Source organism: Hakea prostrata, chromosome 4 (genome assembly GCF_041222555.1).
Source record: "Hakea prostrata isolate BN-2017 chromosome 4, UWA_Hpros_2, whole genome shotgun sequence".
Taxonomy (NCBI): Eukaryota; Viridiplantae; Streptophyta; class Magnoliopsida; order Proteales; family Proteaceae; genus Hakea; species Hakea prostrata.
The window spans coordinates 13,274,080-13,417,095 of NC_142603.1; the positions used below are offsets into that span (position 1 = coordinate 13,274,080).

The 143,016-nt window shown below is 37.2% G+C and overlaps 10 protein-coding genes and 1 pseudogene across 19 annotated transcripts; 5 read left to right on the forward strand and 6 right to left on the reverse strand.

The window, feature by feature from the left end:
- Positions 1–6,583: 6,583 nt before the first annotated feature.
- Positions 6,584–31,230, reverse strand: LOC149018015 (glycoprotein 3-alpha-L-fucosyltransferase FUT11-like). The gene is made up of 7 exons (XM_089152341.1): positions 30,517–31,230; positions 27,046–27,209; positions 22,788–23,029; positions 8,815–8,919; positions 8,351–8,507; positions 7,958–8,176; positions 6,584–7,063 (listed from the first exon to the last, which is right to left on the reverse strand). Exons 1-7 carry the CDS (start codon positions 30,901–30,903, stop codon positions 6,808–6,810), a joined length of 1,530 nt encoding a protein of 509 aa, XP_089008467.1. The 5' UTR covers positions 30,904–31,230; the 3' UTR covers positions 6,584–6,807.
- Positions 31,231–34,100: 2,870 nt separating this feature from the next.
- Positions 34,101–36,624, reverse strand: HSF4 (heat shock factor 4). Its single transcript, XM_089152342.1, has 2 exons — positions 35,790–36,624; positions 34,101–35,548 (listed from the first exon to the last, which is right to left on the reverse strand). Exons 1-2 carry the CDS (start codon positions 35,991–35,993, stop codon positions 34,829–34,831), a joined length of 924 nt encoding a protein of 307 aa, XP_089008468.1. The 5' UTR covers positions 35,994–36,624; the 3' UTR covers positions 34,101–34,828.
- A 3,961-nt stretch (positions 36,625–40,585) lies between these two features.
- Positions 40,586–48,216, reverse strand: LOC149018017 (cold-regulated protein 27-like). Of its 5 annotated transcripts, none has more exons than XR_016172884.1 (6): positions 47,752–48,214; positions 46,874–47,032; positions 46,465–46,774; positions 42,739–42,854; positions 41,598–41,942; positions 40,586–41,506 (listed from the first exon to the last, which is right to left on the reverse strand). XR_016172884.1 is itself a non-coding variant. In XM_089152346.1 (6 exons), exons 1-5 carry the CDS (start codon positions 47,914–47,916, stop codon positions 41,934–41,936), a joined length of 759 nt encoding a protein of 252 aa, XP_089008472.1. In that variant the 5' UTR covers positions 47,917–48,215; the 3' UTR covers positions 40,586–41,506; positions 41,896–41,933. The 5 variants fall into 5 exon arrangements, 4 of the variants coding, with proteins under 4 accessions (XP_089008472.1, XP_089008471.1, XP_089008469.1 ...); XM_089152346.1 differs by having other exon boundaries at positions 41,896–41,942; positions 47,752–48,215; XM_089152345.1 differs by having other exon boundaries at positions 40,586–41,942.
- Positions 48,217–48,504: 288 nt separating this feature from the next.
- Positions 48,505–58,889, forward strand: LOC149018018 (uncharacterized). The gene is made up of 6 exons (XM_089152348.1): positions 48,505–48,573; positions 52,841–52,908; positions 53,107–53,208; positions 57,787–57,857; positions 57,943–58,005; positions 58,089–58,889. Exons 2-6 carry the CDS (start codon positions 52,851–52,853, stop codon positions 58,341–58,343), a joined length of 549 nt encoding a protein of 182 aa, XP_089008474.1. The 5' UTR covers positions 48,505–48,573; positions 52,841–52,850; the 3' UTR covers positions 58,344–58,889.
- Positions 58,890–59,684: 795 nt separating this feature from the next.
- Positions 59,685–73,181, reverse strand: LOC149018019 (uncharacterized; annotated as a pseudogene). The gene is made up of 13 exons (XR_016172885.1): positions 72,693–73,181; positions 71,983–72,157; positions 70,237–70,320; positions 69,828–70,069; positions 68,797–69,025; positions 68,619–68,698; positions 68,429–68,512; positions 68,194–68,325; positions 67,666–67,779; positions 66,868–66,915; positions 62,638–62,716; positions 61,512–61,568; positions 59,685–60,826 (listed from the first exon to the last, which is right to left on the reverse strand). The product of XR_016172885.1 is annotated as an uncharacterized LOC149018019 (transcript).
- A 5,779-nt stretch (positions 73,182–78,960) lies between these two features.
- LOC149018020 (uncharacterized) lies at positions 78,961–81,978 on the reverse strand. The gene is made up of 2 exons (XM_089152349.1): positions 81,506–81,978; positions 78,961–81,379 (listed from the first exon to the last, which is right to left on the reverse strand). Exons 1-2 carry the CDS (start codon positions 81,882–81,884, stop codon positions 81,297–81,299), a joined length of 462 nt encoding a protein of 153 aa, XP_089008475.1. The 5' UTR covers positions 81,885–81,978; the 3' UTR covers positions 78,961–81,296.
- Positions 81,979–86,162: 4,184 nt separating this feature from the next.
- Positions 86,163–94,976, forward strand: LOC149018021 (DCL-like protein). The gene is made up of 3 exons (XM_089152350.1): positions 86,163–86,732; positions 90,267–90,381; positions 94,252–94,976. The coding sequence occupies exons 1-3, from the start codon at positions 86,332–86,334 to the stop codon at positions 94,426–94,428; spliced, it is 693 nt and encodes a 230-aa protein (XP_089008476.1). The 5' UTR covers positions 86,163–86,331; the 3' UTR covers positions 94,429–94,976.
- A 5,093-nt stretch (positions 94,977–100,069) lies between these two features.
- LOC149018022 (uncharacterized) lies at positions 100,070–101,497 on the forward strand. The gene has a single exon (XM_089154272.1). The coding sequence runs from the start codon at positions 100,195–100,197 to the stop codon at positions 101,395–101,397; it is 1,203 nt and encodes a 400-aa protein (XP_089010398.1). The 5' UTR covers positions 100,070–100,194; the 3' UTR covers positions 101,398–101,497.
- Positions 101,498–105,797: 4,300 nt separating this feature from the next.
- Positions 105,798–107,676, forward strand: LOC149018023 (envelope glycoprotein). 2 transcript variants are annotated; one of them, XM_089152353.1, is made up of 3 exons: positions 105,798–105,997; positions 106,097–106,212; positions 106,542–107,676. In XM_089152353.1, the coding sequence occupies exons 1-3, from the start codon at positions 105,837–105,839 to the stop codon at positions 106,559–106,561; spliced, it is 297 nt and encodes a 98-aa protein (XP_089008479.1). In that variant the 5' UTR covers positions 105,798–105,836; the 3' UTR covers positions 106,562–107,676. The 2 variants fall into 2 exon arrangements, with proteins under 2 accessions (XP_089008479.1, XP_089008480.1); XM_089152354.1 differs by having other exon boundaries at positions 105,812–105,997; positions 106,094–106,212; positions 106,542–107,673.
- Positions 107,677–109,765: 2,089 nt separating this feature from the next.
- On the reverse strand, positions 109,766–118,019 carry LOC149018024 (zeaxanthin epoxidase, chloroplastic-like). 2 transcript variants are annotated; one of them, XM_089152352.1, is made up of 16 exons: positions 117,328–118,019; positions 116,839–117,001; positions 116,547–116,621; positions 116,077–116,177; positions 115,823–115,938; positions 114,372–114,583; positions 114,027–114,118; positions 113,314–113,428; positions 113,124–113,227; positions 112,048–112,093; positions 111,872–111,936; positions 111,690–111,779; positions 111,207–111,261; positions 111,017–111,105; positions 110,853–110,937; positions 109,766–110,620 (listed from the first exon to the last, which is right to left on the reverse strand). In XM_089152352.1, exons 1-16 carry the CDS (start codon positions 117,822–117,824, stop codon positions 110,525–110,527), a joined length of 2,001 nt encoding a protein of 666 aa, XP_089008478.1. In that variant the 5' UTR covers positions 117,825–118,019; the 3' UTR covers positions 109,766–110,524. The 2 variants fall into 2 exon arrangements, with proteins under 2 accessions (XP_089008478.1, XP_089008477.1); XM_089152351.1 differs by having other exon boundaries at positions 109,767–110,620; positions 110,850–110,937.
- An 11,419-nt stretch (positions 118,020–129,438) lies between these two features.
- On the forward strand, positions 129,439–133,103 carry LOC149018025 (ABSCISIC ACID-INSENSITIVE 5-like protein 5). Of its 3 annotated transcripts, none has more exons than XM_089152355.1 (5): positions 129,439–129,574; positions 130,007–131,266; positions 131,933–132,004; positions 132,100–132,129; positions 132,847–133,103. In XM_089152355.1, exons 2-5 carry the CDS (start codon positions 130,115–130,117, stop codon positions 132,919–132,921), a joined length of 1,329 nt encoding a protein of 442 aa, XP_089008481.1. In that variant the 5' UTR covers positions 129,439–129,574; positions 130,007–130,114; the 3' UTR covers positions 132,922–133,103. The 3 variants fall into 3 exon arrangements, with proteins under 3 accessions (XP_089008481.1, XP_089008483.1, XP_089008482.1); XM_089152356.1 differs by lacking the exon at positions 129,439–129,574 and adding an exon at positions 129,593–129,769; XM_089152357.1 differs by lacking the exons at positions 129,439–129,574; positions 132,100–132,129 and having other exon boundaries at positions 129,592–131,266.
- Positions 133,104–143,016: the final 9,913 nt, after the last annotated feature.

Sequence of the window (143,016 nt, forward strand, 5' to 3'; positions counted from 1 at the left end):
TGGGATAAATGCTATCAAGTGAAAGAAGTGGGTGGACTTCGATTCAAAATAATGGAGGATGTAAACAATGTACTATTGTTGAAACAAGGTTGGAGACTTCTATTTGAACCACATTCTTTGAGGGCTATAACTCTCAGAGCTAGATATTTCTCCAACACAAGTATCTTTCACCCAAAGGTTAGAAAAAAGGGGGGGGGGGGATCATGGCCTTGGAAGAGCATTTGTAGTATTCTCTCATCTCTGCAACAAATGGTAAGATGCCAAATTGGAAATGGTAAAAATACATCTTTCTGGTATGATCCATCGCTACCACATGCTACAACTATTGCAAACCAATTAAAGCCCTGACAAGGACATATGGGACATCAATGATTTTCATACATGCTCCAAAATGTCCAAACAAAGAGGGAGTATCTCCCTTCTCTCCAAAAACTACAATTCAATTTTTAGTAACCTCACTCTTTCCTCCATAGATGATAAGTGGATACCAACAGGAAAATTCTCTGCCAAACTGGCAAGCAAAGCATTGATGAAACAAAAACAACCCATGATACTATCAAATTTCTCAACATGGTGGAAATTCTTTTGGAAATTGCCCATTCATCCTAAATTTAAATCCTTGTTTTGGCATCTACCGAATGTAAGTGTGCGAGTTAAGGTTGTTTTATCACAATGGATGGTGATGGACCCTACCTGTGAGCTCTGTGGGAAATCAAAAGGAACCACATGGCATGTATTTTTTTTTCTTGTGAGTGGACCAAAAGGATTTGGGTGGCTGGACAACCTAGGACTCAAAACAGAATTCTTAGCACAAAGTTTACTCACCCACTGGTGCAATATGATTCTAAATCATGCACAACTAGATTACAAAACAAAATGGTGGTGCTTGTCCAATTTCATCATAACATGCTATTTTATTTGGGTAGAAACGAACAATTCAATTTTCAAAAAACAGCAACCAAATCCCTACATGATTCTCAACAATATTAGTACATGGATAGCTAGTTTGAATTTGAAAAAAGGATTGTTAGAGATGGTAGAAGAAACAAATTCTAAACACCTCTATTACTCAAGATAGTAATGATTTATATGTAAATTACAATCTGAACTTACCAACCTTATTGTGTGTGGGATATTTTGCCAATCTCTAAAAAAGGCCGGTTGGAGTGTGGGGATTGCTACGGAAGTTGACATCATAAGTTTAGGTGATGGAAGAACAACTGAAGGTGATGAATTAAAGGCAACACTCATAGCAATTTGGTATGGATTACAGCAAGCAAAAAACTTACAGATCACCATTAAGGAAATATGGTGCAATCAACCAACAGTAGTAAACTTACTATCCAAACCAGATCAGGTCGCTTGGCCTTTTATTTATACACCACTTTTGGTGAAAATTCTATTTGAGGCAAATTGTGCCTTGTTTTGTAATTTTAAATCACCCATCCTCCTACAAACCCTCACTACTATATATATAGTAATAACCTAATACCTAACTCTACAAACCTCGGCTACAGTTCTCACCGGATGCCAAGTTGTAACCTTTCAAACTATCCTTAATGCATTTTGTTTCTATGATCCCACAAAAAAAAAACTAGTGTTTGTGGGTCAATTTTTAATGATAAATAAGCTGGAAGAATTTTGTTTAAGGTTTTAAAAGGGTAGTTTATGAAATATAAATTTCTTTTTCTTTCTTTTGATGTAACATGAAAAATGATACTAGAATCTTATGTGGTTCATCCAAAAACTATGTCCACAATCAAGTAACTACATTGGTTTTTAGTACAAAAAAGAAGTTGGTTTTATCCTTGTAGAATGAGGATAAACCCTAAACCTAGAATAGGCTAGAATGCCCATTAACTAAACTACCTCATAATGGTTGAGAATTTGAAGATCTCGATAATTTGAATACGACCATAGCCCTAGTGGTGGTGTGTTCTCCCTTTTTTTTGCCACCTAGACATTATTAAATGTTGAAATGAGCTCTGGAATGTTCTGGATTAGCGAAATGATCTACCCAATAAAACCTCATTCTTTCATTGTAGTAGAAACTAATTGTTTTCATTCCTTTCTCAAGCGCCTAGAATTATATACATCTTTTGGGGGTTTGCTACTGCTATTCGTTCTCTGCATCAATTTTTCTAGAATTTTGTTTCAGATAATTGGAAAGTGTTGCTCCAAAATCCTGCTTGGCGATGCAAGTGAATTGACTTGCAAATACATGCTTGACCTTTTCATCCCTTGTTAGAATCTTTGTTTGGCAGCGCAAGTGATCTAGCTAGGGTTTGTTGTTTTTTTTGATCAAGAACACTTTTGTGGTCGATTCTTAAGGTTTGCAACGATTTTAAATTTCATCAAGTTGCCATGCTCAACCATGTTCTTTGTTTGAGAATGTTCTGTACTCGAGAAATCTTACCATTTGCTTCCCCTTAAGCATCGTGACTTGAATTGAATTTTCTCATTAAGCAAAAATATACCTTACTTAACTAGTGAAAGTTTCATTTGCTCAAGAAGCAAGAAAACTTGAATTAATGCTTCTATTGCTAGTAAGTGAAGTAATATTAGGGATAAAACCCTTACAAGAAATGAATCAAAATTGCTTAAAGAAAGGCAAAAAATTGAAAAAACTATGGATAGTATTTTTTGAGATTACTAGAATTCCATGATCGAGGAATCTCTTGTCCAGTTTCTAGATCACGCAAATGGTAAGCTCCAAGGGCGATCTGTTGGATGATCTCGTTCATCTCCAGCAGTTTTCTTTTAATTTGTTAAACTAATCGATGGTTGCAAGCTGGGTTTTTTCCCCTTCCTTGTGGTGCATCTCCTTTTTTGACCTCATGTCCGTCATTTTCGTTCGAGTCATCCCCGACTAGCAATTCTGATCTAGTGTGCATAATGGCTTTTTGATTGGCTTTCCCACAGACGGCGTCAATTTGTTGCTCTAGAATCATGTTCGTTAGCGCAAGTGAATTAATTTGCAAAAACATGCTTGACTAGTTTGGTCGAGTAACACCTCCGACGATCAAATTAGTGAAGCACACAACTTTAGATGAAAGCAAGTTCAAGATCTCAACGCTAGTGGGAGTAACTCAAGAATGCGTACCTTGTCATCATGAGGGTATGGGTTTACATAGTTTTCAAGAGGTTACCCTTCTAGGATGTAGTAGTGGTTGAGTCCGACTTGGATTCCTTAAACAACTAAAACTCCATAACTTGATTAGAACCCTAGCTAGATGTTTTATATATGCTTTAACAAATATGGATTCGTCAGTGATCCGAGCAGCACTTGGTCGAACCGTGCTTAACATGGTCAGGTTTCATCTATCCGACTCAATCAAATTTATCAGCATCAGAATTGAAAGGATACATATAGTGGTGCTGGAATTGAAATTCTGAGTTTGAAAAATGAGTTTTAGTGGAGTACCCAACTCAAAGATTGTGACATAAAAGATGAATATGTGGAGATTGATGAATCAGTCGCTTTGTTCTCTCCTAATGGCAGACTTGAAATGAACATGTCAGCTTAGTTGTAGCTTATTACTTAATCTCACCACTCACTGATATGTCCTTTTGTCTCTTTTCTTTATCCATTTTTTTCCACATATGGAGTGAAGCAAATCCATTCCATACCCTACCTTTGAGGCTAGCTTTTGTCTAATCAAGTGCAACATATAGTTTGAACAGAATCCATGGATTACTAATCTTTCTCATTGTTAGATCTCTTGTTCCTTTCTCATCCACTTAACTGTTGAAGTGAAAAAGATGTGACAAATATCTAGGTGTATCTTCACAACTAAAGCAATCTGGGTGGAGAGATCCATTGAATCAACCTTTTACCGAAAGCCTGATGATATCTTTGCACCCAAAGCTTAACATTACTCCTCTCTTAAAAGGGAAAAAGTCACTTATCCTATTCTATCCAGTTTTTGCTATCCTCATGAAACAGAATAAAGGTTGGACAGATAATCTCAGTAGATCACCTGAATTCAGCAAACCCATCTCCCCAGCCATTGAAACTCATCACTAGTTTGACTCTCTCTCTCTCTCTCTCTCTACTGAGTTGGGTTCAAGGAGAAAAGTGAATATGGTGATAGATATGTAGGCCGAACAAGGCAGAAGATTGAAAGATAACAAGAAGAAAGTAAGCCATTGGAAGATCTAACAAGCTAGATCTTCACATCATATAGGCATATACGACTCTCTATGAACCATTACTATTGTGAAGCACACGAGCAGGACATAAAGAGATAATGGGTATCTCTTTCAATTGGCTAAAATCACCGCATATGTAGAAAAAGCTGACTCTCCTGTTCTATCCTTGGAACATACGGCGGCTTATGACCCCATTTCACTTTCCTGCATAGATTTGAGATAGAAACACCCCATAGGCCCACCTGCTTAAACCTGCATGAAGAGAATGATAAGGTTGTCATCTTTGACAACTTATCAATTATTCTAGTTAAATGGAAGGCTAATTCACTTTGGATACTTTGATCCTCCACAGCCAAAGCTATTCAGGGTTAGTGGATCCCACATCTACAGGAGTTCTGATTTGGGTAAATATACTCTGGAAAACCGTGGAGAGATCACAACGCAGTCAATTTTCTTTCCAGCTCTTGTTGTTTATTTTGTGGGCCAATATGATCTTCTGGGTCGTTCCCTTCTGTCTTCAGATAAGATACGTGATCATGTATTGCAGATCTCTAGCCCTCTTGAATAGGTTTTAGAATTTTTGACTTATTCTAACAGTGACTACTGAAGATCAAATGCATGCGTGGATAGCTCTTGCTCATCACTAAAAAATATCCAATCCAACACCTTCAGGTAATCGAGTTAGAATCAGAACAAGAAGGTCAAAAACCCTTATTCATATTTCAAGATCTCATCTCCAATTCAGTCATCCAAGTTTGATTTTTTTGTTTGATTATGTCCGACTTTATCAGGAGAGAATATTCGATATTTTCGTGTATATATCAGTGGTATCAAAGAGAGAAGAAATTGGTGATCATAAGAATTGTGGTGCTCAAAATTTGTTCCACACTTGAGAAGCCAATTTGTTGATTACATGTCCATCCATCTTTTCTGGTTGGTGCAGGTCATCTCTATCGCACATTCTCACCTGTCATCCATTACCTCCAACACTATATCTGGAAATGAGCAGCCATGGCTAGGGTTCCCATCTGTGGGGGAGCCTACCATTATGTACGGTTCATTCATTCGATCCTTCCATGGATTCTCTCTCCTTTTCATGCTATACATCATTCTCATTCAACATCACCAATAATTGTTACTTCAAATCTCTCTCTCTCTCTCTCTCACAATGTCATTCAGATGCTCAGCATCACTTGGGCAAGTGCTGACTCAACCCTAATCTTATGTTGCATCTCCAACATGAATCTTAGCTTAATATGTAATATAAGATTACAAACCCAGAAAGCTATAGTTAGGTAAAGTTTAGTTGTTAGTAAAAAACAGAATTGCTTTTTCGAACATAGCTGATGTGAGCTATTGATCAATAATGGATTCAATAATACAGTAACATGGTCGCCCAAGTGATCGATGAGAAAACATGAACTTGGTCTTCCAAATGGGGTCGGTCGATTAAAGATGGTGTGGCGAAGGTCACTGAGGTGTAGAGCACCTGCCAGCTATAACCAGCAATAGGGTTTTCCAAGAACACTCGCGTCCCCTAGGCAGCCACACAACCCGTGCTCTCTGCTACTTTTATCCAAGTGTTTCCTCAACTCATCAATTTTATACCACTATTGGTAAAGCCTGATCTCAGTTTAATCTAAGTAATATTGATTTTTCACCATTGTTGGTGAAATTCTGATAGTTATTTATCAAGTAATGTTATGTTCTAACTCGTCTTCGAAAATGGACTTGCACTGACATATTTTGGTGGGCAACCCAAATGACCTAATTCTGGAGATTTGCGATGAAAACAGAGGGCTTGAGCTGATAGTGTTGTATGGTATTAACCCAACCCTTTTACCCAATTGAAGTCTATGCATATGTATCTCATGTTTGCCAACGAGGTCATTGTGAGAATTTGGATTTTTGCCTTTAAGGTTTTTGAATTCAAATTTTGCCAACGAGGTCATTGTAACCCTCCATGGTGTATTCAGCAAACCTTCATTTATCTTCTATACATGTGAGAATGGTTTGCTTTGGTTTCTCTTTCGCCAATCGTTATTCTACCGCACTGATAATTCCTAACAAGTTTACACATTCTGTATAGAGGAATTTGAATTCCAATTTTGAATATCCTCTAAATTCTAATCACCTGATGGTTTTGTGTTTGAATCAAGAAATCTGTGATTAAGATTAGAGCTCAAGCCTGAGAAATTGTAAGAGAAGTGCAGAGCAACATTCGGGCCAGACAATCAAGCCCAAGGCAGTCTAATATGGATCTCTCCTAAGACCTAGGTTTTCTGTAAATGCTGAGTATGTAACTTGACTGCAACCCTGGGATGTGTTTGATATGCATTCTCGAAATGAATTCTGGCTCTAAATTCTAGAGCATATTCTGAAGCTATAATTTAGAGAAACGAGTTCTCAATACCAAGAATTTTTCCCAGAATGTATATGGCTTAGATAACCAGGGTTCAGAGCACAATTTGTCGCAATGGTTGATGTTGAATGTGGCTTTTGACAAATGAGAAATCCGGTTGTTTTCTATATAACCAACTGTTGGGAATTCCCAAGATCTCTTCTGTTTCCAAGGTGGAGATGAAAAAAGAACAGCACAAAACAACCACCAAAACTGTCAAAATGAAATGGTAACATTCTCCCCTTCCATTTCTCCTAGACAAAAATTACTTCAAATTTAGCACATAAATTTCTTTCAACATAATTCCTAAGATCAGCATCCTTGTTGAATCTGAAAGTGTATAATGCTTGCTTCTGTGTCATGCCAACTGGATATATTCTGTAGATTTTAAGTTGAGCCCCTCCTCTGATGCTCTCAGGTCTTTCCTCTTTCCATATTGGTATGTGATTCAGAGAGTTGAACTTATTGAGAACAGCAGACTCCAAGGCCATCAAGGTCAAATTGCTGGACCTGCCCATAAATGAATAGGAATGAGAGAATTTCTTTCTTTAAAATTATAAAAAGATCATATATGTTGGGCCAACCAAACTAAACCATAAGTAGAACCAAGTTCAAGCTCCTGGCTTTGAATCAGCAGAAAACTATATCTACTACATCAAAAAGTTAAGCCTAAAATACACAGAACAATGTTGACCAGAGAAGAAGCATATATATTACCAGCATGATTGGGGCATAAAAGGGAGTTGAGGATACATTAGTCAACCATGGGATCGAGCACTAATCAACCTCACCGAATGAGGATAGAACATCTCACTGGAAAACGCCATAATGAATTAATTTCTTTCTTCCTCTTTTTTTTTTTTTTTTTTGGGGGGGGGGGGGGGGTGTTAGAAAAATAATACCTTGATTTGGTATGCAACAGAAGCTACTTTTAATTTGTTCTGAGCCCACAAAATGGATTCAATAAGTTCCTACCAAACATAGGACAGGGTGAGGGATATTTAATTTTCATTGTTTTAAAAATGATTTTCTCTTGAAATAGTTTTCTAACAGACCCTCTGAAGCATTAGTAGGCCCCATGAATGGGACTTGGAACAATGTTTCTATTTTCAACCTTTGTACCAATGCTTGGTAATCAAGATCCTTTTCCTATCTCCCTTAAAAAAAATATTGAGCGTCAGGAGGATCAGTAGACCCAACATCCCCACAGTTATGAGAAAGCATTTCTACTGCCTAACACGTAAGGTCATAAATTTAGTCAACAGCCAAGAAAATGAAAGGAAAACATTTTATGAAGCCATGGAGGATGAAATTACTGGCAGATGCAAATAAAATCCAACTGGTAAACCAGAGCCAATAGTATGCATAAATAAGTAGTAATAGAAGGCTGGAAACGAGGATTACCTCATGAAAATGGAATCCATATAAAACCTCCCTCTTTCTCGCACATATAGATGATAGACAGTTTCTGTCCCTTGGATGCACTTGCAGGGACGTTTCTGGTTCTTTTCTTCACTCTCCCAGATCCTTGTTGCAAGGTGAATGCAAAGGCGGCAAGAGGAGTGGACTGCAGCCATATCCACAAGAGCCTTGAAAGAATCAGATGGGCCCTCATACTTCCACCTATTGGATGGTTACACGTTAGCCTCAAATTCCATTCGGCAAACCAGATCAGAAGAATGAGAAGTTACACGTGTAACTGAATTATTATCCACACCTGAATAATCTCTCTGTAATCAATGAGGGAAACAAGCCAATGTGATAGAGTCAATCTCCTATAAAAGCCTAAATTGTTACCTTATGGATTGATTATACGCATCAGTATTTTCCGCAAGGTACTTCATCGTCTTGGCAACTGAAGGAAGATCACTAATCTCCTTAATATGCAAAACCGAACCAATCGATGGGGCAAATTCTTGGATATTTGGAGCACCAACAACCACAGGGACAGATCCTACGATTTTATTTTAATGAAAAAAAAAAAGAAAAAAAGAACGAGGAAGAAGAAGAAGAAGATTAGCAATACTGGCTTAAAATATTAAATTCAAGCAAACTTAAAAAGAATTCTTGTGCCTAATCAGAGTTCTGAATCCCTGATTCGCTAAGCTGGTCAAAGTTGACCTGGCCTTCAGAAAATATGCCAGAGGGCAGGCTTGGTTTTAAGACATTGGAGTCAATACATATAAAATACCCAAACATTCAAAAAAAATCCAGAAATGAAACGGAAATTCATGCATGGAAAAGAACTAAAAATGACATACCGGCAACCAGAGACTGGAAGAATTTCTCTGTGACATAATCCTCCTCCACAGAATTTTCAAAAGCTAAGCTAAACTTGTAACGCTTCAGTGTCTCCAATTTGTCCACTGTAAATCATTGAAAATTTTATAACCAAGTTGACTGGAACTGAATATGGTATTGGCACGTGGAATAGAAAAAGAAAATAAATTAGGAAGTTTGGTACTAGGAGTCGTAAACTCAAACTACAAAGACACTAGTCCTTGGTATTAGTAGTAGAAAACTCAAACTACAGAGACACTAGTCCTTGGTATTAGTAGTAGAAAACTCAAACTACAGAGACACTATTCCTATTAACTCCAAACAACTTTCTCGTACTTGATCATGCAAGGTAGCTACTCCCAGGTCAGCTAACATAATTGATCCATTCTCTATCCTTCCTTGTTATTACCAAATATAACTTCCAAACAACCAGTTAAAAATCAGAACAAAGGAAGAGAAAGAATTGAAGAACCTGACCCAGCGCAGAATCATGTGTGATTACTGCTGCTGCACACACACACGCACGCACGCACACACACAAAAAAAAAACCCAAAAAAGGAAAGAGACACCTAAGCAAATTAAGTCAAAAATAGGAAACTAACACTTGGTAATACAAAGCAACATATACGATGGGGATTCTCCCCCTATCATGAATACACCAAAGACTAATCTTAAGTAGCGAATTTTGTCCAAATGTTATTCTAGAGCAACAAATCCAAGTGTTCCAAGCCCTTTTTTCTTTTGCTGGGAGAGGGGGGGGTAATATGTGTGGAAAATAAGTGATTTGCAGGTGTTTTTTCACAAATGTGTGAAATCAATCTAGTTTACTGAGAATATGTTGAAATTTCGACCAAGAAGAACCAACTTATGGCATTTTTGTAACCAACTTTATGTCATTTCGATCAGATACCAATATCTCGGCTAGGATTTTTCATGTTTGTTGATTCATGGCAATCTCATCTTCGTACATGAATGATTGATGAGCATATTTATGTGTGGAATCTTAGGGCATAAAGCATGCATTTTACACACTAAATAGAGCTACCTTTTCTATTATATTTGCAGGTCTTAAGATTTCTTTGGAGTTTATGAGATACTTTGGATTATCAGGTGGGACACATGCAATTTTACATGTATGGAGTAAAGGAGGTCCACTTTAATTTCTTAATTGTGAAGAGGACCCAATTTAAGCATAATGGGGCGGAAGTGGATCGAAATGCAAACCTAGGCCAGATCAATCATTCCAAAGAAACTATTTACGATCAAGGGCTTAGGTTTATTTTTATTTTTTATTTTTTTCTAAAAAAATAAACCTAAGCCCTTGTACATATAGCATATAGGGCCCACGAAGTAGTCAAATATTAGGACCTCCTTCCACCTTTTCCAAATTATTCTAAGATTTTATGAAATCTTTTATTTTAGGGATAAATATTGTTGCCCCCCCCCCCCAGTTCTACACGTGTATTTTTATCGTTGATATATATATATAAAAGCACCCTATTGGTAGTAGGAACTTCCTAAAATTGTTAACATCAAATTAGACAATAAATAAATAAAAATATATTGGAAGTAGAAACTTTTTTAAATTGAACACGTTAAATTGGAAAGTAAATAACAAAATTAAAAATAACACAAAAACTTAAGAACCACTATTTTTTTATTACCAAATTGAAGAGTACATATATAAATTTGAAAATGAGTTTCCTTTTCTTTTCTCTCTTTCTTTTGACTAGAAAAGAAGATTATTTAATTAAGTCTAAGTTTTCCCTAATTACTGAGGATAGTAATGTAATTTAATATAAAGTGTAAATAAGTAATATAAAACCATAGGGTTAATTTGAGATTTTTAAATAAATAAAATATGACATGTCATCATTTAACTAACGGAGTTTAACAGTAAGGGGGCAATAGTAATTATAGGCAAAGTTGAAGGTTGCATTAGTAATTTCAAAAAGTATAGGGGATAAAGTAGTAATTAAGCTGTAGTATGGGGGACAATAGTAATTATCCCTTCATTTTATTAGATTCTTATTTACTTCCTTAATTATCTTTCTCTCTCTTATCACCTTCCATTATTTATTTATTTATTCTTACTTTTTTCTATCACTTCCTTTTTTTTTTTTTTTTAAGTTTCTATTTCTCACTTCCATTTTCCCTCCCCATTATCTTCTCCTCTCTTCTCCACACGACACATTCTCACACTTTATTTTATTCTATTTTCTTTCCTTTTTCTTCTCTCTCTTTCCAATTTCACTCTTTTTCCCATTCTTTCTCTCCCACTGTCTCTTCTCTCATGGATTCCTTTTTCATTGTTTTATTGATTTATTTTCTTTATTTCCCTACTTTCCTCTCTTCCATTAACTTGCTTTGATTTTATTATTATTAGTTTATTACTACTATATTTATAATTTTTTTGGATGGATATATGAATATGATATAAACGTCCCAAAGGGAAGAAAAGTATAGGGGGGAAAGAAAAAATTTTCCCCCTGTTCCTTAAGGTGTCTACAAGAGGTTATTATTATCATTTATCACTAGTACTATTGTTATTATTATTATTTATTTATTTCCCTATTTGCACCCCCTTCACCAATCCTCTATAAATACCCTCCCAAACTTAGACTTAGCTTACAATTTTCCTTCTCCTTAGTTTTGTTTAGCTATTCTCTTTCTTTGCATGCTTTGTGGGTTTCAATTTTTAGTTTCAATGTTTAGGCTTTCAATTTACATGTAATGCAATTAGTTCTTTTTAGTTGTTTCTTCCTTATGCAAGTGTAATTTAAATTTGATCAATGCAATTTGAGTTTCGTTCCCGTTCAAGGTTCTTCATGAGATTGTTTTTCACTGGGTCAAACAATTTCAGATTTGGTTTAGTCCAAATTTGGCTGTTATGGTCTGTTGAATTTCAAATCGATCATTTGTTCTAGTTATTACAAGATTTCAATGCAAGTAGCCTTTGTCAATAGTCTTCTTGTCCCCCTCTATTCCCACTTCTGTCTATCATTCATGTTCCTAATTTAGGAATTTACTTTTCAGCAACTTATTACTATTTCCCCCCCCCAAGTCTTTGATCAGAGATGCCTACGGTCGTGCCTCTCTTTGGTTAAGGTTCCCTACTCATTCATTGTTCTGTTTATTTATTGTTATGTTATTTTTTTCCGCATTTTTTATTATACCCCTTCCCTCGAACAGTAGACTGTAAGCTACGACAAGGGGTCCACGGTCAAATGCTTCTTAGCTGCACTCCCCTTCCCTTGATCTTGAGCTGACACTCAGATCACTTTCCTTTTTATTATTATTTTTTTATTTCATTTAATATATCTATTATTCATGCACCTTTTTATTTTAGATGTGTTTATTTTTATTTCCAATTTAGTTTTCATTAGATGCATGTTTAGGACCGCTAGTTTGAATTGATTAATTGAAAAATTCCATCTCTCTCACGTTACTTTAAGAGAGTAAAAACTAAGTGGTATACATCCTTGAGATCGACCCATTAGCTACATGATACCGTATGCTTGCAGTTATTTTTAATTTCACAAACAAGTTTTTTGCCGTTGCTAGGGAGGTATTATCTATTTGGATTTTCTCAATTTAGGTAAATCAAAGTGATTTTAAAAAATTTTGAAAAACAGAAAGATCCATTGTGCTTTGTGGTTTATTACTAGTATTATTTTACTTTTCTTTTTATTAGGTGGTTAGTGTATGTGTCTGGACTTGTGAATCTACCAATTGACTTATGCGAGTATCTACCTTGACCATGGGTGATGTACCTCCACCTAAGACTTAAAGGATAGGTTCTACCCTATTAGGATAACACAACCTCATACATAAGCTCACTTGTAGTTGCAGCCTAAGGGGAATAATTCTGAACTTAAGTTCAATTCATTACTACATTACCCCACTTTCATGGGTTGTCCTATAAAGACGCATATTTGTTCTTGAGAGAATTTAAAAAGGTATTCGTACTCATCAAGATACAACAACTCAATGAATATGCTGTTAAACTTATATGCATTCCCTTCTCACTATAGAATGGAGCAAAAAAGTGGCTTTCTGGGCTACCAACAAATTCTTTCACCACTTGGAATCAGTTAACAGTAGCATTCTTTAAGAAGTTCTCCCATTGCATAAAACAAATAAACTCAGGAGTGATGTTTTGCAATTTAGACAGAAGCCACAAGAATCGTATTCCAAACTCATGGAGAGGTTCTAAGCCTTCTCCAAGAATGTCCCCATGATGAAATTGAAAAATGGCACCTTTGGCAAATCATTTATGAGGCGATTGATTATCATACCAAGCAAATGTAAAGTTTATGTGTCCTTCAGGTTTTACTGCTCATGAGGACAATGAAAGAAAGGGAGTGAGAGTCCGCCCAAGAGAATGAAAGAGCAATAAGAGGTAGATGTTATTATTTGATGGAATAACTGCTAAAGAAGCTCATCTTGATAGCCTCATTAAGAGGATGGAAGATATTATTCTCAAAGCACCAAACCCAATCCATCAAGTCAATCACCAAGTTTCTATGTGCAATTGGTGCCACTCACTTAGACACATCATGAAGGAATGACCCAACACCTCTGGAGGCAATATTATTAGTAAAAATAAAAGTGGACTTTTTCAGAATAATCCATACACCGATACTTACAATCGACAGTGGTGTAATCATCCTAATTTTTCTTAGAACCATGGGAGCTCCAACTTCCAAAATAAAGAGCATTTTGGCACCCAAAGGACCAACTTTGCACCACAAAAATTTGCATCTACTTTTCCTAGGCCTAATTTAGGTCCTTAAGCCAATTTTTCTTGACTATCTCTCCAAGCACCTTACTAACAACCCCCTAGTTTTACAAATACTAGAGAAGCAATTAGAATTAGTGAACTAGAAAAGAATATGGCCCTTCTCATGACAAGTTATAACAATGTGGAAAGACAACTCGCCCAACTTGTCACAATTTCTAAATGAAAAGGACAATAGGAAAGTTACCTAGTCAACCAGAGCCTAATCCTAGACATCAAATGTTAGCTTAGTAAGGACTTCCTACCCCTTAGCTCAATGTTGTGTAGAGTCAACAACCACAAGGGCCTTTAAATGAGTGCAAAGCAATGTATGCTTAAAGTAATGGTCGAGAATATCTACAGGTCAGTACTCTTAGACCTCCACCATTTGACTTGCCCACTATTGAGGCTAGTACCATGCCTCCCATTTAAGGTTGGTCTATGGACCTGATGTGATTTTAGACGATTTAGTTGAAGAGACCCAAAATGGTTCTTTAGAGAGAGAGAGAGAATCCCTGACAGAGTCCATATTCCACCCTGCCCCTTATTCAAACTGTCTGGTTAATAAGAAGAAGACTGTTTTTATAGAGAAAATTTTAGATGTCTTCAAAAAGGTAGAAGTGAACATCCCTCTTTTGGATGTCATATACCAGATCTCTGCCTATACGAATATTTTGAAAGATTTATGCACTCATAAAAGAATTGCTAGTGTTCCCAAAAAGGCTTTCTTGGTAGGTAACATTAGTTCCATAATTATTCAACCTATAGCTGCCAAGTATAAGCGTCCACGGAGTCCTACCATAGTTTGTGTCATAGGCAACCTACATTGAACATGCCTTACTTGATCTTGGTGCAAGTGTGAATCTTTTGCCTTACCATGTATATAAGTAACTAGGATTAGGAGAATTGAAAGCAACTAGAACTACTCTTCAATTGGCAGATAGGTCTATTAATGGTTGAAGATGTTTTACTTAAGGTGGGAGAATTTATTTTTCCAATTGATTTCATTGTGTTATATACTAAACCTCTCAATCAAGGATTAAATCCCAATAATTTTAGGAAGACCATTCTTGGCTACCAGTAATGCATTAATCAATTGTCGGAATGGCCTCCTACAATTGTCTTTTGGAAGTCAAACTGTGGAGTTTAACATATTTATGATAGGGAAGCAACCACATACGAAAGAAGAGGTCAATATGCTTGAGGATTTTTTTGGATCTCCCTGATGATTTGGTTACTAACTTCGATATTGATTTTGATTCAAAATTCTAAGAATGTATGATTATGTTGGATGATATTAATGAAACTTTCTTTTCTGAAGTCTTAAGTCTTTACACTCCTTTAGAGCCTATTAGACCCACCCCTATCCATCTCCATCCTATACCCTCAACCACTGAACCCTTTAAGCTAGAATTAAAAGAGTTGCCTTCTAATTTGAGGTATGCTTTCTTAGGAAAAGAAAATACTCTTCTTGACATTATTGCCTCTTATTTAAATTCTGATCAATAGGAAGAGTTTATCTTGTTGTTGAAGGAGAATAAAGAAGCATGGCTGACATCAAAGGTATTAGCCCTTCCATCGTACAACATCATGTCCACCTCATGGAGGATGCCTAACCTTCTAGGGATCCTCAACGTACGGCTAATCCTGTGATGTAAGAAGCAAGTAAGAAAAAGATCATAAAGTGTTCAAATCATGATATCATCTATCCTATCTCTAATAGCCAATGGGTAAGTCAATTCAAGATTTCAAGTAGTTCCAAAGAAATCTCGAATTACTATACTACAAGTTTTTGACAATCAGTTGGTCCTACCCACATTCAAACTAGATGGCGAGTATGTATTGATTATAGGAAATTGAATGCCACAACTTGGAAGGACCATTTTCCTTTACCTTTTATTGACCAAATGCTTGAGAGATTAACTGGCCATGAATATTATTGTTTTCTTTATGGTTATTCTGGTTATAAACAAACCCCATTGCCTTAGAGGACCAGCATAAAACAACCTTCACATCCTTCTATGAGACTTTTGCTTATCAATGTATGCCCTTTGGCCTATGCAATGCACCTGTGACATTCCAAAGGTATATAATGAGTATCTTCTCAAACATGCTAGAAGTTTTTCTTAAGGTCTTTATGGATGATTTTTCTATTCATGGTTCTTATTCTAAATGCCTTCCCCATCTTAAATTGGTATTTGAGAGATATATAGAAAAGAATTTAGTTCTTAATAGGAAAAAATGTCATTTCCTGGTGAAAGAAGTAACTGTTCTTGGGCATGTCATTTCCAAAGATGGGATTAAAGTAGATAAAGCCAATGTGGACCTTAATTTAACCCCCCCCCCCCCCACCCGACCCAAAAAAAATCTGTGAAGGATTTTAGAGCTTTTCTAGATATGCTAGATTTTACCATCATTTCATTAAAGGCTTTAGTCAAATTGCAAGACCCCTCACCCAATTATTGGCTAATGACCAATCTTGTCTTCTCAATAGAGTCTTTAGAGAATTTTGAACATCTGAAAAGAGCACTAACCAATGCCCTCATCATTCAAGCCCCTGTTTGGACTGAACCTTTTGAATTGATCTATGAGGCATCCGATTTTGCTATTGGGGCTATTTTAAGGCAAATGATCAACAAGTTACCCCATGTCATCTATTATGCAAGTAGGACTCTAAATGATGCACAACTTAATTGCACTACCACTGAAAAAGAATTCTTAGCTGTTGCTTTTGCTTTAGAGAAAGTTTCGGTTGTACTTGGTTGGATCTCATGTGATTGTCCATACAAATTATTCCTCCATTCGATATCTTGGTCGGAAAAAGTATGTCAATGCTCGTTTTATTAAGATGGGTTTCACTTCTATAAGAATTTGGTCTCGATATTAGGGATAAGAAAGGAAGTGAAAATCTTGTTGCAAACCACTTGTCTAGGCTTCGTAATTCTATAGTTGATTCATCCCCAGTGACTGAGAACTTTCCTGATGAGTAGTTATTAGCGGTGTAGAGCGATTGTAAACTACTTGGTTACAAATGTGTCTCCTGACTATTGGTCCACCCAAGACAAGTACAGATTCCATTCATAAGTGAAATATTTCTTTTGGGATGATCCTTATCTATTTAAAATCTATCTTAACCAAATCATACGACAAAGTGTACTAGATTATGAACAACACCCTATTCTTTCCTTTTGTCACCATCAAACTTGAGGAGGCCATTTTGGGCCCACTAAGACAGCAGCTGAAGTTTTACAATGTGAATTTTATTGGCCTTGCTTTTTCAAAGATGCACTTGCTTATTGCAAGGCATGCTTTTTATGTCAATCTCTTGGGAAATTGAATATAAGAAACATAATGCCTCATAATCCTGTTCTAGTGGTTGAAGTTTTTTATGTTTGGGGAATAGATTTCATGGGCCCCTCCCCGAAAGTCCTTTGGAAATGAGAATATTTTGTCAGGCAATGGATTATGTGTCTAAATGAATATAAGCTTGTGCTAGTAAGATCAATGACCAAAAGGTGGTCATCAATTCTTAAGAAAGAATATTTTCTACTAATTTGGTATGCCTAGGGCTGTCATTAGCGATAGGGGAAAACACTTCCACAGCCGACCATTCAAGGCCTCAGTTAAAAAGTATGGGATTTCCCATAAGTTGGCTACCCCTTACCATCCCCAAATTAGTGGACCAGTGGAGGTTTCTAATAGGAGAATCAAACAAATTCTAGAGAAAACTGTGAATCCTAATCACAAGGATTGGTCCTATAGTTTGTTAGATGCATTGTGGGTTTATCAGATTGCATACAAGACTGAACTTGGTCAATCTGCTTATGGTTTGGTGTATAGTAAAGCCTATCATCTTCTAGTTGAGATGGGACACCGTGCTTTTTGGGCCATTAAAAAGCTCAACTTTGATTTGTTTGAGGCTCAAACTCATACAGAAGGATTAAGGAAGATGCTTATAACAATGCTAAGATTTCTAAAGAAAAGACTAAGGCTTTCCATGATAAACGCATCCTTAGGAAATCTTTCAAACCTAATGAAGAAGCTTTGCTTTACAATTCTAGATTGCACTTGTTTGCAAGAAAGCTTCACTTTCACTGAGAGGGCCATTATATTGTGCAGGTAGTGTATCCCTATGGTGCTGTAGATATTATGGATCCTACCAGTAGGGTAACTCTTAAGGTAAATGATCATCAACTGTAGCCATTCCTTGAGATGCCAAATGTTGATAATGTCGAGGACATGGATATCTATGAGCCTGTTTACACTGATCATTGAAAGGTATAACCCTCTTTCGCCTTGTCCCTGGTTTTCTTTTCATGCATGCATTGAGGACATTTCAATAATTAAGTAAGGGGGGAGGAATTCAACCTTCTTTGTAGATTTTGATTTAGGCTTTTGGTTAGAGTAAATACCCATTCTATTACTATGATGTGTGATAAAATTATAGTTATAAAAAATAAAAAAAAAAAAAAAAAAAAAAAAAGAGGAGTGTTTTGGGTACCATCAAGAATACATAAAAACCTTGTTGAGAGCAAGGTAACTTATATGTATCCTGAGATTAGGCTTCCCTTAGAAAAATAAAAAGCCATTAACTTAAGGCGTTAGACCATCTGTGGATCTTGTAGATCCTTATTCCTTTAGTTATGAGTTGAGACCAAATTTTCTTTTTGGCATGACACAAAGGAAAATTTTAAGGGAGGGAAAAAATGTAAGTGGGGGAAAAAGAAGAAGAAAAAAAAGAATAGAAAGTAAAATTTGAATTCCTTGGAATTGGATTGGGCACTCCAACTCAGGAATTAATGTGACTTAATTGAAACTCCTAAGAAGAAGATTGTTGAAAAAAACTCTAACATCACTATGTCTTTGGGCATATGCACAAAAGCAAAGCTACAAAGTAACTTGGGTTTCTGGTGTTTGCTTCATATTATTTAAGCCAACCATAGTGGAGTAGAGTGGAATTCACTACTCAAAAAGAAGGGGGGCGGGAATTAAAAAAGAAAGAGAAGAATGGTATGAAAAATAAATAAATAAATGAGTGTCATTAATGTCTTGGTGAAAATGTTTGGTAAAAAACACCCCAAATTAGTCCTTGGTCCCCTTTACTCTATGAGTCTTTTTGTCTGAAGCTTGAAGGAGAGGTTGTACTTGAAAGATATAAGGTGTGTTTCTTATTGAGATATATGTTTGGTCTCAAGAATCAATATAGTGTCATAAAGTTCTAGTGTGGGGGTTCTTGAATCAATTGTGAGGCGAATTGCCATAGTTATGGATTGTGTATTTGTACTTATTATTAGAATTAGAATTTGCATTGTTTAATTTTGAGCTAATTGGACTTTTGGGTGTATATTCACTGCAAACACTCAGAAGAAAAAACTCGTCCTTTAAGGGTAACCTAGTGGTTTAGAAGCTTGTTGCACATGCTAAGTGTAATTGTGATTCCTACAAAAGTTTAGGATTTTATTTATTTATTTTCATTTATTTGTTTTTGCCTTGCTCGAGGACTAACAACGCCTAAGTGTGGAGCAATTCTGATGAACACGTTTATTTGTGAAATCTTAAGGCATAAATCATGCATTTTACACACTTATAATAAAGCCACCTGCAGAGTTAACGAGATATATTCTGGATTATCGAGTGCCTCACAGACAATTTTACATATCAAGAGGTCCAGTTTAATTTCTCAGTTGCGAAGAGGGCCTAATAGTAAGCATGATGGCCCGAAGTGGATTGAAATGCAAGCCTGGGCCAAATCAATTATTCTAAAGAAAATATTTACAATCAAAGATATAAGGTGTGTTTTTTTTTTTTTTTTTTTGCAAAAAAGAAAAAGAAATTTCAAGTGTACATATGGGCCCACAAAGTAGTTAAAGATTAGGACCTCCTTCCAACTTTTCCAAATTATCGTAAGATTTTTTTATGAAACCTTTTACTTTATTAGCTTCTTTTTTACTTATTTAATTATCTTTATCACTTTCCGTTTTATCTTTATCTTTACTTCTCTTCTCAACTTGAATCATTCTCACACTTTATTCTATAAGTCAATCAAATCCCTTTTTCATCTATCTGAAAGTGTGTTAAGGTGAAGCTGAAGCTTATCCTCTCCTTGCTGAAGTCTTCACTCTAGTCTTGGAAATAAAGCCGAAGCATCGTCCTCCCCGCTATGTTGTAACAGAGCAAACAAAGCAAGCAGCTTCGCCCCTTGCCTTTCCTTCTATACAGAAAAAGTGGAAGATTTATTTTATTTTTCTTTCCTTTTTCTACTCTCTCTTTCCATTTTCATTCTCTTTTTCCCCATTCTTTCTCTCCCACTCTCTTATTTCTCACAAATTTCATTTTTTATTTTCTTGATTTTCCCTACTCTCTCTCTCTCTCTCTCTCTCTCTCTCTCTCTCTCTCTCTCTCTCTCTCTCTCTCTCTCTCTCTCTCTCTCTCACTTGTATTGCTTTCTAATTTCTTTCTTTCGATATTTACACCCCCTCCGCCAATTCTCTATAATACCATCCCAAACTTAGACTTAGGTCACAGTTTTCCTTCTCCTTAGTTTTGTTTAGGTCTTCTTTTTTTTGCATGCTTTGTGGGTTTCAATATTGAGGCTTTTAGTTTACATGTAATACAATTAATTCTTTTTAGTTGTTTCTTCCTTCTTTTTATGCAAGTGTTAAATTTGATCAATGCAATTCGAGTTTTGTTCCCATTCAAGGTTCTTTGTGGGATTTGTTTTAGGTCTAGCAAATTTAAATTTGGGTTTAGTCCAAATTTGGTTGTTAGGGTTGGTAGAATTTCAAATCAGTCAATTGTCACTATTACAAGATTTCAACGCACATAAATAGCCTTCGTCAATAGCCTTCTCTCCTCCCTCCATTCCCACTTCTTTACACCATTCCTATTCTTAGAAATTTACTTTTTGGCAATTTATTATTGTTTCCCTTCCCCCTGGGTCCTTGATTAGAGATGCAAATACTTGTGCCTCTCTTGGGTCAAGGTTCCTTTTCTATTTATTGCTTTATCTATTTATTGTTATGTTACTTCTTTTTTGCATTTTTATTCATACCCCTTTCCCCGATCAATGGACTGTGATGGACTGTAAGCTATGGCAAAGGGTCCACGGTCAAACACATCTTAGTTGCACTCCCCTTCCCTCGATCCTGAGGTAATACTCGGATCACTGCCCTTTTTATTATTTCTTTTTCCATATCCATTATTCTTGCTTTTATTTACTTATGCACCTTTGTATTTTACATGACGAATGGTTAGGCATGTTTAGTTTTATTTCCAATTCAATTTCGTTAGATGCATGTTTAAGACCATTAGTTTGGATTAATTAATCAAAAATTCCATCTCACTCTCACGTTACTTTAAGAGAGTAAACACTAGGTGGTATACGGTATAACTCCTTGAGATCGACCCGTTAGCTACACGATACCGTGCGCTTGCGATTATTTTTAATTTCACAAACAACGATCATGGGATGACCCAAGTCATATCCATATGTTTGCTTTCATATGTTAAATACAAAATGTTACTATTGATTTTGCTTGTCCCAATATCATTGATCTCCCATTGATCATTCAAGATTGATTCTACATTTTTCCTATTCTTTCCCCCATTAAAATAAACAAACAAACTTGAGTCCCAACTTAATGTGTCGACCTCATGGAACACCCCAAAAAAAAAAAAGGTAAGGGCAAAACTGAGGTCAAAACATAAGAGGACATAAAAATGGAAAGAGGAAGTGTGGGACAAAAAAATAAAGATAAGAATAAGAAAAGATGAAAGGAAAAAGAGGCACAGTGCAGCAAGTCAGGGGAATTTCAGATAAATAGGCTCTCCTACATAGATCATTGCCCTCCAATAGGCTCTATCTGAGATCATCAGGCCACCACTAGCAATTTTAGCTCCTTCACTAGGGATTATATCACTCCTAACTGGAGCATCCCTAGGCCTCTGTTGAACATGCCTATACCAACTCAAACTACTCTTTCCCAATTGGCTACTCTAAATTTTACTCTAATTAAAGCTCCCTTGGCCCTTCAGACTGTTCCAAACTTGAGACTCTCATGAGAATGGCTCTACTCGTATCTACCCATCTACATTTCTCTCCTATTATTTGTCCTCATAAGGCTTGTGTATTAATAAACTCTCATTTTTTCCCTGATAGGTGGGGGGTGGAGAAGGTGGCAGCCAGGAGGCCTGACCTCCAGACCTCCTGGTGAGTCTGGGCTTAACAATCAGCATCACCAACTGCTCTGGGGAGTTGTTATAAATGTCCTTGGTGGAGCTTGAACCTGAGATCTCTCATATGCATCGTCATAGTACAGGTACTTCAGAATAATTTGTACACTCTATGTTGGTATTGTTAGCAATCCTTGTTACCTTTTGCCTCAAGGTAAGATACAGGCACAACTAACAGTTCATTAACATACATAGACAACTCTCAAATAATAAATCATCTTTTTTCCTTCTCCCAAGTCCAAACCCCATAGGTTCATAAGCTATTTCAATCAAAGCAAGAGGAAACTCTCCTAATCCATTGCCCACACCCTGACATAAAACAAGTGCAAACTATGACGTAATCTTAGTTAAGGAAAAAAAAACAAAACTAATTTCTCAAGCAGCTTTGAACATTTCCAACTCCTTCATGAATAAAGTATTCATGTTCTTTTCAGAATTTCAGTTTTTTTCATGGTATCTTTTGCATACATCAAGTGGAAAGCTGAATTAGTCACAGAGAACATCAGAAGACAAGTTCATATTTGGTTTTGAAACTACAAGCTTAAGTGACAGGACCAGTACGTCCAGGTAATTGACATAAGTAACTCAATTGATCTTTTGCTTGATGTCATTCCTCCCAAAAGGATGGTGGGAAATAATGGTGCAGGAGTCAACCATGTAGAAACTAGAAATATCTTATCCGAAACCACAACCATATGGCAAGTTCATTAGATTAATTTCCCACAGCAAGGTGGCAGCATTTCATAATATTCATAATTCCCTGTTCTGATTTTCAAGAATACCATGGGTTCTTTGAAGAATGATTCTTCCACTATTCTCAAAATCTCAGAATCCTTGAAGTATCCTCTAAAAAACGACAGATGAATTTTTTTTACTAGAATGTACACAACCACAAAAAAGAATAATAACAAAACAGTAAAAATCATAGTCAGAGTGTGCACCTTTTCCATCACGGTTCCTACGACAGGCACCATAAGAGTCTATCTTGATATTTAATTTTTGTAAACCGTCAAGGGCCTCCAGACGGAAGTTCCGAGCTGCACAATTGGAAACGAAGGCAGCTGCAAGGGCTTTCTCGGTTTTCAGTTGCACAGGTGCCATAATATCATACTCAGCCCATGAAAAATAACCAACAGGAACATCTGAAGAGAGACTAGTTGTCATCACAACATTGTGCCCTCTCCTAAGAAAAGAAATTCATCAAATCAGTTTATTGACTTGTAATTCATTTGCAAATTTCCAGCTTTATCATGCAATGTAAATACAAAAATCATAACGAAGGAAGCCTGCATGGGGATTGCTACCAGCATCATATTCTGTGACTTCTGTCTCAGGTTAAATAGCCCTCAAGTATCTGAAAACCGGAAATATTGAGCCCACACTTCATCAACACAATATGATGACTAGAAAAGGAGTCCTCTTGATAACATTGAACCAGTAGCAATTTTTCATCCATTTGCCAAAATTCTATGATTAGTCATTTACATAGGAAATTAATTCCACGTTCTTTTTATAACCTATCTATTCCCGCTCGGGCTATCACTGTAATTCCATAAAAAAGAATGACTTCACACAGTGAACAGCTTCAGAAAAGCGAGGCTCAAAGCTGTGTCATAGGCATGACATGATAGATTTAGTCCACTTATACTCACAACACAGGTTCTGTGGTAATTAATTCCTGTGGTAATATGTAATTAGTTACTAATTTTCATGTTCTTGGTTTGTTAAACAGTACTTCATCCCATAGAAGTATCACAAACATATTCTTGCAGCTGGATCTTGTATGAGAGATTGAATATACAATAAAACAGTGGTTGTCCTTGTTGATATCTGGTGCAATCGGCAACTGGGGGTAATGATCAGAAAAGTAACTACAGTAGCACTTGGCGGTAAAAAGAAGGGAGAAGGCAAACATATCTCAGGTCTTACGGAATCTCTCCTGTTCTGTTTGTCACAGGTTTTGGCAGCCAAAAGCAACTCAACTTTATTAAACAAAAACATATAGGGATAATTACTATTGCCCCCTTGTACTTTGGTTTTATTACTAAAACCTAGTTCTTATGAAATTCTTGTTGCCCCCCTCACTTTTGATGGTGTAAAGTGGCTGTTAACATTAAATATGTAATGCCTAATTTGCTAAGTGGCTGTTAACATTAAATATGTAATGTCTAATTTGCTAAGTGGTTGTTAACATTAAATATGTAATGTCTAATTTGCCCTTCATTAAAATTAAGAAGTCAAAAAGATGACACTACCCTCATTTATAGAAATCATATTGAATGCCAATTATATCCTTACAATTCATATTTTTAAGAATCAATTTTGGATTTGAAAGAGTACTAGTCGTCTCCATTTAAAATGTGATGAAGACCCAGAAAAGTTTGTGAATGAATTACCTCTTGAGATCTTGCTTCTTCGTCCCTAACTCCATCAGAATGTGTATCGTGATGAAGACGAACTATTTCATAGTGTAAATTTAAGTTGAAACAGCAAGAGCAGTGAACTGGGAGAAAAGAAATGAATCTGTTTGATTGTACTAATTTTTGGAATTTACACAAAAGAACAAAACAACAATGATCTCTGCTGCAGCGTGATACTTGTTAATGAGAGTCTTATTGTTGCACTAAAAAATATAATCACATAGATTTTTAGGTAAGGTTCATCTTTCATGGAATCATTATCTTGAAATTATTTTTCATTTTGTTTTCTTCTGAGAATTTAATTTGGGAATCGGTGGGACCAGACACTTATGGTTATTGAAACTCTTAAGCTCGACTTAAATTTTCCGACTTAAATTTTCCATCACAATGATGGAAGTTTTACAACAAAAATAGCATTTAAGATGTTAATTGATAGGAAATTTGGTAACATGCACAATGGTTAGCATATATTAGTTGATTTTCAGTTTCCAACTTTGAATTGAATTCGATCTTTCCTCATCTTCAGTTTCTATTTTGAGTTTTATTCAATCACTTATTTTCTTTATTCGACGCTTTCTTTTTAGAGAAGAAAACGGATTTCAGGTTAATTTGTTCCCATAGATAATTAAGGGTAGTATTGTAACTTGACAAAATGGTAAATAAGTAAAGAGATAATTCCAGGGTTATTTTAGGGATTTTGAGAAAATATAAAGACACCACATCATAAATAAACTAACGGAGCTTAAGGGTAGGGGGCATTAGTTATTATAGACAGAGTCAAAGGTTGGATTAGTAATTTTAAAAAGTACAGGGGATAAAGTAATAATAAAATCCAAGAACAGGGGGCAACAATAATTATTAATTGGGGACAAGGCTTGTCTATATATACTGAAAATTACTGTCCCATCCAGTGAAACTGAAACCTTTGAACCCTAGTTAATTTATTGTCTTACCCTTATTCCTAATGCCACTAGGAATCAAGGTCAAGCATTAATGTTGATCCTACCATCGGATTGATCTTAGATTTTAAGCTACTTGACGAAGTCAACCTCAGTTTCAACCCTATTTACCATCTGATTCTGTGTCATCGATAAACTTCCCAAATATGAGTTTATTCTGTGTGATTAAGTTCTTGTTTGGTTACTCTTTTGATCATTCAAATTCAGTACTACATTGACAAACCTCTCAGCTGCAAGTCTCGTATCAAAACTACGACTAGTTTCTAATTTTTAGCCTAGATTCCAATTTTGTACCTGCACTCTCGCACCCAAACTGCCCATCACATCAACCACATCTCTCAAACAAGTTTTATACCCACCAAGAGAGAGCCTCAATACAACTTGCAGTCTGCTCTGACCTGATGATCAACTGTTATCAGTAAGTCTCCCATAGAGGTTCAATTCCAAACCCAGTTTTCAGTCCCAATATGTGAAATCAGCAGAAAGACATGTACCTGAAGATTCATCAAAACTCTATTATCATCCTTCAGCCTTATTTCATACCCAAACCCCTGTGTAACCCAGTCCCACTCCCAATTTTAAACTGCTGTTTAAGAACACGACTTCTTTGTTCCACTTCAGTCTTACAACATCTGAACATATCTTAAGTTTGTATGATCCCTGCTTTAAGATCCTATTACGGTACTGATTTAAGCCTTCAATTTGTTCCTATATTAACTTCTGTTTTTTTTCTTACTAGGTCCAGCCTTTTCAAAGTCTATACTTTAGCACACTATAGATAGCATTAAGAAAAAAAAGGGGTAATTACTGTTGCCCCCTTGTACTCTAATTTTATCACTATTTTATCTCCTGTACTTTTTAAAATTTCTAATCCAACCTTTAACTTTGTCTAAAATTACTAATGCCCCCTTACTGTTAAGCTCTGTTAGTTTACTGATGATGTGGCATCTATATATTTTTCAAAATCCCCAAAATAACCCTGCAGTTATCTCTTTACTTATTTACTCTTTTGTCAAGTTATAATATTACCCTTAATTAACTATGGGAAAAAGTTAACTTTAAATTAACTTTTCTTTTCTAAAAAGAGACCACCGAATAAAGGAAAGATTTGTTTTTTCCTCTCTAAAAAGAAATTGCCGAATAAAGGAAATATGTGAATAAAAAAAACTTAAAATTTCTATTTTAAAAAAAAAACAAAAAAACAAAAAAACCTTAAAATAGAAACTAAAATATTAGGAAATATCAAATGTAATTCAAAGTTGGAAATTGAAATCACCTAATATATGTTGACCATTATACATGTTACCAAATTTCCTATCAATTAGCATCTTATATACTAATTTGTTTCTAAAACTTTCATCATTGTGATTGTGAAAAATTTAAGTAGAACATGAGAGTTCCAACAACCATAAGTGTGTGGTCCCACCAAAGCCAAAATTGATTCTAAAATATAAGATTTTAAGGATATAATTGACATTCAATATAGTTTCTATAAATGAGGGTAATGTCATATTTTTAACTTCTTAATTTTAATGAAGGACAAAATAAACATTACATATTTGATGTTAACAACCATTAACACCGTTAGAAGTGAGGGGGGCAACAGTAATTTCATAAAGAAAGAGGTTTGATTAGTAATAAAACCAGAGTACAAGGGGGGCAATAGTAATTATCCCAAAAAAAAATTCCATAAACAAAGCAAAGTCAATTATGAAGGTCTTTTGATTCCATGAAGCATCTAGAAAGTTGCTAGAAAAAACTTGGACAATTATAACAAGTCCAGTATGCAAAGAAAGCCAATTCAGACTGTGCTTACCCACCGTCGTGCCTGTTCAATGTTGATGTCTGGATAATACCGAGAAGATTCCATCGACCGCATGACGCTAGCTATCTGTGCCTCTTTAGACAAACCAAACATAGCATCAGGCTTTTTTCCTGACTGATCAACTCCAAACCTACATCCCACAGTGCAATTCTTGCACTCCTGAGGAAGTTTATTACATTAGCAGCTGGGCCTTAAGATATATTTAAGACACACCTAAATGAATACTTATCAAGTTTTGAAGTTACAACACAACTAGAGATCAAGCCATGCTTCCAAGGGATGGCAAAAGCAATCAGTGGGCTAAAGATTCGGCACAATTAAGAAACATACATTTGTAGCTGTAAGCTTTCCATTATTTTCATCAGGAAAGTTGTTAGGTGTACAGAAAACTGTTCATACTATGAGATGTGCATAGTATGACAGCAATCAAGTTGGTAACCCCTACCGTCTAGCAGTTTAGCACATATCTCTTTCAAGGAGGCAGTAGGAATTTGACTTCCCCTGGCAATTACGAGAGGAGCAAATAGATGAACCCAGTGCCAAAAGCTTCTGCAGAAGCAGAGCCCAGGGGGAGAGGGGTGCACTTCAGCATGCAGCCTTACCTCAGCTATATTTTCTGAGGTTGTTCTGATGCCTTGACCTCAGGCTACAATTGTGTCCACTAACCATTGCACCAAGGCCCGCCCCTTGCAAGAGGAAAATATTTTCTTAAAATTTAAATGCATATCAAAATCCATTAGGAATTTCAGTGGCATAAATTGATGATCCAAAAAATGATTTTATTCAATGAAATGAAATATGTTCTTTGGTGAAATAGATCAGGTCCCCCCCCTTGACTCAAACCACCAACAAGGGAGGGGGGGGGGGGATTGTACCAACATGATATTTGCAAAACAGCACTAGTCTAAGGTATTAAACTTTGAACTGAAACACAGATAACTTCTGTTTTTTGCATTGAATATCTTTCAGTCTTCCTGTTTATTATTGCCAATAAGTAACAATTCTAGACAACCTATCATTGGTTATAGAAATTATGCAAGTTGTTCTAGGATAGTCTCTCTAGAATTATTGTTTTCATGATATGTGGAGGAAAATCTTATAGTATAGAGATAAAATGGATCCATTTGTTTAGAATATTATTGAGAATGGCCTGTCCAAAATATTATGGCTGGATAGATGGCATTCGATAGAAGTATTTTGTACTTGTTGCTGAGACAAGTCAGCAATGCAGGCTCTAGCCACCTGTCCTTAGTTAATGGCATCCTAAACCCTCTAGATCCATTGACTTGCATGATACAATAAAGGGAGTCGACTCAGCTTTAGAGAACAAAAAAGAAGAGAGAGAAGAGGGGGGGACAATTCGTCATTGCAAATCTTATATAGTAGTTCACAAAGGTAATTCTAGTGAACTGGCTTTTTTGTACTATTCTGATCTTTAAGTGCAGGAAAAAAGAAAATTTAGATTATTCATCTCCATTTCTCTTTTTGTTTGGTAAAAGGATCTTTAATTAGAAGAAGGGCAAGAAAATGCCAAGACATCCTGAGTACAAGCTTCAAGAAGCCAAGGAGCGGAATTAGACCAAACAGTCCTACTTGCCAAGGACAGGGCCTTCCTAGCTAGATTATCGGCTACAGAATTAGCCCATCTAGAAACATAATGAACTGACCAAGAGGGTTCCAAAGCGAGCAACTGACGGATGTCCTCCACCACTCGAACAGCATCTATCTCCACAGGTAGAAAGGGAATTACAAAACACTTACTAAGTTTCTGCGAATCGCATTCAAAAGAGACTTTTTTAAAGCCTTCTCTCTCACACCACAGAATCGCCTCCCTTAAGGCCAATGCCTCGCCGGTGAAGATGCTCACGCCCTCGCACGAAATGGAAACAGCAGCAAGACAGATTCCACCTGAATCCCTGAATACGAACCCCAACCCTGCAAGATTTTCATTTTCAGCCATCGAGAAATCAGAGTTCATTTTAAAAGTCCCTTCAGCTGGCGGACTCCAGACCCTGCTCCAACGAGTTTCTGTCTCACCGACCTGCGCAGAGACACTCCAGATCCATGACCTCTCCACGATTTGATTTGGACTCCACACCAAGCCTTTGAAGCAGAGGTCATTCCTTGCTAACCAAATAAACCAGCAGGTGAACACAAAAATGCTGAGAACCTCCATATTCGCTTTGTTGTCTGGAAATTTCAGCTTTCCCCAGTTGTTTAGGATCTGGACCAGAGACTTCTGGTTTTGTGCTTCAAGAATGCTCAAGATTCCCATCCCGAACCAAACCACCCTTGATGAATCACAGTTGAACAGCAGATGGTCGATTAACTCTATTCCTTTGCAACATCTTCTGCAGGTAGGAACCACTTTTATCTGTCTGATTTGCAAATTCTCCCCAGTGGCTAAAGCTTGATTCATTGCCTTCCAGATTCTCTTACTAGAAGACAGACCCTACAAACCAGTTTCTTGTTGATAGGTGGGGAATTAATGAGCGTTGATTTGTGATGCTACGGAATCCTCTATTATTGCTTTTGCAGGTGTGCTTAGATGGATCAGCTCTTTCCATGGAGTTGTATCCTATCCTCTGAGAAGTGACTCTTATGCATTGAAAAAGGTTTCTATGTAGTGTCCCCATTCAGTCCAATTCCAAATTGACTGTTGACATGTTAAATGGAAAAACTAAAGGTCCCTTGCAATAAAGTGGTTGAAGAGCAAGATCCACCATTTGGCTGCCTCTCTTTCTTGAGTGGAATATAAGCATGTGCAAAGGAAGGTGAAATCAACCAGCAGATTACATAGCCTCCTTACCTACCGGTCATGTGGAGACACTTCTCCAACTGACTTTCCAAAAGGGACTCTGTAAATTGTTTAGGAGAGATGCTGATTTTTATCCACTATTGGTTGCAACTCCCTCATTTTTGGAACTTCTGTTGATGCAGGGTCTGTCTGGTCTTCTGTTAGGGGACTCCCATTTCTCTCTTTAAGCCTTGTTCTAAATGAGGGTTCTAGGTGGTTGCATTTTTCTTTATTTCTTTTTCATGTCTCCCATCTTTTCAATTACTTATTAAGAAAATTTTACTTGAGAACCTAGCTGAAGTTTTCTCTTCTCATTTGGCTAAGAGTATAAAAGTTTTTCTGGTGGTCAACAGCTCTAGTTGTTGGTTCCTCCCATTTCATCAAGAAAGAAGCTCCAACCTAACCTCTTTGACAGACAAACCTCACACCTCCATGCTCAAAAAATTTAAAATAAAAAATATATATATTAAGGGGATGCGATTTACCAAGGCAGAATGTTACCCATTGTCTTCAGGATCCCAGAATTTTGTGCATTAAATTTATATGACCAATCATAAGAAAGACAAAAGTTGCACTCGAATTGCAAAGGAAATACACACAAATAATCACAGTTGTAAAACCAGAAACGAAAAAAGGGAAAAGAGATGGGAGAGAAGAGGAGGAACCGACCTTCTCCGAAACAGAAACCCAAATGGGATCAATTCGAAAATCTCTAGAGTAGGTCACAGCATCCTCTCTCTCCAACCACTCCTCGCACTTCTCAATCCCATCTTCTCTTGAAGAAGTGGAATCTTCTTCCTCCGTTGGTAACTCAAAGGCAATTCCACGGGGCGACGAATAATTAACGGTAGACAGAGTTGAAGCAGATGAAGAAAATGAGTCGGTCCAACTGTAGACGATGGCAGCTTTTTCAGCCATGTCTAGGCGACCCAAGAAGGCGATCTCTGCAATAACAACGAAAGCGACGAAAATGGGCATCAGATTCGACCATCTTTTCTTGTTAGGGACTCCAACTCCCTCACGGGTTGTCGCTGTTCTTGTCCCTCGCTGCTCCATTCCAAAGCCCAACAACAAGTTCTGCGTCAATCTTTGTTCTCCTCTTTATTCCACATACAGCTATACAAGTGATAGAAGTTGGGAGCCGTAGACCATTTGATTCTAATACTAAGAAATTTCAGGGAAAGACGATATTTTTTTTCAGGGTTTGGATTGGATAATCAATTCTTGGATTGAACATGAGTTTTGACTTTGTTTTATCCTCTTCTGAGCTTTCTTTGAGAAAAGCTGTCTGGATGTTTTGTCGTCACAGGATCCGTAACGTTCTAAACCTTAAACAAGTCCCAACGGAAAACTGAACTGAAAACGGCCCAACCCTAAGCAGTGGATGATTCGAATTTCTAAGATAAACGGTGGATTTATGATTTAGATTTTCAAATTTATATATCTCGAAATTGCAGAGCCCAATTGTAGCCCATTTAGTACGAATCCGTTTATAAGGACCATCTCTAACCTATGGGGACCAATTTCTTATAGAGGCCCATCTAGTATGGAATCTCAAAATATGATGGATAATTAAGCCTGATCAAAACTGGCCCAAACCAATAGCACTTATAAATGTTTGGAAGTGCCATGATTTTCGGTTCAACTTCAGTGTTGGGCACTAAATGCGCAGCACTGTATTGTCAAAGGTCGAGATCAAAATGTCGGTTGTTGGCAGCAAGTGCTGCTGTGCATTAAATGCGCAACATTCAAGTCTCGACCTCGATGTTTGGCCTTTCCGCTGTCGATGCTTGATAGCCATGCCGAAGATGGATCCTTGAGTTAATGTTTGGGGCAACCTTTAATTAGGAGGCTGAAGAGAAGAGAAAAAGGTCCTGGATAACAACAATGAACTTATTACTTGGGAGTATTGGCACTGGGGTGAGAGAGCAAGTACAATATAGGGTGATGGTTACCCACTATTGGTCACATAATGAGATACCATCTCATTATGATCATTAGGGTCCCCGAAACACTTATTAGTGGTTCGATATTGATCTGACTCTTGTGACAGATCCAACGATTTATGACTCGCAACCGAGATTGCTTTTGATTTACACTCAATCCCCTTTCGCTTTTTGTCAAGGCGGGAATGTGGCGCGGTGGTAAAAGGTCCCTCCTTTCTCCTTTCCCTGTGGAACATGAAAAGTTGAGGCTCCGAAGGAGTAGAGAATGACTCAAACTATTTTTCATAAAGGTTAGACCTAGCTCCATCGGTGGTCAACCAAACTACTGACCCTCAAGCACGAGTTGCCTAAGGTTGATGCTAACTGTTTCGAACCAAATACCAAGCTTCATCAGGTTTCAAGGTTTTGAATAATTACCAAGAAGGCCTCCACTTTCCAGACCAGACATCAAAATAGATGGTATTCCAAATCGCATCAATAGAGTTTCATCACTCGTTGTAAGTTAATTTTGCTGATGACTAGGTCAAGATGGAAATACATTTAAAGTATGGTGAAATAATTTCCCTTCTATTTATGTCTAGATGTTAGTGTCTCTACAAGCTGTCAACCTTCGATAAATAGTGCTATTCATCAATCATTTGATTGGTAATAAAGAAAAAAGAAAAAAAAAAAAGCGAGAATAGAGGATGACACATGCCAAGCACCTCACAAGACCATTTAAAAACTAAAAAGAAGATGACAAATAGAGAGAGGCTGTTCATTGAATACAATTTTTTATTTTCAATTTTCTTTGATAGATAAGTGAGAAATAAAGCACCAAAGATCAAATAAGATTGGAACTTACAATCCCAAGGGGTGGCTATAGGATGTCAGAGTTCAAATCCCTTTGAAGCCAAGGACGAAGCCTCACCTATATTAATTATAAAAGCTCCTCTACGGATGTAGTAAAAGTGTTCGTAAGTTGGCCTGAATGAACCTCGAATCCCAAAAACAAAAAAGAAAAGTAAAAAAAGAAGATTGGAACATACAAATTTTTTTTTGTTAAAAAGTAGTAAGAATATTTTTTTTTGTTAAAGGAAAGAAGCAACGAGAAGAAGATAAAAGAGACAAGATTCCAGAAAGTATCTTAATGGTTCTAAAATTTTCCTTGGTGATGTGTTAAGTCGATCTCACAAGTGGAGTGGACTATGTTTACACTTTAATCAAGTTCATAAAGGAACACAGGAGAAGAATAGCCAGATGAGTATTCTCATTTTTCAACTCAACCACCCAAATAAAGATTGATACAATAAGATTATTTATTTAATAGTTGCTGTTGCGTTGGTCATACGTAATCGGCTAATCTGGAAAACTGGATGCTTCATGGTCCCCCAAAACTTGAATTCTGCATGCACTGCTAATGTGGAATCCATTTTTAAACCTTCGAAAGAGGTTGATTAGACTCCATGTTTCATGCTTAATCAAACTCTTGAAGACCCAGAGGCCGACACCCTACGCGTGTTAGCTAGAAGAACTGTAGAACCCACTTTAAACTTTAACAGTGAAGATGTCATTCATGACTTACCAACAAGAAAGAGAAAAAGAGAGAGATCAACTAGTCCAGATTGGATAGTCTTCAAAAGGGAAAAAAAATGTTGGGTTAACTTGTTTGTTTGTGAATGAAAGTCAATAAATCAAAACCAAACCAAAAATTTTCAAATGTTTGCTTTACTTTTCAAACATATTATTTGTCATGGGTTAGTTGGAGATCACTCCCACAATCATCCAATTCACCAATAACTCAACTCATGGCTGCTCTTTGAGGAGGAGGTGTAATTAAATTTTTTTTTATGCAACTTGTTGGACTTTTCAAAACCTTGATGCAAACTTATATATCTTATCAAACACATACTCAATTCAATCATACCAGCGATAGAATAATTTATCGTTAACCTGCCTGAAAGCCACGTCAAGTCAACAGCTAATCATCTCTAATGACAACGAGCATGCAAAGATTCAAGACCTAGGCTAGGCTGGGCTGGAAATAGAAGGAAGAAGAACACCTATAAATTGAGAGAGAAGGAGGAGGGGGAGAGAGGGACAGAGGGAGAAGTGATATTCAACCCCAACCTATGCACCCGAATCGGGATCACCTCCTTGTCCGAATTGCAGTATGTGCTCCTAATGCTTTTTCACCACAAATCAGGTGAGGCTTAGGTCAAAATAATAATAAATTTTTTTTAAAACAAAACCCTAACTAAGTTTCATATGGATCCCACCAATATTTGTGGTGTAAGAAGCGTTAAGACAGCACATACTACTCTCCCCATAAAAAAAGATGACCCAGACTCATAAAAACCCTATCACAAGCCTCAAGGATAGAAATTCCGAACCTTAGTTCCCCGGGGGTGACAAGTAGTATTGGATTTGCATTTGGATTATGAAAAGCAATAAAATTTAAAACACAGATGAATCATTAACTCCATAATGCAAGACATTACATGATGCAGAGGAATGTATAATAATGGAAGAGGAGAAACAAAAAATGTACATTAAAGAAAGGATAGAAATCATAGTGTGAGAGTTTCTCTTTCACTTTCCACGTTTTCTATCCAAGAGCCTTTACAATCATCATCATAACAAATATACTATCTGACTGTAAAAGAAGAAAACACTCATGCGAAGATCTTCCATTCCTTTCTCATACAGACGATGCACGGCTCAAGAGTCTGAAAGCACTCCTTTTTTGCTTTTGGGAGGACTTTTCACAATCCACCATTACCATCGTCATCAAATACTACATGACATAACCAATAAAGATCGAACAGATAAACTAAAGCAACTGGTCCTCACTACTTACTAGTTACTACTACTACTACACTAGACTTCATATCATCATGGTTCATGACGATTTTTGAAACTATAAGTCTTTCCAAAAGATCCATTTGAAAAGAAAAATGTACAGTGATTATGGTTTGGCACGCCTTAGTCCTTACGGTACTGATCACGCACCCATTTGGAATTTTGAAGGAATCTGTAAAAAATAGTTTCAGTTTTCAGTTGCAGACCTTGCTGGTCTCGCCCAGAGAAGGAGATATTCTCGTCCATGGCACTTCGAAATCCCTTGCCATCTTCATCTCTTTCATCGGTGACCCACCTCCAATCATGTCTTCCGAACCACGCCCTCTCTTATTGTTCGTCTTCAAACAAACCCCGAAAAGCTTCACTTCCTCTCCCTGTTCATCTTTTTCTTCTTCACCACTTTGTTTTTCGTCATCATCATCATCATCATCATCACCATCAACGTCGTTGACAACGGCACCGTCACGACTGATCTCCGGCGACGGATCACGGCTGAGCCCATTAGTCCCTTGCGACATGATCCGATCGATCTGTTCAGGATCCAACTTGAGATAATTCGACAAGAAAGTCATTAATTCCTCACACTGCTTCTTCGTCTGCGCTAGTTCCGCGCTGAGCATCTGATTATCCTTACGCAGCTTTTCATTCTCGTCTGATAAATCCGACGCCGCCGTCTCGTCCGACGCGTGGTTCCTCGAACCCGGTGACGAGTTCGATGTGGACCCCACATCCTCCCCCGAAATCGCCGGCGTTGACATTCCTCCTCCTCCTCCTCCATCGCCGTTGCATTTTCCGACGTGCGAAGACGCCGGAACAGCTTTACGCCGGTGAATATCACAGAGGAGTTCTTTCTCCCCTTTCTTGAATGACTCGTTCGCGAATTCCCACCGGTCCGGCACTATTTTCCGGAAACCCTGCTCACACCATCACGTGCTTGTTGTTAGTTGTTACTACGATATTCCCAAATTATTAAATAAACAGGAAAAGAAGAAAAAAAACTAATAATTCCGGCAACACATGGCCGACCGTCAGATTGGAATTAGAATCTCGGTAAAAATACGAATTAATCGGGATAAAAATGATAAAAAGAAAATTCGGAATTTTGCAGAAAAGCAGTTCTTCTAGAATAATCTAGAGAAACAGAGAGAAACGTACATAGGTGTTGAGTTGGCGAACGAAACTGGAGAAGTTGTTGTGCTTGAAGTACATGGGAAGCAAATCCTTGGCGAAATCCACGGGTTTCCAGACGACGAAAGTAGTTCCGGTTTCGTTCCAGGAGATCACGTCGTCGGTGATCGGATCTTCCACCAACTGATATGTTTTCGTCAAGAACGGCGCCGGAACCGTTCGCTGCGACATCTTCTCCAATTCCGGATCGAAGAAAAAAATTAAGAAAACTAGTATAAAAACCCTAACTCGCAGATTATTTCTTAAAACAGAAATGAATTGGATCCAATCCACCTTCTAAAAGAAGGAAGAGGAAGGCCAGCTGAAAAGAAGAAGAGCAGTCAAGAACTCCCAACCCCAACAATAGAAACCAGTCACGAACAATCCTGCCATGAGATTAAAGTAAGGTAGACCTTCACAGCGTCTCTCTTCTTCCGCTATTTCTTGCGAGAAATTCTCGATTCCTCTTCGAGCCTACCGAACACATGACCGTTACTGAACTATACCTGACGAAGGAATGAAATCGATTTATCGAGGAAGAAATAAGCTCTAGAAGAAGCGGTAGGTTCGTGATCGATCTTGTCTTTATAAAGAAAATTCGCTCAAAGGAGATGTGGGGAAGGAGAGAGAGAGAGAGAAGCAGAAGAAGAAAGAGATCGTTGTGTATGGAAAGAGAAAGAAGTACTCATCACTGACAAACACCACGCGCTTGCTTTTTTCCTGCACGAAGAAGAAGAACAAGAAGAAGTGGAAAGCTTTAATAAGCTTCTTATCAACTTCGGAAGAAGCTTCGGCAAATTTCTCTCATCAAAATGGCCACGTGGCTTTCATCTGTCGCTTCTTTGTGTTCCTCTCCTGAGTAGTATCTTTCCAGAGTTTTCTACAAACGGCTTATAGAAGAAATGTACGAAAACAAATCTCTCTCTCTCTTTCTCTCTCCTCTCACCTAACCTTTTCACACTCTCCGTCACGCGCCGTGCACTCTATTTCCTATTTTACATTATTATTTTATTATGAGCTATTTTTATTCTCATTTTCTATTGCCTATTGGATCCCAAAAGCTGCCAACAGTAATAAAGAAAGATGGAGGGGGCAATCTGCGATTTCTATGATTTACGAAAATGTATTCAAATGGAATTTAATTTCTACGTTATTAACAGTGTTTTTCTTGGTCAGGAACCCAAGAGCAGTAAAGTTGGAAAGTTGAATTTCCAGTATATTTCTCACCGGTACAAATTGACTTTCCATCTAATTCCTTGCTTTCTCTTTCTCGTGTTGCTGTTTTCTCTCGCTACCGTTTGTTTTCTGAGCTGTGACGGCAGATATTTTGGTTTCTTTCCTTTTTCAATTATTTTCCCTGCAAGCAAACGATGAAGAAGTCCATCCCATCCATGCCCATTTACAGCCATTTTGTAGTCAAATGGAAGATTGAATGGGTTATCTCATATCACTCTTCTATTTGTCAGATTCCTCTTTTAGAAATAAATTTCTTAGCTGGAATCCAAATAAAATTGATATAGAGATTTGATTCCATTTGTCATTCTTTTTTGGCTGTTGAATATTCTAATCGAACGGGCTACAATAAAGAAATAAAACTGATTTAACTTTCTAATTTTTAATGATCAAAGGAGGTTTTCCAAACAAGCATCATAGATTCACAGGGAGGCATATTCTATTTCCAAGTTATGGAGAGTCAAGCTTCTAGAAATTCATCCTCACTGCCCATAGAGAGCAGTTTCTTTTGTTTTGAGGAATGGGTGTGGACAATGTGAGAAGGGGAGCTGAATCTAGAAACATGATGGAAATATTTTTTAAATTTATAAATATATAAGAGATTGTTATATTGTTATATCATTTCCATCCGTTGGATGTATAATTTTTTTAAAATTAATCAAGAATAAAAATTTTTTGAGCAAATTGCACTTTACTCAAAATAGAGGTTTTAAAGCAGCTTGGTCCGCTTAAGCAAGGTTTCGGTGTCGAATCATTGTGGATGCAAAAAATCCCATCTGGGAGACTCATCCACTACAGCTAGGTGTGCGACACGGGTCAAACGCGGTTTATAAACCGGGTTGGCAAAAAAAAAAATTAAAGTCAAGACAAAATTGTCCTATGATAAACTCGGAAGGTTTTCGGCAACAAAAAAAAATATCCAATGAAAATGGCAAATGCATAAGGTTGTATTAATTGAATTGGTGTGATTTTAAGATTATTCGGGGGTCTAACAATTTGATAAAAATTTACTTCATGGATGACCAACTACAATGTTACTTGATACACCCATGTCATTTTCCATGCAATAAACAATTACGTATGCCATACAATAAGGCTGGTCAATGCGAATAACCTATGTAAAAATACCAAGTGCATGTTTTCTTCTTCTTTGGTAAATAATCAAATGTCATAGATGATAGGTATCAAGTTTTTTAATGGCAAATTCAAACAACATATAAGCTGTTCTATCTCAAGAGGAAGAGGGAAAAAATACATATAGGATGGATTAAGTTTTCATCCACCAGTCTTTTTTATGACTAGTGATGTGATTTGTGATGAGAGTTAGGAGATTTGAGACTTTCTAGATTATGTAAACTTATAAGTCTATACTCAAGAGACTCATTTAGGTGAACTCATGAGGATAACAATTCAAACTCCTCAACCAAGTAACCAACCATGATGCAGAAGAAAAGAAATTTAATTATGCATTTTCTGGGAGGTTTAAAGATAAGGATTTGGTTTCCATTCTCCATTGAGCTCTCATATAATAAGGATTTGGTTTCCATTCTCCATTGTGCTTGCTTGGAATATTGAGTGGGGTTGAATTTCAACCTTGATGGAGTAGACTACACCTGGAAACAATAAAAATATATAATTTTATGAGTATTAAAAGTAATTGAAAATGACAATTCGTTTCACATGAAGATAGATGATTGTCTTGGTTTCTAAATATGAAGTGAAAAGGTGTAAAAAGAGCAAAATCCTCTACCCCTGCAGGTACAGAATCTAAACGCACAATACATGTGCAATGGCAAATGCATAAGGTTGTATAATTGAATTTGTATTTAAATATTCCTACTTTAAAATACTGATGGATGACCAACTACAATGTTACTTGATCCACCCATGTCATTTTCCATGCAATAAACAATTACGTATGCCATACAATAAGGCTGGTCAATGCGAATAACCTATGTAAAAATACCAAGTGCATGTTTTCTTTGGTAAATAATCAAATGTCATAGATGATAGGTATCAAGTTTTTTAATGGCAAATTCAAACAACATATAAGCTGTTCTACCTCAAGAGGAAGAGGAAAAAATACATATAGGATGGATTAAGTTTTCATCCACCGGTCTTTTTTGACTAGTGATGTGATTTGTGATGAGAGTTAGGAGATTTGAGAAGATTATGTAAACTTTTTCATTTAAGATCATTTAGGTGATGATGAGTATTTACTAAAGTTGAGGATTTAATTATGCAGATTAAAGATAAATTTTACTCACATCTTGGGACTTTTCCACTAGTTGTTCATAAGAATTCTGAAAACTTCTCCTGCAATAGAAAAATGATGGGAAAAAAAGTTAGAATTCTTTCACATGAAGATAGATGATTGTGTTCTTTTCATACTTCTACACCACAAATTTAAATGAAATTCACTTTTAATCTTACCTTATTAGTATTGAGAGATATTCTTTTTCTAAATATGAAGTGAAAAGGTGTGAAAAGAGCAAAATCATCTACCCTTGCAGGTAGAGAATCTAAACTCACAATACATGTTGTGCCAAGTTGTAGACACTTAATTTTTGTACCCTTGATGACTACTTATGCAATGAAGAGCATTCCCTAATAAACGAGATTTAACCTCGAGGTGGTCATGGTCTGGCAAAGACCAACACGTTTCCACACATGAGGTCGAGAGAGGTCAAATCCCATCCGTGCCGGGAGCGAAGCCCCGCATATAATATCAAAAGCCCCCCAAAGAAGTACGGGATGCGAGCAAGCTGGCCTGGATGAACAATGGATAATCAAAAAAAAAAAAAAAAAAAGATTTAAGTCATTGACTATATAAGTCTCCTACATCCTTATTTCGTCTACACATTTTTTATATATTTTTGTCAAAATATTCCTAATATCGAGAAAATGACACGTGATAGATTATAATCTGTGAAAATTAGTTGGCACGTCTAACATGTGGATTATTTTTAACATATTTATGCATGTGGATTGTTTTTTTAGGAAGAAAAAAAAGAAGATTTAGTTAATGCAAGGTTGGTAGAGTGGTAAGATCCATACTTTTCAGTGGAGAGGACATGGGTTCGACCCTTGCACAAGCATCCCCTAAGGATGTAATCAAAGTGTGCATAAGCTGGCCCGGATGAACCTCAGATACAAAAAAAAAAAAAAAAAAAAGATTTAATTTATAAGAACTATTATTTACATCAAAAGAAATATATGAATTTTCCTTTTTCTCTTTTTCCTTTTATTTTATTTTGGGGGTGTTTGGGAGAGGAAAATATTATCATTCTCCATTTTATGTCTCATCATTTTGAAGTGTATATCCTTAACAATATACCAATGTATTAGTCAACTTGTCAACAGATTGCACATCATTTGTTTAAACCCCTCAATAAAGGATTAACTCTGCTTGCATAGGTCACACTCGATAAAACTCCGAACATTGTGTAACGGAGGGCGCTAGGCCACCGCTATTGCATCCCCTCTTTTACTTAAAATAAAAAAAACAATAAAAGATTATCTCAATTAACAATGACCAACACCTATTTTATAAAGAGACTAAAATTCAACTCTCACCAATAATGTGTAAAATAATCCCCTTCATATACATAAAAATCGTCACTTCCAAGAGAAAACACTTCAACCCCACAGACTCGCAGCCACATTGAAATTCTGCATTATTAAGGTGCCGTGAGCTTCTTTCTACATTAAATTTTTAGGAAGCTTCTGTCATAAGTAGGAAATTTTTTGGCTTCTTCCACACAAACTGCCTTGATAGAATATAATCAGTATAATTAACCAAACAATATTGTTGTTGTCCATTATTACTGCCATTTCTTATCATTCTGTTCTGATATATTTATTTTAAATCATATCAATTAATGGATAAGCATTTTCTACAGCTAGAGTGTAATCTATAAACTATAAGGACCAAAACGGCTACAAGAACAGAGCATGCATAGAACAACAGAGTAGCTTCAACGCTACCTATATCCATCACTTTCTGAAGTTGGTTAGATAAGAAATGAAAGAGAGGCAAGGCATTAGATATAAAATGGCTTGCTGCATATGTATCAAATCTGGAAACCTGTTCAAGAAACTTTTAATTGGTGATAAATCACTCATCAAGTTTTCTGCTAAACATAAAGATAGAAATGGAAAAAGAAATGAAAAGAACCATACTACCTAAAGTGGTTACTGCTTACAGTTTAACAGGGGGTTTGGGAATTACTAATCATTGTTAGATGACTTCGGAGTAACTTATTATCAAGAGTGAGTTTCCAGCTTCTTACAAGTGGGCAAATCTGGAACCACGGATCCCAGGTTAAGTAACGCGATTGCAACTTGATTATGGCAATCTGTTACTTGCAAAAGTCTCTCTTGTGAAGCAGGTGAGGCTGCATGCAGTTACCTGTCCCGAGTCCCGCTGTAGCCGGAGTTTCATTAGAAGATCCGGGTTTGTACAAAAAATCCTGGTCAGAATCAATCAAGAGAAACTCCTCAGAATCACTTCAGAGAACTGATACAAACACATCCCATGATGCAGAACCAGAATTTTTTCACCTCTTGTGGTTCAACTGGGTTATGCTAGCTCGGCAAACAGTCCGGCAAGTTGTCCAACACAACCCCGAATCTGAATTTTGCCTGCTAGATTTGAATAGGAGTAAGCCAAAGTTGAAACCTGTGTGATTCTATTCCAGTGTTTGGCCAAAAACCTGGCCATTAACAGAAACAGAAACAGCAGTGCATAGAGTTGAACTCTTAAACCAGGAATATAATTCTTCTTGTTTAAACTTGCCATGGTAAATTAGGGATGTCTCTATACCAGTATACCAGTTATCTATATGAGTTCTCAAGTCACCTGAGACGTAGCTGGAAACCTCAGACATCATTCATAATTTATGCAACCTGCAAGGTATTCAGCAATCCCATGTTTCAAATTCACAGAATTCATAGCAGAACTTTAAAGCGACGACACAAACGAGCATCATAACTTACACATGAATCACAGTGATGGAAATGATAGAAAGCGACAATTACCGCAAGTAGTTTACTAAAATAATATTCTCACAAATATGCAATTTGTGAACTCAATTATTACAGTTATCGATATAAATGGCAAATATGATGAATAAAAGGAACCCTAAAGCTTTTCTCTGTAGGTGCTTCATCAGCTTGTTAGATGATGCCTAACTCAATCCAGCCACCTATATAAATATTCTTCCTCGATCTTATATGCCTGCAGTAGTGACCATCACCTAAGTCTGCCTCTCTTCTTGGAAGAGCCTACATTTTACATCTAAAGAAACACTCAAGGCCCAGTCAGCTTCATATTTCCTTCTGTTAACCCAGTTTCTTTTGTGTAAATAATTTCAAACATCAGTTGCAATCATAGCCATCGCTTAACATCTCAACCACCAACCTTCAGATAAGGGTCATGACCAATATATAGTGCAGATTTTGGGTATGCTAACCTATCAACATTTTTTTTGATTCCCACAACCAGTTCTTCAGATCACAGTAAAGCAAAATTCTGAGCATAATATGTTATCTACAGAAGGCTTCCATGTGGAACAACCTGAAAGAGTGCTTAAAAGCAGAGTAAATGGAAGTTAAGATTGCCACCATGGCATGACAAAGAAAGTGTAGATTTTTTATTGATGGCTAGAATATAAGGTTCCTAGCAATTCATATTAAGCATTACTTGATCTTTGCTTGAAACATCAGCAGCAATCTTCTTCCTTTTCGTCCTTTTCGTCCTGCACATACTAATCTTCTCTCGGTCGTGATCTTCTTCAATGAAGTTTTGATCTGACACCTCTGCAACAACCCAAACAATTGATCATTTTGGTAAGAGAGGAAGGTAAAGAAACTGATTGGAATCATTTCAGGACAACTTTTCCTTGTGATTAGCTTGTGAATTGTGATACAAGTGAAAGTTGATGTATTCAAATAATACATTGTGCGTATTGATCAGGATGATTCAGTCAAAAGAGAACACAAAACCAAAACCATATTGATACAGGATAGTCCAAAAACGAGACCGAAATCTTACTAGACTTGTTCTAAGGCTAAAAGTTACAATAGTAGGTTGCATAAAGGAAAGAAAGAAGAGAAACCAAACTGAACCCCCCCCCCCCCCCCCCAAAAAAAAAAAAAAAACCCCGACAACCCCCAAAGAAAAAAAAAATTATATATATATATATATATAGAAACCAACTTACTACACTTGTGATTCTAGACCTGTTCTGAGGTTATAAGTTACAACAGTAGGTTGCATAAAGGAAAAGAAAGAAGAGAAACCAAACTGAAGCCCCCACCCCCACAAAAAAAAATAAGGGAGGGGCGGGGGTAGGGGAAAAAGGGGGAAAAAAAAAAAAAAACGAAGAAGCAAAACAAGGGAAGGAGGCAAAACGTCAGAGAGATGATGCCTTCAAACTTGGGTTGGACTGACCACTCCAAAAAAATTGGTTGTATTGACCCTTAATGGAGGGTAGACCTGTCTTCTTAATGAGGTTAACCTAGTCAGGTCAGCTACTAAAAGCACCAAGGCCTATGAGCTTCAGTGGATACCCAGTGCAGAAGGCTCTTGCCACTGCAGGATCTACAGAGGTTCAGAATACACTATTCTTAAGGAAGAATATTGTGAAGTCTCCCTAAGGATGAGAAGAAGATCCTACTTCCAAAAGGGAAGTTGAGTTTTGAGTGAGCTTCATTAGTAATTTCTTTCTTAATAAGAGAGTACACTGCCTTCAATATAGCAGAGACAAGTTCTCTGGAAAGGCATCTCAACTGAATATGTCATCAACTAACAGTAAATTTCAGAATAGGGAAACAAGATTGTAATTCTACACTCCTGTATCTTTTTCAAGCCATTATTTACTCCTCAACAAATGGCTGCATGTGATGGATCATTTTCGTGGTTGCAAACAATATGAGACATAGAAATGGAGCTCCAGACAGTCACCTCTTTACGCAAGAATCCTGATACAAGAAAACTTGACCTTATGAAATGCTGTGCCGGAGGATTGTCACAACATCTGAGGCAGTCTCCACTGCCCTTCATTGTCTTTCTACAGCCTATTCCTGTTAGACATTTCAATCCTAAACTAAATTCAGGGTTTTGTAAATTCTGATTTAAATGTTTGAGGAAACCATTTGATTTTATGAATAGAAGATTATGAGCACTTTCACAGGCCTGGAATAAGCAAAGAAAAATTCAGATAATTTGTTCCTTCTCAGATCCTACATTTAGCATTGTAAAATCAGGAGTGGTCATCATGGCAATAAAAATTGGAGCAGATAATGATGATAATCACCAGATTGTTTTAGAAGACATCAGAAAAGCAGTCAAAGTTCACAAACCAATAATACAAACATCGATATCCATTGAACATTGGAAAAACAATGAAAGGAAAGAAGAAATAGGAGGCATAATCAGTGAATCTCGTGGGCAAGGTAAATCAAGCATCTAACATCTCCCAACTGTTTCAATTGCTTTTAACCTCCCATGTTGATTGCCCTATTGGTCCAACAAATTACCACAATTTAGAATATCAAACTCCTTCGGAATTTTGAGAAAAAATGACTGTTTCACTCTTTGATTAAACTCAGGGTTTATATTCAATATTCTTGTACTCCCTGTCCCTAAGCATCTTAACTCTTAACATACTGGTGTCTCGGGACTTTTCTATTTTACATAAACAAAAGCTAACCAACTCCAGTTTGTTCATGGATCTAAATCATTCTCCTTAATATTTTGAACGCACCATTCCTTTCATTGCATAGTCTTCACTTGGAAATGTATTAGATATCCACATCTATATGACGCTTTCCAACATTTTATCATGAAAGTTGTCAATAACTTCCCCCTCAGCTATGTCACTGTTATTTGTAGACTAGAAACACAAGTATCCATTTCTTTCAGCTACAACCTCTATCCTAACAAAGGTGGTTGAGATGCACCTTATTTGCAGTTTTCTTCCTCATGGGTGAAACTACTGAAGGCCCTCTAGGCTCGGGTATCCAAGCAATGGTAGAACACTGTCTTGGATGGATGAATGTTGACTTGACATCTACTGTCCATGGAGGTGATATGCAAAGTAGATAAGTATGATGAAAGAAGTCCATATTGGATGCACCTTAAACTGATTGTGTCAGCACAAGGTACTGGAGGAATTTGTCGTATAACCCAGGAAAAGCATACATACAGAAGGATATGAGGAAACTACAAATGCAGATAGCATCATGCTTTGCCGTCCATACTTTTTCTGCAAAGTACGGATTCATGATATTTGGCAATGCGGACTACTTTATAGTACAGCTTTGTCAAGGTACGATGCTAAGCTTTAACTCCTGTGCTAAGTTTTAATGATATTACAAGAAAAAAGAATGTTGCATTGCACAAGGCTCCCTCCTATGCAGCCTTACCCACTGCTTTGCAGGAGAGGCTGTTTTAAAGTTTTCTAACAGCAACCAACATGTTGCAATGTCTTATCATGACACCTCATGCAATTTATCTTGACACATGCAATTGTGTATATCAAATCTCCTATTGTACAGTTCTTATTTGTGTTTTATAAGATTAGGAAATTCTATCCTCATAGCTGTATATTCCATCTATGTAATAATTATATTAAGATATCCTTCCATATATATTGACCACTGAAACTCAATACAAAAAACACAGATGCATTGCATCAAATCTTCCTTGGTGTTTATTTTGTTAACACAATGATATTACAAGAAACTTGAAACCAAACATAATGCCTTAGAATTGTCTTGGGGTTTGATACAATTGAATCCAACAAAAGACAGGACAGGGGGAGAGGGAGAACACTTCTTCAAAGAACTTTATCACCTCACAAGCATATCCATCCATTTTGAAAATTTTATGCCTCAAAACTCCCAGCAGTCAAATTCTCAGTTTCACTATGCAACAGTATGCACCACCACATAGTACAAATCAAAGGTATGTAATATTCATAAACCCACTGCCTTGAGCATATGACCTGAAGTGAGATCTTTTGGATCCAAAAGACTCTGAAACCAGAATATATCACTCAGTAGTTTCCCCATATTGCAATTCCAGCTAACAGTAGGAACAGAACCATTTATCTAGACAATTAAGACTGACCATAGCTGATCTATATCATTTAGTAGTGATATTCAAGCATAGAGATACATTTTGTTGTTTACAATACAAACTTGGTCATGACAATTTCAAGGAAACTAACTATTTAGTTCCAAATGGTATATCAAATATTGGTGATCTTAAATCAATAAATCCTATTGTGATTTATCAGACTTTCTTCAATGTGGAGGAATTTGTAGACTAAGCAGTTAAGAAGGTGCAACAGCAAGCAGTTAAAAACCTATAGTATACAGGTCAAAAGAAAGAAAGAGCAACCAAGTTGCGGTCTGGACCCACCTGTATTGATCCCAACGGGGTCCTGATAAAGAAATTGTGGCTGACATGCAGGGAGCAACTTTGGACTTGTAACCCTGCCACAGGGTGTTCTACTTGTCTTTCCCAAGGGAACAGCCTGATTAAACTGTGAAGCCTTTACCCCTGGGATTGCTGATTCTACTTCTCCCTGTTTGTCAGCACACTTAAAATGCTGAATCCAAGGATTTTTTGAAAGAGTATGATGCTGAGTGGCGACATTTTTAACATTTGGCTGAGGTTGAGGTCTTTCAAAATTAATCTTCTGCCAGCCGCCATCTCGAAAAACTTTGAACTGGAAAGCAATAAAAAAGAAGACAGAAGAAAAATAAAATAAAAATTCAGAAACAGCATGAGCGGGGAACATACAAAAAGAATGAGTTAAGCTTCAGACCTGGCCAGACGTGACACGGCTGTTTTGATTCAGGCTTTCATTCTTTGAGTTGGAACAAGATTTGTAGTCATTTAGCTGTTTTACAAACAATTCTTCCATGGAATTTAGGTATAAGCTGTGCTTCTCATCCGTCCATTCTGTGAATAGAGATCCTGTCACCTGATGGCCCAAAAATGAGATTAACAATGATAGAAGAAAATAAAATAGAGCCAAAAGATACAAAATACAGGTCAACATATTTACTACTTTCAGTAAGGAGTTAAAGCTTGCTAGAATTATACTAAAAATTGTATCTAGTTCAACTTACTAAAGGCTGACAATATTTAACGAATCTGTTCTCATTATAACAACTTGATTTGGGTTTCCTTGTATGCTATCAGATGTGCATTTATGAAATATAGTAATCATCACCGATGAACTACAGTTGACGAAGCACTTAAAACCTTAATGAAGTAGAAGAGGACGATTCCTTTTTAGGTAAACGGTGTTGTTTTCTGAAAAGCCAGATTAGATCCCTTCACAGTGTTCATGAAAGATAGAACCAGAGAGACTCTCTTTCTTCCAAGGGGGAAAAAAATATGCTGCCTAAAAGGACCACAGAAACGTATAGGGTACAACTTAACTACAATCGAGTTCTTCCATTCAGACAGAGTTTGAAAATCCAAAATGATGGAAGAAAACTTCCCAATTCAGGTAAATTTCTTAGAGACAAAGAGCAAAGCAAAATGATGGAAGAAAGTTCTCAGCTTCACGATGGCAGCCCCAAAGAGCAAAGAAATAAAGACAAAAGCAACAGGTGAAGGACAACTCATCCGATCCATACTCTAATAACTCCCAGAGAATAAGAAAAAGCGAGAAATAGGAGTGCAGTGGGTTACCAAGTTATCCATCTCTGCGTCTTGCACATGAGCTCCTCTGGGATTGTCGCCTGTGAGACCAGATGTCTCGCAGCTCGTCCAAATCTCCGTTCTTCTGCAACTACCTGCTTCCATGGACGGATCTCCCTGAGGCGGTGGCTTCCCGTGGTTGAGATTCCCTTCCATTGTCACTTATTACTAAAAAAAGCGAAGCTTCTTCTTAGACGAAATTCGTAGAAATAACGGAAAAGAACAGATTTGTTCCAATTTAGAACGCAGAAGAGTAAGGAAGAGGAAAGAAAGGAAGAAAGGCGAAAACAAGGGATCAGAGAAAGACGGTGCTGCTGTTCTTGCTCGGCGGAGGAAAGAGAAAGAAGAATGGAGAGGTTGAGTCATGGTGATCCCCTTCTCATTCCAATATGGCTTCACTTTTACACGTGTAATCTTTCTCACCGTCTTTCCATGTCAGCAGTTGCTGATAATATCTAGCTTCAACCAGAGCCAGATATTTTCCTTGGAACAACAAAATATCTGTTTTTGATTCTCAGGTTCTGATTTTTCCTATCAAAAGAAAGAAAAACAAAAAAAGAAACAGAAAGAAAGTGATTCTTATTAGTGATTCCTTGGAAACGGTTCGGGTCTTCGGGTCAAATTTAGAAAAACTATTCGAACCCCAAAAAAAAAAAATAAAAAAAAAAAAAATTGCTACAGCGCGTGATTTTGGAGGCTATATATAGTAAACTTCTGTTCGTGTTTCACTTTTGGTTCCAGACCTACAACGGCTACCTTGAACTCCCAACAACAGAATAAAGGAGAGAAAAGAGCTGCTACGAATCATACTCAGTAATGTCTCTCTCACTCTCGTTCTTTTACCGGTGATTGATATGGTTTTGTGATTTTCTGAGAATGCTATAGAAGGAGCGGCTGAAGTTCTTCCTTCTAGAGTCTCTGTCAAGTTTAGCTTTTAGGAATGTGTGTGTTGTTGAGCGATTCTCTGACTCGCCTGATATTAGGTCTCTCTGTTACTGATTTCGTCTTCCTACATTCCATGTGTGGAAGGGATTTTTTTCAATCCTCCTGAAGATGCACGTTAGTTAGATGATTGAATCAGCTTTTACATATGCTTACTTTCCCCTAGTCCAATTTTGGGTTTCTCTTGTTTTGTTCTCAATGTAATGGGAGTTAATTCCGTTTGCTTATTTTCCCCTATTCCTCTCTTCTTCTTTTTTTTTCTTTTTTCCTGCTGTTGTTGTTGTTGTTGTTGTGTACACAATGTAATGGGACTTCTTAAATGAACTGGACGACTGAATTCCTGGTGTTCACATTAGGGCTGAGAAACTAAGAAGATTCTTTGGCTAGCGACCTTTCCAGTTGTTTATTGAACTAATGTATAGGGAAGTTTATTGTATTGAAGATTAAAAAGGATCTTATTTTTATATCTCAAAAGTATTTTTCGATCTTTGTTTAATAATTTTTTATTGGGTTATAAGGTGATTACGAAACCATGACTGCCATCCGATTACCCTAAGAAACTTAAACTGTTAATCAAGAATGCATAGAATCCCCACATTTACTTTTTATTTGATCAACGCTCTGACTTCACACATGATATCCATATTAGCATAAATTATTTTCTGATGAGACCATTCTTCCATCACAAACAGGTACATGGTGATTTTGTTGGTTTTGGGTATTACATTAATATACTTTACCGTGGCCCACATAATTATTATTGTGCTTGTATATATACCGAGTTCTGGGTTGACCTTATTTGCAGGAATGAAATCAAATATTTAGATTACATTGTGAGTATAGTGTGTCTTAGTGGCCTGGCAAATACTTCTCTCTCAGTGGTGTAAGCATTTGTGCCAGACCATATTATGTTGCATGTTTCTGTTTGCTTTGTTGCTTCTGTCTTTTTGGGCCTCCAATCAAATGTTGTATGCAAAAACCAAATCTTTTTTCAAGTTGGAAAATCATGCAGGCATATATGCTATGAACTTCTATAGTTAGAGATGATAGTTTGAATTACCAGTTGTTGGTTTCTTTAAAAAACAAAGAACTTAAAGATCTGGCATTTTTTGAAAGGTGTTAGTATTTATTTGAATAGTATTTTGCTAGGCTGCAACAGGGCCGGGCTGGGCCAGGCTAGGCTTTTCCACTCCCAATCCTAGCCCTATATATTTTTAGCTAAGCTCATTCCCGCCTTGGCCTTAATTCAAGGCCTAGAATTCTTGTCCCTAGCCCTAAGCCCTACAAGGCCAAGCCAAACCCATTCCTGCTCTACTTGTCCCTAATTGCTCTGGGTAAGGATGGGTTGGCCTTGACCCTGACCCTGATTGGCCCTAACCCTGTCACTATCCTATCGTTGTCTTGATTGGCCCTGACCCTATTTGTGTCCTTGTTCTTGATCAAATTTGAATCATATATATAATTGATATGCATAATCTAACTTCTTGTTGATTTTAAATCTAACATGTTGTTCAATTTGAACCATCTAACATATAAAACTATTGGTCTACTATAAATGTATTATATAGTTAAGTCTACTATAAATGTGTTATATAGTTAAGTGACTAACAAATACAAGTTGATGTTAATGTTTAGAGTTGTATACTTTCATTATTATAATGTTAAAATATGCCTAATCAATATACAACACATTAGCAAAAATTAAATTTGAAGGAGTGCAAAAGGGAGTTTTATATATAATATATGTATGATATAGACAAATTAGCATTGGTACTTTGTGAGTTGTTTTTTAATATTAATATCACCAAAAAACAAATCAAGATATTAGTCGCACCCCTAGTAGTCCCTACCTACAAAATACATTTTAATAGACAAAAATCAGTCTAATGACATAGGTTAGTATAATTTTATTCTTCCAAATCATTTTTTTGGGAAAAATACCAATAATTTTGGTCTATTATGGATTGAAATTCTTATAAAAATAAAAATAAAAATAAAAATAAAAATAAGAAATTACATTCTAGCAATGATTTATTTGTCAATCTTTTTTAGTTGATTTTTCACGTTCACTTGATTGATTGTAATTAAATTGAATTATAATTTTGATTCTAAAAGTCAACAATTATTTGCATAAATTTATTTAATAAGAATGTAGGATGTAATAAATAAGTAAATGAATTAGAATTTTGATTCTAAAAGTCAACAATTATTTACATAAATTTATTATTTTTTTTTTTGTAAGAATTTTCATAAATTTATTTAATAAGAATGTAGGATGTAACAAATGACTTATTTATTTTTAGCGTAACATATTAAAAATAAAAAAATTAATCATTTATTTCTACTTGATGACAACAACAAAAGAAATAAAAAATAATATAAAATTAAGTGGACTCATTGGATCAAAATGACTTGGGGTTAAAATTAGGTCTTAGATCAAGGTTAGTATGAAGCTCAATATTAGGATGAAAGCTAGGGTTAGGATAATGGCCAAAATCATGGTCAGGATCAGGGACAAAATCAAGGTCAAAATCAAAGACAAAATCATGGTCAAAATCAAGCTAGAATCACGGACAAAATTAGGGCCAAATCGCTTTAATTCAAGGCCATAATATTTTGGCCTTGACCCGCCCTCAGGGCCAAATCTTGAGCCTAGGCCCAGTTCGGGCTTAGGGCGGGATAGCGTGGGTCAGGGCCACCAGGGCCAAACTTGCACCCTTATATTCCCCTGCCCTAGTTTCTTGAATTTGTTATTTCTGTTGAGTATACGTTTTTCTACTAGTTAGGGCTTGTGTACATTTTAAAACTCATTCAATACCATTCCTTTGCACAGACTGGTCAAATATGTTCAAGCTAAAAGGGTTGTCATCAATTTTCAGTCACAAGTGTGATAAAATAAATTCCTACAATCATCAACATTTATATGTGTACACAAATTGTAAAATTTACTTAATAATGGCCAAATGGTGTTTTCCTTCTAAGGATTTAAATTGATCACCAATAGCAATTTTGAGTGATCTAAATACTGTTCCTTCTCATATCTTTCTTCTTTTTAGTGTGTCTTATCTTTCAGCTCAACTTTCTCTGAAAAAGATCAGAAAAAATGTACGATCTTGTCCATTTTCCCCTTGAACATCCTTCACTTCCCCAGTCTCTACCAGGAGTTAAGAGGGATAACCCTATATCATACTGTCAGGTTGGAGGTTTTGTTTCTTGCAATGCGTATTTTCGGATAGTCATTAAGGGCCTAATATGGGCCTTCATGCTATAGAAGTGGTGGCTTAAGTGGTGAAGCAACATCATTTAGTCAGAAAGTTTGGTTATTTCGATGTGCTTAAAGAAAGGTTGAACATCTTGTACTCTAGTGTGCAAGGACAAAATTTGCTTGATGATCTTGTTAAGAACAGGACCCATTTGGTTCTAGAAAAGTTTTTTTTTATTCTCCTTAACTTTAATTATATAAATTAAGGTATTCTAAACTTTTTAAGGATGAGAGTTGAATACCACAACAATGTAAGATTTACTAACATGTGCATGTCTGGGATTGCATGCTGATGTCACTGATAAATTGGTCGCTGATTCTAGGTTCACATCATAGTCTTTATATTGCCTTGAAGAACATGCATTTGGATCTGTGGCAGGGTTGGTCAATAATAAGAAGTGAAGGGATATTTCTATGACATTCACAAAATGACAAACATGGGTTATCTACAAATTCACTCGTGCATTCTGATCTTTTCTTTTGATATTTTTTTGTTCTTTCTCTTTATCAATAGATTTACTTATAGAGGTTTCTAATACATGTGTATAGTGATTTTATTGTGGCATGTGTACCTAATCACTTTGCTTGGGTTGTTCCTTCTAGGAAGTCCTTTCCTAGCTATGGTCTAAGTTCAAGAGCAGTGTATTATTATTATTATTTTTATTGGCTTAGTTGTTAAAGGGATCTGGTTATAGTTGTTTCCTCTTTGGTTTAAATGTGTTCTTCAATACTTTTTTGTCTCTAGGTGAGTATTTGGACCCTTAATGTAGCAGTCTACTGGCTCAACCTAACATGGCTTGGGCATCGCTCATCTTTTGCTCATTTGTTTTTCCCAGTTAAGCGGAGTTATCTAACCATCTGTTATTTGGAACTCAGAAACATACTCATGGGGCCAACCAGTAAAGACCTTTTGAGCTTGGAAAGGGAGAATTCATCCAGCCTAGGTCTCTCTCTTATCATCATGGTTGTTTTTGTTTCATCTCATTGTTGGTGATTATCTCTGGAAATGTTCTCTTGATTTACAATCTCCCCCAACCCCCCCCCCCCCCCCCCACCAAAAAAAAAGAACACACACACGCATATGCATACGAAGGAAAAAATGAAGAAGCAGAATTGCTGAAAGTGTACTTGGTTTTCTGCAGAGTCCACTCTTCTTCTTTTCAAAAGAGAGCCGCCCTCAAAAATAGTAAAGCCACTTCCCACTAATGAAAAACTTGAAACGATGTCATTGCCCACAAGCAAAGGTAAATTCAACTATTAATGGATATCTGCACTTGCACCTTTTGTTTAATTGAATATTTTTCTCATCAGTCACTAAGGGCCTGTTTGGTTACATGAATCCAGAGATTTCAAATCTCTGGATTAATGAATCTGAGAATTATACCCGTTTGGTTGTAAAAATCTCTAGATTCATGAAATCTAGAGATTCACCTTTTTACACTAAAAACGTGAATCTGTAGATTTATGGGTAAGGGGTGAAATCCAGAGATTTCAAAAAAGCTATACATTTGCACATTCACAAAAATCATGTCGATCAAATAGTTTTTTAGGATGAATCCATAGATTTCATTCCACAACCAAACATCTAATTTTATAAATTATAACTCCATAGATTTGAAATCTATAGATTTGAAATCTCTAGATATTTGAAATCTCCAGACTCATGTAACCAAATAGGCCCTAAGTGAACCCCCCCCCCCCCAAAAAAAAAAAAAAAAAAAAGACTTGAGATGAGAGGTTATGGGATAATTCGTACTTCCATATGAACTCCCACTCTCAGCCAGGAAATTTCCAAGTCTTCGAATTTTTCAGTTTAGAGCATTAGCAATGCAAGCAAGTGGATACTGCCATTGCTTTTGTGCCCAATCTACCCAGTCAACTGCCTTCGTCTAATCTAGGCTCCATCGTGTCCATTCCATCAGTTGTGTCTTTTCCTTTTAGTGATGATCCTTCTCTTAATTTACCTGCTGAAGTTCACAAGCGCAAAGGACTTGCACTTAGGACCTTACTTCTCTTCTTGTGTGGTATTATTCTCTTCCAATCTATCTTGTTTTTGGGTCTCTTGTTGCCTCTGTTTTCACTTTTTGGTGATTGTTGTAATATGTAAGGGTAGAATTGTCTCTAGGATATTCTGTAATAATCCCATATTGGGATTTTCTCTTTTTTGTCTGCCATATTATTATTATAAAAAAAGGCTGCCTATATCACTCTAACATAACTCAGGATTTCTCAGACCATTCAACATGGTATTAGAACCACAGATTTGAGCCCCAAATCTAGGAAATTTTTCAAGAACCCAAGAGCTCCCACCTCAAGCTTCTCTCTCGTTCAAGCCCCATCACCACCCTATCCAGTTGCCTGAGACCACTACCGCCACCTCCAACTGGTCCTAGGACCACTGCTACTACCACTATGAGGCCCTAGGGCCACTGCCTCCTCACTGCAAGGCCCCTAGGCCATGCTATCTCCACTACCAGCCACCCTTCCACCCTTTGTGAGGCTCCTAGGGCATCACCCTACTCCAATGATCCTCTTATGGCCCTAGCCACCTTGTTGCCTCCTCTTTAAACCCTACCTCCACCTCTTGTGGCTTCACTCCAACTTTTGTTGTTGATGTTGCCACTTATCAGAAGTGGGAGGATAAACTCTGTGTCTATGATTTCTAGGCTGGTCTTAACATTAAGTATGACCAGATACGGGCTCTCATCCTCTCATAGGAACCTTTTCCATCTCTGGATCAAGCCTATGCAATGGTAGATATAGAAAACAGCCGTCGAACAACAATGGTTCACACTCAGATGCCAAAGAGATCTGCCTTAGTTGTTGGTACAGGAGGCTCTCAAACATGTACATGTGATTCTCCATGCTTCAGTAAAGTGTGAATATTGTGGCCGTGAATGTCATACCAAGGACAAATGCTGGAAGTAACTTGGTCAACTAGACGCTTCCCGTGGGGGATAGAATTATAACCGAGCAAGAAATTCCCAGGCATTTGCACATCAAGCCAATCTGAAGGACACTAACATTCTGATGCCGCTTTCCTCATATGAGCTCCAGCATCTCCGTCAGTTGATGACCAAACTCGAAGATGTCAAGTTTCAATCATTGAGACCCATCATTTTCTGACATTTAAGTGTAATTAGGTAGAACAATCAGATCATGTAGGAGTTAGTGATGTACTTGTCTTCCTTAAAGGTTTTTTTTTTTTTTTTGAATGAATAATTAAATTAACAAAGGAAGAAACAACAAACAACCTCTATATGGGAGACTAGAAAGAGGAAGTGAGACCCTAGGATACAACAATAAGCCTTGGGGTGTCATCTACTGGGGGTGGGGGTGGGGAAGAGAAGAAACTCTACCAGAAACATCAAAATAAATAGCTTTCCAAATAATATCAATAGAACGGGATTTGAAGGTCCATCTTCTAAGATTGTGCTTCCACCAAAGGTGATGAATAGAAGCACTGAAGACTAGCTTACCGATCCGGTCACAAATGGAAGAACCTGGAAAGCTCCTCAAAACCCAAGACCAATCCCTAGCAAATCCAAAGGAGCGACGCAAATGGGGCCAAATAGAAGCAAGGGCTTTTCTCCAAAGGGAATTGGAGAAAGGGCAAAGGAAAAAAAGGTGCTCAAGGTCCTCATGGTCGCATCAACAAAGGGTGCAATTTGGGTTAGTGGGGATGTGACGGCTAATAAGGAAGGCTTGGGTGGGAAGGGCAAGCATGAGAGCTTTCCTTAAAGTTGCTTCTGTGAAAAGAATAGAAATTTTAAATTGAAACCAGGAAATATGTTTCGAAGTTTGGTTGGTTTAAATGTCTCCAATATACAATAAGTCCACTGAAATGGAAAAGAAAAGTTTCTCTAAGGCCTTGTTTGTCTGATGGAGAAAGGTGGGAAAGTAGGAGTGAGAAACTTGTACTGGTTTCCCATAAACACCCAAAACAAGAGTGTTTGGTAAGTTGGGTGGGAAAATTACCAGACAAACAGCCTCATTAAATGCATTCTGTGATGTGGCATCTCAAGTTTTCCCACGCCATTCTTGTTTGGTGATGTGGTTGTCCATTCATGTAAAAACTATGTTGTATCTATCTCTCTCCCATCTAATATCCTCTCTTTCTTTCTAGGTCCCATCCCACCTCAATTTCTTTTCTTTCCTACCAAATCCAATCCCATTAAAAAGGTAACTATTCCTTCATATTTATTCCCTTTCCCTCTTTTCGTCGAACCATCTCACAACATACATGACTTGTTGATGTAAACTGTTCCTTGGGGTTGCCAAGGGCCTAGGGTTACTTCCCCAAACCCTAGGACCCCTATTTCGATCCAGGGGTATTTTGTTAAATTTTCTCATTTCATGGTGTCCTAGGTCTGGGTCCCATTATTTTGTATTTTATTGTAGAATCCTTGTCTAACTTTGATTCCTAGTTGTGTTGGGATTCCTAGTTTGAGTCTACTTTTTATGAGGATTCTGTATTTACTCTTAGAATCCTGATTGGATCTCTCTAGAGAGAGTTATGATAGAGTCCTTGTTTATGTGAGAAGTTTGTTAGTCAGTCAAAGTCCTAATTAGATTAGAAAGCCAGTTTGAAGTCAATTAGGTTTTCTAGTCTTAGTTTTAGTTTGTTTCTTTTTGAGGCTATAAATAAAGCCTCCATTCTCTATAAACGCAAGTTAAATTGAATGACAAAAATGAGAGTTTGGAGAATCCTAGATGTGGGCTTCTTTGGGAGGTCTGCTGCTGTTTAAGAGCGTGTCTTCTTAGAATCCCAGTGTCGTTCTTCAGTTCCAACAGCCTCATTCAATCTCCAAGTAAGTAAACCACAACCCTGGCCCCTCCCTAAACCCTTCCCCCTTCTCCTAACCTACCTGCAAGCCCCTTCCTCTTCTTTTTCCTACAGTAGCAGCAAATCCCCTCCCCTTTTAGCCCTAGATTTCCTATACCTCTTGCTCCCTCCCTTCCCCTATAGGATCACACCATTCTCCTTCCCTAATCCCTACTTCTAGTTCATCAAAAGGCTTTCATCCATAGGTTTTCAAACTGTTTGCAATTCATCGTCAACCTTTAGAAACCCTAAACCCTAGTTTCATCAGAACTCCTATATCTTCCAAACCCTAACTCCAATCCCCTTTCCCTTTTAGGATTAGCTTCCTCAACCCCTTACCCACCCTCAATCCTGAACCCACCTTCCCAAGAATCCTAACACCAGTAGGACTCTTCAGACCAGTAGGACATACATAAACCTGTTAAACTAACCTGAAACTATAAAACACCCACAACAGCTCCCTTCCTAACCCAACCCCTAACCCAATCGAAACCGTTAGGCCTCAATTTCCCTACTCTTAACTCCAGTTTTCAGTTCTGAAATTCCATTACAGTAACAGCCAAACCTTGAATCCTCTTCAAATCAACCCTAAAAACCCTCAAACCAAACCCTAGACCTAAATCTCATGCCTGAAGACTAAATTACAGCAAGGTTACAAGCTTCAAAACCAGAATTCCCTAATCCTAAGCCTGGCCAAATCCTTCTAGGGCGTTGCCTTACCACTTTAAACCCTAATTCCTCCAAGAAATATCCTATTAGAGGCATATACATCCTTAGAAGACTGCTGGTTCCCTGAGAGAGGATCCTGGAGTATGCCTAAATCTAGGGCAACTTCCCTACAAGCTAAACCCTAGAACTTGGTTCATACCACGTATTCTCACAAATTTCCTCTGCCTTTTATATGTCGAAAAAATGGGGCTTGGAGTTGTCTAGTGAAGTTCAAAACCCCAAAGATAGTGCTTCTTTATTTCAATCAACTTTGTTGCCTCTGCCACAGTCCTTGGAAAAGTGAAGGCCTTCTTAGGAGTCATGGAAGAAGCAAATAAAAGACTGCAACATGATGCACAGGTATAAGATAATCAGAATGCGTCCTTCATTATGGTTTGACCCCTCACCTGTTAATTAATCAAGGGTCACAACTGCTCAATTGCAGATGTCTCAAAATGACCTTGATATTGAATTGCTCACTGGGAATGAAACAGAAGTTATCGAAATGGTCAGTGAAATGTTTTCTTTCCCTTGTACTGTTACAAAGGTTACAGGCTCATCTACTCATATCTGCTACTGCCAAATGAACAGGATTTGCTTTTGGGTGTCGCTGATCTTCACACACCAGAGGCTGTGGCTGCCGCAGAATCTGCATTGGTTGGCCTCCAACCAGCTGTGTTGGCAGCAGGCAGTAGTGGATCATATTCATCTAGCAGTGACAATGACAGTGACAGTGACAGTGATATTGACAATGGTGATGATATGAATAGACCTTGCTTTTCAGACAAATCCCAAAAGCCAAAGTTGGAACCAAAAGATCCTTCTAGGATTACTGAACTTCAATGAAGCCGCATCAATGACAAATGTTATACAAAATCACTCCAAATTCCTATGGGTTGAAAATTTTTTATGGGTATAAATATGTATGCAGCGACCATGTAGATTAGAAGTAGTTGCTGCATTGTTGCATGTTTGAGGTTTACTTATTGGTTTTCCTTTTCCCCGTCTTATATGTCCCATTAAATTAAATTTTCACATTACTGGAGTCAATGTTGTCTCAGTATTGATCACTAGAAAGTGAAGGTGAATTTGGTATGTTTTTTAAGTGTTTTTTTCAATGCCCATTGTCCAATATGGTTTGCTTCTTAAGCTCCCTTTCTTCCTAGTTGATCCTTTAAGCACTTCTTATGGGAAAACACCAACACCCAGAAAGGTTTCTGCCATGCCGCCTGTTTCCCTGACTCTTTACGATTGGTAGTCTGATACTCTGATTATTGGATAGGCTGGAAGTTTTGTGAACAGGTCAAGGTCACTTCGGCATGATGCTTCCTCCCTTGGATTTTCAGTGGTAGCTGTATGCCAGATCTAGTTTGATTTTACTAACATTTCTGAAAACTAATATGACATGGTGTCATCAAATTAATGAGAAAGTCTGCCAATGAAGCAATGTGCCAGATGAAGGGGAAATGTTCTACCGGTTTGGGTACTAGCTGGGCAGCCAAAGGTGCTATATGGGGCAGGGAAAAGATAGTGCTGAACACAATCATTCCCCATCCATGCTTCACAAGTTCACAGTACATTTTTAGCATTTGAGTCTACTTATCAAATCTTAGGCATGACAAGTTTCCATCAGAAAAGAACTTAAAATCAGAAACACGCACTGCTGCTGCTCTTTGAAATGCTTAAGAGTTGTTGTGAAAGCCATAGATGGTACCCAGTTTCCACCTTGCCCTTCAAAGGGCCGGCATTCTTCGCTCTGTAAGCCACCTGAGTTCACCTGTCTAGATGGGCACGTTCAGAAATTTCTCACTTCCAACAGCTGATCAATTCGTTAGATGCAGCAGCTGCACAAGAGATCCAAACTGACCTCAACCTCATCGTCCCCTTATTTTATTGAATCAACAATCAATAATGCATTTCTTGTTCCATGGAACTCTGCCTGTTCAATAACAAAAATTCTTTGTCGCGTACGCCTGGGCGTATGACCGTGTGGCGTGTTTTGATAGAAGTTGTCTGATTTTTTCCATTTCTGTTCAATTGATCCAGGAGCTGACTCTCGATGACAAGGTAGTCAGTTTGGCGAATTGTTTCAGTCTTGCGTGTTTACCGTCCAACAAACGGTTGAGATCAAAACCTGATCGAAATTTCGATCGACCATTCGTTGTTTTAAACCACTTAAGTGCAACAAGAAGAGATCTAAATTTTTATCAGGTTTCAATCTCGGCCGTTGCTGGACGGTCTTGCGCTTTCCATCTGTTTGTGCACCACAAGCACGTAGCTGTCTGCGGACGGCTTATGCAGCTCATAGCCAATGGCCTAGTTTGCCAACCCAAGTGTCGTTAACAGCATCCAAACTAGACCTGTAAATGGATAGCCGAAATTCGCGTCGTATTCGTTTAAGGGTATTCATATCCGGAGTTTTTCTTACTGGAATAATATCCATCCACTAAGCAACCGGATTCGAATAATTGTTTATCGGATAACATCCAAATAGAGTAACGTATGTATTCAACATTTTTTTATCTGAAAAAGGGATGACAATCGGATTCGGATACCGGCAATCGGTAACTGGATAATCGGAAATAAAAAATCATCCGGTTAAAGTAAAGTATTAAACATTATTCTCTAAAAAATTGGTTAATAATCGAATTCGAAAACCGGTAATTAGTAATCGGAAATTGGAAATAAAAGATATAAAAAAATGCCAATCATCAATCAATAATCGGATATTTTATTGGATCGGATATCCAATAAAGTTTCAAATTCGAATTCGGATGCCTTCTCTAAATTTCTGCCGAATTCATATTCGGATTTGAATAGCGGTTTTGCTAATCGGATTCGAATTCGGATATTGGTGTATCCAAATCCGATTCATTTCTGCCATAGGTTCCCGCTGATCGTCTCATCTCTAATGCATATACATCATGGCAATTTAACAGTGGCGTAATCAAAATGCAGGGAAAATGTTCTTCTTGTTCTACTGGAAGTTCTCTTCCGTGGCACAGAGATACTGGTGTAAACTGAATACTACTTATATGGCCTCACAAAACATTGCAAGGTAAAAAAAAAGAAAAGGGAGAAGTCATATTCTTGCCGTGGCATCATCGCCTACCAAAATTTTTCCTTCTTTGGAGGAAGGAGGGTGACATGGATATCCACATCAGAATAAAATGGTCGAGTGGAGAATACAGCCTTTTCACTTCCTACAACAGCTTCTTGGATGAGGCGTATATGAAGAAGGCATGCCTGCGTTCTACTAGGATAGGAAACTAAAAGAGATCAACAGTGATCACCATTTGGATTCACATCATCTTCTAGTTCAACTTCCCCTACATCACAAACATGTTTACTTATGAAAAGGATGGAAGGCGAAGAAGCTTTTCTGATTATAGTAACAACAGAAAACAATACCAAATAATATATGTCAATATACAAATAACAAAACATAGTAAAAAAATAGATTCAAGAAGCCTGTGGTTTGGGGCTTCCTGGAACTGCATGGCCCCCTATACGTTTTTGTTCTTTTTTTTTTTTTTTTTGTCATGTTCGTTTTGAATCCTAGACTATTCACATATAATTTGTCCTGCACTCAGTGGTATCTCTTCATGAAAAATGAAATTACATCATATAAATACTCCTACAGCATTTTTCTTTTTAGATCATCATCAAACTAATCATAGCGAATAGGGGCCTATAGGCTCGGGAAGAGGGGGAAGGCGTAGAGGGACGGAAGTTCAAACCCATGACTTCCTTAGATTTACTGCCTCCACATTGGAGGCTGCCACCACATCCACACTCCTACAGCATGTTACAATTTGAAGACCATGTTTTTTGAGTGCAAGGCCGGGAAGAGTTGACATAGTTCTTCTTCTAGGGTTATGGCCTTGATTTTACTGTTTTCAATATCAATTTAGTACATACTCCCATCCTCAACCATTGGAACTATTTCACATTCAAACACTGAAAATGACAATGAAATGAAAACTTTGTACAACTGAAGAAGGTTGAACATACCAAACAAGGAAACGATGGAGGATGTCCTTGAAGAACCATTTAATTTCCCGTGTGTACCTGCGAATCCACAAGACTGTTAGCATGGCAAGTTTTGGGTTTCCACCAGGAAGCAGGACAAATTTTTATTAGCGCAACACATTAAAAAGCACCCAAAGATTGGGTAATTGAGTTGCTAGCAGGAAAAATGGGAAAGAGGGATAAGATATGTAGAACCAAAATAGAGTACGAAACTAAAAGTTCCAGTCAACTTCTGAATGTTTAATTTTAGCATTCACTGATCAATATGAGCCCAAGAGGCTTCCTTGCATGAAGTGCATAAAGAGACCTCAGCAACTCAATCGGAAGCTTAATTTGATTATCTCTATAACGTTAAATATTTGACCAGATACTAGAATGTAGTAGTAGTGATGTGCATATATCTCATAGAAATTTATATTAGTACTTCTGATAGAGTTCAAGATTTGTGCTCCTGAAGAAGATATAAGCAATGGTCTCATCTAGCTCTACAACAGAGTCTTGATAACTCCAGTCGGTGTACAGAAAATAAGCAGTAGTAAGAAATAATGAATATTCTTCAGAGACATCCAAATCACCATTTTCAAGAACCTTTGCACCATGTCGTTCATCACAAGAGGTGTGAGGGACTTCATTGACAGGGAGAGCAGCATAGCATTTGGGACTTCAACTAACTCAAGGACTACATGAGTGAAGCATGCAGATAAGAGGACTCCTTTTAAAAACAGAACTACCCTGAACCCTTTCCTTTAAGTATAAGTTGCCACCAAAAAGAACTAGATGGGTTTTCTGTGAGCAGTAGCTTCAGCTAAATTTCTTTTAATTAAAATTTTATGTTCTAAATTTGGTAGCCAACATCCTCTCCAAGCGTAGCTGTCCTTTGTTTCATCATCTCTTAAAATTCTCCGTGGACATACTTCAGATCTTCATATGCTGTGGTCGTAAACTCCAAATTTAAATAGGAAGTACTATAAGCCTAGAGAGAAAATAAACATAAAGAAAATGGAACCACAAAATGAATTTAAAACCTGCAGCAGGTTAATCCACCATTAAGAATTATCATGGCATTTTGATAGAAAGAGCGTGGCATTTTGATAGAACAACAACATACCTGATGTCCCAATTGATTTTTGAAAATCTGATTTCGTGTAAGTGTACCCTATGAAATTTGCATCTTTTGATGCTAACATCTGCAATATTTGGCATGACAAATTTAGAGTTATTCTTGTAACAACTATCTAATAGAACGTAAAGGTTAATACTAAAAAAATATTTAAGGATGTTTTAAGTGAATCTTTCTGGAAGATTGTCTTTCCTAACAAGGAAAAGGTCAACGAGGTTTTTAGATGATGCAAGTAGATCTTGAACTCATAAAATGCGTGTAACAACTTATGGTGCAATTTGTAGTGACAAGAACCATTTAACATGCTATAATCTAAATTATATTGCCACCTAGCTTCAACAATCTTAAAGGTTAATACATTTTATATCCCAGTTTTTGAAAAGCACACCAACCTTGACACCATGAAACCAACAGATAAATTGACATATTCATCTGGAAAAGAAGAAGAAGAAGAAGACATGATGGCTTCACTGCTAGAAAACTTGAAATCATAAGATTATATGTGATCTGTCATCAAACCTCCTAGAAAGAATGCAATTCTACTCAAAATAAGCTCCAAATGTTGGAGTAAATAGATTATACAGGAGTTCAAGTGTTCCCTTGATGTAGTTCATATCTAAGAAGTAGAAAAAGAAAAGAACAGACGAGTAATGCAATATATGACAGGAGGAGGTAATCAATTAGAAGAAGATGAAAATTTCCTTGTACCAAAATGTGACCTTCCAATGTAAATACCACTGGTTTGTAGCCATCACATCCTGGAAATCTTAGAAAAAATATATAGACCACTGTGCCCCATTATTTGAGGAGGAGTTGGTTACCTTTTGTGAGTCAAAGAACATTCAAATGCTGATTTTTTTGGGGGAAAAAGGTAGCTTGTATTAAAAGAAGAAAAAGTAATAAATTACATTCAGAAGTAGGTCTTTCCTTCCACATCCTCCTTAACAATGCGTGTTGGAGGGCATCAGGTAAAGAGCGTACCAAAAAGGAAAATTCAGATAAAGCCCCATATAGGCCAGCAAGAAAATCAGTGCCAACATTGAGCTCACACAACATGGTGAAAGCCACACTGAGAAAAGCAATTTGCTATGTCACGAATGTCACAGATGAGTTCCGCCACATAACAAGGGATGCTATGTTGCCCCAAGATCATAGCGATCGCTCCCCAAGAGTCAGATCTGATGTGAACCAAATGAATGGAGTGCTCACGAGCAAGAACCAAACCTATATAAATAGCTTTTAATTCCATAGAGAGAATGTTGGAACCAGCAACATTGCTGATGTTATCAAGCTCGTATGTGCAAGGTCTAGTTAAACATGAACTTCTAGCCCTATAGTCCTCACAAGATAATAAGCCTACCTCCAAAAATGCAACCTTTTTTTTTTTTCGATGAATGAAAAAATTTATTAACCAGAGGAAGAAAGGGGGGGGGGGGGGGGGGGGGAGAGAATACAACGAGAGTGCAGGGGCTAAGCCCTGCCAAAGACAAAAAGGCGCTAAGCAAAACACAAGCAAAGGGACTACTTCAAAGAGGTGCTACCAACAAACAACTAAATTTTATTTTTATTTTTCTTCTCTTAGTCTTAGAGGACTTGAGCTCAGAATTAAGTCTTTTGCAAAGTGGTTGTGCCCTCCATAAAGTGGTTGCTACCCCTACTCCTACAAAGCTGAGCAGAGGGGGTCTCAGAGTCAAAGGGACCCGGAATGGGATAGTGGGATAGTAGCAATCAATATTGCACATGAACGAATGGGCCTAGGGAGGGGAGGGAGATGGGATGGGCCAAGGATGGAGGGAAATGCCAAGAGTGGAGAATGGAAGGGAAATAGTGATGGCCCTGTTGTTGGGACTTCAACGGTATTGAGGTGGCCCAAGATCTCGCCCAAATCTTGGCTCAAACTGTGATGCACTGTGGTTGAAGTGTAAGAAATAAAGTTGAACCTTCTCCATAAGTCTGGGCTTTTGGATGACTGGCAAGCACTTGATCCCACAAGTAGTATTACAGTAGGTGGTCATGAGTTCCAAGTCTCCCCGTTATTTTGGCGAGGGGGATTTTTGGGACCTCAATGGTACTAGGGTGGCCTAAGATCTCGCCTCAAATCCTGGATCAGGTTCGAGTCTCCCTAGTGGCATGGCTTTGGGGGGGATTGTTCGGACCTCAACGACACTAAGGTGGCCCAAGATTTTGCCCCAAATCCTAGCTCAAACAGTGATGCGTGCTAACTAAAGTGTGAGCACCTTCTCTACAAGTTTGGGCTTTTGGATGACTAACAAGCACTTGATCCTATACAAACTACTTTCCATGTAGGTGAGAATGGGATCAATTCCATACAATCTCTTTCCATGTATGGAATTGATCCCATATCCTTCTCTTCTCCTTAATATAATCTTGACATAATCCTAACAAATCTCAATCCTAATAAACTACTTTCCGTGTAGGTGAGAATGAGATCTCTTTCCATGTCTGGAATTGATCCCTATCACACATTCTTATTTTACCCATATTGTGTGTGCCCTTTATGGAATAATATCCTAACAGCTTGGAAGAGGCTGAATGGGCTGGTGGGGGATTGAGGGAGATGAGTCGGGGGGGGGGGGGGGGCTCTAGGTCGGAAATGGGTAGTAAAAAGAGTTAATGGGCTAGAAGACCTAGAAGGGCCAAGGTTCATCCGATCCACTAGTTGGACTAGGTGAACCAGGGAATGCTAAGTTGTGATGGTGGGGACCACAGGAAAGGGAGAAGTGGTTTCTAAAAATGGGGTGCGGACTGAGAGGAGAGAGGAAGAGGAAAGGTACTGGGAGAAGGAATGAGGCTTGGAAGAGCCTCGTTGGCGCAAGGACTGGCACTTGCAAAGCAGGCCAATACGCCAATGAATAGAGTTACAATGCCTACTTCGTGGACAGAATTGGATTCAAGCACAACCGGCATTGCATCATCCTACAAGAGAGGAGCGATAGTAGCCTCAAGCGACTGTGGGACGATGGTGGTGGCGACAGTAACCTCAACAATTTCGACTTCATAAGACAAGGAGGCGAAGCGAAGTCGAAATTGTTGCTGCCCGCAAAGAGAAGATCAAAGGTTGATTTGGGTCTTGAACATTGTGAAAGTGTACGACGGGCATAGTGCTAGGTCAGTCGACTTTGAAGGAGTCTCTACAGGGCCTCTATAGGGATTTGAGGGCAGAGCTAGCAGTGAGGGATTGCTCCCCACAGTGGGAAGCAGTGGAATGCCCAAATGTTTTGTAATGAGAGCACTAGGAAGGAGCCATTAGTATTGAACGGGTTGCTCAAAGACCTTTCCTCCATCAACTTCAAGGATACTAAGGAGGGAAGCGTCGTTGCTGCAAAGAAATCAACACAAATCTTGGCGTAGGAGAGCCTCTCTGTGCGTATAGCGTATACATCTGAACGGAGAGGGGTTCCAACCATTAAGCTGATCCTGTAGAGGCATTCTTTGTTCCAAAACTCTAGATGTAAGTCCAGTAGTGTGAGCCATAGGGAGGGGGGAGTTGAAGCTGGACTTTTGCAATAAGGAAGAAGGTTTCCATTGGCGGAGAATAATGGGTTTCTTTCCTACAAGCCAAGGCCTCCATTCAAAGCAGCTAGTAGCCAAGGAGGGAAAATTGAAGATGAAAACTCCACTGTTGAGGAGGTACTTATTCAAGTCCCGGATCTTCCATTGCTTAGAGAGGGAGGATTCGACCACAATGAAGGGGGGCGGCTTCCGAGGAACTGGTCTAAAAGGGCATGGTTCCAGATACGAATGTAAGGTCCAAGGGCATAAGCAGGGCATACGCATTGGTAGAGGAGCCATTGGAGAGGAAGGTATTTAAATGGAGTTTGAGAATAGGAAGGGGTGATAGGGTGGGAGAAAAAAGAGATGACCAGGTTGAGAAGTTGGGCAGAGGGTATGAAGGACGAGGTGGATCGGGGGGGGGGGGGCAGGGGAAGGCTCACTCATGGCACCTCCAAACCCATCCTGGAGATTAGTTGCATTTCTTATCTAGTCAATTGCAGCAGTTATGGTTCTCCTGGTTAAATTGTTTCAATAATGCAACCTAGGGCCTTCAATAACAAAGAGATGGTGTATGACTGTATGCTTCTGTCCATATACAACAGGTAGATTCACATGGAAAGCCAACAACTTAATCTGTTGTAAGAGGATTTAAACAAGTGCAATTAGATCAAGGAAAAAGAATAACCCAACAACACTCCATACCTTGCGCCAGGGTCCTACCACTGGCAATGCTGATGGTGGACCTTCTACCTGATATTGAGAAAAAATTAGCAAAGAAATCACCATCAATTAAGAAAAGAACCATGAGTAGTAAATGGTACTGAATGTCAAAAAAAAGGAGGGGGGTTGTATGGTATTAAAACCACTTATCCTACAAGCTCATGTTGTTAAGTAAGGACCACAACAATGTATATCACTGACAGCAACATGTGTCACCTTGAAGTGGCACCAAAGACTACAAGATAAAGGGACAAAACAACGCATCACACAGACCCCTTGTATATACCAGCTTTCTATCACCTGACTTCCTAGCTCAGAATACCATGTTTAAATGGTCATTCCAAAAGCTTAAGATGTTAAAGGAGAAATGAATATGAACTCATAATAACATGTGAGAATATGAAGTTAAAGATGCCAAAAACAGAAGGTGCATGTTTGTCCTGTGTAATGCTTTTGGTTTTGAGAGTTTAATGGCCTCCATTCTATTCTATCAATCTTTTAGTTAAATACTTCAATTTGTGTTTTGCCCACTTGTTATGGACCAGAACCACGAGTTGAACTAAAACATAAAATACAGAACATAAACAAAATAGACCATCTTAACTGTTTAGTCCTTGAGTTTCATTATTCCTATTTTCTAATGCATCAAGTTTTATAAATGCTAAACATTCTTTTTTCAGAACCATGTCTTCAGTCAAAAGCACCTCGATTTAAGTTACAATAACACCCCCAACTTACAAAGATCAAAACGAACGGTTACTAGATAGTTTGAGAGCTCACATCATCAAAATTATCAAAATTTTGAGTATCTAATTCTCCATTCACTGTGGGCTTGTACGCAGCTTCCATTTTGTACAACATGTCCCACTGAACCGATCTAAACCATGGATGTGCCTGAATAAACATTAATACTTATATTAGAATATTTCATTGGCCTAGCTCAAAAGACATACTATAGAAACAGAAGGAAGAAAAAACTGTGTACGCCTAGTGCATTTAGCATCCTAAGAGAAAAAGTGTAGGAATAAAAAGATACGCATAAAGACACGTAATGCCAACTATACCCTTGAGAACTCAGTAAATTATTGAAGGAAAACCTGGGCAGGAAAAAACTGATATACAACTGAACCGAACTGATCCTTATTCCAATTAAAGGGGGATCAGATCCAGAAATCCTGTTTTGACACTGGACTTGGAAATTACTGCTATCTACAACCAAATATAATAAATCCTGTGATAAATTATAAGAGTAAGAAAAGAATCTATATTAGCATAGATGACTACATTTACACTTTCAATTGATGATACCTTTATTTCTTCTACTCCTCTGGTTCCCAACCTTGAGTCAACATCACACAGTAAACGACATATCAGATCCCTAGCCTCTTTTGATATTTTTGGTTCCTCAGGGAATTTCAAGCATTTTCTCCAGTTAACTATCTGATATGCAACAGAAACATCAAATCACTATGCTGAAGTAAGCGATCAAAAATAAAGAGAATGGTTCTAGTAAAATACCCAATAAGCATCAAATTCACCTAACCTTTTTGGCTGTGATGATATGGTTATCAGATAAAAAGGGGGATAACCTATAAGCATCTCATACATTATTGCTCCCAAGGACCACCTAAAATAGAGAAAAAGAGTGAACTAGCTTATAACAAAAATGCTTAAATAGATGAAGTCAGGAAAATATTCAATTCATAAAAAAAATCTTCAGAAGCAAGTCTCACCAATCACATTCAACTCCATATCCTTTCCTCATCAATACCTCAGGCGCCATATAATCAGGAGTTCCAACAGTAGAATATGCCTACACATAAATATAGTCCTGTTTGTCAACATAACAAAGCCGTGTGCAGTTTTAGAATTTTAGAAGAGAATGATATAAAAATAACACAAAGATTATACCAACTCTCGTCGATTGCGTTTCAATTGCTGCAACTGTTCCTTTGGCATTTGCCAGGGAGCTCTATCAGAATGTCCTTCAGTTTCAGTAGTTCCTGGTTCCTGAATGCGGAGGATTTCATTTTCTGATAAAAATGTTGAATATTTACAATCCAGGGGCTTACATAAACCAAAATCAGAGAGCTTCAAATGTCCATTTCTGTCCAGAAGCAAGTTATCAGGCTTTATGTCCCTGCAGGCCGGAAAATTTTTGAATGAGAAATTCCATATTCCATTTGGAAAGATTATGATTTAAATTTTTTCTTTTTAAGCTAATTCATCAGAAAGAAAAAAAAGCATGAACAGATGAACTGTATTTTTTTATGAAGTGCTGATACTCTGCATTTATGGAAATACACTGAAGGAGACCTTTAGAAATGAAACAACTTGGACTAAGGGCTGCAGCAGGTGTACCAACAAGGTATCCAGGCAGGGAGGGGGGGGGGATGAAGGAAATTAAATGGGTCAAAACTGGCCATGCAGAGATCATGTTATCATGAAACCAGTTGTAATTCTGCTACTTCATGGTAAGAGTAAGTATTTCTTACATCACATGAATCTTTTGAAACTTCACTGAAATTTTATGTGGATACACATTGGAAGGGGGGAAAGGACAGCATTATTTTTTGGCTGATATAAGCTACACATGATTTGATAGCTGAGATAAGACATTGCAGTGGGGGATAGTGAGTCTGGTGTGGTGTGTGAAAGAAGGAACTTTAAATTGTATTTGCTTTCTCTGTTTTTCAAACAGATTTATTCTGAAGTGGAGTAGTAGAAATGGGCATTATTTTGAACCTTTTTCCCTTTATATGCTATTGTTTTTTTATTACAATTTCTCCAATGTACAATCTTTGCATCAAAGTAACTTGGGCATCTAGAACAGTAACTACAGATATATCTACTCCCTCAATAAATTTCTAGCAAAAATCTAGCAATATAACAGAACATATACCCTATATAAAACTAGTTTCTGTGTGACATCAATGTTATACCTGTGAATGTAGTTATTATGATGAATAGAATGAATAGCTAGAATGCTCTCTGCTATGTAAAATCGTGCAACATCTTCAGAAAGAATATCTGCTCTCATTAGAAGATTCATGATATCACCTCCAGGTAAATACTCCATGATAAGGTACAAAAATTCAGAATCTTGGAAAGAATAGTATAGTTCTACAATGAAATTGCTGTCAACCTCAGCAAGTAAGTTCCTCTCAGATCTGACATGCTCAACCTGAAACAAGAACAAAGCAAGTTTACAATGTACCATGCTAAAGAAATTGATTAAGAAATAAAAAAGGATATCATGAATGTATCCATTAACAAATTTGATTTATTGTCAAAATGTAAATAATACTACATCATTTTACTATCACAGGATTAGGTTTAGGAATTGTTCACCTCTCCACGCCTAAGCATTTCTGATTTCTTCAACTTCTTCATGGCAAAAATTTCTCCGGTGTTTTTAGCACGGCAAAGTCTTACCTGCATTTTATGAAGCATTTCAAAGAAAACAGGATATTAGGAGGGAAAGCTACCTGCAAAAGAATAAGAACATTATGCTGGACTGCTAGGATTTAAATACTCTACATTTCCTATTATAGTATGATAAAAATAAAAATAAAAAAAGTTATCAAAGCTGTTGGGACTTCTATCATTCAATCAACCATGCAGTAAACATTCAGCACCTTATGATTCATATCTTCTCCATGTATAGCAGTTTAAGATACAAAATAAAGAAAAAGAAATTTCAACTGGGAAGTAGAGTAAGAGAAGCATTTCTCTACGGAAAAAATAAGCTAAAAAACCAGATTTAGCTACCAGCAGATACTCCATTTAATAAATAACTACTGCCTAACAAGTTCATCAGGGACTAATGAATACTAGAATAGGCCAGAACACAAAACATAGCTTCCAACATAGATAAAAAAAAAAACATTTGTTGCATACAGAAAAGGATAGCGTACCACACAATAAGTATTATTTTGCTGGAATACCATTAGGCTTTTGGACAGTGAAAGGGGAGATTGACTGATTAAATTTCTTCTAGTTCTGGTCTTTGCTATCATGATTTATAATATACATTCTCCCAAGATCACATCCAGCCTTACTCATAGTGCTTCTATTTCTGTTCACTGAAAAACCAGAAAATGTTATTTGGAAGCAGGCCAGAAGCAGACCTCGATCAGTGACATGATTTTAGTTTTCTACTTTACAGCTTCCTTGTTGGCCATATACTGATGGGTTCCTGATTACAATATTCTCTGTTGTTGAATAAAATCATAACTAATATGCATAAAAGGCATACCCGAGTGAGTGTATGAGGCAAAACAAGCATGAATTAAAATATAAACTAGAAGTTTAAAGGGAAGGAAAAAAGACGAAAGTAGAAAGCCAACTACTGGGTTTTACATACCACAGCTTAGAGATCAAAGAACTCCCAAGCAATGTCATCCTGGGATTGGTTTGAGTTGAACTATTGAAACACAAAAGTAGTAAAGAAACCAAAAGTATTTCATAGTTAACTTATATAACTGTCTTTTTGGGTTTTGGAAGATTTTCCACCAAATATGGGCAGACACTTTCTACAGTTCTCAGCAACTGTACAGAAGATCTTTATTGTCTTTCAAAAGATTCATCAACTCAAAGAATTGAACATCTACTCAAAATGATTCCATTGTATTTTATGCAGAACCAAAGTTTTTTTTTGGGTAAAAAGATGAAGTCATAATTTATTTAAACTTAAAACCACGAGGAAATTCACATCCTAGAGTATCAACGAAAATTGGCCAAAACAAAAGGTCATGATCTCTGATTATATAACGATAAAAGCAAGAGCTGGCTTCACTGCCAGCCTGCAAGCAGGGGTTATCAAGCAGGGGTTGTTTGATTGGCAAAACTGTCTCAATGGTATGCTTGCAAAATCCCATCCGGTCTTCAATCCTCCATATAAACATAGTACAAATAAATAGTGAAGTACTAAATTATACTACAGCAACTCATCATTTATTTCAAGACAAGAAAATTTGGGGGTGATAGCATTCAGTTCTACTCTGGAAAGATATCAGAAGAAACTGTCTACACAGCCTACAATAATTATCAGAAGACATCATATCTGAAAGTTATCCTCTCATGCTTCCCAAGTACCTCACCAAATGCACCTTTTCCAATCACTTTTAATTGCTCAAAGTCATCAATGCACACTTTATGTCGTTGCAATCGCATATACTCAGTCTCTTTCCGTTCCAAGTTCCTCAGCATTGCTTGCTGTTCTTCCTTTGAGATTTGAGATTCCTGTGCTTTCCTTTGGAGTGCCCAGCGTCTGTAACAGAACAGTTTAAATTTATATAACCATCTCTCAAGAAATAGCAAATGCAATATATTAAACCTCTTTAATTTTAGCAGGGCATGCTTTCTGATAAAATAGTGTAAGTTGCATCACTTCAGAATATCTATAAGCAAATAAACTACCAAATAGAGAAAGTCCAACTGAAGACTCGAGGATCTATTTGTGGAATTTTTTTTACCTTCACCGCTTCCTCTTTGGGAGATTGTTAATTTTTTCTAGCCACAGGAAATAGAGAAAGCGAATCTGTGTTCGTAGTCTATAACAATAATAGCGACAATTAAACAGTAGAGCATTTATCCTACCATAGATGACCACGTTCTGAGGTGGTAAGAGTGAACGGCCTCATTAACGTAGAGCAATTTAAGCATCTTAGCTCATCATTAAAGAAATGAAATCAGTTGAATTCAAATCATATATTTCCATGTTTCTTCAGAATTTCTGTTAACCAGAACACAAGTGAATAGATACTTCAGAAACAGTTAATAAGCATTACATAGTTGAATTATACCTTTGTTTACGATCTTGGAGGCCTTGAAGATGATTCTTGTAATGATTCTCAATAAACTGCTTAGCAGCAGCAGCTTTCTGACGAGTCACCGGCGAAGAAACAGAGTCAACCACATCCAAACTGGAAGCCTCTGTTTTAAGTACTCCATCGCCGATACCTCGATCGTCCTTCAATCTCAAAGTCCCCAGCTTCATTCCACCATTAACACCTCCACCTTCCATCTCCAATCGCAATCAGACGAAAATTAGATCCAGCAAAGAACAAAACTCCATGGATTATCAATATAAGATCGAAATATAAGGATAAAGAAATGGAATCCGACAGCAATGAAGCTTTCCAGGCTATCAAACGAACTGAGAATTTAATTAATTTCGATGACAGATCAAACAGGAGAAGACGGTGAGAAGCAAAGAAGAATATAAAGAAATGGAAGACAGCGACGGCTTTGAAGCTTCGATGACTCTGAGCTTTCACTTATACATGACTAACGCTGGTGGACTGTTTATGACAAGAATCAGTTTATTTTTTTTTTATTTTCATTTTTATTTTTACTTATTTATAAAACAATTTATAGTTTTATGGTGGAGTAACGACCGACGCTATCGTATTGCTCGCAAGTCACCAGAGAAACCTGCGGAAGAGAGGGAAAGAAGAGAGATTGGATTTTTCAATAAATAAAAAGGGTTTCCCGTGTCGGCGGCTATCCAAACAAACTTCCACGATAAATTATTTTGATATTTTCTAGTTCTCCCTCAGATAGAAAGATTTTCTTGGATGGTTGGATTTCTTTCTTCAGCTCATGGGCTCCGATCTTTCATGAAGGCATGAACCCGAACGCGCAAGCTGGATTCCATACACGTGTCGGTGGAGTCAAGCTGGCATAGGGGCCCACTTCGCTGAATCAGCAACTTTCCGTGGAATTCCAACCGTTTTTACACTGGAAAATTCCCTCTCTTTCTCGTCTACCAGGCACCAGTTGTATCCACTCTCCAGTCTCCATTCACCATCACCAGTGGTTTTGGAAAACGACGATCTGGTCGCGTGGCCCCAATGTTACTTGCGTCCACATACAGAAGTATATTTCTAGTTTCTAACGGAAATTTTTGAAAAATAAATAAATAAATACAGATTTGTGTGTTAATAATAGCACGTTGCCCTCGTGATAAGCTCGAAATTCCGATGCTTTTGCGGTCTTTACGGCGGTTACTGGGGTAGGAAAAGACGGATTTATCCAAACTTTGGGTCTTCTCGCACTTGCCCGGTCAAGTTTGAATTCCGGTTCGACCCAATTCAAGTGGTTTTGAATCTTTTGATCATCATCTTCAAATGTATGTTGTATACACCTAATTCCATACATGGTTGTTGAGGATTTTTTTTTTTCCTTTGGATAAAAGGAAAATAAATTTTATCAAGAAAATGCACAAAAATGAAATTTTCTGGAAGGTAAAAGTAAGGTTCGACATGTTGGCCCGTGTCACCATGTCGGACCGCGACACAGCGACTCGGGCGACATGTCGCCAAAAGTCGATCGACTTTTGGTTGGGGTTCATCGAACCCCTGTTTCGAAGGGTATTCCAGGTCATTTTGACGTGTAGCCTAATTTGAAGCCAATAAACACATTGGGAGTGTTATTTAACCTAAAACATCACCTAAACTAATGTTCTTAATCGACCCCATGTCCTATTGTACGCAGACGAAAGCCCCGAAACTAAAAATCTAAAAATTCATAAAAACCAAATCGTATAAAGTCTATAATTCATTGTACAAATACATAGAGTCATCCAACCATATAAAGTTTGGAACTCTCAGTACTATGCCTAGGTGGATCGAACTCTTGTGACTCAGACTGTCTCCAGTGATGCCCCCCAACAAATTCACATACTCATCCTATCTCATACGATATTGAAAGTTGTCTAGATAATCATTAACTGCAGTTCTATAGCGGTCATCTTCATAATCAACTCGATCATTATCTAACATCATTATAGCATGCATTTGGTCAAAAATTACTTGGAGAAGAATGGTTACTTGTTTGACGAAAAAACGCCCAAATCTGTGTGAAACGGCTCTTGATCGACAGAAACAACGTGATATCCGGCAATAAGGAAGCAAGATGTACTCGTAGATGTCAAAGATCGGACCAAAATATGATGAAAAGTGCGAAAAATGAGAGAGAAGCTCTTGAAAAGTGAGAGAAGAGAGAAATTCTAAAAAAATCGAGTGGAAAATTCAGGCGAAATTAGCCCAAATTCCCCATTTTATCGCCGACAAAGTGACACTTTGGTGTCGTGTCACCCCCAAGCAACACCTCGACATATCGTCTATATGGCCGACACGAGGAACCTTGGGTAAAAGTGAGGGACTAGAAAGGAGTATGGTAGACCTAGTCACCAAGTCTTGGATAATTTTAGTTTAGAAGACCGAGAAGCTAGGAAATCAACTAAGTTCACAGTCAATGTAACCAAGTCAATGGTCCATAACATTAAAGTACTGCAAAATTAATGGTAAAAGATTTGGAAAACGAAGATCACCTAAAATTATGTGGGGAGGGGGTCTAAATTTGTGTGATGCATGCAAAGCGTGTACACTGGATTTCCCAGATAAAGTTGGGAAATATTGACTTTGTATTGTTGAGCCCAAGAGTACTTCTCGTTCATCCCGATTAATTTGTTTCTTTTCCAAACAAGAATTTTCTAGCTAGATACAACGAATTTTTTTTCAGGTCTTTCGCTCATTAATCCAAGCATATTCTGTATGAACTACAAAATCGATAGAATAGATCTCCAAAACTAATTGACTAAAAAGAAAGAGACATCTCTATGTTTGTGATGCTGGAAGTTGGACTGTTTGCCAGCCATCTCTATGTTGCAAGCTGGTGGCTCTGATATCCTTGCTATCTCTCCTATTGTGGATGAGATTTTAGCTCTTTCTTTGCCCCCCCTTGTTGTTTCTTTTTCATGAATTTTCCGCTCCTTTAACTTAGTTGCGGATGCTTTGGCCCGTTGTGGTCTTTCTTCTGGTTCTAGGTGTTTATGACCTGTGAACTCTCCTTGGCTCCTGGATTTGCTGTCCCAGGAATTGGGCGGTTGTAACCGTGATTCGTTTGAATAAATTGTGGTTTACCAAAAAAAAAGAAAAAAGAAAGAGACATGAAAACCAAAGAAGATTTGCTATGTCAAATTTTTAATACATATTTTGAAATTTTGTTATATTGCTTACTCAAGAAATATACATTATCTTTTATAAAAATTTCTTTATATCATAAAAATAAAATACACTAATATTTCCATTCTTTTTTTGGACTATTTGAGCCTCATGTAGATCCCATATACAAGGATGATATCATTCTTTTCTTTTTGAAAAGCATCGAATCAATCCTTAGTTCCAAGTCCCAATTGAAACTATAAAATCAATTAATTGGGTCCTTACATAAAACTTTCGGCTAATGGTGTTAAGTCTTTTTTTTAATTTTTTCTATCTTGATCAAGTGGAGGGGGAAGATTACAACAACCATATTCGGTCTAAACTAGACTTTAAATTGATAATGACTCAACTAGATAAGCTCATTGAACCAAACTAACACGATGCCCCTGAAGACCCGACAGAGAAGCAAACTTCTTAATGGGTAAAGAGGGGGTGGGAGGGCAGTCCTACTTTGAGAGTTTTAATTCACTTTGGACCATAAACTCCATAATTTACAAGAAAAAATGAAACCCACCAACCCTACATTGCATGTAGACTTCCTTGTTAAAGGGGACCATAGGGTTGATGGCATTTCTTATCTTTAAGGCAGGGCATAATCTTATTATATCAGTTATAAAAGATTTGGTAAACCAACAAATATTAAAAAAGAAGATTTAGGATATAGATGTGAAACATATCTTTGGCGGGGTGTTTCTGTCCAGGAGCAAAACAAGTATGTTTTTCTCTCTCTTAGGAAAAATAAAGTTCATTTCCTGTGAAAGAAGAAAAGCATACAGCAAGAATATTGGCATATCCTCAATTTTTATATATAAAACAATTATGCATATTATTATAATTAACTATTGAAAGATAAAGAAAAAAAAAGAAAAAAAAAAGCATTTCAATATAATTTTGCATATTCCTTTTATTGATTATTGAGTTTTTTACACAGGCACCCATTATTATGCCGTAAAAATTATAGGGTAATTTTCATCGGACTCCCTTGAAGTTTGGTCTATGTCATTTTTAGTCCAAAAAAACTGAGATTTTACATCTATCTCCCCTGTGCTATAGAAAAAGTCAATTTAAGGACAAATTATCGTTCCCCGAGACTTTGCCCTTATTATTTTTTTTGGGTAATTTTTATCTTGACCCCTTGAGGTTTGGTTTATGTCATTTTTAGTCTAGAAAAATTGAGACTTTGCATTTGCCTCCCCTGTGCTATAGAAAAAGTCAATTTAACGACAAATTATAACTTTTATGACAAAGTTGCCCTTATTTTTTACATACACACCCCCCCCCGGCCTGCAATGAAACTTGTGACTTTCCTTTTAGTCCAATAATTATAAAAAGTCTTAAAATTCAAAAAAAAATTAAAATATGACCAAAATTACCTTATATGTTAAAATGACCCTCAGATATATTCCACACCTTTTTTAAGCCCTTGCATGTGGAAAACGAAACCATCTACTATGATTTCTCCAATAGAGGGTGTTGATTATTTTCAACTCTATGTGGATGGTGCATGGGACTGCAACACTCACAAAATAGGACGGAGCTGCATATTATGGGATGTTGTAAGAGGTTTTGTTGCTGCCCAATGTAAGGATGGCTTAGGGAGTTCAGCTACGGTCATAGAGCATTTTACTATTAGGGATGGTCTTTCATCTAGGCAAATTTTTGGGCATTTTAAACATCCAAATACATTCGGATTGCCTACTTGTGGTGCTTGTTCTTCAAGGACATTACTCATCGCTTGATTGGATGAGTCAAAAAAGTTTGGTTTTTGAGATATTTAGGATTGTTAATGACTTCACTTATGTTCATTTTAATTTTATTCCCAGGACTAGTAGTGTTTTTGCTGATTTTTTTATTTAGGGAGTTCGTCATTTCTCCTTTTCTAGATCATGGTGAAATATCCCACCTCTCTTTATGGTTGATGTTTTCTCATTGTCGTCCTGGCTTAAACTGCTTTACTCAATGGAGTTGTTTTTAGTTCTTGACGGAAAAAATGAACATGCAACTTGCGTCTTCCTTCTTTTCTGTAACAATATCTTCTTCTTCTTCTTCTTTTTTATGTTTCTTTCGAATCTCTTTTTCCACTACCATGTAATTAATTAGCCAAGAAGGGTTGACTCCATTAATGTTGCCACAACAACTCGGTGAAGATGGTTGAGACAACGGGTTGGTTGGCGAGAGGGATATGTTGAGTAATGTTGAGGCAATATCGTAATTTCAATCCTAAAAGGCATTTAAGTAATAATGCCAAATTAGTGAGTTAAATTGGAGGTTATTTTACTGCCGAAAGGCATTTGGGCAATTTGTGTGTCAAATTTTAAGTGAGTTAAATGGGAGTAAGGACATTTAGGCCATTTTGCCCTTCACTCACTAGAAATCTTAACTATGGTAACTTGTAATTTTGACAGTGATTGTCATATAATTTAGAGGATAATAGTAAATGGTTACTAGTTTCACCCCAATAATAATAAGTGCTGTGTAAAAAAATCTTGATTATTTTATATATCTATTTACTATCAAACTTTGTTTAGGCACTAAGAAAATAATTTGACATCCATTTTAAGAAATCCCTAGCTAATGGTAGGATAGTCTAGCGGTTAACAACCCAACTTCCTATAAAGAGGTGATCCCTCAATGTGGGGAGGGTAGTAACCAAAATTGTTGACTGCTTCTTCTTCTTCTTTCGGATTTTGAATCTCCATGGAACATCACGAATTCATGCATTCTACACATGTTTGGCATGTTGTGATATTTTTACAAATATTATATATAGTCTAAGCTATTTTGTCCACTCAATAAATATCCAGTGGTTTGAAACTTGACATATCAAAAGAGGACAGATGTCATATTTCAAATGAATTCAATATATCCCTCTCTTGTATGTTCATGCATTCTATGATAATCTCTGATACCCTCATTTTCTAATTTGGCCGCTTGACAAACCTAATTTTGGTGGAAACTTACCCTGCAAGTTTAAATCCTTGAATTCCACATTTGACTTTAGAATCAATAAATCCATAGAGTGATGACTACTTCCTTCCATTATACATTACATAAAACTAAGTACACAATCTTCTACAACATATGAAGTATGCAAGTGGAAAACAAAACAACGAAAATAGAACCCTAAGCATAGTTGTGACTCCATTCAATAACAAAGTGGTGGAGGGGTAGGTTGTAAAATGGGCATCAATTTCTCATGAAAGGCAAGAATCTTACTTGTGAAAGCTAAATTTTGATTCTGACATGTAGGGAAACACATTAGGAAAAATTCCTACTCTCTTCAACATAAAACATTTTCTTTAGAGAGCTTCACACGAAGCTATTCCATCAAGTAAAACATTATTTGCTTGGAGAATGAAGTTTCTCCTTCATGTCTTATTTGTGCTTCTTCTAATGAGTCTATTTATGTACTCTTTTCTTGCACACATGCAAAAAATGTTAAAAGTTTTCTCTTCTAAGGCTAGATGTTTCAGACTTTGTAGGTACTAGTACTTTTCATTGGATAGATTATGTACATAGCAATTTGAAATGCTATAATAATTTAGATGATGTGTTGATGTGATCTGAAGCACTTTGTGTTGGGCCATCTGGAATCTAGAAATGCTGCCCTATTTCAGTGGTTTAAGGCCTTCCATTGCCTCAACTCTGCAGGTTTTTACTTGTCTAAAATTTGGAATTATGCATTGGTGTAACGGATCTGTTGAACCAAACATTGATGTAAATCCTCTCGCATGTACTTCCACAAAAGTTGTAGGTTTTTTTCAACTCTACACTAATGGCTCTTGGGACAAAAATTCAAAGCAAGGTGGCCGTGGGATCATTCTTTAGGGGTACAAATGGTGAATTTCTTGTAGCTCAAGCAAAAGCAGCTAGAGGAAAATATGCAGCATTGGTTGAGGTGGAGGCCATTTGTGATGGATTGTCGCTAGCCCGACTTACTCAAGTTTCAAGAGTAGTTGTGAACTCTGATTGCCAAAAACGATCCTTGCCATTTTAGGCCGTGCTCATTCTCTCAGCTGGGCATTTCTTGATCTGATTCAAGAGGTTATACATCTATCTAGTTTTTTTGATTGTGTATATTTTCAGCATACTAGCAGGTCCCAAAATAGATTTGCTAACTATTTAGTTTGAATAGGATTTGGCGGCAAGTCCCATCTCTTTTTGTGGTGAACAACTTTTTCTATTCACACCAAAAAAAAAAACAAAAAAACAACTCTTTTCTATCCTCCCAAGTGTGTCTTGAGAGTTTAATCTAAATTATGGTTTGATAAAAAAGAAAAGAAAAGAAAGATAAATGCCATTCTGACACCCACTTGTTAAAGTATGCAAGTCTATTTTAACTTGTGACAAGTAGGTCTACAATGATTAATGAATGCACTATCAAACACATAAAAGGATGAGATAGAAAAAATTTCTAAAAATATTATATAATTATATCTGCTAGAGTGAAAGAAGACCCAAAATCTGAAATTTGGAATCTACTACTTTCCTTCAATCCTCCTCATTCTCTTTGTTATCCTCTCCATCTTAGTCTATGAAAGATTAGATAAATCTAACACTCTTACCACAATTTTTTTTTGTGTTTTTGGGGGTAGAACACTATTCCACACAAGACTGATTCTAAGGTACTGTTCATGTTTGCATCTAAACGGCATTTCCTTGGCAAAACTCTAAATACTTCCAATGTATTAAATATCCTGACAACCCATTTAAGGTGCTGCTGCTACCACATCAAAATTGTTTGTTATCCAGGGCAATGAACTGTTCAAGGTGAGAGAGAGAGAGAGGCATATTCATGCCGTGTAAGGTCTGTTTATCTGAATATTCCTCAAGAACGACACAACCTTGTTCACCAGACTCTCCATGTGAACAGAAAAGCTAAGCTGTAAGAAGTCAAATAAGCCTACAGACAAGAGTGAGACACTGAGATATGGGAGGTGGGGCCTGAAACTGTTGTAGTCTTCAAATTCGCTCGACCAAGATGGTGATGCGCAACCATAATCATTGATTGCGTGCAGGCCGTCTACCCCACGAACCATCGTGGAACACAAGCAATGAAGAAAGAGAGAGCTCAAACTGCACTTTTGATTCTTATACCCTAATTCTCATCTTCCAAAAATGCGCTAAACTAAGCTTTACTAGTTTACTTTCGAATTTTCTTTCTAAAACGGATCTTTAAAGCAAAAGATGAAGACTTTAAAAAAAGATCACATATTTACATTCTGTCCAACTTAACCTGTCAAATTACTTACTTTCAGAACATAATGTAAAAGGGGTAACCGGAAAAAGTCAATTTTTCATTCCTTCTTGTTTTCGTTTTCGCAAATCAGTTTTCATCAGTTTTGTTCGCTCTACTGATTGATAGATCGGTCAGGTGCCGAGGTTTTTGTTCGCCTAAAATCAGATGGGAGATTGTCGCACCGTACAAGCAACAACCTGTGCCCACTGCTTCAATCTCGCCTTCACCGTCCGCGGATCGTCGCCTTCACATGTCCAGACAATTTGAAAATTTCAGTACATTTCGAAAAAAGAAAAAAAATAAAACTTCATTAAACAGATCACCAGGAAAGAAGAAGAAAAAAAAAATGAGATTTAGATATATTAATTACCAGGATTGATGATGGTGAGGGGGCTTCCAGGAGGAGAAGATGCGTCACACTCGGAAGGCGTAGCAGAAGATGATGATTTGGAAATGCTATCGCAGTATTGTTTGTTTACAGCATGGTATAATCCCAAAGCTGGCAAAGTATCTGAAAGCTTAGGATCCAGATCTGGAGAATCGAATCCAAAGCCTAACTCGATACATGCCTTAAGCTCATCAAGATCATCATCAGTGACACTCTTGCTTCGTTGAATCCTCCTATGATTTCCTTTCCGCTTCAGCCAAGCTTCATCACGATAGATGTCCGGCGACCAAGACCGCTGCTTGTAAAGCGGTGGCGCTAGTGTCCTAAGTGGAAGCGGCGGCCCCGGCTTGAATTCCGACATGAGTTCTTGATTTTACGGCGGACGTTAACCCCAACCCCCTCTTGACGAGGGAATCGCTGGGAGGTCGCCTGACCTCTCCGTCGTCTTCTTCCTATTTCCGTTGTGAGCTCTTAATGGCGCATCGAACACGCCTTTTTATTATGCGAGTGAGCGGTGGCGATGAAGGGTAATCAATGCTCAACCATCCGATGCGAATCATCGTACGGTCCACGTCCGCCATTGAAATGTGCATTTCGGTGGACCACGTCAGCTTCTAACCCTTGGTTGGTCCGCATCATCAATAGCTGTCCACCTTTTCAATTCTAGTTACCAAATTTAAGGTAAAACGTTTCACTTCAGCCGTTGGATTAAGATATTCGGTTTCCAGTTCATCTATCCAACGTCGGCTGTCTCTCACATAATTAAAAAGTGGGACCCACAGAAAGTTTTTTAAAATCTCATGAAACTTCTGACCTACACAAGATCCAATATATGTGAAGGGACAGTTTGGCCCTTTCGGTGAAAATTTAGGTCATTAGGGAGTTTTATGATATTTATTAAAAGGGTTCATAGATTGCGGGATACGTACGCGAGAATTGCGGGCAAATCCAGCCAATCAAGCTGAAGAGATATGACGTGGCGTAGGTCCAACTTGGGTTTTTTTTTTTTTTTGGTAACCAACTGGGTTGTCCTGGCGTGCGTTGGATTCGAAGATTCGGAGAATCAAAGAAGATAACTTTAATTTAGTGCTTTGGGGATTTCGTTACTTTACTAAAATACCCTTATTAATCAAATAAATTACGTATACAGGGATTTTGGACCCTTAGAGAGACATGGTTGAAATTTTATAAATTCAATGTTGGGTGAAAGGCAAAAAAAAATAATCAACTAATTCAATGACTTCTAAGATCATGCACTCAACTTGCATGTCAATGGGGGCAAGCAATAGTTGATTTGGAAGTCTTACACAGACAGCTTGATAGAAGATTCTTTATGAAATTACAAGGAAGAAAAATTAGTTAATGATATAAATATAAAATGTGAAGAGAATAAATATCTTGACTTTATCTATGAAATATTATTATTTTTTAAGTTAGATTTCTTTTGATGTTAATTGTAAGAAATGTACATTGATGAGATAAAATATAATAAATAAATTATTAAAATATAAAAAAACCGTCCAAATTGGTTGATTATATGAAAATGTCAATGCTTTTGGGAGAGCATTTTAGTATTTAGTAGTAATGATTATGTTTGTTTGTTTTTGAGAAAAAAAAAGTAATGATTAAGCTGGAATATTATTTAACATGTACTAACAAAAATCTTCCGTGCTTCTAACTAATTACTTGGATGATCTTACCAAAATTAACAAAAGCTAGTGAAAGAGATTATTATGAGTTCAACCACAAAAGTATAACAAAAGATACCACACAAAAGAGGTTGCGAAACCTAAAATAGGTTGAAAACATGGGGATATCCCAAGGGTCTTTCGGGTTCTAATTGCTTCTTGGGCTGTAATTTCCGTCTTATTAAGTTCAATTGTTGTAGCTAATTGAAATCTAGAAACCGTTACCCCATGGTTAAAGTTTCTATGAATGTGTTCTCCGAATTATTGAGGATTTGAGTGGAAGCGTAGAACTCAGTTTGGAAAAGAAAATGGAACCTCGAATCCATGTCATGTCACTTAACAATCAATATTGTAGGTAATACTCCATGTAATTTTCAATTCCATAATTGATAGGGGAAAGATCCATATTTGGATTCGCTTTCCTAAATACGAAGTATAAGCAGCGGAAGTAAATCTGGATCCACATTCTCGTTCTACCACCAAAGCTCTACTGAGGTGATTCCACAATCACTAGAAAAGTGAATAATTTCCACAACCCAAATGCAATGAACTCTTTCCCGCAATCTAGGAGAGAGGAAGAAAGAGATGGGAGCCGCCGTTTCTGGAAAACTTACGTAATGCAAATCACACTCAATTACGCGGTGGTTATCAAAATATATAACTCTATTTTGTAACCGCCATAATAGTGAGTTTTCAATACTGCCCTTTGGCATATAATTAAATTAATAATTATAAATTCCAATAAATGTATTGTATTATAGGTTGAATTTGCATAATGGGATTATTAAAGTAGTTGTTTTATTGTAACAAAATGGATAATTGACTTGGAATGCATTTCGGAAGAATGGCCCTTATGCAAGGGCTTAAGGTAGGGAAGGAAATGAAGTTCTTGCTAGAAGAAATTCATTTGGCTCCTCTAAATGGTAAGGGTTAAAGCCTGGTAGTTAGCTTTACCTTCTACATCAGCATCCAAGAAAACATAGTGTGAATTCAAAGTAGGTGATGATGGAGAAAAACAAGAGATGGGTTTCAATCAATACATTATGTGACACGTAATTATGGCAGCATCAGCATATGCATGACACATGTGAATTCCCATTTTAGATTCCAAACACTTAGGCCCAACTCCTAACCAAATCCAACCTAACACATCATATAATCTAACTTGGCATTCACCTAATCATACACTATCAACTTTCATAAGAAAATGAAAAAGAAACTAATGGAAATGACATGTATTAATGGTTGGTTTCATTGTTATTATCAAAAGGTTGCTCAGCTAGAAATGGCTTATACTTCTTAATGAAGTTTTCACGTGTTCAACTCTCTCTGATGGTATAATCCGACTCCATTATAGTGTAGTTCGCTACATCCCATAAAACTCATCCATTAATGAAGATTTAACATATCTTTTAGTTCTAAGAATAGGATCACTTTGATTTGGGATCGATATTCTACTTATTAGGGTAAGGTCCAAGCTTCTTGTTGAGAGGAAAATTGCTTTTGATATCCTATTCCACTTTTTAGTTGTCTTTCTTTCCACATTATAGTTAGTGTGTAGTACAAATGGCCTCTCTGGTTGTGCTCAATTTTTGAGAGGTCAAAAGATTGGCTTTGCTTTGTTCAAAATTCTAATTCATATTTATTTTGTGGGAGGATCGGAATTTAGGTTGCTTTGATCAAATGACATGAAAATATATCATATCTGACGCGTCTAAAAATTGTCCATCCATTGAAGGCTTGCAAAACAATAGTCAGATGCAGGCTGACTCGTCAATTGGGAAGCCGCCTTTGAAAATTAAGTCAATAATTGCACCATTAAAGAGCTCTGAATAGTTGTAGAGTTTAATTGAAGGATAAAATCCAAAGAGAATGATTCGATCATTGGATCAGTTAATGAGTCTTATTTACTACGACCGTATGATCTTAGGGTTTTACTTCCCTAATCCTTGTCACGATTGCCTATCCTAATTCTGATAGGATCATATCTCTTACCATAGTGGTTGAGTCTTCCATAATGGTTAAGTTTTTTCATGCTCAAGTAACCCTGACTAGCTTATTATAATTATTTCTACTCATCAATATCAAACTAACTTCTTACTCTATCTACTTTCAATCTTAGAATTGCACATATGAATAACAAACGAATGAAGATTACCAAGACCCTTGATGATCACAGTAGGTTGAGATGGCAGAATTCATAAGTTGTGCAGCGAACGATATTCTACAAGATGAGCCCACAGTACTCAATGATTGAAGATTACTTCAATTGAAGCCAGAGCTCTTTCAATCAATTCATCGAACAGGACATCTGCCTCTCACGTGTACCAGTCTATATTTTAGAAATCTATATACGGAAAACTACAACAACAAGGAAAACCATTACAAAAACTGTATCTTGCAATCTGCGAATCTGTCATCGTCAGATTTGATAAAAGCAGGAGTGAGAAAACATCAAATTGAAGTACAAAGAAGCTAAACGCTTATGACAGTATAGTAGATGAAGTGGTATTCATCTCATCACGGTGGGGGGAAAAATAAAAAATTAAATTAAAAAGGGCAAAATTGTCAGAGAATTTTTTTTTTTTTTTTTTTGGGGGGGGGGGGGGGGGGGGCGGTTTGGAAAAAACCCCCCCCGCCCCCCCCCGGGGGCCGGGGGAGAATTCCCCCAAAAATAAAGAAAAAGGAATACTGAAACTGTAATAGAGGGGAACTCACGAGGTGATTATGGTGCCTTCGTTCACCGAGACGAAGAAATCCTTCCATTTCCCGATTTCAAGCAACTGTGGTGTTTAGGACTGCAAGGTTATTGGTATATATTGTTGTGAGATGCATGTGAGACAGAATCGAGCTTGAGGTGAGGGGTGTCTCAGATTGGAATCTTTCGTGTGATAAACTTCATCCAACGGTTTAGGAATCAATATCTCGACCCACTATAAAACCTCTCTCCAACCAACAACTAATGAGAAGAGAATGGGTGACGGTTAACGTCTTCCTTCAGTAAGCTTCTGAATCCGAAAGACAGCATTGGGGGAAATAGAGAGTGAGAGAGAGAGAGAGAGAGAAAGAAATGGTGTGAATCGAAGAATAATCGAAAGCTTATAAGCTCAGAGATTAGCCATGGCTTCTGTTTCTAGTTCATCACTCCTTTACTGGTCGAAAAACCCTATTTCTGTTAACATCCCGCCTTCAATAGTCTTCTTCCTTCCTTGTAGTCGTCATGCGCTGTCGTCTAACCTGCGTTTTCGTGCCCTAAAAACTGGGTCAGATGGAGGTAGTGTTAGGAGCCGAGAGCCCCATGAGCCGGAGTTATTGAGAAAACCCGTCTTGTCGCCGATAGACGACAATATTAGTTCCGCGAAGGCAACAGTGAAGGACAGTGACTTCGGAGAACCTCATGAAGAAGGCAAGAAGGGTTACAGAGAGTCGGAAGAAGATGAATTGGTTGATTGGGAAGATCGAATTTTGCGGGACACTGTGCCGCTTGTTGGTTATGTCAGGATGATCCTTCACTCTGGAAGGTATGGTTTTATCTCCAATCTTCTAACGAGACAAATGTAATACCTTTCTACACAGATTCTTCTACTGGGTTAACTTATTCCGGTGAATTTATTACCTTTTGGTTTTGAATGCTCATTGGTCTATTAGTGCTTCTGCAAAGAGAATCATTTAGTTCTGCTAAGCTTTGTTGACTATGGAAGTTCCTCGACAATTAATTTCAGTTTCACAAATTCACGATGCAGATTAGCTTCGGCTGTTCACGTCTACCTTCACTGGAAATGGTTTTAGTCGTTCTCTTTTTAATTTTGAGAATTGTCTGTTTGCTGACAGAGTGGGTGAGAAGATGGTAATGTGGTTTGCAGGGTAAAACATGTCTTAATCAACTGTGCTGTAAACTAGACACACACATCGAGGATCTCCGATGCTAGGATTATTATTTTTCATTTTTTACATACCATACCATAATATTGGTAAAGCTTCTAGTTTATCTTGCCCACTGACTTGCCCTATGGAAGATAATGGTTGAGTTTCTGTCATATCCTTCCTTCAGGACGAGTACTTTTATGACCGAAACCTGAATCTTTTAGTTTACAGCACAGCAATGTGTTACCAAGTAAGGTAACTTTAGCATGTCATTTTTGACATTCCTCTGTTCAACTGCCACTGAACAGCTACTTGGATCTGGGAGTATGGTCATGTTGGTACTTCATATTCTTATCGAGAGGCATTGGCCTTCTTGCATATCCCATCTGTGATCTTAATATTTTATTGATCTTTTTTGACAAATACTCCCTGATTTGGAGTTGGTTTGTCATAGTATATTGCTTGCATATTGATAGTATCTCTGCGAATTTGGTGCAGAAGTGGGAAATAAAAAGTAATCTGGTGTTAATTTTTGGTGGTAGTTCTCAGTCTAATTGTTACCCCCCTCTCCACAACAAAGTAAAATACGCTTTGATAGTTAAAAATGCCAGTTGTTCAGTTGTTCATTACAAATGAAAAATATAAACTGATGTTGAAAAGGCTTATGGCAATGGTGGGTTCAATTATTGCATCACACCTTTAAATGAATTTGGGGCGGGGTATTGGGAAATAAGTTAAGAGGCTTCCTTATGTTGGTTCAGAACTTTGAGGCCAAAAGAGAGATCAGACTTAGTAATCCTTCTCCCAGTTATTGTTCACTGTTATGGTAGCATTTTTAAGTGACAATTTAGGATATAAAAAGGGTGTATTCTAGGGTCCTGAGATTGGGACAGAAGAGGTGAAGCACTTGAATGGTGGACATTCATTTTTGGATGTTCGGTTGTGGAATCCAGGAGTAGCCTCACAAATATTTGGATCTCCAGTCTTTGCTTTGATGGAAAACTATGTTTGTAACCTTTTGAAGATCCATTTGGAGAAGCTTGGCAAGAAACTAAAGATTTAGAAGCAGAATTGCATTTCAATGGAAGTAGAGACTTTTTATTTTTATTTTGGAAAAGGCACTCTTTCAAGAAAAGGCACTCTTTCAATCAAATCTAATATACTGATCCTTCAAGTTCCATATTAGGTACTCTGCCAATGTGATGTAGCCTTAGGAGGACTGACACTCAGTTAACAGGATCTTCAACAGAAGCAGCTCAAATTTGGGTGGATTATGGGTAGGTCAGCCCAAAATTAATTAAGGAGTCCTAGGGTTATGAGCCCAAATAGGTATGGCTGTTTTGGGGTTCGATGCGTATGTGGGTCAATGGGATGAAATATTGGGGTGCCTGAATATATTTAGGTTGATTGGATGGGAATCCAGTATTCTTGATGGGTTGAGATGGTTAGGGTTTTGAGAATAGTAGGTTAGGAACAGAAATTTGGGCATGCAGCTGTTGAGGAGTCAGAAATGGTTGAGGGAAGAGATGTTGCAGGTGCAGGTCAGTCCAAGTCAGGGATTTCCAAAATAGGGAAGGAAACCCCTTGATAGACAGGCTCATGGGTTAAAAGAGAGAGAGAGAGGTATCCTTGATAAATCGGTCAAGCCTTTGGAGGCATTGATGCCAGCTATGACGGAGGAATCTTGAGCAGGGCCTGCAGACGGGGCAGCAAGTAGGGGTCGTAGAGATTCAGATCAGAAGGCTTGACAGAGGATGGCCATAGGGAAGAAAAGTGATTTTGCAGATCTAGGTAGCAGGGGGTGTCGAAGCAGTTTCTGGTAACAAAGGCCTCCACCGGTGGGATGAGAGGTTCTTTGGTGGTAACTATTCACCGTCTTTCCCCTTGAAGGGATTTTGGAATCTGTAGTGGACTCCATAATAGGGGTTGAGACAGCTTCATGGATAGAGGGTTGATGAGTACCAAGATCTCCAGCCTTTGGAGCTTTACTTCCGTTTATCGTTGCACAAGTGGGATGGCCAAGGAGGTTACTGGCTCTACAGTGAGGGAGAGTCCAGTTGAATTTCACTTCTTGGGTGAACTAAAACCACTTTCTTCCAAAACAATAATAGATGAGGAAAGAGGAGCATTTGCTGACACCTTAACACATATACTAGCGCAGGTAAGTTGATTTTTCTTTCATAGTCATGACATTGGTGAAGAGGGGGATTGCAATTGCAGATCCCACTGTGCTCAGGGCTTCAGAGCACCAATAGTGGAGAGGGAGCCCAAGGAGGGAGACCCAAAGAGGAATTGAAGAGAAATCTTCCTGGTTTAGCTGAAGATGGCAATGCCACAGCTGGAGGAAGAGAGGCCTTTTCCCTACTGGCCATTGGCCACCTTCAAGAACTCTGCATTTGTCTTCATTGTTGAAGAACTTGAATAGGAAGAAGCCGTGATCCAAAAGAAAGAACTTCAGATTTCCTGTGGGTTTTCATTCTTTCATGAGTAAGGCTTTGGCGATTGGGAATGGGGGTCTAGAACCCAGGAAGTGGCCCATGAAGCAGCAACTCCAGCGGGAAGCTTCATCATCTAACATCCCACCAGGGCAGAGGCAGTTTGCCCATCTTCCGGGGAGAGGGGGTGCCGAGGGACGATCAGAGAGGGAGTCTGGCATGGGGGGGGGGGGGAGAAGAGAGGAGGTGGAGAATAGGGATGACTAAGGGGAGATTGTGGAGGTGGGGGAAGGGACAGAAGAGGTAGGGACTGCTGGATAAATGGTGGAGAGCAGGGAGAAGAAGGGGATCAGACATCTTTCGTCAGATTGCTCCTCATTTACTGATTCTTTCTTCCTTGATCTTGAGGGAACTTAGGTCCTTTGCTACTCTATTATTTGGTCAAGTGCTGGTAATATGGGATCTGTGGAAGTATTTTCCACTTGGAAAATATACTTCTTTATTTTCCTTATTTGTGGGATGAACAAGTTAATGGAAATCATTTGCATGTAGAATCTGAACCTTCAAACTATGTGCTCTTCTTTTTTTCCCTTCTGTATCTGTTATTTGAGATGGATCTTGGCAGTTTTCTGATGCTTGAGGCTACTACTAGACTAATTTTAAGGCCTTTAATCTGGAAATTATACACTGAAAGTAATGGGTTTTTTTTTGGGTGCTACCGCCAATCATTACACATGGATGTATTTTCTGTTGCAGATATGGAAGTGGTGACAAACTGAGTCCTGAGCATGAGAAGACAATTCTAGAGAGGTTACTTCCTTATCATCCTGAGGTTGAGAAGAAGATAGGATGTGGAATCGACTACATAACGGTATGTCTCTATTAGTTTTGGATTTCATTCCCTCAAATAAGTTTTATTTTTGCTGGCAGAGAGCTAGACTTTTAATTTATAGAGAAATATAGTGATAATCATGTGCTGAAATATCTTGACAGCTTTGATCATTCCCATGATTGGTGTTGCCTGCATCATGATTACTATTATCATGCTTTCCTATTTATTTCTGTTGGGCACCAAACACAGCAACTTTCTGATTTTCCCTTTTATTTTCATTTGATCCTAAAAATATGATTGTGCATTGTTAGCTTGTTTCTTATGTATTTGTATGTGAGGATGGAGTCTCTCTTTTTCTCTTTTTTTTTTTTCCCCCAACTTTTTTGTTCATTATTTCAGTGTGTGTTTGTGGGTTGTTTTTTGTATGTGTGTGCCAGGGGGGGGGGATTAGATCAAGAAGGGTTTTAGGTAAATTTAGGGTTAGGGTTAATAGAACCCAGGGTTTGATGGTTGGGTTATGTCAAGTGAGTCTAGGGGAATAACATGAAGGTTGGTTGTTTTTAATGGTGGAATTGCTGAAATTGACGTAACAGCAAATTAGGGTTTCTTTTCAGGTTTCAGAAAAGGGAATACTGGTGGATTCCAGGGTTTGTAATGGTCAGAGTGGCTGCAGATGGGATAAATTTTCCTTATGGTGATTGGAAAGTTCAATCAAACAAAGGTACCATCCAGATGGGCTTGGTATTTGGAAGGTTTAGGGGTTGGCGTATAGCAAGGGTCTATGGTTTTCACCCAACAAAAGCCAGTAATTATTGTTTGGAGGATTATGAGAAGAAATGGGGTTTGGAAATGATTCAACTTAATATTGTTGAAGACTTTCTCCAGCAGCAGCTTGATCAGTTGCTGTTATTTTTGAGCTGTTACACAGATTGGTCAGAAACTAAAGGAAGCTTCAAGAGATTGAATATGGCTGACTTGAAGGGTTGCCTGAAGAATTCGATGGAAGGGGATCGGGGACACAATAGCTGAGGATTAAGCCATGCTCAAAGCAGTATTCTGAATCAGTAAGGTAGAGTTCAATAACATTTCCATTCTAGGGGTGCAGTTCTTTGTCAGAATTGTTTTTCAGTATTTCTATGCTAGACGACTGTTCTTTGGCTGCTTTTGCACGTCTGATAATCCTGTTCTAGACTTGTTTCTAGAATGGTGGTTGAAGAGGTTGGTGTTTCGTAAAACTTGTTACTGGCATAGTTTCACTTGAGTAGTACTGATAATTTCAAGGATGGCATTATCATCTAAAATGACTTTTAAGGTATGATCATGTGCTTGTCATTTCCATCATAAATAGACTATTTTAATGTTACTTAGATAGTTAACCCAAAAAGAAATAAAAGAAGAAAATTAAAGGCATGCCATTTTAGGAACCTGGTGGATTCAGACCACCATCCCTTGGACGTGCTTGAGATGTGCTCATGTTCCAGGTGCTCTTCCAACTTTGAGCTAAAGACCCATAGCTAGAGGTTGAAGTTTTACAAGAATCCGTGAGACCTTCTACAAACTTTACTTTAAGTGGAAGATTTAGTGGAGGAGAATTTAAGAACATCCTTGAATATCAAAAGAAAAGTTAAACAAGCTATAAAAATAAATAAATAAATAAATAAAGAATGAAAATAATAGCAATTGGAGGAGGATCATGCCATCCACTCTTTATGGCCTTGTAATCCATCGTGCTTAGGAGTTTTAACCACAACAACCAAGACCTACCGCAAGTTTTAGCAGGGCAGTTTCATTCTCTTCATCCTCCCTTGAAAACACAACCAAATCCACACTAAGGGGACTGTCTGGTCTTAAGTTTCTTGTTGCTGACTTGATGTAAATTTTCTTTTGTGGGAAGCAACCTTTATAAATACGCTTGCACTGACGGAAACTGTATTACCTATTACTTTTACCCACCATGCAAAAAAATAGGAAAACCGTAACATTAACCAATTCAGGTCCTCCCTGTGTCTAATGTTCATATGTACTAATCCAAAGTCCAACCACCCACCCCCCCTTAAAGTAACAAGTTTCTTTTATTCTTTTTTATGTAAGAAGTAACAAGTGTGGGAGCTTCGGCACTGGGTACGCCCTTTAAGTAACAAGTCTCTTTGCTGTAATGAGGATGTGCACCTTTTGATGGTTTAGTTGTTTTTTCTCATTAAAAAAGTTAGGTCTCTTTGAATCCAGATTTGGTTCCAACCAATGTAAAGTCTATTTGATGCATCAGTTGCTATTTAGCGAAAATCAGTTGTCTACTAGCTTAATCCTTTCACAGCGGTTGTGTTTGGATTGATCACTGCAGCTGATCTGACTCCAGTTTAAGAAACCTATTGTTGTCATGTATACTGTCGGCCTGTGCCAGTTTGGTTTAGACAATAATGTTTGGACTACATTACAACCACAAGTTTGTTGCAACATGAAGTGTAAAATGGAATAAACAACAGAGTCAGCATTCACGATCAGCTGCCACTGCCACATATGAGTATCAATAAATTAACATTACAAAGCTAAATAAAAATACTACTACTACTACTACTACTACTGTTTCGTTCATGATACACACTTATTGTCAAAACTCAAAAGTTAAAGAATCACTTGTAGGATTACTTTTCAAGGTTTCAATAATTTGAAGGATACAGCCTACTTGTAGAACATAATGCACAACACACCACCTTTTTTACCACTTAAATAGATTTGAAATGAGCTACTTTATAAAGAAATTAACACATAATTTCCTAATTCTAGTTTAATTCTTCCATAACCTGCGACCTACCATTTAAGTGGTTTCTGCCATTATAAAATTCACTTTCAGAAACAAAAGATACACTAATAGAGATCATCCTCAATAGTACCCATGTTCAATTGCACATTGTTTAGAACATTGCACCAGTTCAGATAATGAAACTAATACATTCATAATATGTATAGCTCTTGGAAGAGGATGACCGATTCCCTACACCTTGCTGCCTTACTAATATTCAGCTTTTGTCTGTTCTGAAGACTCTATATCAGTTTTCAGAGCTGAGGACTGATTCCAGGGTTCTTTCTCTAGATTTTAATTGAGTCCAATCCAATCCATATTGGGATTAGTAGGGACGATTTTTATCCCTGATTCTGTGTTTTGAGACGCTGGATGTATTCAAAATGTTTTAGTTGCTTGAATAGCAATATGATATGTTCATTAGTAATAGCGAATGAGAAGGAGACAAAAATTTTCACATAAACCACATGTCTCTGACCCAAACAGGTTGGTCCAACTTGCTTTGGTCAAAGGGCTTCTTTTTGGAAGAATTCAAGTTGCCTTCCTATCAGGGTTTTAGTTTAGATGTAGGCAAAAGGTTTATCTGAACCGTAGAGGATCTGGACTAGGATTTAACAGGTTTCACTATTTAAGGCAGTGGTATACAACATTCGATCCATGTGGCTGTACCATGTGAGTGTCCTGCTCTTGCGGGTTCTGAGATGTGAGACTTGGAAATGGTCCCAACCTATCAATTTTATACAAAGTGGCTGCTCTGAATGTTCAAGTTGCATTTCATGCTTGAAGCCCATGATTTTACCATGACACCTTCTTGTGGCATTGCTTTCTCCAAGTCATGATTCTTTTATTACACAAATATGATCATTATTATTGACTTGATGTGGTAATCTGATGTACTGATTAAGTACTTCTGTCATAAGGGATACTTAATGTGTCAAGAGAGATACTAAAATGAATCATGCATAAACCATGCGTCCAAATCGTATTTTTGTTGCAACTTTACAAGCTAGATTACTTGAAATGTCAAATTTTTTTAATTCTTTGTAGTTTATAAAGTTTTGAGGTTTTTAATTGATTTCGATTTCCTAACAGCACATCATCTTTGACAGATTGGATATCATCCTGAATTTGAGAGTTCTCGTTGCTTGTTCATAGTCCGCAAGGATGGGGAGTTGGTAGATTTCTCATTCTGGAAGTGCATAAAAGGTCTGATCAGGAAAAACTACCCCCAATATGCAGAGAACTTCATCCTTAGACATTTTCGACGGCGTAGGTCCAAAGAATGAACAAACCTATCAAGCACGTACCACCCTTCATTTACTTTGTATTTGGAAAAATAATAGGTTGCAAAGAAAGGCACAATAGCTCCATGCTATTGAATTAGTATTGTGAAAATCTCATTGTATTTATGACAAGCAGTAGGCATCAATAGAAAATTTTCCTTTTCAAATCTGGTTTACTCTTACTTGGGTAGTTGGGTTCTGAATGTTACACGCCAAGGAAACCAGTTGATATTGTTTTGGAACCAGTTCCTCAGATGGTCACTTTATGTGGTAATGGTTACTGCATTTTCTTTAAATTTTGGAGTAGGTGTTGTATCCAATGGCTCTTTAACTGGGAAGTTGGCATGGACTTCTTCCTCTCAAATGCATGAGTGAAAAAACGAAATGTGAACACAGTGAAGTATTCATGTTTCTGAAGATTTAGATATTCAATATTCATAGCTTCCGACTACCATTCAGGTTTCTGGCCATCTCTTTCTTTCAAGTTACAACCCTAAGGCTACTTGAGCAAAATGACGAGTTCAAGTAATCAACCTGTTGGCGTGAACGCAAAATCCTCACCTGGGATAATGTTAGCACAATAAAAAAATTAAAAAAAAAAAAAATTTAATTCAATCCCACCCCCTGAGTTATCCCTAAATATTAATGTCAACCCGAAAGTTATTTAATTTTTATGTTAGACCCCTATTACTACAATTAGTTTCTGTCTGGTTTTTATCCATCCATTCTCATATCCCAATATTATCTCTATGTCTTAGGTTTCAAAATACTACACCCGAGTTGACAAATTCATGAAACATCTTTCTCATAGTTTATGATTGGGAGAGGGCAAAGTTATAGACACTAGGGATTTTTTATTCAAAGTTATTCTTGTTATTTTAAAGTTTAACTTGTTTCAGTATTTAACGGTAATATTTTAATAGCAAGGGTGATATTGATATATTTTCACCCCCTAAAACATATGACATTAATTTTAAGGAGTAAATCAATTTGAATTGTTCAATAAAATATTTATTTTTCCTTCCATTATTTATGTATTAGTTAGGTTTAATCTTATATCACCAGTTGTGGATTCTCGTTGGCGATAACATCTCTTTCTTTTTCTTCTGTTCCTTTTCCCTTTTACCTTGTTCAACAAGTTAGGAGTTCATCACTGAAAATCCCCTCTGAAAACCTTCTTTGAAAACCCTATGATTTCAGTAGTTCTTTTGTTGTCTTTTCACAGGTACTTCATTTTCTCTTGTCTCACTCTCAAACCCTATCGATGACGGATATCAGATCTCTTGTCCTACCCACATCATTTTCTCTCGTTTCACTCACTAACTTATCAACACAACAATGATTGTTGCTTTCTTACTTGGGATTCTCAACTATCTTTGCTAAATTATTTCTCAATTGTCGTGCATCCTATTAATCTCAAGAGAATTTTTTAGGTATTTCTCTATTCTCTTACTTTTTTTTAACTTTTTTTTAAAATTTAGTTTAATTTTATTATTATGGTGAGGGAACGTGTGGTGAAAAATATCTAACTCTATCTTCGATTGATCATGGTCTAATTGAAAAATATTATTAGATGTTTATACGGTCAATTGGAAGAGTTGTTTTGCTTGTGATAAGGAACATAGTAAGAAATAGAAAAGCAATATAGGAAGAAGAAAGAAACATTATTTTGTCTTTTTTTCTTTTCTTAAAATTTAATGGGTGATAGAAGGTTAACTTAACTAACCCATAAATAATGGGATGAAAAATATAAATTTTATTGGACGATTCAAATTTAGTTAATAGATCTGATGATAGATATTTAGAACCACTTAGCTAACATATTCACATGTTCCTTCAGCTTCCATCTTCCCATAAAAAAAAAAGAGGAGAGAGAGATAGGAAAAACAAATAAGGATTGAAAAATTAGTTTTTAATTAAAAATAACATTTTAAATACCTAATTATGGAGAAGATTTTTTTTTTCAAATTTTTTTTAGCTCACAATTTGTAGAAAGATAAGAGAATAAATAAGAAAAAAAGAGGAGAGATGAGAAAATAAATAAGGATTGAAGAGTTAGTTTTTAATTAAGAATGACTTTTATATTCATTATTTTATCTTTAAAAATTATTCTCAATATTAAAGGGGAGCTAAATAGTGATATTTCACAAGTGAAAAAAAAAATTGCCAGCATTTGGGTTTGAGCTAATTGCCAGTATTTGGAGGTGTCTCTTTGGTATCAAACACCTCACTTTTCTTCATGTTTTCTCTAAACACAGAAGATACCGGGCATAGCAGAAGCTCTATTCTGAGTGAGAGCTTTTCCAAAGCTTATGTTTGAAATTAGATGGTTTGGCAAGATCATTGGGTTCACCATTGCATACTTCTGTGCTTTAAAGTTAGTTGGGTATCGCTATCAGGTCATGGGTATCCTATGCACAGCAGCCCATGTAAAGGGTTCAAATCTCCTGTTTTTGTTTAATTTTTTGGGGTCACCTGAAAAGATTTTAATGAGCACATTATCTATACCATGGTTCCTCGTGTCGGTGATATAACGGGGCGACATTTCGACGTGTCGCTAGGGGGGCAACACGACTTATACACTAAGTCGACGAAATATCTCCCTGTGTCGGCAACAATATGTGAAGCATGAGCCATACTCAACATAATTGTATAATGAATTGTAAACTTTAGTACATCTCTTTACTACTTGTGTATTTGTGTTCTCTTTGCATATTTACATTAGTTTATATGAATTTTCCAAACTTTCAGTTTTGCCCGCTTATAGCTGGACATGTGCCAATTATAAACTTTAGGTTAGGTAATGTTTTAGGTCAAAATAACACTCTCAATGTGTTTATTGGTCTCAAATTAGGTTACACGTCAAATTTCATGTCAAAATGACCTGAAATACCCTTCGAAACAGGGGTTTGATTTTTCATCGAACCCTTGCCAAAAGTCGGGTGAGTTTTGGCGACATGTCGCCCGTGTCGCCAGGGTCCGACACGGCAACACGAGTCGACATGTCGAACCTTGATTTGTAGAGACCATTCCAGCCTTTCCGCATGCTCGTCATTGAGTTCGGATCATCTCCTCCGATGGAGAACAAGCTATCGACCACAAATTACAGGAGAGCCCACAGGTGACCTCAATGCTTGCAATAGGGGTCCCAAGTTGATGAAAAGATGATCAGAGATCAGCACCAAGCAGCACCAGATTCTGGATGTTATATAATCTTTTTCCATTCCCACTTTGAATCCCGTGAGTCTCACGGGATCTCTTCTGTTTAGGCTCTAAAGCCTCAGCCAAATCTAGTGATCTACACTTTATTCTATCACCATCAACACGCACGCATCTCATTCTCATGAAAAAGAATGACATTATCTTCACTTTCTGATTTTTAACCTTCCACTTACCTACCTACCTGCCTTAATAAGTATTCATTAAATCAAAAGCTATGAACACACGAGGGGAAGCTTTCCTATCCTTTTCTTTCTGATCTGATCATGGATCTTAAAGGTTAGAGACAGATCTAGAAGAAAAAGCATTATACCTTAAGGCTATTATGTTGAGTATCTAACAAGTAACATTGATTGCTAATTGAATTAATTCTAAATATCTAAAATATATATGTTATAACAAAAATAAAATGAAATTGGTTCATGGATGTGTTTTTGGCAAAGTGGTAACACCCTTCTATATAAAGACAATAAGACAAGGAAGTTTTGAGTTTGAATCTTCTTTGCTTTTACTCTTTGTGATTAGTTCAATAACAACCATAAATCTTAATAACTTCTTTATGTTGGGTTTTGGTGTCTTGTATTTTGTGGGTCCATATAATTATAATTGGGTTATATTTGTAATTGAAACAAGGTTTGAGTCAATTATTAATATTATATTAAAATTGGAATTATATTGGAATTACGGTTTTAAGTTTCTCTATAAATAGTTTCTATGAATAACCGATGATGATTAATGTTATAGAGGATTGGAAAACTCATCATGAGAATATGGATTGAGGGCAAGTAAAAAATAGCATTTTGTGAGTGTGAGAATGGTTTTTGAAATAGTTAAACTTCTTTTCTCTTTGGTAGACATAAACAGGATATTGTCAAACCACGTTAAATTCCTCTTACTTGTTTTACTTGTGTTTTCTTCTTCATTCGTGTTTGTGCATTCATAATCCCTCTCAACACTTTAAAAAAGATCGTTACAAAAGAATAAAAGGCACATGGTTTGTTTTTGTAGTCCCATGCATCTTTGATTAATTAAAGCTTAAACCTGATTAGAATTATACGTTAATTGTAACGAACTTTGTATTATGTGCTAAATATGCATAATAAACCATAACCATATTATATGTTAATACGTACAGCCTTGCCTGTACGATCAGTTCGGTTTTGTCTTTGTTGCTTAGAAACAATATAAAATTTATACTTTTTAAAGGAATAATTAGGTTGAGATAGTGCTTTGCTGGATTTCTTTTAATATGATGGGACTTAAATGAAAAAAATAATTAACCCTCTCTTAGTATATCTTATATTTAAGGGAGAATATCATCTGGCCCGTGTGGTCTTACCATTTCTGTCTCCAAAGCCTTTTACTGATTCAATCAATGAAGAAGATAGGTGAAGGGGGAATCTCTTCATCCATCTGATTAAAATTCTACTTAAATAAAAAAAAAAGGATAAATTAGTCATAAAAGTATTAATTTGTTCTTATATTGATTTTTTTTATACTATAGGAGAAGTAGATGCAAAGTTTCAATTTTTTTGGATTAAAAATGACATAGACCAAACCTCAAGGGTTCAGATGAAAATTACCCACTTATGAACTTTAATTATTTGGTGCATTTCATGAAAGGCAATTGTCTAGATGGGCTAACTATGTAGCCGATCGTCTAGCTAGGAAGGTCCTATGCTTGGCAAGTAGGGTAGTATGACCTAATTCTACTCCTTGGCTTCATGAAGCCTGTATTCAAGATATCTTGAGCTCTTGCTCTTTTTAATTAAATCTCCATTACCAAAAAAAATGAAAGGCAAGATGGTCACTTTACCCTCTCTAGTCTCTTAGAGGCTAATGTCTATATCCTCTCTAGCTAGTTAAATATATATATTTTGATAAAGTTAGCTAATGAGGATTTTTGTTGTTCACTCTTCATTACTTTTAAGGATTAATAAATCTAATAAAGAATGAAATCGTTGACCATCTAATCTTGGTGATCACAAAATTTGGTTGTCAAATGAAGGACATATCTAAGTTCAATAAAGTCTACTTCCTTCTACTGCAAATTTACTTTCTATTCTTTTTTCTTTCTTCTATTCATTCACATATCTAAGTTCAAGCACTGGAGCGCTTAATCCCATGATTAATTACAACATAACGGCTCTCTATAAACCCTAATTATGCAAATCACCCGCTCCTAATCCATTCTTTCTCCAACAAAAAATAGCTTCTAGAACTAACTTTCTACACACTATGATTATTGTTTATCAACAACTCAGGTGTTGTTTCTACTTCACCATCCCCACAACAAGCAGACCACCTGGGCCCACTTGGCCCCACTTCCGAAGAAGTTTCATCTCATGTGGGTCCCACTCTCACCCCACCCTATACTATAAGAGCTTCTTGCCTTTCCCTCCTCTCTTTGGGTCTCTCTCAAAATTCTCACTCTGTTCCCCAACTCTCCTTCTCTTCTGTTCCCTCTCCAGCTACGAGAGAGAGATAGAGAGAGACACGAGATTTCAGGAGCGTTTCTCTAACGGCACTGCCGGTTCTGGTTCTTCCACCATGGTCGACGTCGACCGGAGAATGAACCCGGCTCATCTAGCCGGCTTACGCCGCCTCTCCGCCCGTGCTGCCGCTGCTTCTTCTCCTGCCACCACCACTCCTGTCCGGGTCGGTCTTCACTCTTTCACTTTCCTTGCAGTGAAGGTCATGACCCACCTTCGAAGCTCCGGCATTCCGGTCCAACCGGGACTCTCCGAGGCGGAGTTCGCCCGAACCGAAGCAGAGTTTGGCTTCGCATTTCCGCCGGACCTCCGTGCTGTTCTCTCTGCCGGTTTACCAGTCGGCCCCGGTTTTCCAGACTGGCGAGCCGGTTCCGGTTCACGACTCCGTCTTCACGCTTCTCTTGACCTTCCCATCGCTGCAATTTCGTTTCAGATTGCTCGCAACGCTCTATGGCCCAAATGTTGGGGCCCACGACCATCTGACCCTCAGAAAGCTCTTCGCGTTGCACGAAATGCACTGAAGGCGGCACCCATTTTGATCCCTCTCTTCAACCACTGCTACATCCCTTGCAATCCTTCTTTGGCTGGAAACCCTATTTTCTTCATCGATGAAAATCGAATTTTCTGTTGCGGTTCGGATTTATCTGATTTCTTCGAACGAGAGTCTCTGTTTCGATGCGACAGAGACCCCTGCGTTCTCAAGAAACAACGCTCTGTGAGCGAGAAGACAACAGCTCCTCTAATATCAGTCTCCTCTAATTACTCCCGCCGAAGCTTAGATTCCGGTGGCGGAAGAACACCTAGATGGGTTGAGTTCTGGAGTGATGCAGCCGTCGATAGAAGTCGGAGGAATTCGTCTTCTTCTTTATCATCGCCGGATCAATACTATGAGATCCCTCGGCCAACATTTCGGGGAAATTTATCGAAATGGGTTGAAGGGTATATGGCTCGAATCGGAATGATCTTGAAGGAAGGTGGTTGGGATGAAACGGACGTAACCGAAATCGTTCAGGTATCTGCCTCTGGTTTTTTCGAAATGGACGTGATTCTTTTAGATAGTCAAGCAGTGATGGACTCTCTGCTACTCAAGGCAGACAGATTCTCCGATTCTTTGAGAAAAGCAGGGTGGAGCTCCGAGGACATCACGGACGCACTGGGTTTCGATTTCCGCCCGGAAAAGGAGAGAAAACCATTGAAGAAATTGTCGCCGGAACTCGTCAGGAAGATCGGAAAACTCGCCGAATCAATCTCTCGGTCTTGAATAATTGATACCACCAGTAAAGACAAAAGGGTTTTGTTTCTTAATTATAAACTCCCTCCACATACCAAGGTCCCTCGTGTATAATCTATAATGTATTTCGTGTTTGATTTGCTCTACGGAACGGCGTTGTAAATTGTTAAGAAATCTTGATTCAGGGAATATTAAATATGTTTTAGGTAGGCGTCATCGATATCTTCGCGGGGTATGCAAGCGGTAGCTGATCCACTACGGATCCTACTGGGAACTGCCATTGCAAACCTGAATCGAAACTCTGAAACTACCCGAAAAAATCTCTGCTTTGGAGAAGACCCCACCACTCTCCCTTCAGAAAAGTTTCAGATAGATAGATACAAGAAAGACGTAGGGTTGGAGTGTTCGTGTAGGTATATGATTATGACAGAGATACCAAACGCGTGTGCTGAAAACAGGGCTTAGGGGAAACAAATTCTGGTTTCGAGTCCGAGAGAATTATAAATAAAGGAAACCTTCATAACTTGTTAAGAGAAAAGTGTCTGCAACTCTTTGGGTTGTAACTTGTAAAAGAAAGTTTCTGAAACGGTTCTGGAATCTGGGAGTTTCTGAAAGTTTCCATTTTCCGAGGAGGGGGATTGGAAGAAGAGTGGTAGAAACATAATATGGAGTTCAGAAGAAGGGCAATAGGGGAATAAATGGCGGAATTTGATGTGAGCCAACGTGATGTAGGTCCCAAATCCGGAAAAAGCTGAGAATTGATTGGCTGGCTGCTACCTCTGGGGGAGACGGAGACAATTTTAGCCCTGGCGTTGTCATTTTCGAAGTGTTTCCTGTTGCCTCATTTCTGAGTTCTGACGAAATTTGGATAATTTTGTTTGGACTTTTCCGGTTACGTCCTTCGCCTAGATATGGCTAGTGGGCCGTGCTATTTCGTATCTAACTGGGCTTGAATTTCGGGATTTGCTTTTTTGGCTCGAACTGACCTAATTCGGTAACATTAAACCCTATTTAAACGACCCTTTATTTGAGGTACAAGATCGAACGCTCCAACGGTCACTATCAGGCACCGCCTGAAATTAACCGTTGAGGTGTCACGTGCTCTCCATCACTAATCATGGCTCTTCACGTGTCAATGCACTCACCAATCACGTGGTCTGGCTATTACTGCAGTCGGCGAACAGAGAGACACAAATATCATGTGGAAAATTTTCTTCAAGGATTTATGATGTATGGGTGGTGTGGGCTCGGGGTTGGGGGCCTTTGGGCTTATGGGCTTAGTGGTATGGTCTCTGGGAATTTGACAGGGAAATGGGGAACAAGAAACACCCACCATGTCCCACTCATGAGGATCATTTTTGAGTTTTTTCAAATAAAATTGCAAGGAAAATTGTTTTTCTTTTTTACGCTTGACTATGTGGTTCTATAATTCTATGCAGAAACACCCCGAAAAACTAAAATTTTAAATAGAAATTGCTCTATTACTTTGGACCGCATGGATCAGAGTCGCGCTGGCGGGGCCAGGCTTACCCCATCTATGTGGGTTATTTTTTTTATTTTATTTTTTGTACAAAGGCGCTTTTATATATAGGGACAGGGATATTACATATGCCGCCGGTAAGGGTTGAACCCACAACCTTTCCATTGAGAAGTCAAGTTCCTAACCCGTCTATATGGGTTGGTTTGCTTTTGGAAAAATAAAAAAAACTTTTCAACCCGGTGGGCCCCCCGATAGGGTGAACCCACAACCTTTCCATTGAGAAGTCAAGTTCCTAACCCGTCTATGTGGGTTGGTTTGGCGTTTTAGAAAGGCTTCTTAGACCGTCGTTGGATGCGCATCATATGTAGTGATTTAATCGTAAATGACAACTAAGTGCTTTAAACCGATCATTGAACCACGAACCAAGAATTGCAAAACCCTAAGCCTAACTAACTCAATTGTCCTTGTAGATCTCGATCATTTTGCACTTCTGCTTCTGCTGATCCCACCAGAGACTTAGGGTGCCAATTTGTACAATTCGGTATAGAATGAACTTTTTATGCTTTTGTACAAATTTGTGCAAATTAGGCACATAATGAGTACTGAAATCTTGTATGGTTGGGCACGCATGAGCATGTTTATTTGACAAAATGGATACAAAATTTTGTTTGACATGCATAAAATGAGCATGATTTTTTTTTTCAATAAACCCAACTACAAAAGAGCTAAACACATTTCAATAAACTTAAACAAATTGCATAAAATGTGGTTAACCCTAATTTCTTAAGATAAAATTGCAACATATTTTGGAATCTTTGGGATGTATAATCCAAATTCATCACTAAGTCAAAAGTATCTAAAAATCTCTATCTTTTTATAATGATATAGAATGTGTGATTCTACCAAATCAAATAGTTCATCTCCTAAACCAAATCCAAGCATTCTAGCCATGTTAGTCGTCTTCGACTTGGGTTTTGAGATTTTATTTTGCTTCAACCAAGAGTAGATAACAAATCCATTTCAAGACCTCTGGATTGAACACAATACCCATTTTCATGCTTATCTGTCCAAAGAAAACAAGTTAGAGTTCAAGGCATTCCCTCCCCAGCTTTCTCAAAATTTGTAACTAATACCTGATGAGGAGCCAAGCTCTCTAACACGCTAGTCCAGTACTACAGGTAGCCATGGATAGGCAGTATCAAGCCTTAGGAACCACAATCTTATATATGGAATTTCATATGATTCTCAAATTGGAGGTGAAAGTTAAGGGTTTTTGCCCATCAAAGTTCTTGAATTTAGTTTCCTTCCAAATTCAACCAATGTTCTTGTGAATTTCTTATTAATGACACTATAAAAAAAGAAATTGTCAAGAATGAAACAAACTTTACTACCCTCTTCATCATAGAGGGACAAGTTGAAATTCCCATATGAATTGAAAGAAACAGAGACCACAACTTCCTGCTGTTGATCCAAATGAGAAGGTAAAAGAGAAGTGATTGAATTTGAAATAGGTTTGCAGGAAGACCATGGACTGAGAGAGGGGAAGTTCAATCCAAACACTGCAAACGCATAAAAAGCAGAGAGATTGAGAGAGGGGGAAAAACATATAATCGTTCATTTGAGGATTTCACAGTCGAAACAAAGTTTAGGGTTGACGATGAAAAAACTTTCGAGTCAAATGACCCAATTGCCCCTCAAGCACCATCAACATTTAGTCATTTGTTTTTTTGGTACCGGTGTTTTTTTTAATTCTGGAATTGAAATGCCATCCGTAAGGATTGAATCCAATACCTCTCCATTGAGAAGTATGGATATTTACCACTCAACCAACCTTGGCAAATTCCAACCATTTTTGTACCCCGCATTTTCTTTAGAATCGTGTCCTTGCCCAAGACCAAGAAGCTCCAAATTGGTGCTTATTGGGCACATGCAAATGTGTGCAAATGATCTAGTTCGATACATTTTAGGTGAGCAAACATTTTTTTTTATTTGTTTGCCATACAAAATTTTGGTAACTTCTGTGCCAATATAGTCAAATGACACATAATAAATGTGCTAGGAACATTGCCATACAACCTCTCAGTTTCCTGATGGATGATGACACTAGATCCTAGCTGTGAGTTTCTATTTGAGCAAAACCAATGGGAGAACCTCGTTGTCAAGTCTAATTTAACATTCGAATGTGATTACATCACAGGAAATAATGTTACCAACAAGATTCCAAACTGATTACAAAATAATTAACCGGGTCGAACCACGGTCGGCTTAGCCATTCGATCGAGACATGTTCAAGAATTAATACTAGAAGCAACATAAAAGGAACTAAACGACTATATAAGGAGACGTGATTCCGTCAAATTTGGGATTGGCGATCATGTTCTATATGGAAACTATAACTGATTCACATTAAGGGGGGGAACCCTACATTTAGATGACTACATATGGAACCTACCAGCCAATTTGATGGTTAAGAATATGAGGTAAATCCTTCATAAACTAAAACATAATATAAATGAAAGGTAACTAAGTCATTTTCCCTCCATCATCATTTTCAATTAGGCTTTACTAACTTGCTAGAGCACTATGGTGGGTCATTGATTGACTTGACATTCAGTGTGAGCTTTCCAACCGCTGAGTCGGCCTACATCTGACATTGTTTTGTAGAAACTCAAGGGTGGAACTATTTTTGAATGCGTCACAAACACCTGTCAGAAGCGAAGAAAATTTGGCTGCAAAGGGTTCTCTGAAGCGAACCAATCTTTGCTTTCATATTTTGGTTTACGTTTACCTTCCTTCCACCCAATCTGCGATGAAGGCTTCCACAAACCGCAACTCAGATGATATAGTTTTGGTTCGGTTCGGTTCGGTTAGTTGGATTCGGTTCATGTAGGGTTCAAGAGGATCGGATTGACCCGGATCCTACCGAAACCCAAGGGTTTAAGAGGTTTCGGCAGCTCTGCATTTGGCTGCTGCTTCTCTGCATTTGGAGATGGCTTCGGCGTGTAGAGCCGTTGCAGCGGCAGGAGCTAGGTCTGCCGCATTTCGTTCCAGAAATCTACTCTCTAAAATCCAAACACCCAAATCTCCCATGAGTTCAACCACGGCTTCCCCCTTTCCTCCTTCTACAACAACTGCTACTCGTGCTTTTAGGTAAACACGATGCTTTATTTGTTCTAAGCCTAAAACCCTACCATATATGTAGTCGTCTTCTTAATGCTGGTTTTGATTTCCAACTTTTATTTTCAGTAGGGCCGCGGTGTTAGGAAGTCTGGAGTCTCTGATGCCGCTTCATAGCGCCATTGCGTCAACTCGTCTCGTATCCATCATTGCCGTTGACTCTGGCTGCTGGAGTTGGCTTTCTCAAGGTAGTTCTTTTTAAAGATTAATCTCTGCCCGATGCTTTGGTAGGTTGTTAGAAAGAAAGCTGAATTTGTAGGGGAGTTCAATACTGTTTAACTCCTTAATTTGTTTCTTCTTTTTTCTCTGTGTTGAAATGATAATAGTTTGTTTGTTTTTGTGTGGCTTACTAATATTTCTGTATTTTCTGCAATTAAGTATCAAAATTGTAATCTTTGACTTCGCGTCAGGATTTCCAATCTGCTTATGGTTTATTGTTCAGAGACCATGGGTGCGTATTACTTAATATCAGTTTTTTGTTCTGACTTCTTTCTTTTTTGGCTACTTCATGGTATAGGACTTGCATTGCCGTTGTGACAAGGCCTGCTGATTCTGTTTGGGCAGTATATGCATCCCAATTTTCTCAATCAATTTGAAATGGTTAAATGTTATTCAAAACTAAGATCTATGGATCTTGTATTAAGAAATTGTTGCCTCTGAAGAGAATATTCCCTGATTTACTTGTTGATTTCTTGAGGGATTTGCTTTATCTTTTCTGGGCATGGTGTATTTTTCTGGTAATAATTGAGAATGAATGGTGAAGAATATTTTCAGCAGGTGGTGATGATGAAGCCATCTTCTAAAATTAGTATTTCTAATGGTGTTTATTGTTTAACTATGTACAATTTCTTTCTTTCCCATTTTGATTTAGGGCAGCATCTTACATCAGTACTCATGCATTATTGTTAGGACTAAAGCTGTTATGGAGTCTCTTTAATCAAGTCATGGGATGTAGATTTTTTTTTCCATAATGTGCATACGACAGTTTTCTTTAATAAAATCATGGGATGTAAAATTTTCAACATATACATGATGTGCATAAGACATACAAGTTAAATCAATGGTCTCTTAGTAAGCAACAAGTATTTGCCTTAGAGATATGAATAAATCACGAATGCATTTCCTGTACAAATTATTGATGTCATTTCTAGTAAGTGATCCTTCTAAGATTCCTTTCAAAGTTATTGCATTTTGCTTTCTATGCTCCATGTTTGGTGAGTCTTCATTTTGCGACTAATACTTTTAGTTTAGCCGGAATTGTTGGGTGTCTTTTTTATGGTTGCTACTTAATGAGAAGAGGAGATTCTGTGTGATATAAGCCATTCAGTCATTTTTCACTTAATCAAATGATGGAAGGGCTTGCTTTCATACACATGAGATTGTTTGATTTGATAATGTGTTAGGGAATGTGATGGAACTCTAGATGCTTTTGTTTATCATTATTTTTGCACTACTTAGGGGGTAACTACTGGATATTTCATTGACACTGTTCCATGAAGTTGCTCAGGCCACTGGGGGCTTCTAGTAGACAATGTTAGGATAAATTATAACGAGGTTGCTGTATCCATTTCTGTTCAAATATGCCAGGTTCTTCTTGTTGCTTTGAATTCCCTTTGTTAACAGTGTTTTCTGGAGAACTTGAACCTTCAGGGCATTGAAAGGAGTATTGAGGTTGGTAACTTTGGAATCTTGGGCCTTTGCCTACCCAGGGCCTTTTAGAAAGTAATTTTTAGGGTTCTTGTGTTTTAATTGAAATTGCGTTACTTTCCTTGGGATTTCAAAGCTTTGTAGTTGAGAGACTCTCTCCTCCAATTGTTTAGGTGTTGCACCATAGAGCATTTCCTTTGAAATTTTCAGATTTCTATGCAGTGGCTTATTCCTTTTGTACTTTTCCTGAACAATGTAACGTGGTAGAAGTATAGCATGGCCCACTTTTTCACCAGAGGCGTTTTTCAGTATCCATGTAGCAGACACATTAGCTGAAACTTTCCCGACTTACTGGGTTGTGCCTCTTTCCCCTTGTTTCTTTCATGTTTTACTTTCCATAATTGGTTTTTCGTTTCTCATCTCTTCCCCCATCTCTTCATCCTCCCCTTCTTTTCCTGCATCAACCTCAGTTTTCTCTACTCTGTTTATGGTTGGATCCATGTAGCCAACCTTATTAAGTTGGGATAAGGCTGAGTATGTTGTTGTTATTGAAGGTTCATGTGTGTGTGGTCGTATCAACAACTTGTTTGATATGAGGAGTAACATGAAGCTATAATTTATTAGTGAAGTCTTGGAACTCTATTCTTTGCCCCGTTTCTCAATATCCTCAATAGTTATCAGAGCATCTAGGTGAAGGATGCAAGTGATGCCTTGATGACCATGAATTGCTTTTTCTCTGATGTCATCCTAGTGATGAGATGAAGTGATGATGGCAACGAACTCCATAAAGGAAAAGCATATGCAGTGCACACACATGCATACAGCTATCATATGGCTCAGGCATCTCTAATGATTTTTAAGGGAACATTGGAGGTTCCATTTTTATGATGAATGGGAACTGCAGAATTGGGCTAGTGGCTTCTTCACTGGCTCAAACCTTTTTTCACTTCTTGTGGACAATCAGCTAGTGATTGAATACACCTTACTGTTTCTTTCCTAACTGGGCAGGATTTCCAGGAGTTAGTTTGGTTGCAAATGTGAAGATATTCCTTATCGTAGGAAACATACTGTGTTTTTTAATGGTTTCTACCTGTTGAATTGCAGTCAGATTAGTAGGCAGTCTACCTTCATTCTATTTGTTAAAAAACATGGGAACTTAACTGGATCATAAACAATTAAATGTGTCCACCTTTCCTCCTTGCTTCTCTGTAATCATCTGGATTTATCTTTCCTGTCTTCATCCAGGCCTTAGCCTTTATTTTCCAACTTGTTTGATACCCATTTCGTTGTTCTTGACTTTTTAATCATGTCATTCAGTTAATTTATCCACTACTGATCTTCTTCCAATATTTCCTTCTTTGTATTAACTAGGCTTCGCTCTCCCCCGGTGATGAAGGTCCAAGGCCATAGTGATCTAAAACCAAATTGGTTTGCTTCTGAAAGCTCGTTTTAAATCTCTCTGGTTGCCATGAAAGTTCCTTCATTTCCCTTTTTCCCTTGCCATTTTGTAATGGGATGATGCAGAATATATGCATGTTGTTATTTTAAAAGTTCTGTAGCTTGGTCCATGTTAAACAAAAACTATGAGAAGGGCAGTTCATTCTTTCAAAAGTACATAAGGTGGTGTCAAGCATTGCTGTTTACATTTGGTGTTAAAGCAGTTTTCTTTTCTGAGCTAGGTTTGCTCAGATGACATAATTTGAATGACTAGAGCTTAAAATATCAATTCTTCCCACTTCAGTGGTTTGGTAGTGCATTTGATTGGAATTGAGTAGACTTCTTCCTAGTCAAATTAATGGGGGTCCTTCTGTTATATGCGAGCTATCAAATTTTTATCAAACAGTCTCACCTCATATAGAAAATTTTCACATTCAAGGGTTTCAGCGATTTTAAATTTACAAAATCAAGCCCTTAGTTCTGAATTGTTTTTAAACCCCATCTCCATTAACATTTTGTTAGAAAGAACCCTAGGTTGTGGATTCCCCAACATTAGACCTTTCTGCAGATTTTTGAGGTTTCTCTGCCATTTATTTGTCGCGAATCAGTTCTACTCATTCCCATACCATTCTGTACTCACAATTTATTAACACCAACTCGAAGAATTGAAACCTGACGAGATTTTTCAACCCATGTCTGCTCCTCCCTAAAATTCAAGTAGTTAAGAAGAGATGGTGATGTGCGATTTCAGGCAGTGGTGGGTGGTTTTTTATCGGCCCTCCATTTCTCAAGGGGTTCTCCCTTCATCCACTTACATGGATAGCTTCTCTTTTTCATTTTGTATTCGAAGGGAAGATGGTAATCTCCCTTCAACTGTTAAAAGCCGAGTGACTGTCAGTCTTCTTACAGGGCGTTCTTGTAAGATTCACAAAATGAGGGGTTTCGTGAGTATCACTGCAAAGTCAAGGAGGTGCATGTAAAAAATTTAAGAAAAGATAGACCATTAAATTAAATCCACTTCCTCTAACCTGAGGGTAAAAGAAGCACTGTTCTGTCAATACAGGATTGGTAGAGGGGTAAAATATATATAATGGGAAGATCGTGGGTTGATATGTTATGATACCTATGTCTGAAATTACAAATCGATTCTCAAATTAGAAGAATTAAGGAAGATGCAAGGCATGGTTTCAGTTCTGACTCCTTTGAATTGGACCTAGAAGTGGAGTTTAGCCGATCTGTTACCACCATACATTTCAATCTGAAGGTTGGACACACAGAATCGTGTTGTTTCTATTTCCTCTTTTCGATTTGTACACATTATTCGACAAAGGAAGAAAAGTTTGACACAAGAGATTGTAACAAATAATTAGAAAGAAAAACAAGAGCAGAACTTTTACTTTTGATAACTCAACCTAGCTAGTTAACTCGTACAGAAGACAGGATTTGATTCTCTGGTCTCTTCTCGCCTTCAATATTTGAATCAACCTTCAGCACCTTAACATGAAAGGCAACCTGCACAACATTGAGTCTTTAACCTGAGAACAGACCCAAAATTCCATTCTATTTCATCATTTATGTGTGTGATGTGAGAGAGAGAAGGCAAAAAGCCTGGGGGAGAATCTGTTAAAATATATGATGTGATTAACATGAAATGGAAAGTGAAGTTTCTCAGGTAATGTCAACCATCTCTAACAAACTAAGATACTGCCAATGACTAAAATGAAGAAAATACTTCTACCACCTTCTGATCAGAACCAAATTCGATGACGTTGGATGGATGAAATCGAGATGGAAAGTTTGGGGGCACCCGACACCGTCTGCCTTCGTTACTGCGTGGAATCATAATAATCATGTTCAGCAGACAATGCAACTCAACAGCAGGTAAAGATATCTCTTTCCATTACTTACTCAATGATCCAGGTGCCATGGGTACTCCTCAAATCAGTCAAGTAGAATGCTCCATCCTTAAAACTGATACAAGCATGTACATCAGAAACCTGGAAGAGAAAACCCTGATTGATGAACCAGAAATACCAAAACAGGATATCAGAGCAGGAATTTTCTTTCTCATATACTTTCCCCATAGCAAATCACTTACTTGGGGTGAAGAAATTGTCATTGATATCCCCTGGGAATCGGACGGTGGAATGTTCCTGATATCGGAGTAGCCCATGTATCATATGAAACACTTACATTAAGAGATCAGATCAAATGACATCTCATGTACTAGCTAGTAAACAAATGAGTACACAAGGACACTCAGAAAGAGATCCAGCATGATTTGTATGTGGTTTGGGAAGAAGAACAAATAACAGGCAAGGATTTTCTAGCCCACAGCAGCTCTTGCTTGAATCTGGATGATTCAATCTGGATCAGATTCTTTGGTACTCCAACTGGAATCATGCTGTATGAATAGTATGATCCTTTTGGAACTTTAATCATGAATCTATGCCAAATTTTGTTTCGATCATAACCCCACAACCTACCAGAATTTATCAATTTCATGTCCTATTATTTTGCAATTCAGCATTTAGAAGACTACTACATGTTGTATGTCAGATTACTAACATGAAGAACATACCCAACTATGCAGGGTTTGCTCTCATCCTTCCTTAAATGTATTGGTTGCACTGTCCCACTAATCTCTTGTTCCAATGGGAAGAGAAACCACCTTAAAAAAATGAAGAAACAGAAACATGATTAGAATTATGACTACAGCTAACTAGACTAAGGTTATGGTGATGATATAAATGATGAACATACTCTCCCATAAGAGCACGCTCCAGAGCATCATCATCCTCAAACCATCTTTGTAATTGGTCACTTGCCTTGATGGAAAATGACAAAGTTTTAGTTCACATACCTGAAATCTGAGAGGTTCTACTACAATTATAATGCATGCAGTAAACTGTGTTGGAAATGTTTTAGTAGAAACACACTTTGTCTGAGAGCAGGCAGCGTGGAGACCTCCCTTCAAGTTTTTCACTGCAAGAGAATGAAATCTTTTGAGCTAAAAGTTTTAGCACTATTAAATAAAATTTCGCCCCATATGAAGATTTCATAAAAAATAATTTCCTTCTAGTTCTGCACTTCATGCACACTGCATGAATGCTACCCATGCTGCATTGCATTAGACAACAGAGCAATCTAATGGAGAACTGACCTTCAAGGTGCATGCAACACAAACACAGGGGGGTCAAGCCATGTTACCAATTGCCATCCCTTGCAGATACTCAAACTAGAGTAATAAAGGTTCCATATGTTCCATGTACAATATGTGAAAAATAAAAATTTACTTGCAAAACAGGATCTTCATATATACTGATATACATATGTATCATATGCAGGGGAAATTTTCCAATGAAACAAACAGGGCCACAAAAGAAAGCAGCTCTTTTTTGGTGAAACAAGAGAAGTCAATTTAATAATATGAAAAACATTATCCCAAAAAGAACTTTTTTCTATCTCCCATTTTATGCATTTTTCTTCCCCCAGTTGTGCCAAAGTGTTTGTTGAAACACTTCTGAGTGATTATAAAGGTAACCAAAACCAGAAAATGTCAACCAATTTTTTATCTGTGGTCAGCATTACAGGTCCAGCTTTGTCCTTCCACTATATCAACATTCAAAACTTATTTTCAGTCAGTTTTAAAATTTATGATATCTTCTAATACATCTAGTGATTAATATCATTTCAATGCCTGTGGTGATATTCTCACCTATAATGTCTGATTCCAGCATCCATCCCCAACCTACATGGTACTTAGCTGCACTTGTTTAAGACTAAAAATCAGAACAAATATGATCTGACATGACTTCTTTCACCAGTTTAGAGTTTCACCTGAGCTACAGTTGAACTTCTGCATTAGTAGTTCAAATGAGCTTTCATTGACAAGTTTATAATACATTTCATAAAATTCTCAAGAAGACCATTGTATTTGAATTCCAGGTGATTTTCACGGGACATGTTTGTATCATCGAAGTAGGTTAGCACATGATGAAAGATAAGAACCCACCTGTTTCCACCTAGGACCCAACTCAACATCAAGGGCATTGCAATGTTGATTAAAAATCTCCCACCAATTCTTCCTGGATGTGGTATTCGGAACTTTGTCAAGAACTGCAGGAGACATTTACAGCCCTAATAAAGAGATGAAACAACTGAAACAATAGGTGTTTGAGAAGAGATGAGATTTGCTTTCTGACCGACAGTGGCCCAAGCCCCACTCCCAGATGTGACTTATAAGTTGTAGCCATCATTGCAGCCATTCTTGCCAATCCATGGATAATAGAAACACGCAATTTTCTTGCATCTTCATATCTGAAACAAGATGTAATAATGCATCACATAAAGCAATACTGAAAAAGGTCAATTGGGAACTCAAAAGATGAAATTGCAACCTAGTCATTGCCTTGAGATATTGATTTAAGGGCAAACTCACAGAAGCAGTTTTATATTACTTAAATAATGAGCAGGGGAAATTTGCATTTGCAGCACCTGTTGGGTTCAAATCACACTTGTCAGTACATTGTTCCAAGCTAAGACACCGAAATCCACCATGGATGGACCTCCATTCCAGATCTTTGAAGTTAAAAACAATCCATATAGACGAACCAAACCATCAATATTTACTATTTTGTCATCCTTTCTAAAGTTTCATCGCATTGGCCATCTAAATGAATGGCAGAAAAGGCCGTCAATGTAACCCAACCATGCATTATCATGTAGATCTGTCACATGATGCATGCAAACCCCCTCCTTGCACATGGATACGCCATTTTTACAGTCTAGAATCCTTATAGTTAAACATTTCCTTATCTTTATACAAAGTCCAAGTTTGAGAATCAGAAGCAAATTCTAGCATGATAACTCGATGTAAATTTTGGTTTGAACAGTTCACCAAGGAGTTCAAATTTACCGCCTTAGAGAAGATGCAATATCAACTGGGGTTCCCATTTCAACACTTCGTGTCCAAGCTTTCTCAAGCTCTAAAGCCAGTTCATAGCTATCCTGAACAAATGCAATAAATAATCCAACATGTGAATCTGAGTAATGGGAATCAGGACAAGAAAGTCTAGAGAATCATATGGACCTTAGAATGTATATAATCCTAAATATTCTAGAATTGAAAAACAAACTGAGAAAAAAAGTCAATTTATAGTTGATGCAGCACTAATTCTCATAACAAAGATATCATGAGAATTTGTAACCTTGTGAAAAGCTACTCTTATGAGAGTTGAATCAATCCAAGAATCAGGAATACCTCAATAGCCATGCAACCACCTTGGCCCAAATTTGGCTGCATTGCATGAACAGAGTCCCCAAGCAAGGTTACACGACCCTTTCCCCAAGTGGATTTGGGTGTTAGGTCATATATATCACGACGAAGAATCTCGCCCTCATCTGTGGCAAGCAGCAAGTCAATTACATTGTCACACCAGCCCTGAAATATTTCAAGCAATCTTTCCTTTTGACCTGCCAAAAAACACATGATATGCATTAGAAAACGATAAAATACCAGCCAGAAGTACTAAACCCTCTCTCCCATTCGGGCCCCAACATTCCCAAGAAAAGGGTGACAGTTAATTTTGTTGTACTTCTTTTGAGTAATACTATTACTGTTATAATTTTCCCTAATTCTCAGTTGTTGCGCTTTTTTCTTTGTCCTCCCCCGAATCTTTAGTTGAAGGATAAGAAAGGAGAAACAGGTGAGAACTAATAAATGATGGCTGTGGGTAAAATCCCTTAGTTTGAGTCCAGATATCACCCTCCCTATGGCAAGGGAATGAAGAAACTTCTTTGTGGACGGAAGTTCTGTGGGATGCAGGGGCAGCACATTCAGGTTCCACCTCCTCAAAACCTCCTAAATTTAAAGGTGGAGACCAGTTACTTCAGGAGACTGGGACCAGAAGGTATCGGTATATTGTTCATATGAAGAGATTACACAGGGAAAGGGTGTCTGGAGATCTACCAGTCCTAAATTTAGGCTTTTATCAAGGGCATGGAGATTTCTATCTACAGTACCTGGTGGAATACCATTGTTGGGTGAGTCTCAGGATCAATCACTAGGTGGCTTACGAGTCAGAAGGTGATGCTTAACTCTATATGCATTTAATCAGGAGAGTTAGGTTCAGCAAGTCTAGCTGTAAATTTTCTATTTCATTGAGAAAGAGGTCTTCTAACTTGGTTTCTGATGAGTTAGTCTATTTGCTTTTGGTGTTGCGTATTATGTCTAGTATCTTTTTAATGTAGCGAATCTGTTTGTCATCAATAAAACTAGAGATGCAAAATCAATGCTTACTTCTTATATAAAAATCACTTACACGTGGAATATGATGACCATCAACATCATATATATTACACCACGGAGGAAGGGCAGCCTATAAGGTTTTATGCATTGAATTGCTAAATGTTCAATGATCATCACTTGAATAATCTATACTGCATCATTGAACATACTTGGGCTGAATCTAGGGTTCCAACTACAAAGTTGCTTTTGGAGAGGGAAGTATCAGTCAGCATACCCTCCTTTTCACTTTACTTAAAAGAGTCTGTAAACAGTTCTAGATCAACTACTTGAAAAACAACTAAACAAGTCATTTGCTTTCAGTTTCTGCTGTTCAGAAAGCTTCCCTGTAGTTTTGTAGACAGTTAAGGTTCCAACCAGATTTGCATATCCAATATACAGGATTCAGGCATATAAAGAATATTTACCATTGGGAGGATCAGTTCCACCCGGTGGTTCTTTGTAAAATGCATACCATTGCATCTTTCCAGCACCCACATCTGAAGAAACGAAGTATTGTTTGTGACCCAAAAATACGCGGTACCTTCATGACAAAGCTTATATATTAAGGAGTTAATATAATTCTGGGAAAACTAGGGTCTTAACATTGGGAGAAAGTGACAATGCCCAAAGAATGGAATACAGAGGTTAGCAACCACGGCACAAACAGAAGAAAACATACCCAACAGTTTCAATATCTGGGGGCACAAAATCTGCTATGCCAGTGTAACAAGTGTAACCCGAATAGGTGGCTTCAGTGGGCCCAAACAAATTCTTCCTAACCTGTTTATGGACATCATTATTTCCTTGATATTTCAAGATGGAGGAAATCAAAGGATATACAGACTTTAATTATGTTAACGCCATCAAATGGGTAGGTCCACCCCAGAACCTGAGGGGCTTCCACACAGAGGTTTCCAATGTTAAAAGCAATCTGATTTTCTTACTCTGATTCATATTCATGTAATGAGATAGATCTCTCTCTCTCAGAATGTCATCAGTAATTGGATGAAGTCATACCTGACGTAGGAGACCAAATGGGTTTAAACCATCAAATGGTGGATCCTTTCACTCACTCTCTTTGCCCTTCACAGGCTTAGCGGATGAAGATGCAAGATAGTACAGAATATGAAAGAAAGATGACTATACTACCTTTGACCATATCCCATCAGCTCCAACCAGAAGATCACCTTCATAACGTTGTCCATTCTCGAGTACTACTGTAACCTATAGAGTAAGCAGAGAAGTAAGAAAGATTACAACATCAGTTACAGGAATATAACCTTTAAACCTTTTACTAACAAATTACCCAGTACAGCACAGGAACCAATCTGCCATCTTCACCTACTCTTCAGGGGAGAAAGCAATTCAAACTGCAATTCTTTTACTATATGGGTAGAGAATGCAGGAGAGCTGTGAGGAAAAGCTTGACTGTTCAAATTACCTTATTCCCATCATCCACAAAGTCAACAACGTTACTGTCATTCAAAATGACATTTTCCCCAACCGCTTTAGCCAGGATTTGTTGCAGTGTCATTCGACTAATCACCCTCGTGACAGGAAGCCCCCGTTCCACTGCTGGAGTAAACGTATCGAACTTTATATACCTGATGACAAATCAGATGTCAATGAGAGAATCCATGCTAATCACACCATCTCTTCCAGAAATGTCATTCCAAAAAACAAGAGAAACATTTCCTGTACTTTCACAGAATGTTACAGTTTACAGTAAGCAATTAAAATTGGATCTGGAAAGTTAAAGCAGTTCTTCTCCTCCTTCTTCTAAAGATGGAAACTTTCTGTTTTAGCATCGGAAGAGACTGCTGTTTAAGTGAAGAAATAATGTAATGCATTACTGTTCAAAGATGGGTTCATGAACTGTAAATAAGTTAAACATCTGGGCTCAGAAAGAGCACAGGCAGGAACAACTAACCAGGAACCAGAGATCCCATCGACCAGTCCATTGATTCGATCGCCCGTGACGCATCCAGCGTTCATAATATTCTCAGCAACCTCCAAGTCAATGGCTTCCAAGGCAGCCAAAGCATTGCTCTGTATCTGGATTGGGCCCCTGTACTTCCCTTCACCTCTAATAGCACTTATATCCTTCTCAAAGACGATAACATCAAACCCTTTTCTCACAGCAGCTAGAGCAAGAACAAGCCCACCAATCCCACCCCCTGCCACAAGGATGCGAAGCTTCTTCTTCTGAAAGGGCCAATTCCCACTTCCTGCTACAGTCTGAGTGGTTGCAGGGGCTTCCAGAACAGCCCTCACTGTAGCCCTTCTCTTTTTCTTCTCAAGAGCTTTATAGTGTACAGAAGACAGGAAATCGTCGGAGAAACCTTTGGAAAAGGAAATCGGGAAGTGGGTTCTTGAGAAAGTGCTTGAGGAGTGAACTGAACTGTAAAATACTGCTGTAGAAGCCATAGATCTTCGGGAATTACAACTTCAGAGTTAAATATTTGTACATGAACCTCAGAGAGACAAGGTTGGGGCTTCAAGCACCATCAGCCAATACATGAATTTCTTCCATTTCTTTCGGCTCTGGTGCTCCACCAATAAAGTAAAATAGCAAAGCCCACATATAATAGTGGGTTCTTCCCCACTGCGTTGCAGTGGAGAATATTGAAAGAAAACGATGGGTGAACGCATCCTCTCATTCACCAACAGTGCCACAGGTCTTACTGCTACTCGAAGTCAATGTCTGGTGAAGACACGTGGCTGAAAGATAGAATATATATATCTGCAAAGCCATTGACTTTGACTTCACCTGGAAAGAAGAGGACTCTAAACAGACTGGAGAGACAAGGTTTAAGGTTTTAATTCGGTGGTACTTCATTAGGTTAATCGCCCCCATCATCAAAAAGTTATAAAACACGTGGGACACGTGCCCCAAACCCCTCTAATGATGTCATAGGTTCATAGGAGTCCGGATCATCTTCCTCGAGAGTTGTTCACGACGGCTAGTAACCACGAATTTGGGGGGTCCACAAGATTAAGGTGATAGATATTTAAAAAAAAAAAAACAATTTTATTTATTTTTTACTTGTGGACAACACATTGTTTGTGGTTGTAAAGCCGTAGAAGGAGCATTAGTCAGAAAAAAATGATCCACAATTGGCTCAAAGTGTATAAACCAGCAGGTCGTGATTGGACCACACTGCTAGACTGAAGTACTAGAGATGATTTTTCTCATTTTGAACATCTAACATGGTTTTATTGATAGAACATTGGAATTTTTTTTTTTGGTAAAAATTATCATCTAAAATTAATGTCAACTTTCTAAGTTATCCAATTTATCAATTAAATTTCTCATAAGGTAAAAATCTATCAAAGATACCTTTGTTATTAGGGAATCATGGTTAATTGTTAATATTAATAAGTTAAATATTTATAAAAAAATTAACCTTTGAACGAAAACCCGACGATTGACTCATTTTTTTGTCCCCCTCTACTAGTCGTGACTACTTTCTCTTCCAATCATAGATCGTCACAAAGTTTAGAAGATATACATCATGAATTAAAGATATGAGAGTTACATTAAAGATAGTTAAATTAAAACTAACTGAAACTAATGATGTTAGTAATAACGGGTTTATTTAATAAATTCAATGACTTAATGAATGACATTAATATTAGGGAGCAATTCAGCGGGTGGTGTTGAAAATTTATCTGAAATGGATTAGAAAATGATCTACCACACCTTGAGCTAGTTTTTATAGTAGTCTTTTAAGTAGAGACAATAAGATCAACGAGGTCATGGATTCAAATCTTGGACCCTTCGTATCATTCCCACTTTGGCCCTTCCGTCCCCTACCATGCCCAAACCTTTGAAGTTAGTAGAAAATACTAGATCTTTACTAAATATTGAATCAGAAAATAGAGCACACTCCAGCAGTAGGTGTCCCTACGGCTACCCGAGAGCATTAGTCCTCACCCTTATTTCCCTTGATAATAGAAAACATGAAATTAACCTACTCTCTCTTCTCAATATTAATAGTAAATACTTGCCTACAATATCCCTCAATAGAATCATTCTTTGTCGAAGAATTACTTTCAAAAGAGAGCATTGCTTTTAAAGATGATTTGACATTTCATGCCTAAGAAATTTTCAGCCCACAAACCTTAAAAATTTTTAAAAGTGAAATGCCTTTAGCTAACATGTGGGCTTTCAAAGACGGCCCATTCCTCTTTACCTTATTCATACATTTAATCTTTTGCTGCAATACAAATATAGGTTCTTTACAAAAAAAAAAATGTGACAATCCATCTCTAATGGCTTTGCTTCCATAACATAAAGGAAAGAATTAGAGATGTTTTCGCGCTTACTATAATCAAACTATTTAATTTGATAATGTGGATGCTAATTTGCTTATTAAGAGAAATGATATAATAATTTGAAAAAGTGTCCAAATTTAAAATTTATTTTAAAGTAAATTTACATAATGGAGGTGCAACTTAGAATAAAATTAGTTTTATAAAAGGAGAGAAAGAAATTATATGATATCTTTTCTTGTCAAACCTTTCTTTATATTTTTGGGTTAGAAGGAAAGATAGATAAATGATCTTTTCTTTGTGAAGAAATACATCCAAAACTGATAAAATTAATCAAAAGAGAGCATTAACTTTAAAAGATGATTTGATTCGACATCCATACCTAAAAGTGAAGTGTCTTTAGCTAAGATGTGGGCTTTGCCCATTTCTCTTTAACTTATCCATTCAATCTTTTTCTGCAATGCAAAAATAGGTTCTTTAGAAAAGATGTAGCAATCCATCTTTATTGGCTTGTGCTTGCTTCCACACCATAAAGAAAAGCATTGTTGATGTTTTTGCACTTTACTACTATCAAGTATCAAACCATTCATATTATCAAGCTTCCATATAATTGAGTTTTTCTTCCATTTTCTAGTTGTATGGAGAACAAAATGTTTCATGGGAGAAACGAGGGGACAATAAAAAAGAAACCAATAATATATAGAATTTTTTTTATAGGTGATTCGCTTAAGTGGGGATGAAACTCGAGGTTTTTCATTTAAGTGGAAAAAATTATTGGTTCCTCAATTCTAATCAATTCCAAGTTTACTGGGTTATTCGTTAGACATTCCATGAAGTAATTCAAAACTTGAATTTGAAATGACTTTAATACCCTAAGAGGGTGTGATGACCAAATTACCCTCCTTGTCGGACCACTGCCCCCACCTTCTCCCTTTCCTTGCCCAAAATCACCGCCGGTTCAAACCCTAAAACAAAACGAATCAAAACCAGGTAGGATTCTAGATCTGTGTAATAAGCCCTGAGAAGCAAAAAAAAAAAAAGAATCACCCCACAAGGGCATTAGGGTCATTTTAAATTCAAATTTTGAATAACTTAACAAAATGTTTAACTATAGATAAGAAGTGCTTGGAATTGAAGAAACTAGATTTTCACCCAACTTAAGTGGGTCACCTGCGAAAAACTCTAAATATATAACACAAAAGCTCTTTCCATGCGGTCTTCGCATCCTGGGTTTATAAAAGCTACAAGCTGTTGCAGCTGAATTTGACTGATTGGTTGAATCATTCGTAGAAGGTTTGAAGCGTGGAATTTTATTCAGTCCATTTATGACAAGAAAATAGACCATCATTTCCTTGTAGATGTGTGATATGTATCTTAACATCACATCAATCAATTGAGATATATTTACAAGTCACATCAATGTTAATTGAAATTAAATTAAAAGAAAATGACATGACTCGTAAATGGACTTTAATCTTTTAATGTAATGTTAAGACACATGTCACTCATCCACAAAGAAATGAACGGGATATCAATCTTAGCCTCTTAGGAGCGTGGGATAGTCAAAATAAAATTCAACCTAGATCAGTTAAGAAATCAAGGAAAAGTCAAAGCAGGACGATCGTATTGTTTGGTGGGCTTCGTTCGATGGTTATGTCAAATATGTGTAATACTAGGTAAATTTGAATTATTGATCTCTTATACTATGAGATATTAATTTTTACTAATTGAGCCACACCCTTATGTATTATTAAGAAGTTGAAAAGAAAGAAAGTGAAAAAAAAAAAAAAAGGCAACTCAATCAACGTACGCCATCTTCCATTCTTATATAAAAGAAACATTATAACCGTGAAATTATTCTTTACAATGAATTCAGCCAGTTTGGGTCCTAAGTTTACCTGATTTAGCAAAACTCAAGTGCATTCATCCAATTACAAAATCAAAACAAATAGATTTGTTTATGATTTCTTTTGAAATCCATGGACTTTCTTTATCACTTTAGCAAGAACACAATTAAGTCCATTCATCCAATTGAAAACAATCAGAGATCTTCCAAATTTTCTTTTGAAATCCATGCTCTTTCTTTATTACTTTAATATTAGAGTAAACGATAAGGTTGGACTCCTATGGATTAGCATCTTATTCAATTTTCCATATATTTAGTGAAGAACAAAGCACCAAGTAATCTTAAATTCAGATGAACTTCTTTTTTTCTCTTTTTTTTTCCTAAAGTTGTGCGACGGATCACAATCGAAGGTTACAAGAAGTCTTTTTTCTTCTTTTTTTTGGTACATAGAAAGATGCATTTATTTAAAAGAAAATCCCTAAAGGAATTTACAATCTACAGAATCAAAATAAAGTGATTATAGAATAAAATGGGGAGGAAAGAAAGCGAAGATACAAGATTGATATGATGCCGCATGAGAAGCAAGTAAATCAGCAACATTGTTTCCTTCTTTGAAAGCAGTGGCGGACCTAGGATGCAATAGTGGGGGGGGGGCCGAAAAATGAAAGTCAGATAACCTTTCCTTTTGGGGTCGCAACTCTAAATTATTTTATTAAATTAAAGAATAGACCACATATATTTTGTGGGGCCCACACATATTTGAAAAAAATGATAAATTATTGATAATGATATTTTTTCCCGACAAAATATAGGTAAAATTAAATCAATAATATAAAAAATATACACATGACTTCAATCCTAAAAAGTTAGATGCAAACCAAAATTTTCTTTGGTAAGAGATGTAAACCAAAATTTTTTTAGGTAAGAGTGCAATCATGGTAGTTAGTTACCTACTAACTATAGACAAAATCAAATTAAAAAATAACAAAAAAGGAAAAATAAATAAATTGAGAAAGAGAAGAGACCTAATTGTGGGTATATTTTTTCCAAATTTTCTTAAGCCACGCTTATAGAAAGGGAAGAGAATAAATAGAAAAAAAAGAGGAGAGAGGAGAGAGGAGATAGGAGAATAAATAGGGATTGAAGAATTAGTTTTTAATTAGAAATAACATTTTGATTTTTAAATACCTAATAAGATTTTTTTTCAAAAATTTTCTTTAACCTACATTTATAGAAACAGAAGAGAATAAATAGGAAGAAAAGATGAGAAAGAAGAGAGGAGAGAATAAATAGGGATTGATGAATTAATTTTTTTATCAGGATTGACATTTATGCCCATCATTTTACCTTAAAAAACTGTTCACAATATTGGGGGGGGCCAAATAGTGACATTTCACATTTAGGAAAAGAAAAAACCGGAAAAATTAAAGGAATCAAGGAATATGTATAAATTTTTTAAAAATCCGGGGGGGGCCATGGCCCCCTCCGGCCCTTTCATAGGTCCGCCCCTGTTTGAAAGTGTGTTTGAATTTAATGTAATAAAATTCTTGAAGTAGAGTTTATGTGTCTTCCATCAAGTGTTTGATCTTCCAAGGATAACCTTTCTCTTTTATGTTTATAAGCTCGATAATTGCTTCGTTGTTTCCATCTGATATGGAGGAAATATGATCGGACCGGGTTCATACATGGTTCGACCCTCGACCCCGGTCGAGTCAGAGGGAACGGACTCGCTCCCGAGCGAACCGGATCCAAAAGATGGCTTGCTGAGGAAGAAAACTTATTCAGCTACAACCACTCCCTAATCCAACTTATGGATTAGGTTAATTACCCTAATGATGGCAGACTCGAATTGACAACTGCGGGCTAATCATTATCGAAGGGATAATCATCGCATAACCTAAAGGTTATCTCAGGAGTCCTCTACTAGTCCAAACTAGTAGAAGTCTATTGCTCAACGGATCTAACTGTTAAGATCCAACGACTACCCGAAGAAGGCTCAAGTGCATCCAACGAAGGAGATTCGAAGGTACACTCTATATAAACCTCACTGCCATACGAGGTAGAGGAGGATCTGAAACACACACACAATCTGATACTCAGACTCAGATTCAAATATATACTGATAGACGTAAACTATCAACAGCTTACGATCTAGATCACATTTCCCAGTTCTTTATTCCTTAGCTCTGTGCTTCTAGCAGAGCCGTTTATGATTAAGTTCATCAACTGACTTAGCCTTCGGAGGTGGACTCCCGACCCCTGCGGTCGGGCCACATCTGACGCTTTCGTTTTGCAGGTCATCAAGAGGAGATCTAAGGGCTGAGCAGATTTTGGACGCATCACCATCAATTATCACTTGATTTATATTGTTGGAGATAGGAAGTTGGAGAGCTCTTCTAACTTTTGATGTCTCTACTTGAAGAGCAGAAATGTTACCTTCAGGATGTGCAAAACAAAATATGATTTGGCTAGATGACTACGGGCCACTCCTCCATAACCAGCTTGATGAATATTGTGTTTGATTTGGGGTGTTCTTGCTGTAATGTACACAATTTTTTTGGGTATTCAGGAGTTTGCCAAAAGCTTGACAATACTTGTGAATAATCTTATGAAATTGGTCAGCATCTTTATGAGATGTTTGCCCAAATAAAATAAAAAATCATCAGCAAAAGTTAGGTGGGAAAGACTTTCTCCACCTCTCCATAATTTAACCCGTTTGATTTTCTTTCTAGATCTTGTTTCTTCTATGTGGCTAGAAAGCACATCAACACAAAGAATAAAAATATAGGATGAAAGTGGGTCACCCTGTCTTAGACCTCTTGATGGTTTGAAGTAAGGCAAATGCTCTCTATTAATGAAAATGAAAAGTTCAGGGGTTGAAATACAAAACATGATCCAATTGATCCATGTAATAGGGAAACCATATGGTTGAAGAAGAACTCTTCTAATGAAGGTCCACTTCATTCTATCTTAAGCCTTGCTCATACCAAGTTTGATAGCCATAATAACTTTCTTTCTCGTATTGCTCTTGTGCATAATCTCTTCCCTTGATGAATCCATTTTGATTGAAAGAGATCTAACTAATGAGGATGTGTTTGATCTTATTAACCATGAGCTAGCTTGGATAAAAGTCTATACTCATTCATAGAATAAGGGATGCCAATCTTAGGAATGAGGGAGATGAAAGTCTGATTAATTTTGGAAGCAAAAATTGATGTTTCAAAGAAATTTTAATGTGGGCTATGACTTCATGATTGCATATGTGTCATGCAGTGTATAGAAGCCACTAGAGTAACCATTCGGGCCTCGAGCTTTTTCGCTAGAGATGCTGAAAATTTATCAGTGAAAAGTGAGCTAAGGATGCTGAGATGATCATTTGTAATTCTACCTCTAATGACATCTAACTATGAATCTTCAAAGTAAGGATTGGAAATGGAGTAGACAATTTTGAAGTGAGATGAGAAGGCTTCTTCAACTTCCTTTTGATCACTAATGGAGTTACCTTGAAAGTTAAAGAGTTATGATTCTACTTTTTAGTTTTTCTCTTCATGAGTGTTCCTATTCCCTTGGAGGTTTTATTAAACCCTTGACTATTGCTATCATTTGAGATCAATTTGATTAGGAGGGCCTGTCGATCCGTGTACGACAGTTTGGCCTAATTGTGTTCCTTGGATTCAGGAGTTATGCTCTCCAGTTGCCTAGGCTATTTCGCGGGTGGTTTTTTCTTTCAGTTAATGAAAATTTCTTACCCAAAAAATATATATATATATCAATTTGACTACGATAAAGTCTCTCAGATGATTTTCAATGCTTTTCCACTTTGGGTCTCTGTACGATCCTCTGGTCATTATTTCAATACTCACAACTACTTTTCCACATAAAATTGAGAAAAAGGGACAAAAAAATAAAATTGAAAGAGAGGACAATCAACGCATGATTCATGCCGTGTCTACATGGTAAAAGACAAAGCAGCCTATTTTGCTAGTGCCAATGCACTAATCCAGATTTGTTTGACCCAGATCTTGATTTCTGATGTGACTACAAATCTCGCCTCCTTAGTCCTTGCATCATTTTCCATGCTTTCATTCAATCTTCTTTTATTTTAATCTGTAAAATAACTGTATAAGAAGGGACGTTTTGATTATGACATTCCTTAAACTTCACAATGATTTTGGTGCCAATGTTAAACGTTGAGGATTTTGAGTCTGGATCAGCTCCCCGATCGGAGAGCACAAACGTTCCCGATCACACAAAACAGTGGAGTCTACGGTGAAAAATACTTTTTGAAAAAAATTAAAAAAAATTTTAAAATTTCATTCGTGGGCCCCACTGTTTTGTGTGGTCGGGAACCCGTCGGGGAGCACTGTGTGCTATCCCGACGGGATGAGAATCCAGATTCGAGGATTTAGGGTTTATGATTTTGTATAATGTTTTAATACAAACAGTTATTAGGGAATACGCATTGCTTTCAACCCTAAGATGAGAACCTATTTTTAGTCTGATCAAGTCAAAACCAAGTCAGGTTTAGGCTTAGGGATAGGGTTTTTCAAAATCTTAACTCTATCCCTTTAAAATGAAAATACAGATAGTTGGGAAATAAGCATTTCTTTGAACCCTAAGCTAAATATCCATTCTTAGTTGGACTCAAATCTTCTATAGCCACCACTAGGGGTGGTGATCTAGTGGTTTCGAGCTTATTTTTATATAATTTGGTAGCCCTCATGTCCTAGATAAGGTTTGAAATGTTGCGGACATGTTGCGTGTCGTTGTCAGTTGACACCACCGAAACAACAACATGTTGCGACATTTTGGGCTACTTTTAGAGTGATGTTGATTACAAAACAACTCCTAGTTTTAGAGGGTATTTGGAGTCATTTTAGCATGAAATTTGTTGTATGGTCTAATTTGAGGCCAATAAACACATTGTGAGCGTTATTTTGGCCTAAAACATCATATAAACTAATGTTCTTGATCTACACATGCCCGACTATATGCAGACGAAACTAAAAGTCTAAAAAATTTGGATGGAAAATCCTGCTTGATCGACACAAACAATATAATAGTTAGTAATAACAAAGCAAGATGTGCTCATAAATGTCAAAAATCAGAGCAAAACAGAGTTAAAATGTAAGAAATAATAGAGAGAAGCTCAAGGACGCTTTGGAGAAGAGAGATAAAATGGCAAAAAAATCAAGTGAAAATCGCCAAAAATCGATCGAAATTCAGTTAAATATTGGCGACATTGGAGATATATCAACAACTTTTAGAATTTCCCTCGTATCACATGGATTTCATGTCAGGTTCCATCGACATGGTGATATATCACCGACTCTTTGTACCATGGTCTCAGGTTTGAATCCCCTGTGCTCCTGTATTTCTCACATTAGATACTGGGCGTGGGATCACTACTGGCTTCCAATGGGACTACACTAACAAGACCGTTGCTTGCACTGATAATTCACAAGACTAATGCTTGTATGGGTCGAATTCGAAAGTCCAAACATTGCATAGTGAAGGTACAAGATCACCACTACTACATCCCCTCTTTTGCTTTGAAAAAAAAAAGAAGAAATCATATAATACCATAAATGTGTCAACCATCCAGTGTTTTTGGTAGAACTATAAATGTATAGCCGGAATCCGCATCCGAATTCGCATTCGTATTCATTTAATCTACATCCTTATAATTACAAATGATATGAATTCCTGTACATCTGACTAGAGTCAAAATCAAGTTTGAGCTTAAATTTAAGGTCAGCTAAAATCGTATCGAACACCCAACCCCAAGCTTGGAATGAAGTCTTGATCCCAAGTCCTAATCATCCCATTTTAGTCTGAGGTCACATAGAGAGAGCAAAGGTCAAAGAGCGGAGAGAAATTCCCTTTAATTAATACTAAGTAATTAAATGGGTCCACCAACAAACAAAACAGGTTCTAATGATCTTTACTCTGAGGTTGTTATTAACTGTGTCATACTGAAGCTTGATGTGGTTTGTCTCTCTAATCCTTATTAGTTCAACTACCAACTGCCAAGTACCCACCATAGAGAAGAGAAGAAGGTTCTATAATAATGTTTAGGGGGTTATAATGAATTAGATGGTAGCCACGTTGAACCACAATGCGCTTTGTCTTCTTTGTTGTTTTCAAACTATCATTATTGTGGCAGCCACGTTGGTCTACATGAAATTGCTTTATTGCTGTGTCAGCGTCGTATAGTTTACGATTTAGATCGAAATTTGTGGTAGATACAAAATCTTGATTATTCATTTCGCCTCATTTTGTGTTAGCAAAAATTTTGTCTGTAGTGTTCAACTGTGAAATAAGTGATCAAGATTTTGTCTTGACCACAAGTTTCGATCTAAACCGTATGTTACATGGTGTTGTGCAAGTAGAGCTCTGGCATATGTAACGCTTAATTACCAAATTTGAGTTGTTTTCAAATTGTTAAATTTTCACAACTAGTCTATTTGGTTGATATTTAGAGATGGATCTCCTTTAACATTTGGTGGGAGAAAGTGGAGATAATTCTATAAATGTGGGAGTAGAAAATGCAAACTGCATTTTAGGGGGAAAATAGCAAACACTAGTGAAAAAAGACTTTGCTTCCTCATTAAAAGCGGAGGGAGAAGCAAAAATCAAGTTGTGATTCTCTTCTTGTCAAGATAGAAGATTGGAGTTGGAATCTTCAACCCACTAGGATAGAGGATCGAGCTTTGTTCACACTCCACCACTACATATTTTGGATGAAACCTACCTTTGAGCATAGATAAAGTGGATTAGAAGTAGTCTTTCTTAAATATACGGTGCAAAAGCGTGGGGGTAGCAGAATCCCTTATTTATCAAGGTAAATGATCCAAACTCAAAGGATGATGTTCCATTGACACCTTTTCACCACATCTTTAAGAAGAAAACCCATGTTTGTTCATCTATAAAATGCATCCTAGGATTTAACATCAAGAGGGACGAAGTACTGATTTTTCACGTAGAATATATAAATTTTCTTACCACTGTCTTTATCGTTAAAAATTTCCCCTTCTAATATGAAGCCCTCATCAGATCCATCTTTGATGATCAAATAAGCCAGGCCATACTCAATATGCACCCATCCCAAACACTAATTGAGGACAAAATTAAATGAAAACTAGACCTGAGGGGCCAATTCTCTACCAAGTAACCATGGAAACATATTGCATTTTGTTCCCCTTTGTGGATGCCGTGCTTATTTGGTGCTGTATTTGTTGCAGCATTATTTCTAAGGGTATTGGGCTTGACCCATCCCTTACTCAGGATGACCCTGTTTATTGCATGTATGACAGTTTGATCGCTTTTCGCTCCCTAGTTCGGTGTGAACCTTGTGTTTTCATGTAGCTGTGTGTCTGTACTTTTCTTTCTTTAATGAATGAAGTACTATTTACCCAAAAAAAAAAAAACCCATGGAAACATGGTTAGTGGGGAAATTTCAAAATTTTGGGGGGAATTTTTCAAAAAAAAAAAGTTGAAAATTTCAAAAAAACTTCAGAAGAAAAAAGAAAATTTAAAAAAATTGGTGAGGGAGGGGGACCTGCTAGGCTAATGTAGTTTGGCCCATACCTCCTCTTAAAGATATGGTGAAGGGGGCATGTGGGGAACATAACCCTCTACCCATGTAGGTAACCCACCCCTATATTAAAATGAATATTAAGCAACTAAAATAAATGCAAATATTGGTAGATCACCATCTTACAGATTGTCGGAAAGTGAAAATGAAGGGCCGTGATAACTCCATGTAGCGAGATATGATTGGATATGAGGTCACATCATGACACGTTGCATTTTCTTGGTGGTTGTGAAGCCAATTATTATTTATTTTGGGATTAATTTAATACTTTAAATCGGAGGCCATTCCCACTCTTAAATTCCGACTCGTGGAGAACAAAGTGAGGACACTTGGCATCTTTACGGCTCACCCGAACCAGAACCTGCAAAAAACCCTTTCGCGCAGGCGCAGCAGCAAAAACAAATAGCAGCAGAAAATTAAAAAAAAAAAAACTAAAAAAAAGAAAAACCGAATAAACAGGTAAAAACCAGACTCTCTCTGTCTTTCAGTTTTCTTCTTTCTGTGTCTGTTCTTCCTTCTTTTCTATTTTTTTATTTTTTTATTTTTGTTGTTTATATTGTAAATATTTCTATTTTGTCGAATTTAATCTTCGTTTATTTGCATTTCCATTTATCTGATCTGCTAACTTCTCTTCGTTTTCTTCATCTGGAGTGGGTGAGATTTTCTCTCGTCTCTTTTTCTGTTTGTTTGCAGAGATTTGTGAATTCCGTTGTGAAGTAGAAAATTTATGCTTGTTAGGGTTTTCTATGTATTTTGTTTTGATGGTTTCGTTAGAACTTAGGAAGTTTCTTCTGATCCAGCACTTGTTTTTTTTTTTTTTTTAAATACTTAGTTGTTCTGTAAAATTTCGACTATTCGATTTCTGATTCAGCTCTGAGGCTTGGTGGTTAGGTGTTTTCTGGATTTGAAAGCGGAGAGGAAGGAACAGACTTCTTTCCCCTTGTATCCGGTTAATGGTTGTGTGATCTTGGTTTGGTGAAGAGTTGAAGCTAATTGAGAATGGGATCTAATTTGGACTTCAAAAGCATTGTTGATGGACAACTGCCGGATGGAAGTGGTGGTGGTGCTGGAAAATTACCCGGAAATTTTCCACTGTCACGGCAACCTTCTGTCTATTCGTTGACTTTCGATGAGTTTCAGAACTCCATGGGTGGGCTTGGAAAGGATTTTGGCTCGATGAATATGGATGAATTCTTGAAGAATATCTGGACTGCGGAAGAGACTCAAGCCATGGCTTCTGCTTTTGGTGAAGGTGGGTTAGCCGGAGGGAATCTGCAGAGGCAAGGTTCTTTAACTCTGCCTCGGACGCTCAGTCAGAAGACCGTTGATGAAGTTTGGAGAGACTTGTTCAAGGATAATAACGGTGGCAAGGACGGAAGCAGCACCGAGGTAACGAATTTGCCGCAGAGGCAGCAGACTTTAGGGGAGATAACTCTGGAGGAGTTCTTGGTGAGAGCCGGGGTTGTGAGAGAAGATGCTCAGGTTGCAGGAAGACCGAATGACAATGGGTTTGGAGGAGATTTTTCACATTCTAATGGAAACACTGGTCTCGCTCTCGGATTTTCCCAACCAAATAGAACCAGTGGAGCTGTTGTCAATCGAACTCTTGAGAATAACAACCTATTACAGAACCAATCTCCAAATCTAGCTATCAACGCAAATGGGGTCAGGTCTTCTCTGCAGCAGCTGCATCAATCACCACAACCACAAACACAAACACAGCAGCAGCAGCAGCAGCAGAAACAACGGCAGCAACAACAGCAGCAACTTTTCCCCAAACAAGTGCAAGCTACAGCGGCGTACGTTCCACCAGTGCATTTAGCGAACACCGTGCAGCTGGCTAGCCCTGGAGTGAGGGGTGGAGCTGTAGGAATTGCGGATCCGGTTGTGAGTTCCGTTGCAGGTGGTGGGATGGGCATGGTTGGTTTGGGAGCTGGAACTGTTCCGATTGCTTCTGGATCTCCCGCAAATCAGTTGTCTACAGACGGGCTTTCTAGGAGTAATGGGGATACTTCTTCGCTATCTCCAGTTCCTTACGCGTACAACAGAGGGAGGGGTCGCAGTAAGGCTGTGGAGAAGGTGGTTGAGCGCAGGCAAAGAAGGATGATTAAGAACAGAGAGTCAGCTGCAAGGTCACGGGCTCGTAAGCAGGTGAAAATTGATTCAAAAAAATTTAACAAAAGCTATTTTTAAGCCGACAAATGGTTAATTTTTATGGGGATCCCTAGACAGGTTGTCTAACTGTTTAGGAAGTATGGTTAGACTTATTGCCATACTATCCTAGGCTAAGTGGGTCTCAACTGTGAGGAATCCAAACACTGAAGCTATGTCAAATATGTTGAAGTTACCATATGACTGCTGATCTTCCTGTCCACTCTAGTTGTCCTTTTAGTGTAGGAGTCATATTCCTATGAATGCTTCATTATACCTTCTCTCTCTGTTAAGTTACTGATGAAGGGGAGGTATAATAAAGTTTGTTAATTTAAAACAGGAGAATGGAAGATCCTGCTACAGGTACCGGTTAAATAGAGCTTTATGAAAATTCTGTCAGAAATTAAACAGTTATGTGATAATCATGCACACCTCACTGCTTTTTAATATCAGTTAGTATAAGGACCAGCATGATAGTGGTGGAGTGATGTGACTGGACAAAAAATGGAACACTAGAAATATTGAGCATAAGTCCTTATAATCCAGTTCATTGTAATGTTGTGCATGTAACAGAAAGTATGATGAAGCTGGTAGTGTTGAATGGCTAAATGCAGTAATCTTTTATTCCTGATTGTGTTGTATTTGCTTACTTTTGGTCTCTGTCAGGCTTACACCATGGAACTGGAGGCAGAAGTTGGGAAACTTAAGGAAGAAAACCAAAAATTGCGGGAAAAACAGGTATTGTGATATAATTTATTTGTTTACACTATAGATCACTAGTTGGATAAGTGGATTGCGTCAAGTCTTCATTTACTATAATTTTGTCATTGCAGGCAGAAATCCTAAAAATGCAGAAAAACCAGGTAGATGGCTATCTCATGCTATTTGCATCAAATAATGTTAATGATTTGTATGTATTTACAGCTTTATAGATCATTTCTAATACTGCCTAAGTAATGTGTTAGAGAACATTAAATGAATCAAGCTAGTATAGTATTTGTATCCATTATCTATTGTGTATTTTTCCTTTAACAAATCCTCTTTATCAGTCAAAAAGTCACTTTAGGTTGCCCTCAGTTATTGCATAACCATTCTTTCTACAGCTTGTGTATCAATTTTTTCAGGGCACATTGTGTTCGAATTTGCTTTAGGTTGCCCTCAGTTTTTGCATAACCATTCTTTCAACAGCTTATGTATCACTTTTTTTTTTGGCGCATTGTGTTTGAAGTTTGGAAGTATACTTGTATTAGTACTTTCTGAATTGAAATCCATATGTACTCATTGATTGGACTGAGACTTGAAGATTTTGATGTAGCTAATGTAGAGATGATGAATCATTAGCAGATCACCTGTCCAAACTAATGCTAGATCCATTGAATAGAATTAAGTTTGATCAGATGGCTGGAGCTCAGATCTGTTTACTTTCACAATCTTATTTGGTATTTAGTTGATTGACTACTTTATGTTATCCAATAACCTTCCACCACTGATTAATTGAGGATGGGTTGTTTGTGCCTTCTGGTTGTTATTTTCAGTGAAGTTGTTGAATTTCCCCCTGATTTAATTTTTTTTTCCTACAGTTCTTGGAGATGATAAATCAACAAAACGTACCCAAGAAGCAATGCTTGAGGAGGACACAGACTGGCCCTTGGTAGAGTTGAAAGATTGGATTGTGATCCGCTTCAATATAAACAGTGAGGCCATTCAATAAAGTTCGAGGATTGGTCTGTGTACCAGTAATCTGTTTGAAATGTCATGGGTAAGCTGTACATAGAGTGAAACCAGTGGTGTGCTGTATAATGAGTTGAGAGTAGTAATTTCATGTTGATTAAACTTTCCCATTAGTGCAGTCTCATCTTGCTTCTTTGTTGAATAAGTTAGGCAGTGTAGGAATAGCGAACTTCATGTTGCAGCAGCTATAGGAAATGCTACATCAGAATGCATCAACCATCCACTGATCACCCCTCTGCTTCTCTTTTTCCACCATGCTTTTAGACTTGGCATCCCTGAGCATGTAAGATGCATGCTAACTAGTACTTAGGCAGGCTTTTACCTTTTTCATGTACTTATGTTAAATAGGGGAAGGAATCTTTCAGCATTCCCTCTGCTGGTTGTTGATCTTTGTAATATCACCAGATGTTGGATCTTTATAATATTTCTTCTCTCTTTGTTCCTCTGATTGATAAACATGTTAAGTAGAGGTACATTTATGTTTACCAATTTGCTGAGATTTGAAGATGTTCATGTAGCACCTGTAGGGGTGTGGAATCTACCCAAGCGCCTGGATTTGTGTTTGCTGGTTTTCATTATGGTTTGGACTGCACCTTATCCATAAAACAAGGTTCAGTGTAGCTTGTTTTGTTTATGTCTAAGAGCTGAAATGCTGATTTCGCCTTGATTTGTGTTCTATTTTCTCCCTCGGCTACCTGGGCAGCAAAGAAATTGAACTTCTCCTTTAGTTCGTTGATACTTTTCTAGATTTTTGAGTATTCTGGGATACCTTTTTCGATTCCAATTTCTTAGAAATTGCTGCCCAGGTATAGGAGTAGAGTCTTATCCCTGAGGTATGTTGTAAAACTGGAACATTTTTATTGCGTGCGTAAGGGTCTTTCTTTATTTGTTTTTTTTTTTTTTTATTTTATTTTTGAGAATATTTCAGGACATCCAAGATAACTTGTAAAAAATTACAGCCCAAAATATATTAAATTGTTCAAGATGCCTCAAAGTGTCTTTAAATTTGTATAATGATTTACTCCTGTTAGCAAATTTATGATTTGATATTTCTTATGTTGTCCTCAAATCTCTTGTAATCTTACATTGTTGTCTCTAAAAAAAATTATAAATTCTATCGCTTTTGTGAAGTCTTTCTTATTCTTTCATTTGTCATTTTATTTTATATTATAAGATAAAGAATAATATAATTAAGAGTATATTCATTATTTAGTCTAGTTAATTAACGGTTTTAATGGAAAAAAAGAGAGGGATTGTTAATTTGGCATAGTTTGGTGGTATTTTATATTATTTTTAAGAATTATCTGGTGGTAATTAAGAATGGAGGAATCCTCTGCTGTACACGGCAATGCACCACCACAACATGATACATGAATTATACCCATTGCAAGGTTGAGATTGAAACAGCAGTTTTAAGTGAAATAAAGCCAGTTCTGAAAAACCCATTTAACGAATACCCACCCAGAGAACCCGATTAAGCAAGCACTTCATCCTTTTTTCTACTCTTTTTCCGGTAGACTTTCTCTTTCTCTCTTAATTTCCTTTTTCCTCCTTTGCTACTCAATATCCAACAGCATTTCTTGACAAATATTTTTTCAGAGTGTTTGCCCTTCTAATTTTAAAGCACTTCCTCTTTGGGAAGAGAATCAAAAAAAGAAAAAGAGAAAAAGAAAGAAGGTGCATGTAAGAATCACAACAAACTGAAGGAGGTGGATGCATGTAAGAATTTCATTTGATACAACACAAAACAAACCATCAGTCAAATTGCAAAGTTATGATGAAAAGGCAAAAGGTTCTGCAATAGTTTTCCTGGATGCATGAAGTACCCTCTGTGAGTTGATAGCCACACTCCAGGAGATGGACTTTGCTTCAGTTCTACGCATTTAGTGTGTAAGACCGTCAAGCGCAATACTTTGGTCCGTTGGATCGAAATATCGTTTGACTGTCATGTGTATTAAATGCGCATGACTGAAGTAATTTCAACCGCAGATGGCCGGCCAGAGATCCTTATGCTAGCAACTGTAAGTCATTCCAATTCAATCCTTGTCTCCATAGGCATCTTGAGGTTGTCCCCAACTCCATTAGATTTGGAATTGGAAGCTCACTAAGAATATGTTTCTGCTGCTGCCGTGCGCATGTTTGCTTTGAAATCAGATATCAATCTTTAATTTCTTTTGTATGCTTTCTCTGAACTGTGTTCTCATCTACACAAACAATTTGTCACTGTCACTTGGATATATATCCATCATATGTAATATCTGAAATTTCCTTTTTTTGAGTTGAAATCAAAAGTTAAGAAAGATATTGCAAAACAGGTGGCTCTTATGTTATGATTCAGAATAAACCTTTCTTTGTGAGGAAATTCTCTCATGGTACTTCGCCTTGAGAATAACTTAGGGATCTTTTATCTGGGTTTTGCATCGACTCTAGGGGAGCTGAATCTGTAAGACGAGAAATTTTTTAAATGAATGGTTCTCAATATTTCACCTGTTGCAGTTTTCTCACCTTTCAACTCATTTTGGACCATTGCCTTGATAATTATCCATAAATATTTTTCATTTTCAAGAGAGAATGTTTTGTCCATGTCATTATTTATTTCAATTTATAATCATTTCTATTTTAAGGATCATAAAGGGTGAAATGAGAATTAAAGTCGACAAATGTAAATGATGCATGCCCATCAATGCTAAGCATTCTTCCACTTCGATTCTAATAATAATGTAAAGCAAACAAAGAGGAGAAGCCCACAGACAAAGTTAAATATCTAACCTATCTTGGCCTAATCTTACTATAATGTACTATTTATGATTAAAAATTGGGGATTTTTTTTTTTTTAATATGGTCACCAGATGTTCTCTGCAACAGAGAGAAGAAGAGTTAGTTATAAACAAAAGAAGAATACCCCACCAAACCCTAGATAGCTAAAACAGAAGCGACTCACTAGAAAAGTAGTCCGCAAAACTATTAACATGCCTAGAAATAAACTGAAGATAAACAATTAAGCTTTTTTGATACAATGATTTGAGTCCTTCTGTTAAGTATAGGTGGTCATAGCAAGCTCTGCATCAATCATTTTTAAGCTCTTAATGAACTGAGGATCAGAAGTTTGAAATAGATCTTTTGCTCATGAAGTCAGTATATTATCTGGTGTATTACCGGCAAAGCTATAATTCTTAAGGTGTTCAATAGAAAAGTCAAATTTACCCAACAGAACTTAGAATCTTGTGAATAAAATCCAAAAGAGTTGCAACTTTTTTTGGCAACTGCACTTCTTGGTTTTAAAAGTCTCTCTTGCTGCGGTACCCATCCATCATATTCCTTTTGTTTTTAGGGCTTATACAATTCTCTGCCTTTTCAGATCATTCCAGGATTCAAAATGCAAAAAAAGCTTCAAATGTTCCACTTGGCCATTGGTGAAGGAATTGACTACATTATTGCCAAGTCTGATAGCTTGAAACTCATAAATTCCATTAATGGAGGTATGCCAACAGCCGTAGTAGCAAGAGAGGTTGTATCGGACATTATCCAGTTGGGTTTGTCCATTGTGGATTGTAAGTTTTCTTATGTTCCCACGTTATGGTAACAGTGCGGCTGACCGCCTGGCTAAGAAGGCCACGTCTGTTTCGGGGAGGACGTTTTGGCCACTTTCCAATCCCTGGTTCCTTGACTTGACGGAGTTAAGCCCAGTGTGTTGTTCCCGTCTTTCTCAATAGAAGTTTAATTACCAAAAATAAAATGTTCCACTTGGAGATATTGTGAGGACAAGGCTCAAACAATTCTCTGTGATGAATAGATTTAAAAAGAAAGCTATTTGGGTTAGTATCTAATATCTATAATAAATTGGATTTTTTTTTCTTTGCTACACCGGCATCTACCAATGGTTAGGATTTGGCCATGTAGTCAAAACTGAATCAAACAAGTATAAAAGAAAGTAGGTGGTATATATGTAAATATAAAAAAACTATTTTTATATTTTAAAATTTTCAATTTTACAAAATCAAGTCAATACAACCCAATTCTCAATTCTCAAACTTTCTGTGATTGACATCTGCAGACCATCATGAATGTTTAGAATCCATATTATGCAAGGAGACATTGTTTTTGCTAATTCGAGTTGAAGATGATATCAAATCAGTCTATTTTTAGTGTCATAATCATGGTTAGAGCGTCATAGTTAATAGCTCATTTCAAGATCATTATTGAATCATTGATATCGTCAAGGAAATGAAGAGTCTTTCTCATCAAAATCAGGCTTCTCTCAGAAACCCCAACGAGCATCGCCCACTCCTCTTCCTCTTCCTCTTGTTCTTATTCCCATTACCGTCTTTGCCAAGACTTCAAGTCCATGTCGAAAAATGCCCAAAACAGCCTCTACTTTCACAACCCAATATTAAAAATTCAGTTATACTTCTGCCTCTTCATGATGACGCTCCCAACACTATTTGTTGGATAAGATCTCTTATTTAACGGGGAATCCAGCTTTTATCAGACAAACTGTTCTCAAGTCAACCAAATTGTTAACAATCCTGTCTCAAGAATGAGACAATCTTTTCGTTCCCCTAAGCTAGTGTCGCTGGATAAATCATGCTGCACAAAGTATTGAGCTGGTATGAGATGTACAATAAAATAGATAAACTAAAGGGTCTGAGTGATTATTTACAATTTTCGAAAGAAAAAAAATGACTATTTACAATTAAAATATCATTCAAGTTCTATTGGTTGCTTTCTTTATTAACTGCAATCTTTTGTCCCCACACAATGTGTTGTATTATTTTTAATATAATAAAATATGTTTCATTTTATTGGATTTGTAAGTACGGAAAACTTTCCTTAATTTATTTTAGAAAAGTGTATTATTATATAGTCTCACATTGGAAACCGAGGTGTCGGAATCGAGGTTAATTAATAGGTACCACCTATTAACTTTAATTTATAATAATGAGACACGCCAGTGTGTGTAGTATATGAGCAAAGACGGTATACCGTCCGAGCACTCACACGCAGCGTGGGCTGAGCACGCAGCGTGGGCTGTGGGCGTTTGGCGCACGCTCGAGCGAAATCAGATCTAAACCGTATGTTTTGATCTAGCGCGATGGAAGTAGATCCATAAATATAGTTTTGATGGTTCAATATGGACCGTTAGATCGTGTGATCGAACGATCCAACGGCTCATATCTGAACGTCAGCATTCGTATCCCTACAGAGAGGTGCACCCATACGAACATAGTCATGAAATGTTCAGTAGAGGCACCTCAATGCCTATAAAAACCTACTAGCTTCACAATAGCAGATTTGGAGAGAAAATCCCGAAGTCTTCTCTGTTCTTGAGTTTTGCGAGTGCTTAACAAAACTTGAGAGATTCAACTCAAAGTTGGGCTTCTTTGTATCCTGGGAGACGGTTCACAGTACCTCATAGCACATAGCACCTTGATGTGAGGGCGAACTACATCTTAAGGAAAGCGACGTTGTAACGCGCCTAGAAGTTCCAGCTTGAATACTGTGATTCTTTTTCCGTTTCCTTTATACATAATGCTCCCCCACTTGCAAACCTTAGCCGGTTCATGGAACCACGCAAAGAAACACTGAGGGTTTGAAAATTTGAGGATTGGATCGGATAGATTCAAGGACTTGATTTTATAAATTTGAAAACTTTTAAACTTTTAGATATAAAAATATTATTTACATATATAACCCTGCACTTTTTTTTATAACCATTTAATTCAATTTTGACCATGTGGTCAAATCCTAATCATTGACAGCAGCAGGTAGAACTGGGAAAGACATTTATTATAATTATAAAAATATGAAATCTAAGAGAAATAATTATATTTCTATTCTCTTTAAAAGTCCATAATCATTTGATTTGTATAGAATAATAAATAATACACAAAAATTGTATTTTTATTTTACAATATAATAATAATCAATTTTAATCGCAACTCAATGTTCAATAATACATAATTACTTTGATAATCATTTTCTCTCTTCTATGTTAATAAATTTTTGTAATATTTTTTTAATTAATGTGTTTAATTTAACTAATGAATTACTCTCTCTCTCTCTCAATTATAGGAGATAAGTTACCTAGCACACAATAAACACTAAAAAAATCTTCTTTTTAGATAAACCTAATACCATAACAATTCCAACAATACTTTGCTCCACAATTACAAAATTGTAATTTTATTCAACTAATTTTAATATAATAATATTTTAAAATTATACTTCATAATAAAAAGAACATGTCAGAATGCACCTAATATTCATATTAAAATATATAAAATTTTGTAATTGAAAGAATATTTTAATTTAATTCATATTCATATAAAATTAGAAATAACTATTTACCTGAAATGATCTTCTTATTCAATTGCCTCCAGTATATCAAACCCATTATTCAAAACAAAACAAACTAAAAATCATTGTGTTTAACTAGAACTAAATACATAGAATAACCAGAGACAATAGTCACAAATATTCCAACTATCTATGTGAATTTTATATGATTATTTATTATCATCAATCATGTGTAATGTATTTCTAAAAAGCAAAAAATTGAAAATTTCAGAGACACTCGAAGACAATTGGCAAAAATCACATGCACCCCCGTAAATATATTAATTTGGCACACCCCAAAATATCTCTTCAATTTTCACAATTGTACACCTCTGTTAGCTAATTCCTTTGAATCATACTTAAACAATTTCATAATTTTTATATTACCCTTAGTCACAAGTGATTGTACAATGTTGTCCCTAACAAAATTGAATCCTAAATTTCATCATTTTCTTCCTCAATGAATTCCTTCTTTTTCCTCAATTTGTTATTTTATATTATAAAACATTGAATAATACAATTAAGGGTATATTCGTCATTTCCTTTAACTAATAATGTTTTGACATTTATGTTTCTAACGAAGAAAGGGGGTGATTGCCAATTTGTCATAGTTTTAGGGTATCTATGGTTTTTGCCAATTAACTTGGGGTGTCCAGTGTCTTTAAAATTCAAAGTGTATGAACAAAGTAGTTATAAATTACCAAGATTTTTTTTTTTTTTAAATGCAGCATTCTTTAAAAAGCTCACGTGATTAGCATTTTAATAAACATCACAATTTTAACATTCATTTGTGTTCATTTAATTCACTTGTATTTACTACTTTGCATTATATGGTTTGAAATATTATTTACCTTCATAATACATCCAACAACATAACTAATGGTCACTTATGAGAGGTGACTCAACCTAATATGACAATTTTTACCAATAGTATTATGATATCTATTTGTAACTTTGTATACAAATCTAAATACTAATTAATTACCATTATTTTTTGTTTTTGGGTAGAAATTAATTACCCTACCATATATATGTAGACTCAAAATATATCAGAGCAGATGAGTTTTCAAACCATAAGCAAGGATGAGAGGCACACAAGCATTCTGGAGATTTGACCCTTTGATAATTGAAGGGGAATGTGTACCACTACAATTAGGGGTCTCTCTGGTCAAGGAGGAGTTTTGGAAGCTGTTGTGGAAGGACTATTGGTTGCAGTTGGGCAGTTTATAGTAAAGTATGAGGAGCATGTTACCATTAAAACTAATTGCCACCAACTGCTACAGCCTTGCCTAAACCATTGTAAACTTTGGCATTTTTATTTTTGAAGGATCATAAATGGTGAAATGAGAATTAAAATCCACAAATGTAAATGATGCATGCCCATCAATGCTAAGCATTCTTCCACTTCGATTCTAATAAATAATGTAAAGCAAACAAAGAGGAGAAGCCCACAGACTAAGTTAAATATCTAACCTAGCTTGACTTAATCTTACTATAATGTACTATTTATGATTAAAAATCGGGGATTTTTTTTTTTAATATGGTCACCCGATGTTTGATCTTTACGATATTTCTTCTCTCTTTGTTTCTCTGAATTTTTTTTAAGAGGTCCTCACAACAGAGAAAAAAGAAGAGTTAGTTACAAACAAAGGAGGAATACCCCCATCAGATCCTAGATAGCTAAAACAGATGCAACCAACGAGCAAAGTAGTCCGCAAAACTATTAAGATGCCTAGGAATAAACTGAAGATAAACACAAGTAAATCTGATAGCAAGGAGTTTAATCTCACATAAGAGACCATACATAATCAATCTAAAGAGATAGAAGAATCCTGTAAAGCTAAAACCTCAGAGTAGCAATCCAAATTTACTTTGATTGCAAAAACTCCTAGAGAAGATGCTACAAGAAAACCATCACGGATGGCCTCCAATCCATTATCAAAGCCGATTGGACTGAACTAAACTTGCATTGTGCAGCCAAAAAAACTCATGCTGAATCCCAAAGTAAGCAACCTCTCCTCCTGGAAGAAGAATTTTTCTCCCAAGAACAGTCAACATACAATTGGAAGAGGTCAGTGTCTTCTCTCATTTCCAGATTTGTTGTAGTATGCCGGCTCAATTCCAAATAAGGATCAGTACAAACATGGAGTTGATCTCTGCAAACAAAGAATAATAAGAGTGTATGGTATGAATAATTGAGGGCTTTATGTGCCTAAATAAAACAACATTTCTAGATTTTCAGATACACCAAACCACTTGGAACATCAATAAGGCATCTAGGAGATAGGCTAATCTCTATCTTCATCATCACATGCTTTCATATGGAGGGAGACAAATTTGTGCATCTTTACTCATAAAAATCCCAAGCCAGACAGAGTTTTGACTAGTGTGTATACTGGATGAAAGACTTGAAACTTTCACCATTTCATACCACTAAAAACCAGCCCACACAAGCTCAAGAAATGACTCTCACTACTAGCCAAATGTATTGTATGACTGATATGTTAAAATCGGTGCACTCACCCACTTTACTATGTATAGGGGATACTTGATACAATTCTAGACACTGTAGCGTAGAGTGTGGGGATCATTTGGAGCGGTTCATTATGTTATGAAAGTCCGAAAAAACGAATTAAGTTGGAGGCAATGGTACATGAAATTCATGAAGGAATAAACCAAGCAAGGCAACAACAGATGTAGATCACTGAAATCTAGTACAAATGAAGCAGCTCATGTTATTCTCTCTAAAAGCCAAAACATGGCGATCAACTTAATTCCCATTTTGCTAGAATTATCATTTTGTATTAAGAATGTTAACGTCCCCACACTCACAAACTACCTAGTAAGCTTAGCATCCACTCCATTATGAACCATGTAATCTCTCACTTTAATGCATTTATTATTCTCTTATAAAATAAATAAATAAATAAATAAAATCTACTGCCTCAGAGTTCCCAAGTAAACAGTTTGTTTTTTTGTTAATCTCATATGTTTGTGGGTTAAACTATAGGTATACAGCAAGGGTGCGGAAGGTACCCAAGCTCTTTATCTATAAACGAGGTTCAGTGTAGCATGTTTATATCAACAGCTAAAATACTGAAATTGCTATAATTAAATGTGCATGAAATGTGCATTGACAGTCAAGACATGAAATTTCGATCGAGATTTCGATCATGACCGTTGAATCTCAATAGTCGAGATCAAAATCTCGACCAAGATCTCGATCCAACGAACTGAGATGTATTGCATGACCATCCTACGCATTCAAAATCACTGAAATGCTGAGTTCGCCTTGATTTGTCGTCTATTTTCTCCCTCAGCTAGCTGGGTAGCAGAGATTTAATTAATCCTCCTAGTGGCAGTCAAAAAATTTAATAATATAATTGACCTTCCCCTTATTTCATAAATAACTTTCCAGTTTTTTTTAAATTCTAAAATCTCTTTTTCGGTTCCAAATTTCTTTGCCACAAATTTTATCCCTGATGAGTATAGGAGAAAAGGTCGGATTTTTTCTTTGCAGCACCGGCGTTGGCAATGGTTAGGATTTGGCCATGTAGTCAAAATTGAATCAAACAGCTATAAAAGAAAATAGGTGGTATATATGTAAATATAAAAAAATATTTTTACATTTTTCAAATTTATAAATTTACAAAATCAAGTCAATACAACCCAATCCTCAAATT

Coding starts and splice junctions, on each gene's coding strand:
- LOC149018017 (XM_089152343.1), bottom strand. CDS start 47,916: ATGGAAGGGAATCTCAACCACGGGAAGCCACCGCCTCAGGGAGATCCG. Junction 46,775..46,873: donor GCCGTGTCACGTCTGGCCAG/GTCTGAAGCTTA, acceptor ATTGCTTTCCAG/TTCAAAGTTTTTCGAGATGG. Junction 42,624..42,738: donor ATGTTTCAAGCAAAGATCAA/GTAATGCTTAAT, acceptor TCTGCTTTTAAG/CACTCTTTCAGGTTGTTCCA.
- LOC149018018 (XM_089152348.1), top strand. CDS start 52,851: ATGGGGCCAACCAGTAAAGACCTTTTGAGCTTGGAAAGGGAGAATTCA. Junction 52,909..53,106: donor GGAGAATTCATCCAGCCTAG/GTCTCTCTCTTA, acceptor GGTTTTCTGCAG/AGTCCACTCTTCTTCTTTTC. Junction 57,858..57,942: donor GACTGCAACATGATGCACAG/GTATAAGATAAT, acceptor GCTCAATTGCAG/ATGTCTCAAAATGACCTTGA.
- LOC149018025 (XM_089152355.1), top strand. CDS start 130,115: ATGGGATCTAATTTGGACTTCAAAAGCATTGTTGATGGACAACTGCCG. Junction 131,267..131,932: donor GGTCACGGGCTCGTAAGCAG/GTGAAAATTGAT, acceptor GGTCTCTGTCAG/GCTTACACCATGGAACTGGA. Junction 132,005..132,099: donor AAAAATTGCGGGAAAAACAG/GTATTGTGATAT, acceptor TTGTCATTGCAG/GCAGAAATCCTAAAAATGCA.
- LOC149018020 (XM_089152349.1), bottom strand. CDS start 81,884: ATGTCGGAATTCAAGCCGGGGCCGCCGCTTCCACTTAGGACACTAGCG. Junction 81,380..81,505: donor CCTCACCATCATCAATCCTG/GTAATTAATATA, acceptor GGACATGTGAAG/GCGACGATCCGCGGACGGTG.
- HSF4 (XM_089152342.1), bottom strand. CDS start 35,993: ATGTCGCAGCGAACGGTTCCGGCGCCGTTCTTGACGAAAACATATCAG. Junction 35,549..35,789: donor TTCGCCAACTCAACACCTAT/GTACGTTTCTCT, acceptor TGGTGTGAGCAG/GGTTTCCGGAAAATAGTGCC.
- LOC149018024 (XM_089152351.1), bottom strand. CDS start 117,824: ATGGCTTCTACAGCAGTATTTTACAGTTCAGTTCACTCCTCAAGCACT. Junction 117,002..117,327: donor GATGGGATCTCTGGTTCCTG/GTTAGTTGTTCC, acceptor ATTTGTCATCAG/GTATATAAAGTTCGATACGT. Junction 116,622..116,838: donor TTGTGGATGATGGGAATAAG/GTAATTTGAACA, acceptor CTTACTCTATAG/GTTACAGTAGTACTCGAGAA.
- LOC149018022 (XM_089154272.1), top strand. CDS start 100,195: ATGGTCGACGTCGACCGGAGAATGAACCCGGCTCATCTAGCCGGCTTA.
- LOC149018015 (XM_089152341.1), bottom strand. CDS start 30,903: ATGGAGCAGCGAGGGACAAGAACAGCGACAACCCGTGAGGGAGTTGGA. Junction 27,210..30,516: donor GGGTTTCTGTTTCGGAGAAG/GTCGGTTCCTCC, acceptor AAACTTCCTCAG/GAGTGCAAGAATTGCACTGT. Junction 7,064..7,957: donor ATGGATTCCATTTTCATGAG/GTAATCCTCGTT, acceptor ATTTATGGGCAG/GTCCAGCAATTTGACCTTGA.
- LOC149018023 (XM_089152354.1), top strand. CDS start 105,837: ATGGCTTCGGCGTGTAGAGCCGTTGCAGCGGCAGGAGCTAGGTCTGCC. Junction 105,998..106,093: donor ACTGCTACTCGTGCTTTTAG/GTAAACACGATG, acceptor TTTTATTTTCAG/TAGGGCCGCGGTGTTAGGAA. Junction 106,213..106,541: donor CTGGAGTTGGCTTTCTCAAG/GTAGTTCTTTTT, acceptor TTCATGGTATAG/GACTTGCATTGCCGTTGTGA.
- LOC149018021 (XM_089152350.1), top strand. CDS start 86,332: ATGGCTTCTGTTTCTAGTTCATCACTCCTTTACTGGTCGAAAAACCCT. Junction 86,733..90,266: donor ATGATCCTTCACTCTGGAAG/GTATGGTTTTAT, acceptor TTTCTGTTGCAG/ATATGGAAGTGGTGACAAAC. Junction 90,382..94,251: donor GTGGAATCGACTACATAACG/GTATGTCTCTAT, acceptor CATCTTTGACAG/ATTGGATATCATCCTGAATT.